This window comes from Rhinopithecus roxellana, chromosome 17, assembly GCF_007565055.1.
Source record: "Rhinopithecus roxellana isolate Shanxi Qingling chromosome 17, ASM756505v1, whole genome shotgun sequence".
NCBI lineage: Eukaryota > Metazoa > Chordata > Mammalia > Primates > Cercopithecidae > Rhinopithecus > Rhinopithecus roxellana.
This window is the reverse complement of record NC_044565.1, coordinates 24,628,700-24,764,649: the sequence shown is the minus strand read 5'-3', so window position 1 is coordinate 24,764,649 and position 135,950 is coordinate 24,628,700. Positions and strand designations below refer to the sequence as shown.

At 37.6% G+C, this 135,950-nt stretch overlaps 2 protein-coding genes, 1 long non-coding RNA gene and 1 pseudogene across 8 annotated transcripts; 1 reads left to right on the top strand and 3 right to left on the bottom strand.

Annotated features, from left to right (window-relative positions):
- Positions 1-14,363: 14,363 nt before the first annotated feature.
- Positions 14,364-114,204, bottom strand: ZNF638 (zinc finger protein 638). 6 transcript variants are annotated; one of them, XM_010361930.2, is made up of 28 exons: positions 114,093-114,201; positions 93,511-95,029; positions 88,322-88,383; positions 80,815-80,853; positions 79,751-80,049; positions 78,287-78,564; positions 75,476-75,622; positions 74,032-74,154; positions 63,495-63,553; positions 63,210-63,262; positions 47,441-47,491; positions 44,836-44,907; positions 43,977-44,063; positions 43,443-43,511; positions 43,025-43,065; positions 41,450-41,581; positions 39,604-39,732; positions 37,932-37,973; positions 37,307-37,441; positions 35,331-35,456; positions 31,056-31,093; positions 25,661-26,885; positions 25,006-25,071; positions 22,350-23,301; positions 21,117-21,221; positions 18,020-18,121; positions 16,180-16,298; positions 14,364-14,685 (listed from the first exon to the last, which is right to left on the bottom strand). In XM_010361930.2, exons 2-28 carry the CDS (start codon positions 94,825-94,827, stop codon positions 14,620-14,622), a joined length of 5,934 nt encoding a protein of 1,977 aa, XP_010360232.1. In that variant the 5' UTR covers positions 94,828-95,029; positions 114,093-114,201; the 3' UTR covers positions 14,364-14,619. The 6 variants fall into 6 exon arrangements, with proteins under 6 accessions (XP_010360232.1, XP_010360230.1, XP_010360229.1 ...); XM_010361928.2 differs by having other exon boundaries at positions 14,366-14,685; positions 22,350-23,304; positions 114,093-114,204; XM_010361927.2 differs by having other exon boundaries at positions 14,366-14,685; positions 22,350-23,304; positions 114,083-114,196.
- LOC115894187 (periphilin-1-like) lies at positions 47,876-54,756 on the bottom strand. Its single transcript, XM_030920535.1, has 3 exons — positions 54,289-54,756; positions 49,959-50,210; positions 47,876-48,394 (listed from the first exon to the last, which is right to left on the bottom strand). The coding sequence occupies exons 1-3, from the start codon at positions 54,367-54,369 to the stop codon at positions 48,368-48,370; spliced, it is 360 nt and encodes a 119-aa protein (XP_030776395.1). The 5' UTR covers positions 54,370-54,756; the 3' UTR covers positions 47,876-48,367.
- LOC115894394 lies at positions 63,927-64,026 on the top strand (annotated as a pseudogene).
- Positions 67,791-70,281, bottom strand: LOC104661342. The gene is made up of 2 exons (XR_747838.1): positions 70,161-70,281; positions 67,791-69,268 (listed from the first exon to the last, which is right to left on the bottom strand). It is a non-coding gene; the product is annotated as an uncharacterized LOC104661342 (long non-coding RNA).
- Positions 114,205-135,950: the final 21,746 nt, after the last annotated feature.

Below are 135,950 nucleotides of genomic sequence, written 5' to 3'. Positions count from 1 at the left end.
GGTTTCGCCATGTTGCCCAGGCTGGTCTTAAACTCCTGGGCTCAAGCAATCCTGCCTTGGCCTCTCAAGTGCTGGGATTACAGATGGGAGCCACTGCAACTGGCCTAGTGTTTCTTAAAGTACTATGAATCTAAAGGTCTCTTCCATCAGAATCTTCTTGTAAAAAATGGAGACACCTGGGTCCCCCTCCATTCCCAGACCTACTCAATCAAAATCTCTGGGAATGGCCCAGGAATCTGGCTTTTAAAAGTTCTCACTTATTCTTATGCAGACCAAAAACCAGGAACCACTGACTTAGGTTGTGTCAAAGAACAGACTTCAGCTCTTTGGATCATAACCTAAAATGCCAGATGAATACACCCTTGAATCTGGATGCAGTACATTTCACAATGATTGAGAAGACTGTCTGAAAATTGGCTTTAAGTGAAAAAGGGGGGACTCGGGAGGCAGGGGGAAAGATAGTGGGAAAGATAATATTCAGCTAAAAACTGTAAGACCAGTTGGACAAGAACAATGACAGTAGTGTAAAAAGATGACGCTAGAGTCAGACCACCTGGATTCACATCTTAGCTTTCTTTACCTAATAGCCGTATGGCCTTGGGCAAGTGATCTTACCTTCCCGGCTTGGTTTATCTATAAAATGAGAACTACAGAAATGCCTGCCTCATAAAAGAAATGCTTAACATACATTATGGTGTTAAATATTAGCTAATATTACTATTATTGGAATGTGTGACTAGTATTTTATAGGATTAAAACTTTAGAAATGAAGCCACAAATAATGTTTATGATCTCTGACATCTATAAAATGTTGGAATCATTTGAGGTTTTAACAACAGAGGTACTGAAAATGGTGAAAGATACTTCTTGTTCAAAGAAGAGGTACTACCAGGGGGAAAGAGAGTTCTGCAGATCAAGAAGACATACGCCTGCATGGAAATCCTTACCAAGACTCATGCAAGAAAGGCTCTAGTTGAGGACAAGAAGAGATAATCTGAAGAGTATGATCAATGGAGGTGCATGGGCAAGCTGAGGTGGTGAGAGACTTCCGCTCTCTGGACATTTGGGGAAGTTACATTAGCTCAAAGATATGCATCTGGTAATGTCGACTTATTTTAGGGACAATTCCATCTCTAAGAAGATGAACTGAGAGAAGGGACCTCTTAGAACCTAATCCTGACGAACAAGGAAGAACTTGTTGGAGAAGCAGATGCAGCAGGAAACCTGGGGAGAATTATCCTTGGGATGAATGCTGCCAGAGCCATGTATGGGTTTCAAGGCCTAAATCCTGCTACTTTGGTGGGGCTCTGTCTTTCCACAACATGCCCTATTAACCAGGCTCCCCAAAACTCAGGGAGCTCACGTAATTCGTTGACACTAGCAAATCCCTGGCTTTCCTAACAGCTTTCTTTTTACAGAGCCAGCTGAGGAACACTTCTTGAGGTTCTTCATTATTCAGCTTGAGAAAAACAGAACTGAGCTTTATAAAGGTCCGAGACTACAGGATAAAGCAGGGTACAGTCTTTCACACTCAGCCAGTCCTCCACAGTAGCCGTGCTCCCTTGCCCAAGCATTACCCAGTTGTCTGATCCAGAAATCAGATCCTATTGACATCCCTGACATTTAAGAATACCTTCCCCTCCAAGGTGACCCCCTTTAAGCCTATAGCTTGGCTCTGAGGTCAATCTTTACCCATATTCAACCCTCCTCAGTGGTTTTAGGATGGGTACTTGTCAGAGCATCCTGAGTTTGTGCCATCCAGCATATAATGGAGGGGAATGAGATTAAAAACAACAATCACCACACAAGGCTGCTATAGTCTCCACTTCTGTAGCTGGTGGCAAGGCCTGTGTTGGTAATCTGAGTTAAATCTTTCCACTCATGTCTCTCTCACCCTCTGCCATCATGAAGACTACGCAGACTGGAGTCCTTGGTGGGATTATCTTTACTGGATTGTCAGTTTTCCACTGACCAGGACTATCGGGCAGGAGAGACCTAAGGGGTGCTCCCATGAATCTCCTGGGTTCAGAACAGTTCTTGTCCCCACTGTGTAGCAGCAATTCAATTTCCCCCTGGCAAAGAGATCAATCATTCCCATTAGGCACAGTGATCCTTTTCCTATTCGTTTACTGGCATGAGGAACTCCAAAAGGTGAGAGGGCAGTCTTGGCTCCCAATTCATTAGAGTTATGTTCTTATTTCTTGGTATATGAATTCCTCTCTTGGGCACTTGGGCTTCCAAAAACAGAGGCCAAGATCACAGAGATGGGAACTAAAGTCCTACAAGTCGGTCAGTAGGTCTAATAGGGAGAGGAGGCACTCTCACCTCAACTTCTTGGTTCCTAAACCCGTAAGTTCTAGCCATGGGAGAGATAGCAACATGTGTTGGCCTCTATTTTAAGGCACATGAAGCTTCCATAGGACAACAGCTACATTTCTTAGGATGCTGTATTGGGGGAACCCACCCCCAATATTTCAACATAGGTTCTATTTTCCCTAAATGTTGGCCAGCTGAGACGTAAAGAGAAAGAGTACAAAGAGAGGAATTAAACAGCTGGGCCTCCAGGGGTGACATCCTATCAGTAGGACCATGATGCCCCCTGACCCATAAAACCAGCAAGTTTTTATTAGGGATTTCAAAAGGGGAGGGGGTGTATGAACAGGGAGTAGGTCACAAAGATTACATGCTTCAAAAGGCAAAAAAAGGAGAACAAAGTTCACATGCTTCTGAGGCCAATAAAGATCGTAAGTCAAAGGGCAAAGATCACAAGGTAAGGGCAAAATTAGAATTACTGATGAGGGTCTATGTTCGGCTATACACATATTGTCTTGATAAACATCTTACACAACAGAAAACAGGGTTCAAGAGCAGAGAACTGGTCTGACCTCAAATTCACCAGGGTGGGATTTCCCCACCCTAATAAGCCTGAGGGTACTGCAGGAGACCAGGGTGTATTTCAGTCCTTACCTCAACCGCGTAAGAGAGACACTCCCAGAGTGGCCATTTATAGACCTCCCCCAGGAATGCAATTCTTTTCCTAGGGTCTTGATATTTAATATTCCTTGCTAGGAGAAGAATTTGGCGATCTCTCTCCTACTTGCACATCTATTTATAGGCTCTCTGCAAGAAGAAAAATATGGCTCTATTCTGCCCAACACCACAGGCAGTCAGCAGACCTTATGGTTGTCTTCCCTTGTTCCTTAAAATTGCTGTTATTCTGTTTGTTTTCAAGGTGCACTGATTTCATTTTGTTCAAACACCCATGTTTTACAATCAGATTTCATATTATTCAAGCACACATGTTCTACAATCAATTTGTACAAATAGTGGTCCTGAGGTGACGTACGTTCTCAGCTTACAAAGATAACAGGATTAAGAGATTATTTAGGAACTGATAAATGTCCATGAAATCTTCACAATTTATGTTCAGAGACTGCAGTAAACACAAGCATAAGAAATTATAAAAGCATTAATTTTAGGAACTGATAAATTTCCATGAAATCTTCACAATTTATGTTCCTCTGCCGCTGCTCCAGTCGGTCCCTCCATTCAGGGTACCTGACTTCCTGCAACAATGCTGTCTCCAACTTGTGCCATAACCAGTCTTTAGCAGCTCATTCCATCTAACAAGCCAGCTGCTTCTGGGTGACGGACTGTATGGTAAAACTTGTCAAGTCTGCATGCATGGGCCCATTGCCCACATGCCCGTTTACCAAAAAAAGTATCTCCTTGTTAAAATGAAGTTGGATGATATTCCACGGTGATGGAGAAGTCCATCCATAAATCTACAGTGTGCCATCAGAAGCCCTGAGCTCAGGGAAGGCAAATCCATATCCATAGTATCTCCTGTGAGGACAAAGCATTGTACCCTCCATGACAAAAGAGACTGAATACAGTCAACCTGTTACCAGGTACGTGGTAGAAGAATGTGTCATACCAGAGGCTCCTCACCCTTACCTGCTCTGTGATTCCAAGAGATGAGGGACTCCTTCAAAGCTACCATGGAGGCCTTCTGGTTCTCCGTGCCTGTCTTAATTGTATGCTCTTAACTTATTTCTCTTATTCCCAAAATATGCTCAAGAAGGCTATAAGAAACAGGTGACCTCAGTTTTAACAATTATTACTGTTATTATAGTGACTTAAGTGCCTCAGACACTTCATCTCCCAATGCCTTTTCCTCTACCTGCATTTCATTCCATGATGTTATTGGCAATAATCTGAATAACTGTGAGGACACTGCACATCACCAATTACTATATCCCATTCACCCCTGACAAAGGGGTTATCAATGCACTCCTTGAATATACGACCAACCCAATCCCAGAATCCAATTAACTTTTTCTTTTGAAATAATTATAGATTCATAGGAGGTTGCAAAGAAGTATGCAGGGAAGCCCTGTGCTTCCTATCTCCATCCCCCTCAAGGTTAACATCTTAAACAACTATAGTACAATATCCAAATCAACAGATAGCATTGGTACAATTCATAAAACTTCTTTAGATTTCACTAGTTACACATGCGCTAATTTTTGTGTATATGGCTCTATGTAATTTTATCATGTGCAGCTTTGCATAATCACCACCATCATCAAGACAACTTCACTATCACAAGATTCCTTCCTAGTACCCTTTTATGATCCTCTCATTCCAAATACCTGGCATTAAGTAAACTGTTCTTCACCTTTGTTATTTCATGAATGATACATAAATGAAATCATGTGGCATTTATCATTTTGATATGAGCTTTTTTCGCTCAATGTAATTTCTTTGAGGGTCAAGTTGCTGCATGCTATCAATACTAGCCAATAGCTTTCCTTAAAAACAAACAAAATCTGTTAAATAGTATTTCATGGTATGGATGTACTCACAGTTTGCTTAACCATTCACATATTGAAGGATATTTGGATAGTTTCCAGTTCGAAACTACTATGAATAAAGCTGCTATGAAGATTTATGTAAACATTATTGTATACATTCTATGTGAAAATGGGTCTTTATTGCTACGGGATAAATGTTCAAGTGTGTAAGTGCTTGGTCATACAGTTACTTGCCAGAGTGGCTGCACCATTATACAATCTCATCAGCATCGTGAGTGATCTAGTTTCAACTTCATCCTTTTCAGCACTTTGTGTTATCCTATTTCTCATGTTAGCCATCCTTATAGATGTGCAGTGTTATCTCATTGTGGTTTTAATTTACATCTAACAGCTACTGATATTTGACACTTTTTTCAGGTGTTGTGTATCTGTATATCCTCTTTAGTGAAATATCTCTTTTGCTCATTTTCTAATTGGATCATTTTTAAACGTTAAGTTTTGCGACTTCTTTATGTATTCTAGGTAAAAGCCTTTGTTGGATTTATGACTTGCAAATATTTCCTGTTAGTCCATAATTTGTCTTTCACAGAACAAAAATTTTGATGAAATCAGATTTATCCATTTTTCCTCTTATAAACTGTGCTTTTGATGTCAAGTCTAAGTACTCTTTGCCCAATCTTAGGTCCTAAAGAATTTCTCTTATTTTTTGTAAGTTTTATAGTGTTATGTTTTACCTTTAAACCTATGGTCCCTTGAGTTTTTATAACTTTAAATATATAATTTTGAGTTTTTTAGTTTTAATATAAGGTGTGAGGTTTAGATCAAGGTACATTTTCAGCTGATGGATGTCTAATTGCTCCAGCATCATTTGTTGAAAAGGCTCTCATCTGCTGAATTGCTTTTGCTTCTGTGTAAATAACTAGGTGTATTTGTGTAGATTTATTTCGAGGTTTTCTATGCTATTCTATCAATCTATGTTTCCTTCTCTCTGCCAATACAGCACGCTCTTGATTACAGGACCTATGTACTAAGCATCTGCATCAGAAAGGGATTCCTTCTGTTTTATTCTTCTTTTTCAAAACTGTTTTAGCTATTTGCATAATCTTTCCTTTTCCATATAAACTTTAGAATAAGACTGTCTGTGCCTACAAAAAATTCTGATTGGATTTTGGTAGAAATTGCCTTAAACCAACAGAACAACGTAGGGAGAGGTAACATCGATATTGAGTCTTCCAATCCACGAACATGATAAATCACGTTAGGTTTCCTTTAATTTCCTTCATCAGCCTTTTATAATTTTCATCATATAGATCCTACAAATGTTTTGGTACATTTATACCTAAGTAATTTTCTTTGGTGCAAATGTAAATGTACTTCACTTGCTATTTTGGTTTCTACTTGTTTGCTGTCAGTACGCAGAAAACATAAATGACTGCTGTCTATTGATGTTGTGTCCTTCAACCTTACTCATTGATTCTAAAAGTTTTATTACACATTCCTTGAAGTTTTCTGGGTAGACAGTCATGTATCTGCAAATAGAGACAGTTTCATTAAATTTCTCATCTACATGCCTTTTCTTTTTCTTGCCTAGAATTGCAGTGGCTGTAAAACTGCAGTACTAAGTTTGTTGCCTAACGATGGCAGGAATGAACATCCTTTCGTTGTTCCTAATCCTAGAGGGAACACACACTTTCAACATTAAGTATGATGTCAGATTTTTTTTCTGTAGATCCTCTTTATAAAACTGAGGATGTTCCTTTGTTTATGATCTGAGAATGATGAGTAAGTGCTGAATTTTATATCAAATGCCTTTTCTAAATGAATTGATACACTCATTTTTTTCTTCTTTAGCCTACTGATACAGTCAATTAAATGGACTTTCCAGTATTGAACCAGCCCTGCATGCCTGAAATAAGTTCCTCATAAAATGTAATCCCAGCTACTCAGGAGGCTGAAGCAGGAGAATCACGTGAACCCAGGAGGCAGAGGTTGCAGTGAGCTGAGATCGTGCCACTGCACTCCAGCCTAGGTAACAGAGAGACTCTGTCTCAAAAAAAAAAAAAAAAAAAAAAAAAAAAAAAAAAAAAAAAAAGAGTTGAGAAGTGTTCCCTCTTCTATTTTCTTTGGAAGAGGTTGTACAAAATCAATCCTTCTTTTAAATGTTCAGTAAAATTCTCCAGAGAAACCATCAGGACTTGGAGGTTATCTTTTTCATGGATGCTTTCAGTACAAGTTCAGTATCTTTAATGGTTTCAGAATTACTCAAGTTCTCTATTTCATCTTGGCCAAGTTTTAGTACTTTCTGATTTTTGAGGAATTTGTCCATTTCTTCCAAGTTGTATTTGAGTAGAGTTGTTCACAGTACTCCTTCACTATTGTTCTCATGGCTGCAGGATCTGTTATGATATTTTCTATTTCATTCATATTAGTGGCTTGGGTTTTTTTTTTCTTAGTCAATCTTATAGGAGATTTATCAATTTTATTATTTTTGAAGGACCAGCTTTTTGTTTCAGTAATTTTTCTCTATTGTTTTCCTGTTTACAATTTCATTAATTTCTGCTGTATCATTTCCTTGCTTCTATTTGCTTTGGATTTAGTTTGTTCTAACTTTTCTAGTATCTTGAAGCAGAAACTTAGATTACTGATTTGAGATCTTTCTTTATAATTTAAGCTCTTAGTGCTATATTATTTCCCTCCCAGCATTTCATTAGATGCATCTCAGAGTTTATTCTGTTTTCATTTTCATTCAATTCTATGTTTTATAAATTTCCTTTGAGAAATCAAGAAAGTAATTCCATTTACAATGGCTACAAAAATAAAACACCTAGGAATTAACCCAAAAAGCCAAAGATCGCTGCAATGAAACTATAAAACACTGATGCAAGAAACTGAAGAGCACACACAAAACAAAGATAATCCACGTTCATGGATTAGAAAAATCAATATTGTTAAAGTGTTCATATATTTTTACAGTGTTCATGCTACCCAATCTGCAGATTCAATGCAATCCTTATCAAAATACCAGTAATATTCTTCACATATGAAAAAACAATCTTAAAATTTATACAGAATCACAATAAAAGAACCAGAATAGGCAAAGCTCTCCTAAGCAAAAAGAACTAAACCAGAGGAATCACATAACCTGACTTCAAGTTATACTACAGAGCTATGGTAACAAAAATGGCATGGTACTGGTATAAAAACAGACACACAGACCAGTCAACAGAGAGAGCACGGAAATAAATACAATATATCTATAGTAAATTCATTTTCACATAGGTTCCAATAACACACCTTCAGGAAACGACGGTCTCTTCAAAAATGGTGCTGAGGAAACGGAATATCCATATGCAGAAGAATAAAACTAGGCTCCCAACTTTCCCCATATAAAAAATCAAAATAGATTAAAGATTTAAATCTAGGACCTCACACTACGCAACTGCTACAAGAAAACACTGGAGAAACTCTCCAGGACATTGGAGTGGGCAAAGACTTCTTGTGGCAAAGACCGCACAAGCACAAGCAACCAAAGCAAACATGAATAAATAGGATCACATTAAGTTAAAAAGCTTTTGCAAAGTGAAGGAAACAATTAACAAAGAGACAACCCACAGAAAGGGAGAAAACATCTGCAAACCATCCATCTGACAAAGGATTAATAACCAGAAGATATAAGGAGCTCGAACTACTCTACAAGAAGAAAAAAAAAATCTAATAATTCAATAAAAATAATGGGCAAAAGATCTGAATAGACATTTCTCAAAAGACAGACAAATGGCAAACAGGTGTATGAAAAGGTGCTCAAAATCACCGATCATCAGAGAAATGCAAATCAAAACTACAATGAGGTATCATCTCACCCCAGTTAAAATGGCTTTTATCTATGACAGGCGACAACAAATGCAGCTGAAGATGTTGAGAAAAAGGAACACTGTACACTGTTGGTGGGAATGTAAATCAGTACAACTGCTAAGGTTTGGAGGTTCCTCAAAAAACTAAAAACACAGCTATCCTACGATGCAGCAATCCCACTCCTAGGTGTATACCCAAAAGAAAGGAAATCAGTAAACTGAAGATACATCTGCACTTCTACATTTGTTGCAGCACTATACAAAATAGCTGAGATTTAGAAGCAATCTAAGTGTCCACCAACAGATGAATGGATTAAGAACTGGTTCAATATACACAATGGAAAATCATTCAACCACAAAAAAGAGAATGAGATCCTGTCATTTGCAATAACACGGGAGGAACTGGAGGTCATTATGTTAAGTGAAATAAGCCACTTACAGAAAGACAAACATCATATGTTCTCACCTGTAGGAGTTAAAAAATGAAAACAATTGAACTCACGGTGACAGAAAGTAGTAAGATGGTTACCAGAGGCTGGGAAAAGTAGTTGGGGTAGAAGGGGGATGGTTAATGGGTACAAACAATAGAAAGAATAAATAAGGCTGAGTGCAATGGCTCACACCTGTAATCCCAGCACTTTGGGAGGCCAAGGTGGGCAGATCACTTGAGGCCAGGAGTTCAAGACAAGACTGGCCAACATGTCAAAATCCCATCTCTACAAAAAAATACAAAAATTAGCTGAGCATGGTGGCATGCACCTGTAGTCCCAGCTGCTCTAGAGGCTGAGGTGGGAGGATCACCTAAGCCCAGGGAGGTTGAGGCTATTGTGAGCTGAGATAGTGGCACTGCACTCCAGCCTGGGTGACAGAATGAGATCTTGCTTAAAAAAAATTTTTTTTGGCCGGGCGCGGTGGCTCAAGCCTGTAATCCCAGCACTTTGGGAGGCCGAAGCGGGCGGATCACGAGGTCAGGAGATCGAGACCATCCTGGCTAACACGGTGAAACCCCATCTCTACTAAAAAGTACAAAAAAAAAAAAGAAAAAAAACTAGCCGGGCGACGTGGCGGGCGCCTGTAGTCCCAGCTACTCGGGAGGCTGAGGCAAGAGAATGGCGTGAACCCGGGAGGCGGAGCTTGCAGTGAGCTGAGATCCGGCCACTGCACTCCAGCCTGGGTGACAGAGCGAGACTCTGTCTCAAAAAAAAAAAAAAAAAAAAAAAAAAAAAAAAAAAAAAAAAAATTTTTACATTGTACATTTAAAAATAATTCAAAGAACATAACTGGACTGTCTGAAACACAAAGGACAAATGCTTGAGATGATGGATGCCCAGTGTACCCTGATGTGATTATCACACATTACATGCCTGTATCAAAGTATCACATGTAACCCACAAATATATACACCGTTAGTATGTACCCCGTTCTACACACACACACAAAACTCCTTTGAGACTTCCCCTATTTGAATGTATATTCCTAATGAGGTATTCCCTAAGGACAAAACAAAAGTAAAACTGAAAAACAATTTTTTAACTGTTTTCAATAATTACATTGTTGGTTAAGGTTTTGGCATTGTTATTGTGACTGTGATGCATGTAAGGTGAGATAAAAGCTAAGCAATTCTGTGACAGTTTATGTCTATCATCCTGATGTCCTGGAGAATTGTAATACCTGCCACAGGACAAAGAAGACCTATATTTAAGATAGAAGAGGTTATGAATTTGAACCAGAAGAATCAGTATAATAATGACGAATTTTCACTGAAAAACAAAACAGATGCATTGAGAGGCCAAAGTGGGCAGATCACTTGAGGCCAGGGGTTCGAGACCAGCCTGGGCAACATGGTGAAACCCTGTCTCTACTAAAAATACAATTAGCTAGGTGTGGTAGCACATGCCTGTAGTCCCAGCTACTAGGGAGGTTGAGGCACGAGAATCACTTGAACCCGGAAGGCTGAGGCTACAGTGAGCCAAGATTGCGCCATTGCACTCCAGCCTGGGCGACAGAGTGAGAACCCTGGTCTAGAAAACAAAACATACACTTCAAGTTCCATCTATGGGAAAGTAATAGCCAGCCCAGAAGCAATGAACACCCCTAATCAGCCACTGTTCTTTAGAGAAATAGCTGACCCCAGATCTGGAGAAGTGAGCCTGAAACATCTTGACATACACATAACTACTAGTAGAAATGAGGAATTAAATCAAATGTGGGACATATGAGGATCAATAACACTAATACTGCAGAGGTTTCAAACATCAAATATGTTAAAATTCACAAGTTCATACTAATGCTTAAGAAAAAAATTTATCACAGTTGGTGGATCCCAAGAATCAACTCATTCTGTAAAAAACAGGTGAGTAAAGGAAAAGCATCCCATATCTGTGTGTTTCTTACACAAACCGTACCACTAAGTAGCCAAATAGTAGATGAGGGAGAGTTTCTCCTTGCAGAGAAATATTCCTGCTTACACATGAAAAAGGGATATAGAATTAAGACATCATTATTTTGTAACCCCTAATGAATAAGTGGATCAAAACTAAGCATCAGCTGCTACTCAAACCCAAAGAAAGCAATCCGTTTGCGCCTCCTATCAGGAAGACCACATCACTGCCTAAAGTAGTCTTATCAAAAAGAAAGACAGAAAAAAACAAACTCTAATCAAGTGTCTATATTCACTTACCAATTTAGAAGCTACAGAGAGGGCAAGGGACACGTTAAAGGTACTACATGGTTGCAAGCAACAAAGTCAGACCTGGGGAAACCTGTCAACAGTGCTTCTCAAACTATGTGCTTCATCAGTTTTCTTTTTCTCCCTAATTTTCAATTAACTATAGACCAATTATTCTGTAAAGTACCCAAAAAAAAAAAAAAAAATTTAAAAAGCCCCACAAAAACATACAAACTCCAATTTTTTTTATTTTAAGATTCAATAATGAACATAAAATCACTGTCAAAATGTTTCTAGAAATTCTCAGTTTCTGTACTTAATCATAAACTAGTACTAAAGTTTCTGAACTGGCACTGCACTGGGTCCAAAGACATTTGGAGCAGCACTGCTTGGCAGAGCCAAGAATCTAGTTTCTATATCAAATAAATTACAAGGAGGAAAGGAGGGAAGGAGGGAAGGAGGGAGGGAAGAACCTATATATTCAAAATGGCATAATTTAAAAGACCTACCAGCCAGTCACAATGTATGGATCTTATCTGAATCTGGATTCAGACTTAGTAAAGCAACCACCACAAGAAACAGCTGAAAATCTGAACCAAACTACTATTTAAATAAGAGATATTTTTAATGGTACTGGTTATGTTAAAAAGAACCCTTATCACAAGAAGAGAAAACCAGACACCGCATGTTCTCACTCATAGGCGGGAACTGAACAATGAGATCACTTGGACTCGGGAAGGGGAACATCACACACTGGGGCCTATCATGGGGAGGGGGGAGGGGGGAGGGATTGCATTGGGGAGTTATGCATGATATAAATGATGAATTGATGGGTGTTGACGAGTTGATGGGTGCAGCACACCAACATGGCACAAATATACATATGTAACAAACCTGCACGTTATGCACATGTACCCTAGAACTTAAAGTATAATAAAAAAAAGAAAAAAAACAAAAAAACAAAAAAACAAAAAACAAACAAAAAAAGAACCCTTATCCATTTTAGAAATACACAATTAACAATTAACAAGTAAAACATACTGAGATTTAAAGTAATACAAGAGAGTTGGGAGTGGAGATACACACAAACATAACTGGCCTTAAGTTGATAATTATTGAAACTAGTGTATGAGGGTAATTACCCTATTGTCTTAATATGCTTAACATTTTCCACAATCAAATAACAAATTAGTAAAATTAAAAATTTAAGGTTTAAAAACCTGACTCCCCTATAAATGTTTTCTAAAGAAGGATTAAAAAGGAGTAAGTTTGAAGAGGCAAGTTTCCACAGCATTCTAATGCCAGAAAGGGTAATAAAATCTAAAAACTTTTACAGAGAGCATCATGAATGTAAACTTTTTTTGCCTTGGAGTCTAGATGCTGAGTTCAAGACCAGCCTGACCAACATGGAGAAACCCCGTCTCTACTAAAAATAAATAAATAAATAAATACAAAATTAGCCAGGCGTGGTGGCACACGCCTATAGGCCCAGCTACTTAGGAGGCTGAGGCTGAAGAATCACTTGAACCCCGGAGGTACAGGTTGTAGCGAGCCAAGATCACGCCACTGCACTCCAGCCTAGGCAACAAGAGCGAAACTCTTGTCTCAAAAAAAAAAAAAAAAAAAAAACAGAAAAAAGAAAAGAAAATTAAGTCAGCTGCAATCCTAATTACATCCCTCAATCAACTAATAAGCAGAAACTACTATATATATGATGTTCCATTTGCGTGGGGTGACTAAAGAAGGCAGATTTTTCTGAAAATGTCAAGAACAATACTAAAATTATATGCAAACAGCACGTTTATTTTCTGAAAACCTCATACAAATCTTTTGTATTTGAAGCCCTGTGATAAAAATTACCAGCATTAAGTGCAAAAAGTCCCAGAGAAAAACATTATTTATAATCTATAATTAATGGTCAACATTGGTCACTAGGATAAAACACAAAAATCACCCCTGCCATTTTTATACTTTAGCAGCTCCTCCTCTCATTCTAATTTAGAATCCCAATTTCAAAAGACTGACCCAGACAAGATTAAAGAAGCTTATAAATTCCCTAGTTGCAAAAGTTCCAAAAGCAAGCTGAGAAGAAAGGAAGATTCTTTAAAAGTAAGATTCTTATTCACTATGACTGTGTTTCTGTAGTTTACAGGCACATTATTCTACAATCTTGTAACAGCTCTTCTCCCTCTGATTATCCGGATTCACCTATAAGGTTTTAATTCCAACAAACTCTTGACGGATTCACCTATAAGGTTTTAAAACAGTGAGTTTCACAGGAGGTGACAAAGAGGTGCTGCCTTTTGTTCTCCAAGTCCTTCAAAGCTGACTGTGTTGTCTCTCTTGTGCTGTGATGGAAATAAGAGATCTAAAAAAAGTAGGGGTTTTGTTGTTGCTGTTCCCCTCCATTCATCCTCTTTGTATTATTAATTGGTGTACTCTATCTTGAGGCATCAAATATTAAAACAATTATAAGTAAGCAGACTATGTCTGAAGAATGGCTCAATCTAAAAACTTTAAAGTATAGGGCTATTTCCATCACCTGCTAGCCATTCAATTATTTTTTGTGCCCTTAAAACTTCTTATAAACACATTCAACTATAATTCAAATGGTTTAAAAAGCTACTCTGGTGGTCCACAGAAGTAATAGCTGCTCTGCAGATTCAAGTTAATAATAAACGACTAGCTTGGTGTTACCTTAAATGGGTTCTGGCAGAAACAGCAAGTGTTACCAGAAGCAGAAAAAACACCTTTCCAATACATATAAAAATCAAGCAAAGTTTCATTCAAACCTATCTGGGGAAAACATGCTGTAATCTAATTTTATCCAAAAAAAACGGAATTTTAAGAAACCTATGACCTGTAAATACATGAATGGTTGAAGCCAAGTAAAAACACTGTCATGCTATGACTTCCAGTGATACATGAAGAATCCCCAAGCATCCCAAATCACAGGAGTTGTAGTGAAAAACTTTTGTCTGCAATAAGAGGCAAGCAAGTCTTTAAAAAATCAGCCACAAACACAGATGGTATTTTAAATATACAGTAGGAACATTTATTTTAACACTTCTAAAAGATATTTCTCCATGCCTGATGATTTGATATAAAAATCAAACCCATCATACTTTCCCCATCAGTCTCTCTACATTTAGGGCAATCAGAAATTTGTACAACACAAATATTTGCTTCTGAAACGAAAATTACAAATTAAATGATAACAAAAATACACAAATCAACTGGACCCTAAACAAATTTCTAGTGAATTCTTTCCACTTTCCCCCAATCACCTAGAGCTTCTTTCTTCAGCCTCATTCTGCTCCTTTTCCTTTCTTTGCTTGGCCATGAATTTCTGTTAAAAGCAATTTGCAAATATAAAAGACTTATTAGACATTATTTTGCTATGTGTGCAAACTTATCTACTGTATATTTATAATTTAAAAGAAACTGACCCTACAAAATATTATAAACACAGTGCCTTATATAAACATTTCTTCCTTTCATTCATCAGTCATTTGATGTTTATGATACACCAGGTATTATGCTTGGTGCCTGAGGATTCAGTGGGCAACAAGACAGAGAGGATCTTTTATACCATAGAGTTTACATTATAATGGGAGAAGAGAAACAATAAAATAAAATAATTTGGGGGTGGTGGTAAGCACTTTAAAGACAGAGCAACAAGGTAACTGAGGTTGAACTTTTTGGGGGGTTCTACTTAGCTAGGTCTTTCTTAAGCAAAGACCTTTCTGGGGAACTGATACTTGAGACAAAAAACATGAAGAACTGGCCATCCAAATAAGACTGGGAGGGGGCAAAACAACAGCAATATAAAGGTGCAAAGGCAGCAATGGGCCTCTCATGTATGAAAAACAGAACAGAGAGTCAGAAAAGCTGAAACACAGAAAGCAAAAAAAACAGTTCAGAGAAGTAGAAAAGAATCAGATCATGCAGGGCTTTAAAGACCCAAAATAAGAAGTTTGGATATTAGACCAAGTGCAGTATGAAGCTACTAGAAGGTTTTAAATGGAAAAGTGACATGATGAACTAAGTTAAGCACACAGGTAGCAAAGCACAATATATAAGAGCTTGGGCCTAGAATGAAATAGAGCTGAGTTCAAATCCTAGGTCTGCTACTTACTAGCTGTGTGACCTTGGGTTTAGATACGTAACCTCCTTAAGTCTGTTTTCTCATCCTTAAAATTGAAATAAAGCATCTACCTCATGAAGTTGATGAGGAGATTAAATAAGCATCCAGCATAGAACAGCTCAATAAATGTTAGATGAGTGTCCATACCACAAATTCAACAGAGAGGACGTACAAAATTCTCAAATATTCAGCACAACTAGAACCACCACTTCAATTATGGCTAATGATGATTCTCTAGAGTAACACTTCTTAAAGATGAGTACAATCTAAAAGGTTTTGTGATTAAATCAGTTTAATAAATGGGTTGCATGAAGTTAAGCAGGATTCATTTCGGCTAGACAATTTAGAAACTTTAACATGCTAATGTCTACATGACTGAAGAGGTCATCAAAATACACAGTTTCTTTAATAATGGAGTGTCATATGAGACTAGTGATCTGCAGAATCTACTCTGGCAAATGTTGCTGTTCAAGGAAAAGGAATAAAGACTAGAAATTACAGGCAAGGTACACTGAAGGAGAAAAAAGGACTTAAGAGGAATAAACTGGCATAAACATTCTCCTAAAGGGGGGAAAAATGTACATTTGGGGTGGATAAATAATTTGATTCTAAGACAATTAACAACACCTCAAGATTTTTAAATTTTAATTTTTAAGAATTTTAAAATTCTTAAATTTAAAGAATTTTAAAAATTACCTCAGTATTTTGCTTATGACGTGTACTCTTGCAGTGATTTGTCATTGCTTTTTCACCTGAGTAGAAGAGGGAACAAATTGGACAGAAGAATCCAGCCTTAGGTATGAGAAAGTCTAATTCTAGGGGATAAGAAAAGAAGAAATTTAACAATAATTAATCTCCAGTTGTGTTCATCAATTTATTTTATTTATTTATTTATATGAGACGAAGTCTCACTCTGTCATCCAGGCTGGAGTGCAGTGGTGCGATCTCAGCTCACTGCAACCTCTGCCTCCTGGGTTCAAGTGATTCTCCTGTCTCAGCCTCTCGCGCAGCTATGATTATAGGTGCACGCCACCGCACCCGACTAATTTTGTATTTTTAGTAGAGATGGGTTTTTACCATGTTGCCCAGGCTGGTCTTGAACTCCCGACCTCCCCTATAGGATCTGCCTGCCTTGGTCTCCCAAAGTGCTGGGATTACACGTGTGAGCCACCACAACGGGCCTTCATCAATTTATTTAAACATGACAAAAATATTAAGCACAGTATATACTTAAATATAAGAACAGTATACACTGCTATAAATTTAGGGATCAATAGTAGTAATTTTAATCAGAAAACATAAGTTTTTATTTTGTTAACACATTCTATAATATTCCAGAGCCACTAGGGAAAGGCAGTATGCCACTGCTTTGGTATAACGCCAAGTTGAATAGATTCCCAGGGAGAATCTTCAGATAACAAAGAACGGTTCAATAATCCTTCAGAATACCAAGTCATTACATAAGAACCTAACAGTTCGGTGGCTCACACCTGTAATCCTAGCACTTTGGGAGGCTGAGGTGGGCGCATCATGAGGTCAGGAGATCGAGACCATCCTGGTTAACATGGTGAAACCCCATCTCTACTAAAAATACAAAAAATTAGCCGGGTGTGGTGGCGGGCGCCTGTAGTCCCAGCTACTCGGGAGGCTGTGGCAGAAGAATGGCATGAACCCGGGAGGCGGAGCCTGCAGTGAGCCAAGATTGCGTCACTGCACTCCAGCCTGGGCAACAGAGCGAGACTCTGTCTCAAGAAAAAAAAAAAAAAAAAAAAGAACCTAACAGTTGAGGTGGCTCCAGCACCTGTAATCCCAGCACTTTGGGAGGCCAAGGTAGGCAGACTGCTTGAGCTCAGGGGTTTGAGACCAGCCTGAGCAAAAAGGTGAAACCCTGTATCTACCAAAAATACAAAAATTAGCCAGGTGTGGTGGCAGATGACGGTAGTCCCAGCTACTCAGGAGGCTGAGGTGAGAGGACTGCTTGAGCCTGGGAGTTAGCTGAGATCACATCACTGCACTCCAGCCTGGGCGACAGAGTGAGACCCTATCTCAAAATAAAATACAATAAAAACAAACCTCTTAGGAATCCCATTAAAATAAAAGAGAGAGAAGAGGTAGAATGTTGGTCAACTGTCTGATTGAGGAGTATGCTGGCTGAATAAGGTCCCCCTCAGCTCACCTTAGCTGACCATTAACAAAGTCGGCTAGCAAAGACTTTCAGCATGTTCTCCTTAACCGGAGTGACTTTCTGCCTGGGCAAGTATAACTCAATTCTCACCAGAGTGGCAAAGAAAGTACCAGCAATAAAACAGGAGATACATCCCAGATTTCAAGAGTGCAGTAAAAATATCCTTCTCAGGTAAAAACAGCCCAGTTAGCTGTCTTCAAAAATGCCACTGTGTAAAACATGCAAATTTTCCACTATAAAATGAAAGCGCAGGCAAGGTTACCCAATTACTCATCTGAACAACAGAATACTCATTATGGTGTTGAATTTTTATTTCATATAGGTAAGAAAAAAATGTCATTTTAACTTTACCCTCAGGGACATCAGATGCCACTGATTTGCCTGAAGAAGAGTCTTCAGTCTTCTTGCGTTTTCGCTCTGGTCCTGAATCTTTTAATCCAGATTCCTCGTCAACTACAATTTTTCAAGGAAAAAAGCTATTCAGAATAGATTTACAGACTTTGTAAAGTTAACATGCGATAATTCTTACCTTAGAACTCAGAGAAAACCTCCCTTGGTTAATCCTATCTGGCCATTCTTTGCACAATGTTCTCCAAGATTCTTGAGTGTGAGGAATAAATGGGTAAATCCATTCAAATGGATTTAGGAATACAGTCTAAAGCTAACAGCAAATTTTATTTATGTATGTTCCAGGCAGAATTTAAAGACTAATACAAGTCTTATCGTTACTGGCAAGAGAACTTATATATGCAAAGTGCTAAGGTGAGCAGAGTGGAGATTAAGGGAAAAGGGTACCAGCAGAAATTTATTCCATGGCCCAATACTGAGGCCCTTCCAACCTAGAAAAATTGAGCCTAAACTGATAGCCTAAGACCCCAGTTAGAATCACAAGTAAAATTATTAATACACATGTTAAAGCCCACCAAAGTGAGTAACACGTAAGAAGCACTCAATGTTAGCAGACTGCATACTATGATCTTGGGGACAGACAAAAATGAAGACTGATTCCAAGCAATTCAGTAGCTGAAATGCCTTACTGTTGCCTAATACTTGACAAAACCCTTTTACATATATAATCATTCACTTAGCTTTTATCTCATGTAAGATAGGCAGGTCAAATCATTATTATCCCATCTCTATTTCTTCAGAGATGGAGAAAGCACAATCAAAAGAGGTAATAAATAGATATGCCCAAGGTTGCATAGCTAGTGAGTGACACAGGGTGGAACCAAGACTTTGTGACTTCAAGTTCAGTGTTCCCTCCATACATCTGGGCTACTCTTTAGTATTCCTGAAGGGATGGCCAGGAACTTTGAAATCATTACTTACTCTTACTCCTCACATTTTACTGATCAAGTCCTACAGTCAATAAGAAAAAGGTATCATCCTTTTCTTAACTTGATGGTTAAAATAATCTGGTTTCCTTGCCTCCAGCCTCCAATCTCTTTCTATAATTGTTTATTTCTTCATCAGGGTAATAAACTTTTCCAAACATACTTGTTCCTGCCACTCCAAAGGCACATTTATCTTAATAATACATAACATATATTAAAATTATATAATTAAAATAAATTAAATGATTTAAGTTTACAATTGTGTGGAAAAATGACTTTTTCTTAAGCTAGGTCCTTTTGTCAAAACGTATTGTTCATTAGCAGAAATATATTGTTACGTAACCAGTAACTAAATAATCCTTTTATATTACTCGTTTGCAATGAGGTAGTTCTAAGCAAGCTGACTGCTAAAGTTGCCCTACCATACAGAAATTCTGAAGTCCGGGGGTGACCTCGTGAAATCATGCGAGAATCTAATTACTGAACCACCACCTATAGCTTGGTTATCAAAAATTGGTTATGGAAAAGAATAGACAAGGAATAAGGAATACCCACTTGACCATGACTTGGCAAAGAGCTGCAAGAGAGGGCATAATCAAAAGTAACCAATCATGTGGAAAAGTCAAGTAAGACTAACTTAAGAAGAAAATACTTTAAAAAATCACGTTTGACAACAACCTATTGGGGGTCATCAACATCATTTTCATGAAGGTAGTAGGAGAAAGAAACCAAAATACATCCAGTTCAATGGGAAATTAAGACATAAAAGTAGGTGGTTCTTTCTAGATGTTTTGTTCTAAAAGCAAGGAGGAAAGATAGGAGCTAAGGAGATTTCAAGGTCAAAGGGATATTTCTTTCAATGGGAAAAACTTGGCCAAATTTTATGTATACAAAGCAAAATATAAGTTGGCAGACAAGGGAGATCCTAGATTTACTCTGGGAAATAAAAACGAAAGCAAGGGCATCCAGTGAGAAACGGGCTAGGTGATGTAGTGGGGAAAAAGCTACTTTTACATCTGGTTAGGAAATAGTAAAGGAAGGGGCCTCTAACATATATATGAGCCTCTAACATATTGGGAGCAGCACTGACAGCCCACCTGAGATCAAAATCAATTAACTCCTTGGACCAAATCATACTTGGTAAGTTTTCTTTAGAGAAGATAAGATAGGAAAGAAAGCGGGCAATGCGTGTGCTACAAAGAGAATGGTAAAAGTGATACCCTTATAGTGCTCTATTTAAATCATACTGGCAAGGTGATTTTTTGCTTAACCTCTCTGAATCAATAAACCCCTTGAGAGCAGGAGCTATGTACTTTTTAACATTGTTATGAAAGATGACCAATACAATCAATATGACAAATATCTGGTTGAGTGACTAAAGTATTATCTCTCACTAGACATTTCCTTATTTGTTTCAAGTTAAATTTTATAAACGCTATTAAGATTTCTTGTTTAGCCGGGTGCGGTGGCTCAAGCCTGTAATCCCAGCACTTTGGGAGGCCGAGACGGGCGGATCACGAGGTCAGGAAATCGAGACCATCCTGGCTAACACGGTGAAACCCCGTCTCTACTAAAAAGTACAAAAAACTAGCTGGGCGAGGTGGCGGTCGCCTGTAGTCCCAGCTACTCGGGAGGATGAGGCAGGAGAATGGCGTGAACCCGGGAGGCGGAGCTTGCAGTGAGCTGAGATCAGGCCACAGCACTCCAGCCTGGGCAGCAGTGCGAGACTCCGTCTCAAACAAACAAACAAGCAAACAAACAAACAACAAAAAAAGATTTCTTGTTTAATTCATTGGCTGGCTGCTTAGAAGCATCCACAAAGCAAGGTCCACAAATAATAGCCAGTAATAAATAATTTCTCTCTGATGCTGCAACATGGTCAGAAAACCTTTCCAAGGATCATTTCCTCTAATCTGTCACATTCTAATATCAATCCATTCTCTCTACATTACAAAGATCAAAATCTTACCCACATCTAATAACTATAGTTGACTTTTCCCACCCCTGCTCCATTCCACTGATTTTCTAATTTTCTTCTTAGCTAGATCTGTAAAACTTCAATTACTCTCTTGTGTTGTGTAACTTTCCTTCCCATTCCAACAATCCTGCTTTACCTTCACTCATCTGGAAGGCCTCTTCACCTTTTGCTGGTTCTGTCACAACAGCTTTTTCTGATGGCAGAGTTTTCCCAATTCTAACTCTCTTGGTTGGAGTTTTAGCTTTAAAAAGAAAGTCCTAATTTATTGCTCTAGTAACAGATTTTAAATTGCTTTAAATTAAACATACTGTCGGAATCAACATTATACATTTTTGCAAAAAATACCCAAATCTGGGTGGGAAGTCTACTGCTAACATAAAATAGAAGGATTCTATTTTAAAATAATCAGTTTAATCTAAGCATTTCCTTTTGTTCCCAGTTATCATTTTCCAAATAACTATGCTTCTCTAACTTCTTTTCTCATGGTATCTATAAATGTTTTTCTAATTTGTTCCATAAGCCCGTGGGACCTTCCTAGTACTTTTTATTCTTAGTTGAATTAAATCTTTCAGGTTTTTCTTCTTCTTTTTGGAGACAAAGTGGCTCACTCTGTTACCAAGGCTACAGTGCAGTGGCACCACCATAGCTCATCACAACCTCGACCTTCTGGGCTCAAGCAATCCTCTCGCCTCAGTCTCCAAAGCAGCTGGGACCACAGACGCATGTCACTGTCCCTGGCTCATTTTTTAGTTTTTTGTACAGATGGAGTCTTGCTAGGCTGCCCAGACTGGTGTCGCACGCCTGGCCTCAAGCGATCCTCCCACCTCGGCTTCCCAAAGTGCTGAGACTACAGATGTGAGCCACAATACTCGGCCTCAAGATTTTCTTAATGGAAATTGTGTTTATCTCCCTCAAGTTCGGAAAGTAAGCTGCCCTACTATGCTGTATCATTACCATATTACTTTAAAATAAAATAGTTCCTTTATAAATAGTTCTTAATCCTAAGTCTAAGCAAACACTGGGAGGCAATCTGATGTAAATGTTCTTCTATTTATCAAAAGTTGTCTTTTTCCCACAATACAAATATATCATTTTCATTTCAATTCTAATTTGGCTACTTTAGCTTGTTTTCTGTTTTTTGTCATCCTTTCTTGAAGTATAACCTGGAGCAAGTTCTGCTGTGTAACTTTAAAAAACTGTGAAACTTGTACCATTTCTTTGAAAAATTTATTGTTGACTTTAACTGTCTGTTGGCCTCTAATATCAATACTGGGTGACATTATTGGTAATGCCACAACGTGTATTTTAAAATTAATTTTAAATGTAATCCCCTCATAAAACAAAAAGACTACCCCTTCCAATTATCTACCTGTTAAGTGTCTTTCAATCATGGTTTTTAGATCTTCTTCCATAACATTCTCGTTTACTGGACCCACTTGGGACAAGGCTTCAAGTTTTGTCTTTTTTGTGTCCACAGCTCTCTTCTTTCTATTCCCTTTTTTATCTGTGGCATGGTCATTTTTGCTTTGTGCTAACTCAACTTTTACATCATCTCCATCTTCCTCCTCTCCAACTTCATCAACAGTAACAAAATTAAGTTCTTCTTTAAGGCTGTTAAAATCAGCCAGAGAGTCTTCATCCTCTTCAGTTACTTCATCCAAAGTCACTAAATGCAAATCACTGCTGTCATCTTGTATTTCATCTACAGTAACTAAAGTAGAAGGGTCTTCGGGCATCTGAGAAGAAATGAAGCCAATGGAATCCCTTACAGTATCTCCTTCATTTCCTTTAGTATTTAAAGTGGCAAAAGTTATGTCTGCTGACTCATTCAAAGGTAGCTCTTCCACTTCTCCAATTTCATCCACAGTTACCAAGCGTTCCTGTTTGAGGAGATCTTGTTCTTCAGCCACTGACAGAACAGTAACATCTTTAGGTTCACTGTGGGAAATGCAATCATCTTGGTCAATTAATTCATCTAATGTAAAAAGTGAATTTGAATTTTTTACCATTTCTTCCATATTTAGTTCTTCTTCATCAATAACTTCATCCACAGTGACTAGAGCTTGTGCTAGATGTGTAGCTGCATCTTCCTCTTCCCCAATCTCATCCAATGTTACAAAAGATAGTTCTCCCTCAACACCACGAGGGGCAGAAGTTTTCCCCTTTTTCTTCTTTAAGTTAAGTTCAGAGCAAGGAACATTTTTGAGAGTTTCTTTCCTTTTTCCCTTCAGTGGATTCTGCTTGGCTTGAGAAGGATTCACTTCTTCTATAACCTCATCCACAGTAACAAATTCGTCCAAATTAAATGGAAATAATGGTTCCTGCTGGAAAGTTAAAAATCATAATAAACAAATTTTGACCACTGGTTAGATTCCAAATAGTCACAATAAATGTGCATGAAGATCATGTGGGAGAATTTCAGTGCAAATTAGGTTTCCTAAAGGCTAAAATTAGAGTTATTTTTTTTAAAGTCCCACAAATGACTTAGCTATAAATTCACAAAGTATAAGTCAAAGGTAAAATCCTAACAATATCAACCTAATTTCACTTTTACTTAAATTCAATAAGATTACATTTCCTAAATGATAAGTTTTGAAGTATGACACACAAAAATACATTTAAAGTATTTGTCAGACAATACAAAGGAGGTACTGTTCCATATGTCAAACATCTAATACGTGTTCTAGGAGACTTACTGGACTTCTAAAAGCACCTCAAATATAGATAGAAAGTAAGCAGCTAATTGGTCTGTTCCATTTATCAGTATATATTAATTACACATCAATTATATATAGAATACATATTTTAAGAAATACAGGCCAGGCGTGGTGGTTCATGCCTGTAATCCCAGCACTTTGGGAGGCCGATTGCCTGAGGTCAGGAGTTCGAGACCAGCCTGGCCAACATGGTCAAACCCTGTCTCTACTAAAAATATAAAAATTAGCTGGGCGTGGTGGCAGGCGCCTGTAATCCCAGCTACTTGGGAGGCTGAGACAGGACAATCACTTGAACCCAGGAGGCAGAGGTTGCAGTGAGTCGAGATCGTGCCTTTGCACTCCAGCCTGGGGGACAGGAGCAAAACTTCATTGCAAAATAGTAATAATAATAATAATAATAATAATAATAGAAATATAATATAATGGTTACATTTTGAGAAAGTTGTATGAAAAAATTATTACTAAGACTCAACACCTAATATAACTATTTGAAAACAACAGTATCTGTAATTTTTTCAATGCTGTCAATAGTAAAGAAGATAAATTCCTACCAGGGCTCCTATACACTTAGTGTGTTACCAATGATCAACTGCTATTATATATAACTGACATTAGAATATGTACCCTGTAATTTCTAGGGAGAGTATCCGCAAGCGATTGCAATATCAAGTTAACAAAGCAAAATGAAGTAGCCATAATCCTTATTTCTGCTTAAAACTAGTAACATTTCTCCTTGCCCCAACAACATAGGCCCAAATTCATCCCCTACCAGATAAGAAAAGTAAAATGACTGAAAAAAAAATTCTATGAATGGTAAAACCCTAAAATAACAACTAAATATAAAATATGTTTGACAATGGAACTTGGTACCACTAAAGTAAATCTTAGAGATCATCCACTTAAGGCTCAATTACAGCCAAAAGGATAACCTGTTTTAACAAAATGAGGATGACTCAAGTCAAATGTCAGTCTCTTTTACATATATAATTTTTTCTGTGTCTACAACCTACTCCTGTCAATATGAGATTGGAGGTATTTCCCTACTATACTCTCTTTTTGTCCCTGTATAACATTTTGCGCCCCACCTCCCCACCGCCGCCACCCCAAGAACACAAGGTGTTTAGACTAGCTCAAGGTCAAAAAGTAAATTAATGGTAGAATTAGAGATAAGTTAAAAATGAAACATCTCATTCCTATCCCTTGCTCTATACTCTTACTCTCTAACATTGTTAAGGCAGGCACAAGTTGTAAGATAGATGAACTATGGAGATGAAAAAGAAGGGTTAGGGTCTGTGATCTATTTTTTACCTCTTTAGATTTGGAACTTCTACCAGTAGTGCTTTTAGGATTCTTAGTGTTTTGCTCAGTCAAAGTCTGAAATAGTAAATAAGAAATACAGAAAAACAGAATTTACAACCAGATTATTAATGTTCTAAAAAAAAAAAAAACCCCAGTAAACATTACCCAAATACAGTCAATTACGCAAATTAACACGTATACAAAACTAAGTCAACAGTCACTAAACAGTATAGGCACAGTCTCTACAAGTTGTAGTTAAATTCAGTTTTACTGATCTTTTCGTCCCACAATGTCTAGTTAGGCAATCAGTGACCTGACAAAGGAAGCTTCAATTTAAGAGAGGAAACAGTTTCCCATTCAGAAGGAGAGTGGTAAATCACCTTAGGAGATTCACAGCAGACTTTTTTTTTTTTAAACCAGTTGTTTCCAAATTGTATCCAAATAATGCTTTTCAAACTTGTCAATAAATTATGAACTTGAGCTTAATATTCTAAATGTCTACTGGCTTAAACAACAGAATCATTTAAGAAAAGGAAATGGAAGCTTCTGGGGTAGAGTGAGGAGATGAAAGTATGAAACAAAATTACATCTCCTACTCCATAGCTACAGCAGCGGAGCTAAGCACTTCAAAGACACACTGCGCCATTCTTCCTACCCTCCTCACCTTATTGTTGCTGTCATCCCGTTTCATGATGGAAGGTCTAGCCTCTGTTTCCTGAGATTGTTTTGTTATATCCCTGTAATCCAGTTTAGAAAGCTTGCCTTGCAGGGCTGAGATCCTTCCACTGCCTCCTCTGGTAAGACTGCTCTGAGTAGGTTTGAATTTACTGCTGCTTTCTGCCAAGCCTGACCTGGCACTTGTAGGTTTAAGCAGACCAAATTCTTTGGCTGAAAGTTTCTTTTCAGCATTTATTTGATCTCTGGGCACAGATTTTGGAAAACTTTTCTGATTTTCAGTTTTTGAAACCGTAGCTTTTGCCTTAGGAGAAGAGACCATAACAGCCTTGATGCTTGGTTTACTGCTAGATACATCTGATACAGCCAGAATACTAGTTTTACTAGTTTCATCAGGCTTAGCCTGACCCACTCCTTTATTTGGGTATGCCTTGAATAAAGTGTTTTCTGCAGACTTTTCTTTCACTGCTGCCATAATCTTTTCCACCTTTTCTGCATCCATCCTACCTTCATTCCTTTCAGCCTTCTCTGTTCCTATTTGAAGATCCATTCTGGTTTCCTTAGTATTAAATTCATTCTCCTCTTTTTCATCCATGTTACTTTTTTTTTCAGAAATACTCTTCTTGTCCACTGTCTTCTCATCCCCAGGGGAAATTCCTGGTACTAACGTCACAATACAAGTTGATGGCAATATTTCTGAAACAGTTTCATGTTTTTCTACTTCAGCTACAGCTTCTACCATAGTCTGTGTAATTCCAGAAAAGAAATCTTCTGCTTCAGATGGAGATTCTTCTAGAATTCCTTTGATGTTCCTTTCTTCTATAAACACGCTGTCAGATGGTAACAATGCTGTTTTAGGGCTAACAATTTCTGCCTCTTTCTTCTCCAAGTCACTGTTAAAGATGTGCTGATTTAAAGCACACTCCTCGGCATTTTCAGTGAATTGTTCAACACTGGCTGGAGTGGATGCTACAAAAGGAATTTCTTCTTTGACCTCCTCTCCTTGAGTTTCAAGCTCCAAAGTTTCAATAGCAAAGTCAGAATGACATGTTGCTTTTTCAGGTTCTTCCTCACAAGACTCTTCCTGCTGTACCAAAGTTCCTGTTTGAATGCTGGGATTACTTTCTTCTTCAAGCACATTAGGTTTAACAGAGGGACTATCAGTTGCTGTTTGCACCTCACTTTCATCAACTGGATTGTTTTTCAAGTCAGGGCTAAAAGTATTTAAAAACAAACAAAAAGAACACAAACAAAAACACAAACAAAAATCAAACTATGATGAGAATTCAACCATTATAAAGAATCCTGTTGATGCCAATTGTTAAGACTTCCTGATGCATTCGTAATAAGCACTGGGAAATCCAACCAATCGGCATAAAATGGCTAAGATTATTTGATGGAAATATGTAAATAATATAAATTATGACTGTTGATATGTTCCTTTTGCACTCATGTGATTATAGCCAATATTTTCCCTCCTCTGTCAAGCTCACCCCTGACAATGAAAGGACAAATGTGAATCTCAGACACTTCAAATATTATCAGGTCCTATTCCCAACAGTGGTAACTGAAATAATAAAATATGTGTACAGTTCTACAATAAAACTAATGATCTATGCATTACGATTTAAAACTTTGTAAGTGAACCTTACCTAAAAAGAATATAAAAGAAATTGGTGGGGGGAAAAGACCATACTCTAAATCATATCACCTTTTTATTTTTTTTGGATGTGAAATATTTAATTACCCAAGAACCATATTTATTAATAATACTTAAAACATTTTTTGGAAAGTATTCTTTATATACTGTAGTGAAGAGTTAAAAAGTTAGTGACAAAACCTGATACAATCACCTTATGTGAACATACAGTCTTATTATAAATATTTGCCTTTGGCTACAAGAAGACATATGTTAAAAAATAAACCTTCCCAATTCAAGAGAATAATGTATAATTCTAATATTTAACTTAAATGTGTAAGTAATATTATTCAGAACAAATGGAGGAAATGCATGGCCCAGTATATGTAATTTATCTTATTTCATCATGGTCTCCCCAGATCTAAAGTATATGAAAAGTGAGTGGTCCTATAATTCCAGTACCTTCACTGAGGTAGACACAGAATAAGTTATTTTTATATTAATGTTCCACAAATCAGAGGTTTTCTTGAAGAAGAACAAGGAAAATCTAAGCTTCCAAAAACAATGCCCAACATGTTATCAATGCAAATTAAAATTTACCAAATATATTCACATAATGAGAAGCAGCAGATTGGAGAAAGACACCAGAAAGTGATCCTATCATATCAAAACCTCATTATTAGAAAGTACTGACTTTCTTCTCCTATTTTTTAAGGAAGGAAAGGATGAGCTATCATCCCTTTTGACCTGCTTCTTAGAGGGTGGCCATGTACCCTTTAGTTAACAACACAAGATGATGTATATCTGTGTACTGAGATGTTAACCATATTTAAGAAGTATTGGAATAAGTCGTGCTACCAAATCAGGGTCTTACATCATTTGAACCAAACTGGTCTTCCCTCATGCCCCAAAGGTTACATCCTGAGGAGAAAACTTTTCTACCAGATTACAGAAATATCTCTTGACCCTAAACCTTAATCAATATATATTCTATTCATTGTGCAAGTTATTATTTGCATGCTAAAATGGTTTTTATTTGAAATAATCACACCCCTTTTATTCAAAATATAAATGGCTAATTTTAACAGTTTCAAATCTTTACAATTCAAAATAAAATTTGTGGCAAAACACAACAGGAAAAAGAGTAGTGACATTCAGTTACAGCAGGTATATTAGTATTATTTCTCAAAACAAGCTTTTGTCTTTAAATTACAAGACTCATTTCCAATAATGAAGAATATATTAAATTCCTGCCTCATTACTGTACTGCATATAAAAGCTTTAGGAACTTAGGGCTAAGTAAAAACATCTATGGGGCTAGAATAACAATGGAGACCTTGATTCCTGGCTCAAGGATACAGCAAGACTTTCCCCTTTACAAGTTTTTCAATAAAAAAGTTATTATCTTTTATACAAACGGAACCATTATGCAGTTCCATACTTGAAACAGAGAACACAGGTCTACTCAGAAAAATTATTTAATTCCATATTTGTCCTTGAGTGCTAGTCTTTTTAAATCATAGTGCTTTCTTTAGAGAAGTCATTTACCAAAACTAGTATCTGCTTTCTGGCTAATAGGGGAAAAAAACCTCAATATTGATCAAGTTAGTTTGAAAAGAGTTTGAAATGTCAAATAAATTACATTAACACCAAAGTTAAACAACCACCCTTTGTAACGATCAAATGAAAACACAGCCATATTCTGGGAAATGGAACAAAAAAGGATTCCAGAAAGGCATTTGAGATATAGATATCTCATCTGCCACTCCTCCCTCCTGCCCCAATATCCCAGTAATACCAGAATTTCACAGTCTTTGGAAAAAGCATACAGTAAAAGCTGGGCATAAGAACAAACGTTAACACTGAAAGACAAACATCCTGAGAAACTTTAAACTGGGACTTCACAATGCTAAAGATTAGTGTTTATCTCAGAGGCCAACTGGTTACTTCCTAATATTAATGAATTAGAAAAATTTCATCTAGCATTCTTATTTGTGGCCTTAATCAGATGATAAATAAAATCTGTTTACATGTCAACAGGATGAGTACAGATATAATGTGAATTATTAAATTATGATTGTATCCACGTGACTTTCCTCTAAATAGTATTTAAATAGTTTACATTAGTTATAAACAGAAGTATCATATTCATAATGAATTGGCAACCATAAGCGCTTTAAAACAAAACAAAACAAAACAAACAAGTGCATCTAGTACCAGCTACACAGGAAGCTGAGGTGGGAAGACAGCTTGAGCCCAGGAGGTTCAAGGTCAGCCTGAGCAACAGAGCAAGACCCTGTCTCTAAAAAAAAGAAAAACAAACAACAAAACCAACAAATAGTATTTTCTCAGCATCAGTTCACCCCAAAAGAAATGTTTAGTATTCTGGACATACTCCACATTTTTCTCTCTAATGTAAGTCAAAAAAAAAAAAGGGAATTAATAAGTTTTTGGTGCTAATTTTAAAAATTAGTTTTATGAGGTTGAATAGCTCTAAAGTCATTAAGAAATATATTCCATTTTAAAAGTTATATCTAAACAATGAGAGGAGAACAATGACCAACTGCTATTGCTATGGACAACAACTTTTCATGCGGACCTCAAAAAACTTTGTAAAATGAAATAAAATGGGTTTTGCCACAGAGTTTTCGTGACCAATCTTTAGGTCTATATATAGTACTACATTGGCACTGTTATTTATTAAGCCCTTTGTGAGCTTTCACATCACACACTGCTGGTGGTACTATTTCTTAGGTATGTGAATGCACCTGGTATGATGACATACAAATTAAAAAACCTTGTGCTGACACACAGAGCAAACCTATTGCTTAACGTTCCTGGTATATTTTAACGTACTCATGATCTTTATCAACTAAAATAATCTGATTTTATGAAAATTACTGAGAAAAAAATCTGTTAACACATTCTGTTTTATAGGGATCTTAACATCAGTGCATCAGATAAAATAAACACTTTTCGTATTTAAACACTTTCAAACTGCTGTTTCAAACAAATATACGCTCTTACAATATGGATTAATAAATACTGATGGCTCAGTATACAGGAGGAAAAAGAAATATTCCAAATCAGTGATTTACAATGAAGAGCAGTGAAAGGCAAGTCATTAGTTGGTGGAACAACGGTGGTGATACGGAGGATACTCATCAGAATGAGAAAGTTATTAAGGAGAGGGTGTACTTTATGTGGTCAAAACAAGGCTGTAAGTCACCACTTTGTGGAGACTTTGAAAAACAAGCTTTCATTCCTCTGATAATGCAAAACTGTATACACAATTTTTTTTGGACACTTACTTGCCCCAACCCAGTTGTTTTTAAAAAGTATCAAAGTACACAATGAAATTAAGTAACGTTAAAAGGTTAAAATTTTACTATCATGTTTATTTTGGAATAGGAAAATCTAACAAAAACAATGTAATTACTGTTTGTGAAGCTGAGTTATTGGAGAATCTTAAAACATTTTATAAAGTGGTTTATTTAATACAAACTGTTTATATGTTCAGTTACCCTAAATATTCAGTAAATACTTAAATGAGAGTAAATAAACAAAAAACAACAAACAAAACTCCTAGGTCAGGCTGAATCCAAAAAGAAAACTGTAGCAAGCCCATATGTACACAGAACAAATATGTAGAATAGAACTTTTCACTACATGTGAGCCATAAAAATACAGCAATAAAATTCAGAAACTACTACACAAAAGTGTTAGTAAACATACAGCAACATACCTTTCTTTTTCTAATTCTGGGTCATGCTCAGTTTGCACCTGTAATATAATCAGCATTTTATTAGAGGCTATTCCACTGGATTTGAAATATTTAACTATAAAAGCAATGTTTTTAGTAAAATTTAAGCTAAAAAAAAAAACTCTTAAAAATGTATCAAAGCAGCTAGTTTTCAGTATCTACATTACTATCAGGTTCTAGAATTTTTTTTCTAATTAAAGACTTCCAAATTAGGCCACACAATAACTTACATTAATGAAAAAATAAGTTTCCTTAATAATGATATAAATAAGAAACTTTTTTAACTTTAGAAGCCTGGAAATTCTATCTTTTCCCTCAACAATAAATGTGAAATATCAACATCTTCCTTGTGGAATTATTTTAAAAGACTTCTAAGAGAGATCAGCTGTCTAAAAAAGTTTCCTATTCAAAATACGTAGAAATGCTGAACAAAACTGAACAATAATCCTTTTAAATATTTGTCTGATATGTGATAAATAATTTATTTATCTGATATGTGGGCCCCAAAAAGCAATATTCTGGAGCCCCCAAAAAGGGCAGGAATTAAAAATCAGTCCCTATATGCCAAGCACTGTCCCAGGTACTTGGGATGCATCAGTGAACAAAATGGCAAAAATATCTGCCATTTAGAGCTTATACATAATAGAAGGAAGCCTTTTCTGAGAAATCATGCATTCTCTGGGTAGAAACTTTCTAGAAAGATTTTGTCAAACTAAAAACTGAAAACGGTACTTTAAGGAAATTCAATGTGTCTAGAGAGGATTCCTGGCATAGGTGTTTGAGTCCAACAGTAAAGACTTTCTTTACTGGGATATCTGGTGATAAGTCTAGTTTATATCCTAATGATACTGCGAAAACTAAAGATGATGGTTTTTAAGTCCCAATTACAGACACTGTTTATTAGCAGCTTTCCATTCAGGAGGGTTTATTAGAGAAAAAACAAACAAAAAAAAAAAACCCTGTATGGTCTCAGAGGAACTCTACATCACATACCTATACTGGTCAACCGACTTCCTTATTCATAAAGGAATAACATAAAAACAAATGCACAAAAGTGAACAAGGTAAGCTAAAGAAAAGATATTTCAGACAACTGAAGTGCCTTTTAAAAAACTCAAAGGAACAACCTCAGAAAAATTCAAGAGAATATAGTATCTATGAAATCAGTGCTAGTGCTATTTCCAGAAAAATAGAATATTAAAAATTGAAGGAAATAAATCAAAAAATAGTAATAGAAAAACTTCCCTGGGGCCGGGCACAGTGGTTCACGCCTGTAATCTCAGCACTTCGGGAGGCTGAGACAGGCAGATCACAAGGCCAGGAGTTCAAGACCAGCCTGGCCAGCATAGTGAAACCCCATCTCTACTAAAAATACAAAAAAAAAGTAGTGGGCATGGTGGCACGTGCCTGTAGTCCCAGCTACTCGGGAGGCTGAGGCAGGAGAATTGCTTGAACTCGGCAGGTGGAGGCTGCAGTGAGCCGAGATCACGCCACTACACTCCAGCCTGGGCAACAGAGCGAGACTCCGCCTCAAAGAAAAAAAAAAAGCGGGGGAAAACTTCCTGCTCTAAACACAGGATGCAGGAAATGAGTCCCAAACCAAGAAAAAAACCTTGTTCACTGGACTAGCAATACCAACCCTCTCTTCGGAAATTCTTGAATCACCAAATATGTCCCTAAAGCCTTTGATCTGGTTCTTCTGTCTAAAAAATCTCTTCTCTTTGAAATTTTCTTAAAGCTTGCTCTCTTCCATCAGGTCTCTCAAATAACTCTTCTGTTGAGGGACTATCACTAACTACTTTAAGATACACATTCCCCATATTAATCATTCTCTTTTTATCTCAACTTATTTATTCACAGTCTTTTTACCACTTGCATCTGTTTATAGTCTATCTCCTCCACTAAAATATAATCCTTGAGGACTAGGACATTGAAACAATGTTCATCATGGTATTCTAATACCTAAAATAGTGTTAGCATAGAGAAAAGGAATTAGATAAATACTAGTTTAGGGCCAGGCAGTGGCTCACACCTGTAACTCCAACACTTTGGAAGGCCCAGGGTGGAGGATCACTTCAGGCCAGAAGTTTGAGACCAGCCTGGGAAACACAGTGAGACCCCATCGACACACACAAACAAAAATAAAAAATCAAATAAAATAAAGTTAGCCGGGCATGGTGGCATGCCCCTAGAGTCTACTCTGGAGGCTAAAGTGAGAGGATTGCTTAAGTCCAGGAGTTGAGGATTCTGTGGGCCATGATTGCACCATGGTACTCCAGCCCAGGTGACTGACACAGTAAGACTTCGTCTTTAAAAACAAACAAACATAAAAACTAGTTTAAAGAATTAATATATAAATCCTAAAATCTTTCAGGGGAACAAAATAGTTATGACCCAAACCAGCCTTCTCCTAATACTGGATTCTGGATGCTAAAAATAATCAAAGGAAAAATAGCCTAAGCACAGAATTTTACATCCTGACAATCAATCAATGAAATATGTAAGAGCAAAATAAAGTCGGTTTCAAACATGCAGAGATTCAGAAAATGTACTGCCTCTACATACTTTCTGGGGTAAAAAAAAAAATTTGAGAATGTACTCTAGCAAAAAGAAAACCTGTGATGTGACAGAATCCAAGAAAAAGCAGACATAATTCAGAAAAACAATGAAAGAAAACCAAAGGTGTATAATTGGTAGACAAAGCAAATGGCCATAACTTTAGAAAAGAGTCACAAGAATAGCTCTGAAAGGAGATTCCATTCAACAAATAGTAACTAAGTTACACAGATGATCAGAGTAACATGAAGACTGTCATTTTTTCCCCTTTCAACAACAAAATACAAACCCTAAACCATACAAGAAAACCGTAATCTAAATACTTATGAAAATGAAAATGTGGCACCATTTTGAGAAATGACTGGGAATATAAGAAACTCACCTGTGAGTGTAGAGGTTATGGACACATATTACATATCGGCTTCTTTATAAACCCATTCTCATTACTACTTAATTCTGCAGTAAATATCTTCATATTCATGACATCAAAAATGCAAATACTAGTTTTCAGTATTTAGAATGGAGTGCTACATTGCTTTGTATACAAGCTAACTATAGATATTGAAATAAAGGTCACACATACTACACAAAGAAGTAACATTTCAGTCTAACAAAAACAGTAGGTGTTGAAGAGAGGATAATATAAAGTTGATTCTTTACTCATTTTAAATAGTAGTCAATTAAAAACGGTTATAAATAAGCCACATGTACTATCCAACTTAAGCTATACGAATAAGGTTCTGGCTAAGCGCTCAGGAAGTGAAGTACCAATTCAAGCAGAAGTTTATGTAAATTTTCACTTGTTTAATTTTCTTTTAACTCTAAGCATTTGAGACTGTATTTCCGGGATAAGGATTTCTGTACAGTCAGTGTTTAATTTTGAACTTAGTTGAACACAACTAAATAATAACTTGAAAAATATAAATGAAAAATTTTTTAAAATGCATGTTCTGCTGAGGAATAGCTAGAAACTTGAAAAATATTTTTTCTGAAATTATCAAGTGAAATGAGCCACTCATTTGTGCTTAAACTGGTACCTATCGTAATACATTTACTTACAGATACTCTAATTTAGATTTAGATGATGAAATTGCCTTTTTCTTTAGATAGTACAAGATTTTTAACAGATTGACAGACAACACATGGACACCAAATGTAAGGTTCCATTATTTACCTCTGCTATCAGCATACAATGGAATACAAGGAGAAAATATCTGAGTTTGAATTTAATGCTTTCAAAGGTGGCCTATTCATAGCTTTCCTCTATGTACTACTGCGTAAGCCAAGAACCTGTGAAATCTTATTTCTTAACACAAAAACAGTTTATAATAAATATAACTGAAACAAAAAGAAGAATAAACAAACTTCCTTCTACCCAGAGGAAGCCAAAATGGATTCAAAGTAGCTGCATTCTGGAGACAATCATGTTACATACAAGGAGTCACTGTACACAAAAATGTAGATACCTACATGTCAACAATAAGTATTCAAATGCATATATGTTACACTGTTGAAAATTTCTTTATTCTCATTTAGACAAATTTATACTGCTTTATACACTATGAAAATTGGAACACTGATTGCAAAACAAATTGTAAAAATCATCTCTAAACACAGAAACACTTTGACTACTGCCTAAGACTGACCTTTATGTTCTCTGTATTTTCTAAAAGCACAAAAGCTGAAGCAAGAGAAATCTTACCTCTGGTAAGTCTATCTTTGGAGATAATGAGCAGGTCAATATACGGTCACCAATGTTTTGTGGATTTTGTTTCAGAAAGCTGTACATTGACTGAGCAGATTCTGGACTATCTAACTGAAGAATTGCCTTTGGAGAAGATTAAAAAGTTATGAGTATTTCTTTAAAAAAATTAAAATTAGAATAACCACATAATCCAACAATTTTACTTTTTAGTATATACCTAAAAGGAATGAAAGCCGAGACTTGAACATGTATTTGTATACCCATGTTCACAGAAGCATTACTCACAACAGACCAAAGGGAGAAGCAACTCAACTGTCCATCAATGGATGAGTGGATATAAAAATGTGTTATATGCATAAAACAAAATTATTACTCAGCTTTAAAAATGAAGAAAAATCTGACTTATGCTGCAACATGGATGAACCTTAGAGACATTATGCTAAGTGACATGAGCCAGTCACAAAAAAGCAAATTCCACATACATGAGGTAACTAGAGTAAATTTATAAAAACAGAAATAAAGGTTGATAAGGGCTGAATTAATGGCGAGTTATTGTCAAAGGATAGAAAGCTTCCAGTTTGAGAAAATAAAAGTTCTGGAAATGGATGGTGGTGAACGTGCTTAATAAAACACTTAAACATGGTTAAAATGTTAAATTTATGTCTTACAAATGGTAAAATTTGTGTATTTTGCTACAATAAAAATGCTTTTAATTGTTTTAAAAGTTTGGAATATATTCTTCTTTCAGGTTTCAGATATGTGATTACAAAAGTAAGGTTAATCCTTATTTAAAGGAAATAAGAGAAAACAATCCTTAAAATGTTGTAAAGGCAAGGCAAAACTGAAGAGAATGATAGGTATTTTTTTAAATAGAGGATTAAAAATGTTTACAAGAAAGGTTCAGAATTCCTATGTGCCATCTGTGCCCCACCTTCCAATCTATGTCACACTATTTATCATATTCCATTCTATGCTCTATTTATCAGAAGCATATCAAAGAAATTATCTAGTTGTTGGTTAATTAAGAGCTCTTTATGAATACTGTCCACTTTTATGTAAAACCCTGCCTTTCTAGGTAATAATATGACTGACAAAAATTTAATTTTAATGAACATATAGCTGAAACACATATTAAATACAGAAGGCATACCAAATGTAAACAGATGAGTAATTTTTGGTTCTTTAAGAGGCCAAATCATGAAAGTAAGGGATGATTACTTTATTTTTGAGACAGGATCTCGCTATGTTACCCAGGCTGGAGTGTAATGCCGTGAATACAGCTCACTACAGCCTCCAACTCCTGGGCTCAAACTACCCTCCTGCCTCAGCCTCCCAGGCAGCTGGGACCGCAGGCACATGCCACCATGCCCAGCTTATTTTTAAACTTTTTGTAGAGATGGCATCCCACTATGTTGCCCAGGCTGGTCTCAAACTCCTGGGCTCAAGCAATCCCCTCGCCTCAGCCTTCCAAAGTGCTGGGATTAGTGAGCCATGGCATCCAGCAATTATTTTATCTATATCTCTCTCTTTCCATATAAACAAACAAATAGACCTAACTCAGGTGTTTCATAGCTGGAAGGGACTTAAAGAAATACTGGTTAATACCCCTTTCATTTTACAAGTAAGTGTAAACCAAGTGAGCCAGGACCACAAAGATAGTTAAGATCAGAGCCAAAGGAATTCAGGTCTAAACTTCCCAGTAAGATAATGCTGTCTGCACTATATTACCTTTCCCCCTTGTGTAAGTCTTATTTTTCCTTAAAAACTAGGAGTTCGGAAAAAAGAGAGATCATCTCTTCTTTCTCGGCACAATCTAGAATAAAATATTCTGGTTTATCATAATCGTGCAAAGTGGTTAATATTTATAGGTGCTTCAGATCAGAAGCTGAGTTAGAAGTTGCAGATTGTCAGAATACAGGGTTATTATATATTCTTTATAGAATGTATAGCTAAATTATGAGGGAACTTGTTACCTTGTTTTTATTGCTTATGAATACATGGTGATCCACTTTTCCAAACTGAAGTCCAACACAAAGTACACACTGAAGTCCATCTTCCGGTAAATTATCAAGATGTACAAATCGATCATAAATTGTATCTATATTTGCCTGTAGTTTTTTTTTTTTAAGAGACAGCACAGAAAAAACCACAGCTGAAGCAACAAACCATAAAATGGATTAACATTAACTTACTATTACAGAGGTTAGATGATGTTCTCTCCCAAGAGTAAGAAAATGACTACATGGGGGAAGATAGTGAGGTCTTGATTTTACATAAGAGTAATCAGTAAAACGATGTACTAAAATGGGAAGTAAAATATTTCTACTATCAACATAATGTTTACCCAAAACATCCTCAGACAAGATATTGACCTACTAGACCACTGAGTATGCACTCCAGTACCTGAACAATTTCTTCGCATCAAGGACTACAATAACCCTTTATTTTTTTATTTGTACCAAGAAGACCCACTGACATTTCCAACACCTCAATATCTTAAAATTAGTTCTAAGGTTTTAATCCCTAAAAGGCAAACAAGTAAAACAATGTTTCCATCAATTAAATAAGTATACAAAAGCATTTAAATGCAAAACTCACCTCTGGGTCGTTTTCTCTTACCAAGGTTATAAATATAGCTTCCTAAAAAGTCAAAATAGATAAAGGTTGATGGTATAAGCTCTTTCTCATACAAATACTTACTTAGGTAAGATTTATAACATGACAATCTATACAAATATACATCACAAAGTATTTCATAAAATTAAGCAGCAGCAAGATTTACATTCTTTCCAAAAATCTTTCTCTCCTCAACAAGCCTCATCCTAACTCATATAATTTAATTCTTCTTATTCCCCTAAGAACATAAAAGACTAATATCCCCTAAGAACATAAAAGACTAGTAAGACAGTACCATTTAGGAAAGACATTCAAATTCACATATAAAGAATAAAGAGATTTAATTTAGACAACAAGGAAGAGAATTCAAATTACAAAAGAAAAGTTAACTAAGCAAAGCAGATGAGAAAGAACAGAAATGCAGGCAAATAAAACAACACAGAGCATAAATGCAGATTTGATGCTACTGAATTATAAAGAGGTCAAGAATATCATGAAACAAGGATATCAAAGCAGGCAGAGGACAACTAATGGAAGGCTTTGTGTGTAGCAAAGGAACTTGGACTTTGTAAGACTGAGGATCCTAAACTTTTTTTCTTGTTGATACTACTGACGTGTACAAAACAATCTCGCCAATTATATCACATTACAGTGATTCTTAATGAAAGGTGTTTTTACATTACATGCATTTCTACCTGCCTCTAGAGAGGATGTAACATTTCTACCTCATGTAATGCATACAATATTTCTACCTCATGCTTCTTAGCAGTTGACAGTAAATGTTTATAGGCCACACAGAGGCACTGAAGGGTGTGTACATGAGACAAAAGCTGAGAACTTGAGGGAGTTTTATAAAACTGAAGGTAGTGTGTATGTAGAAAAGACAATTGCTTTTGTATACACAAAAGGTCCAGGAGGCGGTCTGTCTGTTTGTTTTAGAGACTAGGTCTCCCTCTGTCACCCAGGCTTAAGTTCAGTGGTACAATCACAGCTCAGTGTAGCCTCGAACTCCTGGGCTCAAGTGATCCTCCTACCTCAGCATCCTGAGGAGCTGGGACCACAGGTGTGCACCTTCAGGCCCAGCTAATTATTTTAAGTTTTGTAGACATGGGGTCTCACTTTGTTGCCTAGGCTGGTCTTGGGTCTTGAAGTCCTGGGCTCATACAATCCTCCCACCTCAGCCTCTCAAAGTGCTGGGATCACCAGCGTGAGCCACCATACCTGGACTAGTAAGAGTTTTTAAGAGATAAAGCAATGGTATATGGGATGAGGAAGAGGGAACAAGCTCACTGAGTTAAATAAGATTTAGCAAAAACTCAATGTAAGAAATGAGAGAAAAAAAATTCAAGGTAACTTCCAGAATTCTAGTTCAGATGACAGATAATGGCAGAAAGATAAGAAAGAAACCTTTTTTTAAGATAAAATTCAACCTTTTTTCCATCCCAACATGCATGAATAGGATTCCCTCACAATGAAAGTAACTCTCAAACAGTTGGATGGGTGACTGGGTGATTGTTGGAGGGACAGGAAGAAGCCTTCTTAGTGTCTGTGAGAAAAATGTGATCCAAAGTGGAAAACTAGCAAACTTAACAGACTGTAACAAATTTGATTTAAAAACTTAGTAAGAGCTAGTACAAATGGTGGTCTGATTTACCTCATCTTTTATATTCATGTTTTCAGGAGCCATACTTATTGAGAGTTGATTTCCATCCATCAATACTGGGAAGCAGGTATAAAATTTTACCATAGACTCGGCAGCTTTTCTATTTATTTCTATATATGCCTTTTAAAATAGAAATTATGGTAACAAAAAAAATCTTACGTTAATTTTTCTCAAAAACAGACTTACAAGTATAAACAAACTACTTCAAAGTCAAGTGAATTGAACAACTTAGTAAATATTTTTAAGACACAAAAGGCAGTCCTCAGAAAACTGAGGCCCAAGGACTATTACAACCATAAGCAAGAAATAATGAATGACTAAACTTAATATACTAAGGCAAACTAAAGAGAGAAAAAAGAAGAGACATTCTAGCCACGGACATTAAGAAAAATCTTATTCAACACTGTATCCTTAGTACCTAGAGCAGTATCTGGCATGTAGCAGATACGTTTCTCATCAATATTAGTATTTTTGAGTAAATAAATTTATTGATAAAATATGAGAAATAAAGAACCAAAGAAACGTGTAATAATTGTGAAGTCATTTTTCATTCTGTTATTTTCATAGGTGTAAAACTGTAGCTCCATACATTTTGGTTTTAATTTTCACACCTTGGTAAGTAGAGGTTGAAACTTCTTCCATATATTTGATAGTTAATGAGGTAGAAAGCTATATGTTTGCTTATAGTTGTAAGCCTATTTGAAATGAATTATCTCTTAAGGTTGTCTATTTATTTATTATAGTTTTAAAACGTTACAGCATAATGTAGATGTGAATCCTGTTCCCTTTTTTAAACAAATACTCTTCAGTTTTTAAATTTTCATTTTAATTTATGTTAATTGTAATTTCATAAATGTTTAAAGTAGTTTCATTAAGTCGCCAAAAATTTTAATTTTACTAAACTCCACTCAAAACTGGGCAGATAACTTAGGTTTAAAGTTCAATCGCTGTACACAATGCAATGAGTTTTAGTGTATTTACTGAGCTCTGTGATCATTCAAATAATCTACTTTTAACATAATGTGAAATTACATATACCTTACTTGTACTCATTCTCTTCTACCATTTTCTCAAGCACACTGGCTCCGAGTGCCTCAAAACATATATCCTATTCTACTTTCAAAAATCTCTAGTGACTACCAACTCCTTTCTATTGTAAGAACACTTCTTCCCACTATTCTAATGGTGTCATTTCCATGACTTAAAACTACTTCCTGAAATCTCGCTTGATTAAACATATTTTCTACAAGTTGATTATTACATACATTTTAATGTGTTGTTTTAAAAACACAAAGCCAACACATGCTTATAGAAAATTTAGAACATAAAGATAAACCTAGATTGTTTCAAGTATTGATGACATCATTAGCCTGAATCTTCCCATTTGAGTATCACTGATAAAAGAGCAGAAAAGAGTATGAAATGCAAGTAGAAGAATGATTTACAAAATCTTATAGCTTCCTAAAAAGCCAAAACAAATGAAGTTTGCTGGTAATAAGCTCTTTCTCATACATATACTTATGTATTAAACATATTAAGATATAAAGCATTTCCTATTTATTAAACATAATAAAGATATAAAACATTTCCTATTAAACTAAAATTTTGAGCAAAACTTTGACATATTAGAAAGCCATCTGTCCCCATCATTAAAACTATGTCTCATTACAACAATACTAAAACACAGGATATCTGTATTTTATATTTTAAAATCCCTTAGAGCTTGAAAGTTTACTTAGAGATACTGCTTTTAAACACTTTCTTTTTAGTTTTGTAAATTTAGTGTTTTTCAAAGTATGCTTGCAGAGGATATGAACAGCTATTAATCAACTCTTACCTTTTTATGAGATGATAAAATCAAGATATCCTTTAAACCACCAAATGGTTTTGCTAAGTCATAAACTTCTTCTATAGAATATCCTTTATTAGGCAAATTAGAGATAAGCATCACACACATTTCTTCTGTTTCCTTCAAAACAAATTTTTAAAACCGTGGTATTAAAATTTCTTTAATTGCTTTTATATTTACTTAAGTTAATACTGTATTATCAAGTTTTATGTTAATATATTGTTGCATTAATACAAAGGAAAGTCTGATAAACTCAAGAGGCTGGTCTGAACCTCAAATTAAAAAGAAAAGCAAAAAAGCTTGCAAATTTACACTCTTCAAGAGTACACAGACTAATTGTAGTTATACCATCTGTCATCTAGTCCAGGTCTGCTGGTCTCTTTTTCACCCACCGTTTTTTTGAGAGTCTTGCTCTGTTGCCCAGGCTGGAGTGCAGTAGTGCAACCTTGGCTCACTACAAGCTCCATCACCCAGGTGCAAGTGATTCTTGTGTCTCAGCCACCCAAGCAGCTGTCACCCACTGTTTTCAAACACAAGTTCATTTGTTTCTGGCTACAACTGCTTCCTTTCATATACTGTCGCCATCCCTGTGCCTTGTGATAATATCCCCAAGCTCCAAATCAGTGTGTATCCTTTTATCTTCCTGAATAATATAATCACTTTTAGGCAATAAATAATACAAAAGCTCCTGAGAATCTTTATCCCATAACCCAATCCTCAATGCAATTATACACTTTTTCCGCCATCCCTTCTCTCAGATCTATTTTATTCTTCAAGGTAACTCTCTCATCAATACCAATTATTCCTTTCATGCTTATTGGGGAAATTTCTAAAGAAAATGTGTTATAGTCAACTTGGCAATTTTTTATCTCTAGGGGGAAAAAAAAGGCAGGAAGTTACAATTTTCATAAACCAGTTTAGTGTGACTTTAAATTGGTACTATAAAATACTTTTCCTAAAGTAAGACTTACTACTCAGTTACTACTTGAAGAATGGCTCTACCAGACAAAAATAAACTTATGCTCAACACCTGAAGGATCTAAAAATCTACACCAGTAAAATGTACATTAATGACTGTAAAGTATTCATAATAATATACATAAACACAAGAAAACAATTATTAAGTGAACTTTCTGTCCTTTAAATAAAACTGCAAACTCCACTTGCTTCTCCAAAAATGCAAACAACTGGTATTCTAACCATTAACATACCTCCCATTTACCTCTAAGAAAAAAATAGATTTCACAAAATTCTACTGATTCTAATTTAACCAAAACCCATTTTGGCATAACCTGTTGTTCTCAATGAATAGTAATCTTCAAAAAACATGTACATTTGTTGATGATCTGTTTCTAATTTTTGTGACTTACTCTGCACCTCAGGGTTTCTGAGCTAAAATCACATTTCTCTTTTCCTTTTTAAAAATCATGTGTTAAAAGTCATAAATGACTGGGATTTCTCATATGCCAAATACCATGAATTTTTTACCTGGCTTTATAAGAAAAATATATTTTATTAAAATGTCTTGAGCTTTAAAGAAATAAATAAAATATGAAAACTGACCTTGCTAACTGGTTCATTTTCTGTGGTCTCCAAAGCAGCATCTTAATACAAAATAAAATTAAAAATGATGCAGACATATTTATCAAGATCCCACTTTATTCCACAATAAACAGTAGCTACATGAAAACGTGTAATACAACAAAAGTCAAGAGAATAACTATATAACAAAATAACTACAAAAGTGACACTGACTTTTTAAAAATACATTTAAATTTCATTCTTTTTCAGATCAAAATTTCAGATTAAGAGATACAGACATGAATCATAATAATCTTAATTTCACTTAGGTATGGCATTGGTAATTAAAATAAGTAAATGCGTTGGGGGGATACTAAATTAAGAAATTTCCTTTCTAAAAATGTTAACTTTCCTTCCACCTTTAAACATAAAAGAACAAATTAAATTTCTATTGACCTACCACAAATAGCTTCTTTAGCACAGTCTTCAGTGGCTTTGACTTCAATACTGGTCTTTATTTCAGAGTTTCCTGCATCAAATAGTCTGCTTTAATAGTCTAGTAAAACACTAATATAATTAAACTAATGAATCTAAACAGCAACTTAAGCTAGTTTATTTTGACATTTCAAGTCTCCTTAGGCTGACCTAAGTCAAACATCTCTCTTTGAAAAACAAAAGACAGCAATCCCCACTTTGATAATTTTTAGGCAAAATTTCAAAATATACCTTAAAGATGATCTAAAGAAAATAAATGGACCCATAGAGGGAAACAACACACACTGGGGCCTATTGGAAGGTGGAGGGTGGGAGGAGGGAGAGGATCAGGAAAAATAACTAATGGGTGCTGGGCCTAATACCTGGGTGACAAAATAATCTGTACAACAAACCCCCATGACACATGTTTACCTATGTAAGAAACCTGCACATGTACCCCTGAACTTAAAAAGTGAAAAAAAAGAAAACAAAGCACCGAAAGATCACATTTCAAGCTTACCTGGTACAGTCACAGGTTTGTTAGAGTCTTTGTTTTTGACATTCCCAGTCTTTTTGGCTTCTAGAGACTTCTTCCCACCAGATTTTGCTTGTAAAAGTAGAGTGAGCCATTATTCTAAAGGTCTGTTAAATCATTTAGCATGTTTCACACTAATGTATTAGTAAATTAGTTTGACTTTATTACAAAAGCAGCTCTTTTCTGAATATTCATTATTTCTATTTATTTTCAGTACCTCTTTCCCAATAAGATTAAGTCAAGATACAACTTTTTGGTGATGCCCTCAAAAGAGCCACATGTTTAACTTTCATATGGCAGACCAACATCATAATCACATACACACAAAAATAATACTGTGTAATTTCTGCAGATTCTTTAGAATTAGTCTATTAGGAAAGATACTACTAAAAAGATTGCTCTAGTTCCAAGGTGCTACATTTATTTTAAATAGTATTCCATTTCTTTATGGAAAAAAATGAATTCTCCTAACATAATCTTTTTAAAAGTAACAAGCATCTAAGAAATTGTACAAACTGGAGATGGCAATATGAATTGACAACTCTAAAAAAACGAGGGAAACAAAGATTAAACCATTTATGGAGGGAAACGAAAGAGCAACCTGTGATTACAAAGCTGTCAAAAATGTACAGTTATACAGCTGTATATATACGTGATTGTTTACATGCACAAAAATGTATCTGCCTATTTGCCAAAGACAAAATTCCAACAAAATGGCTCAGGTTTTAAATATCAAGGAAATATCTACTAAACTCTTCAAGTATTAGATGCTAACAATTATTATACGAATTTAAAATGTGAATAAAGAATAAACAATAAAATCTCTCCTCCCCAATAGTCTTACCTGTTTTGATTGAAGCTTTATTACCTTTAGCAGCTACCGTTACCACAGATTTTACAGAACTTGCTGATTTCCCTAAACCACAAAAGCTGCAGTCAAAACTGGTTTACTTAACTAGTATCAACAATCCCCAAAGAACTTCACAGAGAAAAAAATATAAGAACAATAGACTATATTTTATTCAAAACATAAAATCATCTTTGGGACACAGGCCGTTTTCTAAATCTAGCAATGATGATAATTTCTTCAGAAAAAAGAAATCACTGAAATAAGAATCTACCTCCCTACTGGGGTATAGGTCAAACATCCCTAATCTGAAAATCCAAAATCTGAAATGTTCCAAAACCTGAAACCGTGAGTGCTGCTGACATGACACAAGAGGGAAATTCCCACATAAGTACTTAAAAAAAAACTTTGTTTCATGTACAAAATTATTTAAAACACTGTATAAAACTGCCTTCAGGCTAAGGTGTATATGAAACATCAATGAATTTCACGTTTAGACTTGGCTCCCATCCCTCAGGTATTTCATTATATATATGCAAACATTCCAAAATCTAAAAAAAATCCAAAATCTAAAACATTTCTGCTCCCAACCATTTTGGATAAGGGATACTCAACCTGTACTTAAAATAGCATTCATGCAAGTTAAATACATTTCTGAATGTGTGGATCAACTAGAAGCAAAATTACTAATTCCAAGGACATAAAAATAATCCCATAGTTTTAGCAGTTCCAAAAGCAGTTAAACCTAGACCCTCCCAACCCATGCTTCCATGGCTCCTAATTGATTAAAAAGCATTCAAGAACACTTATATCATGGTCAGGTCATATAAAGATTGTTTTGACTCATTCCTACAGTTTCCTAGCTGTACTGGACTATTTAAATTGCTCTGACCATTATTTGTACCTAAATTATCTATTACTATGGCCTATTTTCCAAGATGGTGCTGTTTATAAAGATGTGATCATCAAAGTGTTGCAGAAGACTGTCAGAGAGCCCAAACCCTTTCCATTCAGAGAGCAACACAAGATTTAACTTCGAAATTAGGATTCATAAGAACTAGCAAGAATGGATGAGGAAAAAGCCCAAGATCAAAAATCAACAGATCTAAATTGAACTCCAATTTATATTGAGAAGCTTTGGGGGCACTAACAGATTTGTGTACGTATTTCCCTATATATAAGGGTGATGACTGCCAGATTTACGTTAACAGGAACCTTATGAGAATACAATCATACTTTTAAAAATCATACAAAAAGCATTCACTGACATCTACAATAATCAACTGAACCAGTTTACAAATCCACCCTTTATATTCAAGACAGTCCATAATCTTTGCTCAAAAAGAACAATACAAATCCTTATAGCTTGTCACCTAGCTTGTCAATTCTTAGTCATTTACGACTTTTGCCACACTGCAGTAAACTGAACCTCAGTGAGCCCTTAAGATATTTCTTTCACTATCCCTATGTTACTATCACAAGTCAATTCACTTTATAACTTCCATCTGCGTACTGGGACTTAAGGAAAAAATAAAAAATAGCCGGCATTAATTTCCAACAAGTAAAGGAGTGGCCATCAGCTTAATCCCAGTCTACCACATCCCCAGTGACTCCACACACTTAGTATCAAAGTAACAGCAAAGTGTTAGCAAAATAAATACAGCTCCAAGACAAGTTTCCCAGCCACCCATGACCCACTAGCTTCAAGACAAGTTTCCTAGCTACCCATGACCCACTCAAATTACTGCTTCTAAGAAACTACTATATGAAAATTCTGGATCTGCCACTAATAATGATTTTTGCCAGTTCCAGGCTGTTTCCTTTCCTTTTTAATATTATATGAAAGATTACTTATTTATTAGAGACAGAGTCTCCCTAGGCTGGAGTGCAGTGGTGAGATCTCCGCTCACGGAAACTTCCACCTCCCAGGTTCAAGCAATTCTCCTGCCCCAGCCTTCCTAGTAGCTGAGATTACAGGTGTGCACCACTGGCACCTGGCTAATTTTTTTGTATTTTCAGTAGAGACAGAATTTCACCTTGTTGGCCAGGCTGGACTCTAACTCTTGACTTCAGGTGATCCACCCCCTTCGGCCTCCCAAAGTGATGGGATTATAGGCATGAGCCACCATGCCCAACTTGAAAGATAATTTAATACATTGATCTCTATTCACTTAAAAGAAATGACCCTGAATTAATGAGGATTTAACAGAAATGGGAGAAAAACTGGAAAGAATTATGCCAGGGAAGAGAAAAAAACTTAATAATTACCTAAAATCCCACCATAGCTCACAAAAACCGTAAGGGATCATATTTATTAAACTATTGTATAAAAGAAAGGAAGAAGAGAGACCTCAATAAAAGAGAAAGAGGAAAATATGTGATATTCATCATGAGAAATTTCTGCAGTTAAATTATTTCAATAATTACTATAGGAGCATTATCTAGTATATATCATTTCTCAAAACTGGTAGATGATTATAAATCTCAAAGATTAGCATGCATTCAATACAGACTATGTCATGTGAAATCCAAGACTACTACCATACGATTTTAAAATACTTTGAAGTTTTAATAGTCTAGAATCCTAATTTAAAAAACATACCTGCAGATTTGTTTACTTTGGCTACAGATGCCTTGGCTTGTCCAGTTTTGGCTAAAATAACAAGAAAAACATTTAAGTACTACATTACAAATAACATCATTTGGATTTAGTTAAGTCAACCCAGCAATAATTTAGAAAGAACTCTGCAAGAAACATCCCTATACTCATCTTTGTATGTCTATGGAATTACTATGCGGGCAAATTCTTAGATATGGACTTGACGTGTCAAAAGGCATACAGATTTAAATTTTAACAATTAACATTAGACTGACCTCCAGAAAGGCTGAACCAATTAATATTCCCATCAATAGTACATAAGCATAGGAATTATTCCCCATTTCCAAACACACACAATATATCAAGTCAAAATCCTGCCAAGTCTGACCCGCAGACTCAGGCTGAGCGACGGATGAAAAAAGTACACAGACACAGGTATTTTGCATGAGTGCGGCTAGGGGACTGCTTGGCCTTAGAGACACCGAAGACAGAATGCAGCCCTGATAAGCTGGAGCCGTTTGTATTTATTCAGTACAGATTTAATGACAAAGGCCTGGAGCCAACACAATCTGTAGGTACTTGTTGCCCCTTCCCCCCCTCCTTGGGAGCAGTCCCGCACGTGTGGACACGATGATTAAAGGTCTGCAAAAGTAAATAAACTCGTCTAGATAAATTCCTTTATACTCCTTTGTTACCTACTTCTTGCCCTTAGCATCAGGGTAAGAGAATTTAGCTGCCTTCAGCCTGTATTCTCTCCTGAAGCTTTGCAAAACCTCCCGGACTTCCAAGAAGGTTTGCGTCTCTCCTTATAACTTTTCCCATCACCCTGACTGATCTCCTACATCTCCCCCTTTTCTGTTTTTTTTGCATCAGGTTTTGTTGATTGAAGAGTACAGATGTGTGCAGCAACAGGTTTGTCAGGCGTAGCGATTACTGTTCGTATTCCGGCTTTGCATCCTAGAATTAGTAAATAACATAAGACAAACATGAGTATAATTAGTAATATCTTTTTCTAATCAAGGAGTGGGAGTCTATCCAGGAGAGATGTTCTTGCACATCCTTCCATATGGCTGTCTGTTGGGCATGTAGATCTATGGCACTTAGCAATTCTAGATTTTAGTTTTAAGTTGCTTTACGTCTGCTGTTAAATTATCATGTAAGGTCACCCAGAGGTGCTTCACCTCATCCCAACTATGTATTGACTGGCTCCATGGTAGAAAGGTGACAGAGATATGCTTATGCTCCCAGTCGGTTTAATTGCTGTCAGAATGCCAGTGCATCTTGTCACTCCCCTACATGTTCCAAGGCAGTCTCGAGGGCTTGCAGACGTGCAAGAACCTTATGATTTATACCCCACTGTAAGAGAAGTCCATTAGACACATTTCTGGTCAAGTTATCTACAAAAGTAGCTGTTTGTACTGACTCAGTAATAGATGCTACAGCAACACAAGCAGTTGCTAGGATGACTACAGCTGAGACTACAAAGGCTATAAGAGTAACTATGAATCTTTTGTGTCTGACCTGGGACATGGCATGTTCTAAGGTGGCAAGAGCAGAGGAACCTTGCCAATCATGTATCAAACTGACTGGTAGGAATGTCTCAGATTGTCTCCTTAATACCATAACACTAGTAATATTTAAATTAGATATATTGTAATTAGTGATACATGATGTGAAGCAAGCCTGTCCTTGCACTCAGGTCACAAACGTGGAGTTTTGGGGTGTAATGGAAATACTGGTTCCCGTAAGAAAAACATATGGATGAGTAGTGCAAATCAGGCACTGTTCTGTGTGATTATGTATAAAGGTCATAGTATAATTGTTACTGGAATTATGGTATGTCCCATGCCATAAAGTGTCTTGGGGTGGCATGGACTCTACTTGGGGTCTGGGATATCCCATCCTCCCTTCGGCCCAAAATCATAAAGGAATGGACATGGCTACGAAACTATGACTGTTATCACAATGGACGCAAACATCAGTATGTTTGCCCTGTAAACTGTCGGGGGCTCCAGTCTAAGATATTAAATTGCCTAACTGGAGACTAAGGGCTTGTCCCCCATGACAGACCTCCCAGCCAAAGTGGAATCCATTACTTTCCCGGCTTTGTTCTTTAGCACAGGAAAGAATGCTGGGGAAAGTGGCACTGATTGCACTGCCCGGTTTGAGGCTACTGGCAACCAAGAATGTTAAGGCATTTCCTTTGCCATGATGTACCCATAATTTTGTTTGGGCAGGTACACAGTAAGGGTTAGAACTTTTAAAACTTACACACAATGGGAGGACAGTGGAATGATACGTAGCGTTACCTGGCACCTTAGTCCAATGTGTGCCATTAATAAGGGATCCTACTAGGGGTAAGTCAATCCCTCCTAGCCAAGCAGTTACATTATTAGAGGCTGGAAGGGAGTGTCTGCCCAGGTAACAGGGCGTAAGAAAGGTGGATCCAACAGAGTGTAGCAGGTACAGGTTGCAGGGAAAGCGCAAGCATAAAAAGGATCCTATGTGAGTTGCAACTTACACCAGAGAGCAGAGCAAGGAAAAAATTATCTGGAGTGAATGGTTTCTGTGCCTGGAGCAGGATTTGCTCAGCCTTGTAAGTTGTCTTCTTCAGCATCCCCCAGGTAATGTCCGGGGCTTGTGTCGTCTGAGGAAGCTGTGTTGTCTGGAGCTGCAGGTCCTGTGGGGTCATTTCTTTCACTTCTGGTACCATGTTGGGTCCCAGCCACGCCATGGTATGGTCTGATGCATCATGCTGGAATCCAAAGAGGGCCTGAGGGGGGTGTGAACACAAGCATATCATCTTCCCCATGTTAGCAATTCATTTGGACACACCATACATTACTATTTACATCTTTCCATAAAACTGCGGGCTTTATGTCTTGAGAAGATTTAGCAAAGTGCTTTTCTATAGCTGATTGAAATGTATCGTTTAAATTGAAGAAATTAAGCATAAATAACGCTTGTGCTACTAGTGTTGCAGGGTCCTTACTCATTTTCCCCTTTTGTTTTCTGAGCGTATTTTTAAGGGTGGAGAGAGCATGTTCTACTATGGCCTGTCCTTGGGGGTTATACGGGATAACTGTGGAATGATGGATGCTCCATGTGTGACAAAATTGTTGAAAAAGTGAGCTGGCATAGGCCAGATTATTATCAGTTTTAATTTTTGTGGGCCACCCCATAAACACAAAAGTTAAAAGGTGTTTAATGATATATCGGGTGGACTCTCCAGGAGAGTGTGTGTGCTAATTAGGTAGGAATTGGTATCAATGGATACATGTACATATCTTAGTTTTCCAAATTTAGGGACGTGTGTAACATCTGTTGCTGTAACTGATTAGGTTCTAGTCTTCTAAGATTAACACCTGTTGAAGGAGGGGACATGCCTGTGAGCTGGCTATCTGGGTATTGCAGGACAATTTGTTTAGCTAGTCTTGGGGTAAGCTGCAATTGTTAAGTTTCTCTAATTTTGGTGGAAAAATTGATGCGACTGGGTGGCTTGGTCAAGCAGTGACGTCATAACCTGAAGGTCTGCTTGATCACTGCCATAAGCCAGTGGGCAAGGCAGTGAGCTGTGGGCTGGAATATGTGTGATAAAATTGACTGTGTATGTTGATCCAGCAATTGCTGAAGTCCAAGAAAAGGTGCACTCAGGGTGGGCTCGAGAGCAGACTTAATGTCGAGAGCGGACTTAATGAGCACCGTCTCAAGGTTTTGCAACAAATAAAAAGAGTCACTAACAATGTTAATGGGCTGAGAGGAATAGGTTTCTAGGGCCAGTATTAGGGCTCCAACCTCAGCTCCCTGAGAGCTAGTAAATCCAGATCTAGTGAGGGAATTATGTGGTTTCCACCAAATAGCCGCTTTTCCATTTTTACCAGAACCATCAGTAAAAAGCATTAAAGCACTAGGTATGAAGGAGTGAACTACTTTTGTTTGCAAAACTATAGGAGTATGAGATAAGAACTGAAATAGTTTGTCAGCAGGAAGGGCATGTTTCATATGGCCTGCATAATCAAAGAGTGCTATCTGAAGATCTAGTGATGGGGCAAGACTGCTTCAAATTTTTACTCAAGAAAATTCTTATGACATCAGGGTCATAACCTAGCAACAGACTGCATCGTCTGTGGCCCATATAGATGACTTTACTAACTAGCTGGATATAGTGAGATAGTGTTTTAGTCCCAATACGTGAGCAAAAAACACATTCTAGGAAGCGCAGCCCTGCGGCCATCTGTCCTATTAATCCTGTAGAGGAGTGTTTAGTAGGAAAAACAAACAACTGAACTGAATATCATGGATCTATGTGATCTAGATGTCTCTGAGAAATAACTTGGTCTATTTCCTCAATTTCCCTTTTTGCTGCAGAGGTTAAATGCCGGGTGAGTCTAGGACAACACTGCGTTTTAGGATAGAAAACGGGTTCTGTAATTTATCAGTAGTTATGCCCAAGGTAGGAGAATGCCAGGTATTATCACCCAGTAATTTTTGATAATCATTTAAGGTATGTAAATTGCTAGTATTTAATTTAACCTTCTGAGGTCTTACTGACCGGGAAGTTAGTATGTATCCAAGATATTTCCAAGGTGAGGACATCTGTACTTTTTCAGGTGCTACGATTAACCTCTTAACAACAGAGGTATATAAACTTAGTTTAAAACAGAGGCATATAAACTTAAAAGTACTGGCTGTTGGGTCTGCTAGTAAAATACCATCTACAAAATAAATTGTAATTAAGAAATTTTTTTCTACTGGGGAGCAAAGCCTGATTTACATGATGCTGACACATGGTAGGACTGTTCAGCATTCCTTGAGGAGTATTTTCCAACGAAATTACTGAGCTGCCCTTTCATTACTGATAGCTAGTATGGTACACGTAAATTTTTCTCTGCCCTGTTCTCCAACGGGAATGTATAAAAGCAGTCTTTTAAGTCAATATCGACTATAGGCCAATCTTGAAGAACTGCCACAGGGGAAGGGAGCCTCTGTTGAAGGGGCCCCATAGGTTGCAAATTAGCACTGACAGCCTGTAAGTCACGCAAGTCTCCATTTGCCAGACCTTTTGAGAATGATGAAAATTGGCGAATTCTAAGGGCTCTTTGATGGTTCTATGTGGCTGGCTTTTAACTGCTCAACTAATTCGTGGGCTCACTGTAATTTCTCTCCCTTTAAAGGCCACTGTTCTACCCAAATTGGATCTTGAGAGAGCCACGTCAGGGGTAGGGGAGGAGTAACAACAGTGGTCATTATCAGAAAGGGGTTTGCAGCTCCCATTGGGCTAAGAGGTCCCATTCCCAAAGGTTAACAGGGATGGTCATGATTAGAGTTTTGTAACTGTTTTTTCCCTCCAAATCGCAACGTCAGGGGGCACGTGCTCTGCTTGGCTGTGTGCACTTCCCCGATGCCGACAATTTTTGTTTCTGAGAGACCCAAGGCCAAGTTTCTGGCCAGTTTTGATCACTAATAATCGAAATATTCGCCCCTGTATCCAGCAGGCCAGTAAAATTCTTATTTCCAATTTTTAAGGTAATCATGGGTCTCTGATCAGTGATTGTTTCCAATATACTCCTATGGCTCCGGTGCTTCCAAAACTTCCCTTACCCTTTCCCTAGGCGCTGGGGACCCAGTATGGTAATAGTAGTAACTGAGCTATTTTAGATTTAGGAGGAAGAATATGCAGACCGACCTTTACATTCCATCATAACTAATATCTCACCTTGAAAATCACTATCAATTACCCTCGTGAGCACATTGATTCCTTTACTGGATAGGCTTGATCATCCTAGTACCAATCGCACTGTTCTGGAGGCAATGGGCCCCAGATCCCTGTTGCAACCCTTTTAGGGTCTTCTCCTTCTTTTAGCACTAATTCGTTGGGGCAGAGTAAGTTCAATCCTGCGCTGCCAGAGGTGGCTGTTCTGATAAGAGTGGACTGTGGGCTTTCCAATTGACCAAGGAAAGCTGCTGGCACTGCCCAAGTTTGGAGCAGGGCCTGGGGCTGGCCCCTCATGAAGTTTCCTGATTACTTATGGGGTTGCCATCTTTATCAAATTTGGACTTGCATTGATTTGCCCAATGTTTCCCCTTTCTACATCAGGGGCGTATAGAAGGGGGTTCTTTTCCTGAGTTACCTCTTCATATGACCTGGCTCTCCACATAGAAAACAATTTGAGTTTTTCTCCCTTTTCACTTTAGGAGGCTTTATTGCCATAGCCAATATTTTGGCTTTCTGTGTTTCAGTCCCCATCAGTTGACATGCTCACGTTAAGTTTCCTGACCGTAGCTGCCTTTCCTCTGCCTGCATTGCTTGCTGGCAGTGGATGTTAACATTTTCATAAGCCAACTGCAACAATAAGATATCAGCACCCTGGGCATGACTAATTTCTCTCTTAATTGCCTGGGTTAACCAATTGATAAATTCAACAAATGGTTTCTAAGGCCCTTGTCGAACATTTATAAAAGATCCCCGTTGAACTCCGCTTTCAGATATTCGGTCCCAAACCCTGAGAGCAGACAAAGACACTTGTGCATAGGCTTAGGGAACAAAACTTAATTGTTGTTGTACACTGGCATAGGAACCCCTCCCCTGAAGCACAGCAGCTGATATGTCTTGCCTGGCCAATTGATTCTGGTTGGCTTGTTGTTCACACAACTCATCATACTCTGCCTTCCAGAGGAGGTATTAACTGGGTTCTAAAGTTGTTTTAGCTAGCACTGACCAGTCCCATGGGGCCAAACAGAAGTTGTCTGCTACGGCTTCAATTAATCCTTTCGTAAATGGACTAACAGCTCTGTTTGCGTGAATGCTTTCTCTTATCTTTACAAGTGTCAAAAGAAATGGGTTCACATACCTGATTGCCTTGGTGATCTTGCATTTCCGGGCACGTTAAGAGCTCCCCTTCTAATGCCACCTGCCTAAGACAGGGTCCCATAGCTGTAGTGTATCCCTTGTCTTTTTTCCAATTTATTGGGGGGGGGGCTCAGGGAAAACCTCCATTTCCTCTTTAGTATCTTTACCCAGCAATGGCAGGGATGAGGGAGGAGGCGGTGGCACTAAGGTAGGTGATGGTTCCTCCTCCCTTCCCTTCTTGGGCTCTTCGGCGTACAGCGGGGCCAAAGCAGCCCTAACTAAGGTCCATACGGTTAAAGACGTTACTGGGATCCGTTGCCCTTATGCATGATATTGTTTAAGATTTTTCCCCACTTGTTCCCAGAGTTCTAGGTCCAGCGTTTCTTCTGCTGGGAACCACAGATTATGGGAAACAACAGTTTGCATTAGGTCCCTTAACTGAGCCTGTGAAACCAAGGCTCTGCTATCTTTAAGCAGTTGTTTCAATACTTTTATATACTGTTTCTGTTGTGCGGATAGCTGTTGTCTCATGATGAAACTCTAGCTTGAGAATTCCCCTGAACTTGGATATCCCGAGCGGGCACCAATGACTTACTGACTGCACAGTCTCTTCGCCTTCATTTTCGGTGGTTCCATCGTAATCCCTTGCAACGTTCCTCACGAGGGGCACCAGCTGCTGAGTCTGATCCGCTGACTCTGGCCAAGCGACGGATGAAAAAAGTACGCAGACACAGGTATTTTGCGTGAGCGCGGCTAGGAAACTGCTCGGCCTTAGAGACTCCGAAGAGAGAATGCAGCCCCAATAATCTGGAGCTGCTTGTATTTATTCAGTACAGATTTAATGATGAGGGCCTGGAGCCAACACAATCTGTGGGTAACTGCTGCCCCCGCTGTAGGGAGCAGTCCTGCATGCAGATGATGAAAGGTCAGATGATCAAAGGTCGGAGGATCAAAGGTCGGATGATTGAAGGTCGGCAAAAGTAAATAAACTTACCTAAATTCCTTTGTTACCTACTACTTGCCCGTAGCCTCAGGGTAAGAGAATTCAGCTGCCTTCAGCCTTTATTCTCTCCCGAAGCTTTGCAAAACCTCCCAGGACTTCCAAGAAGGTTTGTGTCTCTCCTTATAACTTTTCCCACCACCCTGACCAATCTCCTTCAAAAGCCTAACATGGTTAACTGAAATGATCAACCTTCCCAATGTGAAATGGAAACTGGTAGAACTTTTTTTTCTTTAATTGTTAAGTGTAGATGTATCCAGCTTCTTATGTTTAAAAGTCATCTCTACTTCTTTTTCTATAATCTGCCTAATCATACTATTTTCCAATTTATCTTTTGGGTTGAGGCTTTTTCCTTATTTTTTATTAGAGTTCCTTATATATTAAGAAAACTAACACATAGGTTAACAATTTTTTTTAAAAGTCACTCAAAATACTGATGCACTAATACATTTTATGTAGTCAAATGTCTTCCTGATTGAGAAGAACTTCTCAACCTAAATTTTACAAAAATATTCTCCACACTGTTATCTTATGTATCACAGTAAATCTTTGATCCAACTGCAGTTTGATATAAGTGCTTTTACTTTTTTTTTTTTTTTTTTTTTGAGATAGAGTCTCGCTCTGTTGCCCAGGCTGAGTGGCACAATCTCAGCTCATTACAACCTCCGCCTCCCAGGTCCAAGCGATTCTCCTGCCTCAGCCTCCTGGGTACCTGGGTCTACAGAAGAGCACCACCACACTCAGCTAATTTTTGTATTTTTAGTAGAGACGGGATTTTACCATGTTGGCCAGGCTGGTCTCAAACTCCTGGCCTTAAGTGATCCAGCCACCTTGGCCTCCCAAAGTGCTGGGATTACAGGCAGGAGCCACTGCACTAAGCAGAGTGCTTTTACTTTAATCAAAAGTAAAAAAAAGGGGGGTAGCTAATGAATAATTGATCTTTTCCCAACCAATATGAAATACCATACAAATTTACTCATGTTCTGTATGTTTTGGGAAATATCTCTGGATTCTCTTCTGTCCTACTATTTTGTCTATGTAACTATGTGAAACGATTCTAAATCTTTGAACTTTGTAATATATTTTAATATTTATTGTGGTTAGTCTGTTTTCATTGTTTTCTTTAAAAAACTGTCCTGCCTATTCTTCTATGTTAATTTCTTAAACTTAGAATCAGCTTATGTAATTTAAAATGTTTTATCGCTATTATTCTTTATACTTAGTGTATAAAGAAAAAAAGGTTTAGCTGGACGAGGTGGTTCTGGCCTGTAATACCAGCTACTCAGGAGGATGAGGTAGAAGAAGCACTTGAACCTGGGAGGTGGAGACTGCAGTGAACTGAGATTCCACAACTGAACTTCAGCCTGGGCAACAGAAAAAAAAGAAGAAAAGAAAAAAAGAAAAAAAAGGCATTTTATAACAGTGAAGCTTTCTATCCAAGAATGTTGTTTTTTCATTTAAGACTCATTTTATGCCTTTTAATATTTTAGTTTTCTTTTTATAACTTCTACCATTTTTATTACTGTAAATGGACTTTAATATCAGATTACATAAGGAGCTCTTCTTTATAAATAAAGCAATTAAACATTACATATCAGAGAATTAAGATAGGTAATTATAATTAAATAGCACTGTATAATTGATTCTCTTAGGTTCTCCATCATACTATCATATTTACAAATAATGGTGTATCCTACTTTCCAATTTCCATGCCTCTTGAATTACATTGTACTGGTTAATGGTTACTAGTTTCAAAAAATATTTATTTTAACTCAAAGAGGTGCTGATGCATAGTCTCAGTTTAATGGGAATGCCTCTAATGCATTATTAAGCATATTATTATGCATATGCTGGCTTTTAACATATGTGTACTTGTATATATGTGTGTGCATAAAAAAAGTATATATACACACATACATATCATATTTAAGAAACTTTTTTTTTTTTTTGAGACAGGGTCTCACTCTGTTGCACAGGCTGGGGTACAGTAGCCTGATCACAGCTCACTGAAGCCTTGACCTCCTGGGCTCAAGCAATCCTCCCAGATCAGCTTTGCAAGTAACTGGCACATGCCGACATGCCCAGATAATTTCTTAATTTCTGATACAGACTAGGTCTCACTATGGTTGCCCACGCTAATAATTCTTTTTTAAATGCTAGAAATGGATGAAGTTAATACCCCTTTCAGTATTTATGGAAAGGTTCATACGTTCCTTTTTTTAATATGGTAGAATTGAATTAAAAGATTTCCTCATTTTGAACCATCTCTATACTTCCAATACAACCCTGAGAATAGTTCATTATTCAAAGTCCTCGCAGACACTATATGTTAAAATTTTACACTAAAATTTAACATTATTATTCCTAAATATAATTGTTCTACAGTTTTATGAAAGCTGTCAGCATTAACAAAATACTTAACTTTCACCTTTGTGATAATTGTAAATTCACATGGAGTTGTATGAAGTAAGAGGGAGAGACCCCATATACCCTTTACCCAGTTTCCCTCCAATGGTTAACACTTTGTATAACTGTAATACAGTATCACAGACAGAAAATGGATACAATTGATACAATCTACCAACATCCAGATTTCACTCATTTTACATGCAATGTGTACTTAGCTCTGTGAAATTTTATCATAGGTGTGTATCAGTGTGACTACCACCAGCCAAGATACAGAACAGTTCCTTCATAATGATCTCTTCTAAAACTCATTTATAGCAATAGCCACCTCCCTCCCACCAACCGTGACAATCACTAATCTGTTCTCTCTCTGTAATTTCATTTCAATATGATATACATGAAATTTTATAATATAAAACTTTTTAAAATAGTCATTCATCCACTGAAGAACATTTGGGTTGTTTCCAGTTTGGGACAATTATAAACAAAGTACCCATAAATATTCGTGTATAGGCTTTTGTATGAGTGTAAGTTTTCATTTCTCTGGGATGAGTGCTCAAGAGTATAAGTGATAAGTCACATGGTAAGCACATACTTAGTTTTGTTAAGTTAAACTTCCATACTCTTTTCCAGAATGGCTGTACTATTTCACAACTGCTCTTGCACACAATGTATGAGTTTCTCTACATACACATCAGCATTTGGTGCTATCATTATTTTTTATATTAGCCATTCAGATAGGTGTGTAGTGTCTTTGTCAGTATTTGATGTATTAGCCTGTTCCCCCACCTTTTCTCATTCCCCCTTTTATAGGAAGCTTTCCCTTCCCCTGAATGCCACGGTATAGCTGAAATCGATATTGCTTTCTAAAAGATTTGGTAGAACTCACATGTGGGAGTTCCCACAGGTGAGCAGAGGGTTTTTATTGTGGAAATAACTGATTTAAACAAATAAGAGGAGATCTCTGAATGGTGTGAATCTTTCTTTAAACATTTTCTGAAATATTTTAAATTACTGACAACAAACATTCATTACTTTTATAATTAGATTTAAAAGAAAGCCATTTTCAGCTGGGAATTGAAAAGGTAAAAAGAAAAGGGGACATAGTATTTAAAAAGAAAAGCCACAGAAAGAGAAAACAATCATTCGATCAAGGAAGTTTCATCAGAGATGAGCCTTACAGGATAAATCAGAATCTGTCCCCTAACTCTCCCCAAAAGGAGTCTTAACTGACTTTTTATCTTCAGTACCTTGCCTGTGACCTATTAAGTGCTTACTAAAGTTAAATGAAGTCAGACATCAATTCCATGCAAATAGACAGCATAAATAAAGAAGCAATGAAACAACATGGAAAATAAACTATTCTGAGTGACTAGAAAATAGTACACAGTTGACTGTTAATAGGTTCAAAAGATAATCTGGGGTCAAAGGGCAAAGAATAATTTATGGAAAGTCAAAGAATTTGGACTTTATTCCACTGGTCACTAAAAGTAGAATGATCAGATCTGCTTTAAAGAGACCTCTGGGCAACAATGTGTATAATAAAGCAGAGAAAAGGCCGGGCGCGGTGGCTCAAGCCTGTAATCCCAGCACTTTGGGAGGCCGAGGCGGGCGGATCACAAGGTCAGGAGATCGAGACCATTCTGGCTAACACGGTGAAACCCCGTCTCTACTAAAAAATACAAAAAACTAGCCGGGCGAGGTGGTGGGCGCCTGTAGTCCCAGCTACTCGGGGAGGCTGAGGCAGGAGAATGGCGTAAACCCGGGAGGCGGAGCTTGCAGTGAGCTGAGATCTGGCCAGTGCACTCCAGCCTGGGCGACAGAGCGAGACTCCGTCTCAAAAAAAAATAAAATAAAATAAAGCAGAGAATGGAATAAAAAATACCAGTCAGGAAGCTATCTTCAAAAGTTCAAATGTGAGACGATAGGTCTGAATTAAAAGGAGTTATAGGCATGATGGAGCTACGTATAAAGAATCTGAGAGCTGAAGTAGATTCAAGGGAAAATGCAGATCCGCCACTGACCAGCTGAAAAGTGGAAGCACGTTATCTAAATCTGAGCTATGTCAAAGAGAAGAAAAGAGAAGACAGGGTTAAGAATTACTCTACTGGATGATTAGCAGTAATTGTAATATAAGAAAATGAGAAGAGTATACTCCAGGGGATAGAAGAGTTTATGTATGTATGGGAGATGTCCTTAAAGACTGAGAGGAAAGAAATCACCCAGGAAGAGGGCCAGGCATGGTGGCTCACACCTGTAATCCCAACACTTTGGGAGGCCGAGGTGGGTGCATCACTTAAGGTCAGGAGTTTGAGACCAGCCTGGCCAAAATGGTGAAACCCCATGTCTACTTAAAAAAAAAGAAAAAAAGAAAAATCAGCCAGGCATAGTGTCACACACCTGTAATCCCAGCTATTCGGGAGGGTGAGGCAGGAGAATCACTTGAACCTGGGAGGCAGCGGTTGCAGTGAGTCAAAATCATGCCACTGTACTCCAGACTAGGCAACAGAGCGAAACTCCATCTCAATAAAAGAAAAAAAAAAGAAACCACCCAGGAAGAAAAGTATGACATGAGAAGAGGAAAAGATTGTTAGGAAAACTAGAAAGGCTGGAGAAAAGTAGTGATTCAGGGAGATCATGAAGTTTTCATTCCTGAGGGAGGTAATTTACTATATGCACAAAGCTTTGGAATCATAAAGTTTTGCATTCAAATTCTAACTCCTCCATGTGATCCTGACTCATTTAACCTTTCTGAATCTATCTCTTCTAGAAAATCAGAACTATATATTTATTTGAGGTGCAGTCTCGCTCTTGTCATCCAGGCTGGAGTGCAGTGGCACGATCTTGGCTCACTGCAATCCCTGCCTCCCAGATTCAAGAGACTCTCGTGTCTCGGCCTCCAGAGTAGCTGGGACTACCACCACCACACGCGGCTAATCTTTGTATTTTTAGTAGAGACAAGGTTTCACCATGTTGGCCAGGCTGGTCTTGAACTCCTGACCTCAGGTGATCTGCCTGCCTCAACCTCCCAAAGTGCTGGGATTATAGGCACAAGCCACTGCACCCAGCCAAACATTAACTGTAACTCAAAGAACGGTCTGAAAGATTAAACAAAATAACATAAATATACCATGTGCCCAGCATAAATATCATACCCACAAATGTTAGACTTCTTTTCCTTGTTTTCTCTCTTCTGGTACAGATTATGTCAGTAGGCCTGTCTACTTAATAAATCCTTTTTACCTCATTTTGTATACTAAATTCTAACTTTAAAACAAACTAATCCTGCATCACCTTTACCCTGGTTCTGCTTTTGCTCTGTGTCACAGAACTTCTCATTTTCTAAAACTTGTGTTATTTAATGTTTATTTTATATTTAATATTTGTCATCTCAAGTTAAAAATGTAAACTGTCTGGGGGGATGCCTATTTGGTCCACTGATACATCCTAAGCCTCTACAAAGTGCCCCTATCATGGGCATATAATAGGTACTCAATAATTACTATTTTTCTTTTTAATTAGTACTGGGTAAGAGCTCTAATGTTTCCATTTATGATCAAATTACACTCTTGTTTCCTCCCTGTGCTTATAATCAAATTTATCCTTAAAACTGCCCTAATTAACTCTTCCTGTCACTCTTCAATCTGAGCGGATCTCAAAAATTTATCAAGTACCCTTCTTTCTCACCTGTCACTTTCTCAGCCCCGTTTATAGGTTCCTTTTTCTTTCTACATTTATATTGGAAGGAAGTACTTAGCTTTTCAAAATTTAGACCTTAAACTTAAAAAAATTCCCAAGTATCTCACTTTCAATGCCACATGATTGGCTAACTAAAGAATATCTCCAGCAGATACCTGTGACAGCTGAAATTTGGTAATGTTGAAATCTAAGGTCCTAACCTCAAATTCAAAGGTACCACTGTGAGTTTTCTAATTGTAATCAATAATATCATCACACTCTTAGTAAAGCCTATCAGGACTGAAACTTGGAAATTTTTTAATTACTTAAAAATTTTTTTAAACTCATTTACTGAAAAATTCCATGTAATAAAATGCAAATTTTACCTCCTCACATCACTTAACCTTTTTCACATCAGGTCTTAATCATTCCAAAGTGAAGCCCAACTGTGTTTTCTCAGTGGGATTTTTACATCTCTCCAATTTATCCCATCTATATAAGAATCCTAAACAATTAGTGAGTGGCTCCATATTCTCTACTGCAATTTCCCAGAGTCTGTACCAAATTGTTACTAGCTCTTATACAGAAAAACTAGAGTGTACTTTTGCCAAGCTTAGGAAACAGTGGACTGAACAAAGCTAAACAGGTTTCTTTCCTGAAGGACTTCATAAAATGTGTTCTGTGAATTATTTTTTCAAAAGAGAAAAAATAGCTGTAACACACACCCCAAACTTTTTTACCCAAAACGTCTTTCAGAAATTAATCTTTAATATGACATATTCTGAAAATGCTACTAATGGGGTCAAATTTGAAAACTTCTCAGCATGACCCTTCAAGGCCTTCAATAGAATAATTCCACTTTGTTACCCTTGTTATGTGTCCCCCACACGAAGTAATCTTCTGCCTCCACATTTGATCTCTTCACATAACGTTACCTAATTTAAAATCTTAATCAAAATGTACTGCCTTCCAGAAGCCATTCATAGTTATCTCTACTAACCTTCAATGCTTCAGTACTCTATACAACTAAAAACTACAGGGAAATGAGATATTCCATACAATCCAATTTTCACCTCACTAGTAAAACTTAGTGCCTAAATTCTTATCTCATTCCAGGTAGAAAAACCAAAACGCACTGTATTTTTACCTTCCCCAAACAGAACATACAAAACGCAATGTAAGTTCCTAAATTTGTGTCTGCCTTATTTTAGCTTTTCTTTCCTGTCTTTCAGTATTGAGCTATTTATTCTCACTAGTACTAGTCTCAAAACTTCTTTCCACCTTTCTAGTCCTAAATGGACTAAGAAAAAAGAGAACTCGGATAATAAAACTGTATGCAAAATTTATTTAACTAGATTCATAATGATGGCTTCAAGTATTTTCCTGAGTATAAAGAAACAGATTTTAGCACATGAGTATGATAACATCCATTTCTGGATAGTCTTTTTTGCTTGCCTTTTGGCTCTCAATTAACCTTCAAAATCAAAGGGGACCAGATAAGCAATCTTACAATACCTTTCTTAGGTTTATCGGGAGGGGATGGAGGGAGATATTGCATAACTAACCTAAACATGTAAAAAACAGCTATTAACTATGGAACTAGGATAGATATTTCATATACATTATCTCACAGATTTGTTGTATTTACTCCAGCAGAGATTCTGTAATTACACAGCACTAAATATTAACCACCTGCTTAATACAGGGATCAATTAAAGAATGTAATTTGGGTCTCCTTCATTAAAGCACAATAGTGTCTTCCCTAGCATCATCATCTAAGTTTCTACTAAACTGACAAGATACACTCATTTGAAAGAATGTTAAAAGTAACAACTTACCAGCAGAAGCTGAAGTAACAATTTCAACAGCTTTTGAAGCATCTGCATCTCTTCTATTTAAAAGGAGAAAAAAAAATTAGCAGCAACTTAGGAATTCCAAGTTCTTCAAAATCCTAAAAATGTAATATTTAAACCTAAAAAGGTTTAAAATAATTCAACTGGAGTGATATCCCTCTTAAATTGTAGTTATATTGATAAAATATATTTAAAATGCAGTTTTAAAAATTAAAATTTCTTAAGTCACATGCACATTACATTCTCACATATGAAATCAGAGTCACTTACTTTAAGGTAGATGCAGATACTTTCTTTGACTCTAAAGTCTTTCTCTTCACCTCTTTGCTCTATGTAGGAAAAATATTTTGAACAAAAGAAATTTAGTACAAAGCAATTTTAAAAATATAGAACAACAAAAAATAAAATAAAATCTTCTTATTCTAAAGGATACATACATGCTTATTACCTTTTTCTATTTACAAAGACATTTTTTTCAATTTGTGATTACACAGCCTAATTTTACATCTCATCTTTTACAACTCATCTGCGTTTTATCATCATTCAGTTTCCCCTTATCCAAGACCCCCGGTGGATGCCTTGAAACCGTGCTAGTGCTGAACCCTATATATACTATGTTTTTTCCTATATATACATGAAAGTTTAATTTATGAATTAGACATAGTAATAGATCAACAATAAAAAAATAGAAAAAAACTCTCTTCACTTCAGCAGCACATACACTAAAATTGGAATGATACAGTAATTAGCATGGCCCCTGCACAAGGATGACATGCATATTCGTTAGGCATTCCATATTTTAAATTTTTTAAAAAGTTGTAACAATATAGTGTAATAAAACTTATGTGAATATGGTCTGTCAAAATATCTTACTATATTGTAGATCTTAGCTTCAGCATACAATTTTTTTCTTTCCTTATTAAGTTGAGAACTTTCACCTTTTCACTTAAAGGAAGCATTTTACAGCTTCTCTTTGGCATATCCAAATTGCCAGCATCACCATACTTGCACTTTAGGGCCATTATTAAGTAAAATGAGGGTTAAACACAAAGCACTGCAATACAGTGACGGTCAATCTGATAACCAAGACAGCTATTAAGTGACTAGTGGGCATGTAGCATATAAAGTATGGATAACTCTAGACAAAGCAATGATTCACAGCCCCAGTGGGTTGGAGTTGGACTGCATGAAATTTCATCATGCTACTCAGAACGGGGCACAATTTAAAACATGTTAATTGTTTATTCCTGGAATTTTCTATTCAATATTTTCAAACCACAACTGACCACTAAAACTGCAAAGCCAAGCCTCAGATAGGGGGAACTACTGTATCTTTCAAAAACATGGTTTCTTATAGCACTGTGACATTTCAGATGTCTAAAAGTTCAACTGCTATCACCCTGGTCTAATCTACTACTATCTTTTGCTTTGATTACTACAATTGCCTCCTAACCATCTCTGCTTCAGTCCTTGGGATTCACCCATTCTCTATTCACAACATAAAACCAGACTGAACCTGCTGTTCTGCAACTCAAAACTTCTCATTAGACTCAAGGAAAAAAAGCCAGTACTCACAACAGCCTCTAAGAGTTTACAACATATGTTACACCTACCTTCTAACTCCCAAACCACAATACACTTCTTCCTATACTTCTTCACTCCAACCCCCAAGCATCCTTTCTACTCCTCTAAGATGCTACACAGGTACAGGTTTTGCAGGTGCTATTCCTTCTGTCTGGAATGCTCTCAATCCAGGATGTGGTTTGTTCCCTCATCTTCTTCAAGTGTTTGCTCAAATATCACCTTTTCAATGAGATCTTCCCCAAACACCTTACCGAAAGTTGCACAGCTCTTCATTCCCCAACAAGAGTACTTCTATTCCCCTTTCCTAATATTTTTCTTTTACCATAGCACTGGTTGAAAACAAACATAATTTATGTATGCATTTTTAACTTACTTGTGGTCTTTCTCTCCCTATCCCTTGAAGTTAAAACTCTGTGATACCAGGGACCTTGTTTTCTTCAATATTCTATTTCCAGTGCATAAAGTCGTGCTTGAACATTCAGCAAATATTTGTTAACTTGATCTGAATTTCATCATAACTGTTCTCATGCAATTTTATACTTTCTGTTCTTTTTGGGCACTCTCGTCATTTCCTTTTGCACTATATGGGATTTTATCCCACACATTCCTTCAACTCAATTATTTAGAAGAAATTAGTTCTAGTTCTATTTTACTAATGGTAACTTTCAATTTTAAAAGAAATTTGAAACTACTGAGTCCAATGTGTAAGTTGAAACATTTAGCCTTTACTCCTTGGCTACATTCCAATTTTTGATTATACATTTCAGATGAAAATTATGTTTCTGGTAATTTTAAGTGATATTTCTTGAAATTTATTTTATAAAAATATGATTATTTAGATTTTAGTCTATGTTTAACTGGTTTCATTGTTCACTGCCAACATTTTATATAATAACTTCTCCATTTCTTATTTTCTTCATTTTAATGTTTTGGAAAAAGATGTATTAGTGAACTACCTTCTAAGTCCATGCATGTCTGAGAATAAATACTGCCCTAACACACACCTTAGGATTCCACTTGAAATGAATGTACTCAATTACAATGAATCACAATCTTTTTCCCACCCAACTCTTAAGAAGGTGTTGCTCTGCCATCTAAGGCTAGACTATTTCTTTGTATAGTTAAAAACTGTTTTCTGCCTAGATCACTATAAGGTGCCCCACCACAACCATGAAATTTAAAATTCTCAGTATTTAAGTGATGTCCTCTTTCTGGAATTCCACTTATGTACAGATTGCATCATCTAAATATATCTACCATGCCTTTCCTATAATCATTTTTCACTCTTTTAAACTTTCACACCAAGAGTAGGATCACACCTCTCTTGCTCACCACTGCATCTTCTGTAGATGTTACAATGCCTGACACAACAGATGCGTAACAGATACTTAACTAATAAGAAATAGTTTCAGAATTAAAATGAAAACCTCTCATCCGAATTCTGATTGCATATTTTCGCTTTTATCTCGTTAATTCATTAGATTTTCTGTAATGCTCAAATGTTCACTAACGCCCGGCATTATATCCATACAATCTTCTTAGTTGACTACTTGCTCCAATTTTAATTGTAATGTTCCCATGAATCTTGCTGAAAACACTGAATTGAAATTTTAAAAATTGGGGTTTTTTCGCACAAGGTTGAACTGCAGTAGTATTTCATGGCTGAACGGGTTTTATCAGAAATCTGATCCTACTTTTTTCCACATCAAGGGCTCCTGACCATCTCCCAGCCCCCCTTTTTCTTGAGATAGGATCTCACTCCATCACCTAGCCAACCTCCGCCTCCCGGGCTCAAGCGATACTCCCACCTCACCCTACCCAGCAGCTGGATGCATACCACCACACTTGGCCAATTTTTAAATTTTCTGTAGAGATAAGATCTCACTATATTGCCTGGGCTAGTCTCAAACTCCTGGGCTCAAGCAATTATCCTGCCTCAGCCTCCCGAAGTGCTGGGATTATAGGCGTGAGCCACTGCACTAGGCTCCTAATATTTTAAAGAAAACTTTTGTTGTTGTTGTTGTTGTTGTTGAGACAGAGTCTCACTTTGTCGCCCAGGCTGGAGTGCACTGGCTGGATCTCAGCTCACTGCAAGCTCCGCCTCCTGGGTTTACGCCATTCTCCTGCCCTAGGATCCTGAGTAGCTGGGACTACAGGCGCCCGCCACCTCGCCCGGCTAGTTTTTTGTATTTTTTAGTAGAGATGGGGTTTCACCGTGTTAGCCAGGATGGTCTCGATCTCCTGACCTCGTGATCCGCCCGTCTTGGCCTCCCAAAGTGCTGGGATTACAGGCTTGAGCCACCGCGCCCGGCCTGAAGAAAACTTTTAAACTATGAGTATATGACCCTTTCTCTGGGAAAAAAAAAAGGATGTTTGCTTTCATTAGATTACTGGTAATGGTGGGGCAAGGAGTAGCTCAAAAAGACTTAAGAATCACTGCTAAGAATGGACGTCGAGATTATTATTAAATTATTATTATTATTAAATACTAGGTTACAAGGTTATTATTAAAGACTAGGTTACCTAGTTTCTGACAAGAATTGTACAAATCCATATTAACACAGGGATACAGAAAACCTTTTCTGTAATATTTACTGATTCCTAGAAGCAGCAACATGGAAAGGATGTTACATGAAACATAGCTAGAGTCAGAGGCAGTCCTAACATGAAATATCAAACGTTGGGAAGGTAAGTTTTTTCTACATTTTGACATGCCATGCCAAAATCAAGATGCGGACCAAGAAAGCTATGGCACAGCTCTTTTTTCCTAGTTTGTTCTTTCAGCTTATTTCTGGCTTGCACTGGTAGAAAAACTTGAAGTGGTAACAGGCCAAAAAGATTGCCCCTTCCTGCCTCAGACACTTATTTACAAAACAAAACAAACAAACAAAACAACAACAGCAACAAAAAAAACAAATGCCCACATACTTCCAATATGAAGAAGGCACAACTCAAATTCTGTTCGGAGTTCCCTCCATTCAATCCCTAGGCATGTTGCTCTATCACAACAGAGGTGTCATGAGTTAGCCCTCTTGTTCCAGCATCACCCAAACGATACGTAGCTGAAGAACATTAATATTTGCCATGAAAATGGCATGTTTTCTAGATTTTAGTGCTAGTATTTTCTTTACCCTATTCATTACTAAGAAAATCATGACAGTAAACATGCCTGGGCTCTTAGACTTACATTGTTACTTTACCAACTTCATCAAAAAGTTGGCCAAGAGAATTTTTTAAGCTATTTGAAACATTCTATTTCCTTAAATGTATCCTTACCTATGTTCCTTATCCTTAACTATGTTAACTGTTCAGAATGAAAGAAAACTGGCCTTCTCAACAATTTCCAAAATTTAATGATCAGCTAGGTCTTTCTGGACAGTCACTAGTAAAAGCCACTATTCCTTTCTGTTTTCAAGGTTACCAGTCTACCCCCAAACCATTACCATTATCACAAAACGCTGAGTATATTGATTAAATGAGTTTTCTAACTGGACTTCAGTGCTCTTCTCCACTTTAATCAATCTGCTAGGCTTTCTTTGCCTTCAGAATCATTTGCCTAACTCACTCTCCAGACCACTTCCAAATGAATCTTTCTAATCTCCATTTTATTATGTCATGCCCCAGTTCAAAAACCTTGAACATATACCTCTCTACGGAATAAAGTTTAAGTTCTTAAATTATGTATTTAATCCTTGTTTCTCCTTAACTGCCTCTGCAACTAGATGGCCATGTGTCTGGTAGTTCTGGTAAATCAAATGCAGGCAAATGCTGCTGGGGAACTCATTCTTTCCAGAAAAGAAAACAAAAACTCACTTTGCTCTTCATTTTTATTCCTTTATGTCTCGAAGATAGAAAAGATGCCAGAAGGCACAGAAACCATCTTACAACTGAGGATGAAAGACACATTCTAAAGATAGTAGTGCTGGAAGACAAGGCGGGGTTCCAGAAGATACTATGGCGCTGTTACACCAGCACTGGACCACCTACATGCAGATTTCTGTTATGAGATAAATATCTCTCTTATTTGTTAACAACCTACTAGTGAGGTTTTCTGTTATTTGAAACAATGAAATCCTAAATGGTAAAACTGGTAATAACTAAGGCCACACGATTTAATTATCCAAACCAGGACAATGGGAATAAATGTATGGCATGTAGCAGGTATAAACTAGGATGACAAGTTACTCTAGTAGTAACTAACTAGAAAACATATGAGAACTAAAAAATAAAGATCCTCTCTAATAATAAGTAAAATAATAAATTTAACCCCCACAAAATGTTCAAGAACTTCATGGAAAAAAAATAAAATAAAACTTGCTAAAGGGCATAAAAGGAAATCTAAATAGACAAACCATGTTCTTTGTTTAAGACAAAGCCTGACTCTGTTGCCCAGGCTGGGGTGCCATGGTGCGATCTCAGCTCACTGCAACCTCTCCACCTCGTGGGTTCAAGCAATCCTCCTGTCTCAGCCTCTTCCTGAGTAGCTGTGACTACATGTACGCACCACTACACCCAGCTAATTTTTGTATTTTTAGTAGAGACCGGATTTCATCATATTGCCCCAGGCTGGTCTCAAACTCCTGAGCTCAAGTTATCTGCCCACCTCAGCCTCTCAAAATGCTAGGATAACAGGCATGAGCCACCAGCCAATGAACCATGTTTTTTGATAGACTTAGTGTTGTAAAAATACTATTACAAATTCAACACAGTATTAATTAAATTACAGTAAGTTTTTTTTAGAGAACTTAAACTGATTCTAAAACTAATGTGCAGGAATAAATGTTCAAGTTTAAACAAAATTTAAATAAAGAGGAAAAACATTAACCAAAATGAATAAACCAAGAAAAATAACTCTACAAGAAAGACAGGGAAATATTATGAAGTTATAATAATTGCTATAACAGAAACCACATAGTATTGCCACAGCAGAAGAGTATGAAACACATCTATGTATACAGAATTTATACAAATAAAAGCAGCTTTTCAAATCAACAAGAAAGGATAAATTAGGCATAAACAGTGTTGAGGCTAACTGGCTCCCATTTTGGAAATAATACTGATTCCAATCCTATACTATGCTGCAAGTAATAGATTAAGGAATAAAATCTTCTAGGCACTAGCACAGGCAAGTTCTTTTTTTTTTTTTTTTTTTTTGAGACGGAGTCTCGCTCTGTCACCCAGGCTGGAGTGCAGTGGCCGGATCTCAGCTCACTGCAAGCTCTACCTCCCGGGTTTACACCATTCTCCTGAGCACAGGCAAGTTCTTAAAAAGACAAAAGAAAAACGCAGGCCAGGAACAGTGGCTCACGCCTGTAATCCCAACACTCTGGGAGGCCGAGGCAGGAGAATCACCTGAGCCCAGAAGTGTGAGATCACCTTGGGCAACAAAGTGAGACCTCTTATCTACAAAAAATAAATAAAAAATTAGCTATGCGTGGTTGCTTGCACCTGTAGTCCCAGGTACTCAGGAGGCTGAGATGGGAGGATTACTTGAACCTGGGAGGCGGAGGTGGCAATGAGCCAAAATTGTGCCACTGCACTCCAGCCTGGGTGACAGAGTGAAACCCTATCTCAAAAAGAGGGGCACATGTCCTTGGGACCTCCTGAGGTTGTGTCACAGGCAAAAAAAAAATAAAGAAAGAAAAAAATCACAGAAGCCACAGAATACCAATAAATTTGAGTACACAAAAATTTCAAATTTGGCCGGGTGAGGTGGCTCATGCCTGTAATCCCAGCACTTTGGGAGGCCAAGGCGGGCAGATCATGAGGTCAGATCGAGATCATCCTGGCTAACATGGTGAAACCCTGTCTCTATTAGTGGCGAGCACCTGAAGTCCCAGGTACTCAGAAGGCTGAGGCAGAAGAATGGCGTGAACCCAGAAGGCAGAGCTTGCAGTGAGGCAAGATAGCGTCACTGCACTCCAGCCTGGGCAACAGAGCGAGGCTCTGCCAAAAAAAAAAAAAAAAAAATTCAAACTCAATATATGTATGCATAACACAAGCAACACACTATAAGAAAATACTTCTTACATAAAATGCAAAATTAGTGTCTAGGATGCACAACATTCATGTACCTTCAAATGAATATTTTTAAAATGACAACAATAACAGAATAGGAAAAGATACAGACAACTCACTTAAACAGTTAATAGATAGAGCTAACAATTATACAAAAAGATGAAGTTAATGAATAATCAAAAAGATGCAAATTAAAACTAGATATCATTTTCTATATAATGCATTTTTAAAGCTGAAGAAATTAAGATGTTGGTAACACTCTCATAAATTACCAAGGAGTAAATTATTACAGTTATTTAGTGATCAATCTTACATTATCCATTATTGTGCATCTATAAACAAACCACTCCATTGGGTAGGTATCACCTAAAAAAACACTATCATAAATGTCAAAAGATGGCCTGTCAATGTACACAAGGTGTTAACCCAAGTTCTGTTTCTAGAAACAACCTAAATATCAATCAGTAAGAAATTGGTAATATATCTGTGGTATATTCATACAGAGAAACACTATAGAGAAGTTAAAAAGAATGAGGAAAATCTAAATGTACTAACATGGTTAGACTACCAAATCAAATTACTGAGAAATGTGTGTTATAGAACCCCTAAAAAGTAGCCATTCTACAGCAAGTAGAAAAACTAAATTACTGGGTGGAGCAGGATGGTAGAATAGAAGCCTACACTGTTCATCCCACCCCCAGCAGGAACACCAAATTTTACAACCATCTGCACGCAGAAAAGCATCATCACAAGAACCAAATATCAGGTAAGCAATCATACTACCTGGTTTCGACTTTGTATCACTGAAAGAGGCATTGAAGAGGGTAGGAGAGACAGCCTTAAATCCCTGACAGCACACCTCCGCAATCTGGCCCCACAACATGGACAGAGTCTGCGCACTTAAGGAAGGGACAGGAAAGCCATGCTGGGCTCAGCCAGCGCCCATGCACTGACGGAGCCTTTGGACCAGATCTAGCCAAAGAGGAATCATCCATCCCAGCAATAAGAACCTGACTTTCTTGGCAAGCCTCACTACCATGGGCTCAAGTGCTCCAGGGTCCTAGGTAAACCTGAAAGGCAGTCTAGGACACAAGGACTGCAACTCCTAGGCAACTCTTAGGGCTGGGGCTGGGATTAGAGCTAGTGGACTAGGGTGGCGTATAACCTAGGGAGGTACCAGCTGGGAAAACTGGATATCCATATGCATTAATGAACCTGAACGCTATCTCTCAAGATATACAAAAATCAAATAAAAATAGATTAAAGACTTTTACCTAAGATCTCAAACTATGAAACTACTACAAGAAAACACTGGAGGAACTCTCTCTCTAGGATATAGGTATATGCAAAGATTTCTTCAGTAATACCCCACAAGCATAGGCAAATGCTATACAAAAATGAACAAATGGAACCACTTCAAGTTAAAAAGCTTCTGCAGAGCAAAGGAAACAACAAAGAGAAAACCCACAAAATGAGAGAAAATATTTGCAAACTGTCCATCTGACAAGGGATTAATAACCAGAATAAAGAAGGAACTCAAGCCACTCTACAGGAAAAAAAAATCTAATACTCTGATAAAAAAAAAAAAAAATGGGCAAAAGATCTGAAGAAACATTTCTCAAAAGATGACACACACGGCAAAAAGGCACATGAAAAGGTACTCAACATTACTGATCATCAGAGAAATGCAAATCAAAACTACTATGAGATATCATCTTACCCTAGTTAAAACGGCTTTTATCCAAAAGACAGGCAAAAACAAATGCTGGCCAGGATATGGAGAAAAGGGAACCCTCAGTATATTGTTGGTGGGAATGTAAATTAGTACGATCACTATGGAGAACAGTGTGAAGGGTCCTGAGAAACTAAAAATAGGATCTACCATACAATCCAGCAATCCCACTGCTGGGTATATATACCCAAAAGAAAAGAAATCAGTATATCGAAGAGATACCTGCACTCCCACGTTTCTTGCAGCACTGCTCACATTAGCTAAGATTTGGAAGCAAACTACGTGTCCATCAACAGATAAAGAAAATGTGGTACATATACACAATGGAGTACTATTCAGCCATAAAAATGAATGACATTCAGTTATTTAAAATAACATGGATGGAACTGGAAGTCATTATATTAAGTGAAATAAGCCAGGCACAGAAAGACAAAGATCACATGTTCCCACTTATTTGTGGTATCTTAAAAATCCCACAATTTGTGGGATCTAAAACAACTGAACTCATGGAGACAGAAAGTAGAAGGATGGTTATGAGACTGGGAAGGGTAATAGGGGATAGGAGGGGATATTAACGGGTACCACAAAAAAAAAAAAAAAAAACAGAACGAATAAGACCTAGTATTAGCTAGCGCAACAGAGTGACTATAGTAAAAAATAATTTAATGGTACATTTTTAAACAATTATAAGAGTACTGGACTGTTTGATACACAAAGAATAAATGCTGGAGGGGACAGATATCCCATTTTCCATAATGTGATTATTACACAACACATGCCTGTATCTAAAAATCTCATGTACCTCATAAATATACATATCTACCATGTACCCACAAAATTAAAAAAGAATTTTTTTTAAAATTATAAAAATATTTTCTCAACACCCTATTTTAAAAAACACACAAAGAAAACCTTAAAGGTGAGATATAGCTTTTGTACCTAACAGAAAGGTCATCCTTAAAGGGTAATTTAATTCTTAGATATTATTTATAGACATATAAACTGAAGCATAGAAATGATCTAGAAAGAATATACAACAATTGATACTTCTAAGGAAGTAAAAGTCCAAAGAATATACACTCTATGATTTTGTTTATGTAAAGCTGAAAACAGGCAAAACTCAACTATGGCATTAGAAAACAAGTTAGTAATTACTTGTGAGAAGAAGGGAGGGTGTAAGAATTGAAAGAAGCAAGCAAGGGACTTCCAGGTACTGTCAATGTTCTCTTTTGTGACCTAGGTACCGGATTCACAGATATTTGCTATTTTTGTGTTATATATGGCCAAGTATTTTCTCCTAGTCACCGTACACAGCACCATACATTTATGAAGAAGTTTTGATTTCAACATACTCGAATTAATGCACATATAATCTGTTGAGCTAACATTTATGTTTCTATGCATATTTCTGTATGTGTGCCATACTTAAACAAAAAAGTTAAACCAAACAACAGTGACCTAAATCCAGTTTACCTGTGCTTTTTTCTTTCCTGGAACACATATTTTCACACTTTTGCCTTTTATCGTAAGAGGTGTTGTTTCAATGTACTTCATAATTGCAGTAATCGCCTCTTTAAATTCCATTTCTAAGTAAGCCTAAAATGAAATTTATTCCATCTTTAGTCACAAATTTACCTTTAAAAGTTCCTGCATTTTAAAACTGACTTAATCCTTTCTTTTGTAACATCAAACTATGAAATTACCTCAAGTCATGGTTGTTTTTGCCCGTTTTTAATTTGCTCATGTGTAATTTGATTAAGGATGTTTCACACATGAAATGGACATTTAACCTTACAGAATTTCCATACCACTACCAAGATAAATCCAGGCAGTCTCATGGAACAAGAGGAAATGAGAAGGCAGGGCTCACTGAACAACAGGAGGGAAGGGAAGATATGGTCCAGCTTGTGGTAGGTCTGACATTTTAAAGGTTTCTTGCAACAAAGACAACACTATCACCACGTTCCCCGTCTTGACTCATGAATTTTTTAAAAAAGACAGAGGTCTCGCTATGTTGCCCAGGCTGGTCTTGAACTCCTGGCCTCAAGCGATCCTCCAGCCTTGGCCTCCCAAAGTACTGGGATTACAGACTTGAGCCACCACACCCAGTCTTAACTCACAAATTTTTCTGAGACAGTCTTACTCTGTTGTCTAGGCTGGAGTGCAGCAGCGCGATCTCTACTCACTGCAACCTCCACTTCCTGGGTTCAAGAGATTTTCCTGCCTCAATCTCCCATGTAGCTGGGATTAGAGATGCCTGGCTAATTTTTGTATTCTTAGTAGAGACAGAGTTCTGCTATGTTGGTTAGGCTGGTCTCAAACTCCTGACCTCAGGTGATCCACCTGCCTCAGCCTCCCAAAGTGCTGCGATTACAGGCATAAGCGAACATGCCCAGCCTTAACTCACTATTTTATGCTGTGCTTAAAGACTGTTCATAGTTCTTAACTTTATCATGTGAGTTACAGGAATATAACCCACAGACAATACTTACCATACACAGGAAGTAATTTGTTTTAGTATTATCAAACTGGTGTTCTAAAGCAGTGATTGGCAAGCTATGGCATATTACCTATTTTCGTAAATAGTTTTTTGCAACACAGCCATGCTTGCTTATTTACATACTACTTATAGCTGTTTTTGTACTAGAATGCCAGAGCACAGTGGTTGAGATCCTATAACTGGCTCATAAAACTGAAAATATTTATCTGGCCCTTTACAGAAAAAGTGGGCAAACACTTATTTTAAAGGATATAAAACATTACATTGGGGACTTGCTCATTCACATCCAAACATTTATATAACTCTCAAAGAACAATTATATATGCAGTACAAGCAGCTAAGGAACACAATAGCAATTTATAGAATCATCAAAGCAGTGACTTTGTATGAATTTTTATCACAGATTAAACGACTCACCTCCTTTCTATATGGAACAATCAGGACATCATTCACTTTCCCAAATGGTTGAAATAATTTTCTAACATCTTCTTCAGTACAACCATCCTCTGGTAATTCCGATACAAGAAGAACCGAACCATAATGCAATGATTGTTCTTTCCGAAGCTATTTTTGGAGTGAAAGAAAATTAAAAATAAACCAAATTAAGCTACAATGTACAGTAATAATCTCCTATATAATTTCTTCTACGACTAATATTAGTACATTAAAGGGTCTTTTCCAAATATTTTACCCATTTTCCTTTTTCCTTCACCACCCCCTTTACACAATTTTTTTAATCACAATTTTAACACTTTAATAAGATTTTAAATGCAAAAGTGATAAGAACTGTTATTTATATTTTTTAACCCAGAAATGGTTTACAGGTGCTCTTTTCTGTTTATAGCATCTTATAGCAAATAAGATCTAGGGAATGGTCCAAGGCCATTAGAGAGAATTTTTCTATGAAACTACATGGCCCACCGACAAGGAAAGCTGAAATTACAGCTTTGCTCACCCCCTCTGTTCTAATAATTGGAAATGATATCTAGACAGGTATATTTTTAAAAATTCATATATAATGCATACCATTTGAATACACTGTAGTATCAACTTTACCACTCATGTTAAAAATTAGAGCCAGGCATGGTGGCTCATGCCTATATCCCAGTGCTTTGGGAGGCCAAGGCAGAAAGATTGCTTGAGGCCAGGAGTTTGAGGCCAGGAGTTTAAAACCAGGATGGGCAACATACTAAGACTCTCTATTTTAAAAAGAGAGAGAAAAAAAAGGTCAGGCCTGGTGGCTCACACCTGTAATCCCAGCACTTTGGGAACTGAGGTGGGTGGATCACAAGGTCAGGTGTTCGAGACCAGCCTGATCAACACGGTGAAACCCCGTCTCTGCTAAAAATAAAAAAAATTAGCCAGGCGTGGTGGCATGCGCCTATAATTTCAGCTGCTCAGGAGGCTGAGGCAGGAGGCAGGAGAATCACTTGAACCCGGGAGGCAGAAGTTGCAGTGAGCTGAGATCGTGCCACTGCACTCCAGCCTGGGAGACAGAGCGAGACTACGTCTCAAAAAAAAAAAAAAATGAAAACACCCAGTGTGGTGGTGCATACCTGTAGTCTTAGCTACCTGGGAGCCTGAGGCAGGAGGATACTTGAGCTCAGGAATTTGAGGCTGCAGTGACTTATGACTGTGCCACTGCACTTCAGCCTGGGTGACAGAGTGAGACCCCCATCTCTCCTATTTTTTACTAAATAAGGAAACTTTTTTTAAAAAAGTTCCACTGCCACCACCTAGAAGTCTTGAACCAAAATGAAAAGAACTTCATATATTAATAATCTTATGAGACTAACTCAGCCTCTTCAAAATTTTCCTTATACTCAAAAATTTGTTCCCAATGCTCTTCAAAATTCTATTACTGGTTGATTACTGTAAGTTTATCCTTCTAAACGTTAAGTTCTTTGGGGCAGGGAACAGCACATACTGAAAGTCTTTAATGTATTTAGATACTGTTGAGAGCAATGCATACCACACCTAAATACTTGAAAACTTATTAATATTAAAATATACAAAATATTTGATATTTGGCCTATTAGGATTTTCTCTGAAGTCTCTTGATGTTTTAATATATTATTTCATAGTGATTCAATAAACATACACAATAAAACAATACCTTAGTATTGTAACCAGTAGTTTACAGTCAAAATACACTAAAAATCAGTACCAAAATATACATTTTACACTGTACAACAGAGTTTTTGACTTCTGAACTGTACCACAAAAAGTATAGAACAGATGAATAAAGATCATTTCTCAGGAGAGGCTCACTCTTATACCTTACTAAAAAAGATTACAAAAGCTCAATAATGCTGCTGGTGATTATTCACTTTCTCAATTAGAGAGCAAAACTCATCAAAATGATCTGCTTGGGAAGCTAGCCAAAAATGCCAAACCATCAAAATGTTCTCTTTTGACGCATCAAACACCAAACCACTGGAATTCCTAAGCTACAAGATTTTGAACCTTGGACTTTTATTTTATAAGAAAACCAGTAAAATATTCCATACTAAAATCATTTAATGACTCATAATTTCAAAGTTATTGGAAATATGGAATAAAAAAGTTAAGACAACTTCATTTTTTCTTGAGACAGGGTCTTCCTTCTGTAGTCCAGGCTGGAGTGCAGTGGTGTGATGTCAGCTCACTGCAACCTCTGCCTCCCGGGCTCAAGTGATCCTTCCACCTGAGCTTCCCAAGTAGCTGGGACTACAGGCATCTGCCACCACGCCCAGCTCATTTTTATATTTTTTGTAGAGAGGGAGTTTCACTATGTTGCTCTGGCTGGCCTCAAACTCTTAAGCTCGAGCGATCCACCCCGCTTGGCCTCCCAGAGTGCTGGGATTCAGGCATAAGCCACCATGCCTGGCAACAATTTTGTTTTCTGTTTGTCATAGCAAATGTATGCATATTTGCACTAACAAAGAATTACGAGGCCAGGCATAGTGGCTCATGCACTTAGGGAGGCTGACATGGAAGGACTGCCTGAGCCTAGTACTTCGAGACCAGCCTGAGCAACATGGCAAGACCTCATCTCTACAAAAATTTAAAAATTGGCCAGGCATGGTGGCACACGCCTGTGGTGCCAGCTACTTGGGAACCTGAGGCAGGAGGATCACTTGAGCCCAGGAGATCAAGGCTGCAGTGAGCCATGTTTACAGCACTGCACTCCAGCCACGACGACAGAGTGAAACCTTATCTCCAAAAATAATTATTTTAAAGAATTACCTTTCGCTGGAGAGAAACGGTTTTATCAGCCACCTGTTTAGATTCTGACAAAGTGTCCTCTTCAAGATTCTTTGATTTACAACGAATAGAATGTCCTCCTAGATTTGAATCACTCTTTGTAGCGCTTGTAGGTTTAACTGATGGTTTTGTTCCACTGCTAGTTTTAGGCTTTTGTGCTGGTGAATGTCCCTTATCAGCAGCTTCAAGATGCTTCTGTTTATTAAATTCTGTCCCATGCCCAGATCGTTGTACCACATCTTCTAATGCTTTTTTTCTATCTAGTAAAAATATATAAAACACAATTTCAATTGGAAAAAAATTAAGGTAGGAGCCATCTCCTGATATAATCACATAGTGCTATTCTCAAGCTGAACAGGAAGCACATAGACAATAAAAAAACCTATACTTTATTCACTCAGAAGGCTCTTACATGAAGTTCCTTTATTCCCTTATACCAGTGATCCTCAAAGTTTTGGTTTTGAGATTGCTTTACACTTTTTGAAGACTACAAAGATTTGTGTTATATTTATTGATATTTACCATATTAGAAATTAAAATCTTAAAAATATTTCTTAATTCATATATTAGGTTGGTGCAAAAGTAACTGTAGTCTTTGCCACTGAAAGTAATGACAAAAAAAGTAAATTCCCATATTAACGTAAGTATTTTTATAAAAAGCAACTGTAATTCCCAAAACAAAATTAGTGAAATGAGTAACACTACTCTATCTTCTTCCAAACATTTTAATGTTGGGCTTAAAAGAAGAACCTAAATTCTTTCGTCTGCTTCTGGATAAAGAAAATCCAGACTCATAAAGGCATGTAATTGGAAAAGAGAAGGCCTCACAGAACTCTCAGAAGATCTTGAGGACCCCAATCGATCCTTGGACCATACTTTAAGAAGGAATGCCTTATATATTAAAGGTATCTCCATTTGAAATCAGCATTTTAGACTATATTAGATACAATAAGACCTGTGCAAAGTACTATTTTTGAATTTTTCAGGCTAGTCAAGTGAAGCAGTGGAAGTGTCGAAGTACTTCTCAGATATTAACTATGGTTTCTTTCATTGTAGAAGAAGGAGTGTGTTTGTATGTGTGCCATGCCTGTGTGACTTATTTCTGAGAGGGCCATAAAATCAACATTAAGTCACAGGTTAAAAATAATAATCATTTCAAAAACATTTTAAATTAATTCATGGAATTCGATAATCAATTATTAAAGCAAACTAAGACATTTTTACCATCCTTGGTTTTTAAATATGTTGGTGGACACATACATTCACACACATTTCTTTGCCAAGTTACCAGAGGGAATAATTAACTCTGTGGGATGTGGGTCAGATCTCATTTAGCAATTCTAAAATTTAAAAAAAAAATAGAACATTTCTCAAAATCCAAAAAGACAGACATTTAAAAATTTAGTCAGAATAAGTACATTAATTATTTCATGGCCATCAGTGTACCTGATGATCTCACTGATCTCCTTGATATCCTTTCAGGGCTAACTGATCGAAAGCATTTTGGACTACCTCTAAATGGATTTCTAATTCGATATGGTGAACGGGATCTGGATCTGGATCTGTATCTAGAAATGAAACGATGGCAAATTCTTGGACTTCGACTTCTTGGTCTATACATGTAATGCACTGGGCTTCGAGACCGATGGAATCTGTGACTTGAGCTTGATCTTCTAGAACGCCTAGGACTGGGGGAATGAGAACGTCTTCGTGGAGTTTCATTTTCTTTTCTATTGCCCTCATTTCTACAAGCGGGGGGGGGGAAAAGCAAGTGATCAGCAATTTAATGTAAATTTAAACGATACTAAATGACAGAAGTACCTTGTTAAAAACAGACTGCTAACAATACCAAACTCTGATAAAAAGATATGTCCTTAAAACAAAAATGTTTTGTTACGATGTAATTCAGCCTTATAGGTAAATAAGAAATAATCAAGAACAGTTTATCAGCCCTCCAACTGCTTAGATGTCTGTTTTCTAGTTTACGGAAGAATACAATAATGAACTTCTCTGGTTTTTCCTGTACCAACATTATATCTAATTATGTTTTTAAAGTATTAAATTATGTAAGAATTTAGGAAATGATTTACATAAACAGAAGTTTTAAATAATTTTTTCCTGAAAGATTATGCCATCTATAAATATGACTCTGATTTCTCTAGGTGTGTGTACGTGTGTGTACACACCTAACCTGAGTAGAATCCCGTAGGGTATACAGAACGTAGTAATACCACTCCTAGCAGTCAAGGCATTTATAACAGAAGATATCATAAACATAAAGTAATAAAGTCAGAATAAAATATTTTCAGAAAAGGCTAAAGAAAGTAGATCAGGGGCGGGGCTGTGTCACATTTAAGCATTGGAGTAAGTCACAGATTCATAAAGGTTTTTGCATTTGCCTATTGTTTAAATGGCAAAAGTAGAACTCAAAAGAATCACTTTCTTAAAATTAACGGCTTCCTTTTAAAATACAATCAAGTTTTAATAATATTACTATTTTTAAAAATTACCTTCTTGATGGGAGGATCTCAGGATTCCAATCAGGATATCTATTTTGAAAATAAACAACATTAACTAACAGCTAAAATAAGACTGTAAGGCTCAATTAATCTTTACCTGTAATATATCAGAAGGACTTTTCACAACCTTTGCTGGAAATAAAACATTTTGAGTGTTCAATAAATAATCAAAGTATTATGCTAATAGGTGTATCAGGGAAACACATTCCCCATACGTTAAAGGACTAAACTTTTATTTAAGTAAAACGGCCAGTATATGCACAAAAGTGTTAAGAGGTACAAGATACAAGCTTAGGTTAAGGGTTAAAAAAGAGAAGACAGTTCATCTACTATACAGAACTCTAGGGAACACCACTCCTATCACATTCCATGTGGCAACTCACAGAATACAACACGAATGGTGCCCCTTAACTTGCACCAAGTAGTCCTCATGAAGATATATCCAGTGACAGGAATCAGGAGAGAATTCATAGAAAGGCTGCTTTTCAAGTAGCCTTTACAAAGACCTATTAATAGGAATGGATTAGGTTAGATTTCATGCAGTGGCAATACATAAACTAAGATTGGAGGCAAAACATTGGTGTTTTGTTTCAGGAACTGGTCTAGCTGCAGCATAGAAATGATGAAAAGGAATTATAAAGGGGAAAACTTGGACAGACTGTCTGTTGTTTCAAGTAGAGACAAATTATGAAGAGCCTTAAAATCAGGTAATGAGGTTACACACAGGAAAAAACAATGGGAACTTAACAAGGATTTGTAAGAGAAGACAACAGGAATGTTTTCAGAACAAGTGTAAAGGAATATCTGGAATTAGGGGAAAAGATGAGAGCTATTTAGAAATCAGGCATGTAGAAGCCATAATTACAGCCCTAAGAGTGAGACTAACATAAGATGGAGTTTATAGAAAAAAAGAGCCAAGGACAGAACCTTAGGCACATTGACAACTTCAGAGTAAAGCAAAGAAAAAATAAATAAATAAATAAATAAATAAATGATTAAGCAAAGAAAAAAAAACAACAATAAATGATTAAGGAGTAATCACAGAAAAAACTAGTAGGGGAAACAGTAGTATCACAGAAGCCTAAGAAAAAGGCTGTATCTTCACTTTCAACTTCTAGAAAATCTGAACTCTAAGAGGCATTTGGACAAGCTGATTATATTAAATAAATAAATCACTACATTTAAGAATACAATTTCAGCAGCAAGATGAAAGCCAGGTAAGGAAATGGAGGCAGCAAACTTCTGACAAATCACCAAGCAGGAAAATTAAGTTAGGTCAAATCTTAGTAAAGTGGTTTGTCTTGGTTGCTATTTGTCTCAGACAGTGTTAATGAGCTAACCCCATGGCAATTCTCAATTCCCTTTTCCCTTGTTTGCCTTTACTACAATGGCTAAAAAAGTTAAATATTTGCTTTCCCACTATCTCTAGAAGATAGCCTGTGACAGGTTCTAACCAATGAGACATAGGTACAAAACCCCTGACAGATATCTGAGAAAGCTTCTGCCTCTTTCTTCCTACTTTGAGAATAGATACATTGTCTGGAGCATCTTTTAATTATGAGGGGACAAGCTATGAAGACAAAATAGTTAACTTTAATCCAACATACCCATCACCTAGTGTCAACAATTCCCAATATATGGATAATTCTGTTCCATCTATTTCCACACTTTTAAAAACTTTCATTGCTCTGTACCATCCAGGAGGATAAATTCCTAGTCTTACAGTGATTCAAAGCAAATCTTTTATCATCAAACAAAAGTGGATTTCACTGTAGGTGCTGTCATTTAATGGCTATGAAACTTAAAGCCAGTTACTTAGTATGTGTAAGCCTTAGCTTTCTCATATGTATATGCTGGAAATGAAGGTGATTAACAACACATCAAAGTTATTAAATTTCCAGAGCTCTCTAGTTTATGGTTCACAAGAGCTTGAAGACTATCATTCAAGAGTTGGAATAATGGTCAGGCATGGTGGCTCATGCCTGTAATCTCAACACTTTGGGATGCTGAGGTAGGCAGATTGCTTGAGCTCAGGAGTTTGAGACCAGCTTCGGCAATCCCGTCTCTACCAAAAACACAAAAAATTAGCTGAGCATAGTGGCACTCGCCAGTGGTCCTAGCCACTCAGGAGGCTGAGGTGGGAGGATCACTTGAACCCAGGAGGTGGAGGTTGCAGTGAGCTGAGAGAGCTAGTAATAAATAATATTGTTGATCTTCACTAGGTTCAGGTTCACCAAGTTTAGACCTGTTCACTAGATAACACATGTTCTTATCCCTGCTGCCCAGGGCAGAAAGATAAAGCATGTATACATTCTGCAAGCAGAATTTGGAAACACCTCTATCCTGCCCAACTAGTCAAAAATGTGCTTCAGAAGCAATAACGCTCCTAACATAGGTGGTATAACATAACTATTAAGAACAAGGACCTAGTTAACTGATACTATCTTTATCCCAATGTGATGCAATAAATATACACATCACCAATGAAGTATTTGCAACAAAAATGTTCTCAGTGAATTTAATGCTAAGGAAACAAATAGAAAACCATATAAAGTGGGACATTCAACAAGACAAGTTTCCTGGACATTTCAAGGAAAAAGTCAACACTGTAAAAACATCCTCCTCAAACAAAAAAAAAAGATGACAAACAAAACTAAACAAAAAACAAAAAACAAAACAAAGAGTAGGCTATTCTAGATTAAAAGAGACTGCAATACATAAATCTTAACTGAATACTGGATTGGCGGTATGGATGGGGCAGACAGGAAGAGTTACAAAAGGCATTCTGGAAAGATTATAAAAGGCATTCTGGAAAGAAATGGGAAAATATGAATTTGGTTTATATATTAGAAGGAATTGTGGAATTATTGCTAATCTCCTTAAACGTACTGTATTGTGGTTATGCAGAACAATGTCCTGACATTTAGGAGACAAATGCTGAATTCAGAAACGACGTCTCATAATTTCTGCAATTTACTTTCAAATAGTTCAGAAAAAAGTATGAAGATATAATAAAGCAAGTATTAACAAATGGTGACTATAAATGAATAATATATAAATGTTTTTCTTCCTTTTTCCCTTCAATATTTTATTCTGAAATTTTTTTAAGCCATAAAAAAGGCCTATGAGCTAAACTAGTTCCGTTTAACTATTTGCTGCATTATGGTAGGGAAATTGTCTCTGTGCCTCAGTTCTCTCACTGATAAAATCAGGAAGAATCCTTATACTTAACACCTCATAGGTGGTTTTGAAAACTAAATCAATTATGTAAAGCACTTAGAATGCCCAGCACACAATAAACATAGTATAATTACCTATTTTTAATACTAAAATTCTGATGCACTGTATCTTTCCTCAACTATTCTTGTGTCATAATCCAGAAAGATCCAATAAAGCCAGAGAGAATAAGCCGTAAGAAAAGAAAAATCTAAATATACATCAAGGGAGGAATGAGTAGAAAGAAGGTATATCCCCATAACGCAGCTTAAAAGAATAAAGAATGCAGATCCCAAGCACCTAACCAAATCTAATTTATTAATTAAATTATTTTGCAGTGGAGAGAAAGTCATGAAGCAATTATTCAAGTGCATACAACCTGAATGTGATGGTTAATTTTGGGTGTCAACCTGACTAGATTGAGGGATGCTTAGATGGTTGGTGAGGCACTCTCTGTTGGCGTGTCTGTGAGAGTGTTTCCAGTGAAGATTAGTCTGAGTCAGTGGACTGAGTAAGGAAGATCTGCCCTCAATGTGGGCGGGCATCACGCCATAGGCTGGGAGCCCAGATGGTACAAATAGATGGACGAAGGTGGAATTCCTTCCCTCCACCCCTCCTTCCCTCTCTCCACCCCTCCTTCCCTCAGAGCGGGATGCCCTTCTCCTCCTTGTTCTTGGACATCAGAACTCCAAGTTCTCTGGCCTTTGGTCTATGTGACTTGCATCAGCAGACTCCTGGGGCTCTAGGGCCTTCTACCTCAGACTGAGAATTATGTTATCAGCTTCCTTTGTTTGGAAGCTTTTGAATTTGGACTGAGCCACACTACCAGAAGCCTGGAGTCTTCAATATGCAGACAGCATATTGTGGGACTTCTCAGCCTCCATAAAGGTGTAAGCCAGTTCCCCTAGTAAATCCTCTCTCGTGTATCAATACATAGGCATACCTCAGAGTTATTGTAGGTTCAGTTCTAAAACATCACACTAAGCGAGTCACATAAGCTTTTTGGCTTCCTAGTGCAAATAAAAAGTTCAATTTAGACTATGCCAGTCTATTAACTGTACAATAGCATGTTTTTAAAAATGTACATACATTAATTTAAAAGCACTTTATTGCTAAAAAACACTGATCATGAGCCTTCAGTAAGATGAAATCAAAGATCACTGATCACAGATTGCCATAACAGGTATAACAATAAAGAAAAAAACTGAAATACTGTGAATGTGACTCAGGCACGCAAAGTGAGCTCATGCTGTTAGAAAAATGGCACCGATAGGAAAGAGTCCTGACCGGCCCAGTAGAGACGAGGGAAGAGGGAGGCCTTGGATCTGCCATTGAGATCAGAGTGAGGCCAGGTGAAGAAAAATGTGCAGAAGGTAAGAAACTGTGAAGGCATCATGAGGCCTGGTTAGGAGACACAGCCTGGAATTATGAAAGATATACTGTTGTTTTAAATTTCAAACCAGTTACCTGTGTAACGAAAGAACTCAAGCTCCACAATAGGAAAAAGTGGAAACTGACCCAGAGGATGCCAGATCAAAGGATATATCCAGTTGCAGTTCTTACCAGCATACAGGTGCTAATATACACACTGTTCATTTTCAACTTCAGCTCTTGATTGCTTCTGGCAGCAAAAGCACTGCTCAAGGCCCAAACGAGAGAGCAATTTGGTATTAGGGGAAGGATTAAGATGGATTCTTGAATGGTGTTCCCCAAAAGATACATACATATATATGTTCCAATCCCTGGAACTTGTGAATGTTACCTGATTTGGAAAAGGATCTTTGCAGATGTAATTGAACTAAAACTCTTGAGATGAAATCATCCTGAATTATCCAATGGGCCCTAGATCCAATAGCCAGTGTCCTTCTAATAGCAGGGCAAAGGGAGGTTTAAGAGAAGAGAAGGTGGTGTGAAGACAGTAGCAGAGACAGGATTGATGGGCTACAAGCCAAGAAATGTCAATGATTGTCCCCCGTCATCAGAAGTTAGAAGAGAAGCATGGAACAGATTTTCCCCCAGAGCCTCGGAAGGGAATGGTGGCCCAGCTAACAGCATGATTTCAGACTTCTGGACTCTAAATAGAAATTTATTCTCTCCCAGTTTAAGTCAAAAAGAAAGGAAAAAAAAAAGAAAAATGGCACCAATAGACTTGCTTGACACAGGGTTTCCATAATCTTTCAATTTGTAAAAAAGGCAAATTACGGGAAGAAAAATAAATCAAAGTACAATAAAATGAGGTACGCTTATATTTATATATGTCTTCCCTATTGATCTCTGTGGAGAACCAAAATACACTTGATATGGTTAAAAAATAAATAGAGTAGAATATTAAAGTAGCAGGCATGGAAAGCAAATGCTTTAAAAATCAGGGTCCTAAGTGTATGAAAAAATAATAGGCTTACCTACACTAAAGGCTTTAATAGGTATACACATGCTGTTTGCTCAAGTAAATTAACGTAGCTATAATCCTCTTACTAGCATAAATGACTCTCTAAAATAAATAACTCACTCCCACCCAAACAAAAATTCACCTTCATAAGAATTAAGACGTCCCACTGGGTACCTGTGGGAAAATGCCGCTTTGGAGAGATTTTTCAATTTTCAACTGTATTCCTTACAGTGGCAGTAAGGCATATCCAATTCAGGTAACAAATTATCTCCCCATGATAACCTATATTTGTCTGTACAGCATCTATATAGAATACTAACCCCGATTTCTAGTCTTAATGCAAAAGATCCAGGTGACACTTATCTCACTCTCAACACCAGGAGTAGACATGACACAAACTGAGGTGGACTACCCTATTCCCACAGCCACTATAATGGGTTTCGGGATGGACAACTAACCCAAAGTGAACCGAAGAGTCAAAACAAGGACTTCTGCCAGAGTCATGGAGAAAGAAGTGCTTTAAAGAAAAAAGGTCAGACGGGAGAGGCATATATTCTCAGAACCTCCCAAGGCTGTGTCACAGGGTGAGGGGTGGGGTAAGGAAAACAAAAACAAAACAAAACCAAAAAAAACTCCTAGAAATGCCAGCTATACACATCACTTACATCCAGAACCGTGGGGTCCATTTTGCTATGTGAAAGAAGTGTGTCCAAGATTTCATAAGGCCAATGTAAAAGACAACAGCTAAGAAAGAAGTATTTCTGACACTAATTTTTATTTGAGCATCCAATACAGCTGCTCCTGAAACTATTAATAGAACCACCAACCTGATTTAAGCTTCCCAGTTAAATAAGCTTACAAATTATCTTACTTCAAAAAAAAATTTTTTTTTTTTTAAAATAGGCTGTCGCCCAGGCTAGAGTGCAGTGGCACAATCATGGCTCATTGAAGCTTCTATCTCCCATGCTCAAGTGATGCTACCACCTCAGGCTCCCAAATACTATAACTACAGATGTGTACCCCCATGCCCGGCTGATTTTTTTATTTTTATTTTGTTAGAGATGAGATACTGCTGTGTTGGCCTGAACTCCTGAGCTCAAGCAAGCCTACCTGCCTCAGCCTCCCAAAGTGCAGAGATTACAGTCATAAGCCACTGCAACTAATTTGGAACTTTAATCACTTATGACCAGAAGGATCCTCAATGATAATCTCAAATCCATTTGCCCAATAACATGTTACTGTCAGTCTGGTGGCTAGGAACTGTTTAATGGTATTAGGGAAGACAGAGTTTAATTTTACGCTACTTCAAGAGATACAGGAACACAGTGTTAAAATCACACTTTTCACCTCCATGGCCAGTAGGGAAACCTTCACAGGTGCCCTGTCTTTAAGAAGAAAAAGGTGGAAGAATTGAAGAGCCAATGTTAAGGAAGCAAGACATCTAGCTTGTCCATCCCTTACTTAAGGTACATTCTGAAAACTGGTTCTAAGTCAGAGAAGAGTTTTAGTTCCAAAATTAAATACTGGTGTTTGGTTTGCATTGATTTTCAGTTACTTGTCCTATGGGAAGAGGTGGAGATAGGAGAAGAAAAGATACCTGCTCTGATATAGATAAAAGATCCTGGGAAAGGTAAACCAGCAAAGAATGAACTAATGACATAAAAAGTTTACCTACTGGGAATTAAGCTAGAAAAGTGTTAAGAGCAAAGGATATATGGAATTCTACCATTTCGGAAAAATATTAAATATACTTCCACAAAACTATTTTTAAAAAACAAGAGCTTTCCAAAAATATTTTTCTCTAAAGTATTATACTAAAGGTATTTAAGTCACATCTGAACATTAACTATGTTGTAAATATGCTATCTATAATAAAGAAAAAAAAGTTCTTACTGTTGACGTAACTGTCGACAGCTCTCAATATGAGTAGATGTATTTTGATGCTGAATCCAATCCTATTGTAAAAGGAGAAAAGTGTTGAAATCAGAATATTCTTAATGTTGACTAATGAATTAGGCTTTTAAAAAAGACAAAGAATTTTTTTTTCAAAAATTAAACAAACATACTCATAAATAGCACTTGGCTGCTCAATAAAATTTTCACAAACAAAAGTTAAAGGCCTTGAAACAAATGCACTTAATACCATACCTCACTGATCCCATTTGAAAATATTTTAGTACAGAAAACATTTTAAAAATCAAAACCATGGCTGCTCATTTTGAAATCAATATATAAACTTGGAGAAAATAAAAACATGGATCAGAAAAAACTTACTGCAAATATAAAAACAACACACCAGAAAACACCAAAAAATCTATGAGTAAAATGGTATCTGTGAAACAGCATCTTCAAAATACAGTATTTCAATGACAAAATACCTCTAAAATTCAAGCTAACAACATCAACAATCAAAAAATGCCACCTCATAGACCAGTACCATTCCATACAAGGTACTCACTACACTGGCAAATAAGATTAGGAAAAACATGGGGAAAAATGCTACTCATCAAATCTATTTTCAAAATTTAAAAGTAACAACATTTCAAAGATCCAATATCCCTTATATACAGAGCTTTACAATTAACACAGTGTTTTTTTTTTTTTTTTTTTTTTTGACAGAATTTCGCTCTTGTTGCCCAGGCTGGAGTGCAACGATGCGATCTCAGCTCACTACACTCTCCACCTCTTAGGTTCAAGCGATTCTCCTGCCTCGGCCTCCTTAGTAGCTGGAATTAACAGGTATGCGCCACCAAGCCTGGCTAATTTTTGTATTTTTAATAGAGACGGGGTTTCACCATGTTTGTCAGGCTGGTCTCGAACTCCTGACGTCAGGTGATCCACCTGCTTCGGCCTCCCAAAAGTGCTGGGATTACAGGCGTGAACCATCATGCCCGGCCCAAAATGCTTTCTTATACATTACTTCATTTACAAATAAATCTGTCCTAAAATTACAATCTATACCCATAAATAACTCTGGAAGATACACCTGGTTTAAAAAAAAAAAAAAGGCCAATACAGTTTACAAAGATACAGTTTCCAAGGTGAAACAATTAGTTAAAAGCAATATGTATGTTACTCAATGTTTTACTGTTCCTCCAGCATTTGGAAAGGCAGAAAACTTACTAGATAACTCTGTATTTCAACACTTTGCTTAAGGAAAATGTTATTATTTGTTTCCATTTGAAACACATTTTAGGTCATTAGAAATTTCCACAGTTAAAATCACGGTTGACAATAATTTTGGATTCTGCCTTGGCAAGAACTACCTGAAAGAAGGTACACTGATTTGCAATGCTCAGCATCAATTTAAACTCAGCAACAAGGTATGACAAATCCTAAACTATTTTATTAAGCCACGGAACTGACTGTGGACTACAAAAAAGAAATGTTTGTATATCCTGTTTAGTAATACAAATAGAAAGCTAGAAGAGATTGGTAGTTAAGAGTCTCTAGTAGTACTAAAACCGGTATTTTTAATATTAATTGAACATTGTTTACATCAAACAGACACACTGGTGCAGGCAGTGGGTTGGGCATGATTTATTTGAACCATAAAGTGTTTTATCTGAATACGATGCCAACATTCAATAATCCAGAGATTTTACCCCCAAGTCCAGATTTCCAGCTTTTCTTGAAAAAATAGGAAGATACAGTAATACAGGATACCATTCTTATAGCAACTATCACCTGAAGATGATGGCTGCCCTATTTAAGACATACTCTTCTCAGTTCAACACACACATACATATGTTCTTTTAGGCTTGCTTCACAAATTGACATTACTTGCTTTAAGCTCAGTAAATACACCCATCCCACCCCAACTTCTAGACTCTCTAGTAACAGTTTCCACATTAGATAATAGTCCAAAAGCAGCACTGCCTCCCCAGAGAAAAAGTGATAATTACCAACTAGCAGGAGATGCTGCAAGGACAGTACAGAATTAGGCAGGCTCAGAATGAAACTGAAAATATCTACTCATATCAGGGCTCACTTACTACTCTCAACAGTTTTTTATTGTCAGTACTTTCTCAAACTGAATTATTTCAGACATTATGATACAGCTCCTAAACCAAGGAAAGTTTCTCCTTTAAAATCTGAACCCCAATTTAACAAGCAAATACATTTCACATTCTCAAAGTACATCTTCACAGCTACAGTTTCAAAGACTCGAAGGTGGGGAATATACATATTGTCAGATTTACTCAGTAGGAAAAAGTTTACAATCGGTAATTTACATTTATTGGCTTCATATTTATGTCACATATACACACACACAAACACGAGGCTGCAAAATATATCACAGAAACGAGAGGCAGTGTGTACTATCAAAATCCATCTTCACAAACCCCCATCATTTGGCCACTTAGTAGTGAAAAATTCATTACTTAGATGAGCCCCATTCTGTTGTGCTGTCTGTTAAAAGGTGTGTGTGTGTTTTTAACGGCAATCTAGGTGAGCTCTGATGATGACTAAATGATTTCCTCTTCTCTCAAATTTTTACTTTTATCCCATTAACCCAGGTTTTTACCATCTTATACTTGAACAATTAGAGAAGCTTCCAAGTGGTACTCCACATCATCTCATCTCTATTTACCCTGCATACTTCAGTCAGGTTGCCCTAAAACATACTTCCAACATGTCACTTCACTTATCAACAGACTTATCTAGCTTTCTAACGCCTCTCACCTCAAGTCTAAACTCCTAGGCTAGCTCTTCAAGGCCTTTCATACTTACTTATAATATGCTCATCATTCTTTCCCAACTGCCTCCTACCACTATGAAATATAATCTTCTCTCCAGACCTTTGCCTCTCTGTATGTTGTTGCCATCCCTCCTCTTCTTTTTCTTTTTTCTTTTTTTTTTTTTTTGAGATAGAGTCTCGCTCTGTCACCCAGGCTGGAGCCCAGTGGTGCGATCTCGGCTCACTGCAACCTTCCGCCTCCTGGGTTCAAGCGATTCTCCGCCTCAGCCTCCTGAGCAGTTAGGATTACAGGTGTGCATGACCACACCCGGCTAATTCTTGTATTTTTAGTAGAGAGGGGATCTCACCATGTCGGTAAGGGTGGTCTTGAACTCCTGACCTCAGGTGATCCACCCGTCTTGGCCTCCCAAAATGCTGGGATTACAGGCTGTGAGCCACCGCGCCCGGCCCCCTCCTCCTCTTTATACAGGCATATCTAAAGCCTCTTTATCATTCAAGACCCATCTTCAACCTACTCCATCAAGTCTTCTCTCCCACATCATTCTAGTCAAGACAGACTCAGTGCATTCAGTAACTGTCATTCCATTCGTCTAACTAGGCTATAAAAGTCTTTTGATGTCAGGATGCGTATTTATAGTTCTTTTTAAACACACACTGCTACAAATACAATAGTTAAAATAATTAAATTGGTAAAATGGTAATGATTAAATTGGTAAACTGATGATGCTGGCCTGAGTGATACACGCCTGAAATCAAGATAGAAATCTCTGTTCCCTACAGCATATCCAAACAAGTTAAATAAATCACAAAACTACTTGTTGCCTTCTAATTGTTTTAAATGTCTTGGGAGTATAATTTTTCTCCTCAATAAGATTGAATAAACTGCTTAATAACATCTAAAATTTTACACAGTTCCTCATTTCTGTCCCAGTACCTAACTGGAGTCAAGCACAAAACTGGTATCCGTAAGTACATACTAAATTAAATGTACACCTTTTCTACTCTACAGAATATAAAACTTCAAGTTCTTTATTTAAAGATATATTTTCTTGGATTCATTATGACCAACTAAAAGTTCAAAATAAATTTTTAAAAAAATTATGTGGTATCCCCAGTCACAAGAACACAGAGAGACTAACACTCAATTCACTACTTAGGCCAGGGCTACTTACAGATTACAATTAGGTGCTATGATTTATTCTAAGACTTTCCCTTGTAAGGACTTTGCTATCCCTTCTGATGGAATAAGGCAACTATTATTTTAACAGAATTTGGCACATCTGGCTAACATGGTGTAGAACGCTGCTTTCTTTTGCTGAGGTTAACCTTAAGAAAATAGCATAGCAACAGATCTAATCAGATTCATGTTGATGAAAACCTAATGAGTGAATAATGAAAAGAAAATCAAAAGGCAACATTGGAAGAAAAGAAAAAGAGCATAACACATAGATTTTTAAGCCTAAGTATACAACCAATTCCAGGCCATGGCCTTGAATCAAAGCTTTTTTCCATGTTAGTATATTCCCTTCTGACCCTTTACAACCTACATCTATAAATCACATTAGCAAATAGAAGAAACAGTGATTGCCAACCATACGTAAGTATATAAAATTTACTTGGAAATTCCTGCTCAAATCTGCCAATGATTACAACTGAATAGTATGTTCTACATTATACTAAACTTTACTGCCTCTGCAAAATACTTCCTTCTAACTATACTATCAAAGTATCTAAATCATCTTTATTTTTTAAAGATTTTTCTCTACAAATTTCTATCATTTCACATTATTTTTTGAGTCCACAGCTGGTCCTAGAATAATTTACTGCACCTTGACTTATTTTTGCTATGAAGTTATTTTAGAGAGCTTCTTCTCGAAAAATACTAAAAATCACTAGTCTACATAAAGTCAGGAAATATTTAGATCAACATTGTGATAACCAAGACAGATATATATGTGCAAGTCTATAATATACTGTCTCTTAAATGTGTGCATTACAAATGGGTTATACCGTCTCTTTGTATTTTCATACTAACAGATCCTTTTAGAGAAAGGTGATTCCATGTGACATTGTCTTGTAAGTACGCAGCTTATGTTACATTAATTTTATGTTGCATAAGTGGGATAACTAAAAGTTCAAAATAAATGGACAAACTATTAAAATATGGTGTGCACGGTCATAGGAATACAGTAAGCCTAATACTAAACTCAGTACTAAGGCCAGAACTACTTAGGATTACAACTATGTATTGAGGCTGCAATTAAAATTACCTTCTGCTATTTCCTTAACACCTAGTTAACAGCAGTATACATATCAGAATTTAGAGAAAACTTTGGCGCTGAGCATCATTATACAGTGATCTTTTTTTAAAAACACTCACCTTCAAATGACTACATTCTACGTTACACAGAGAACACAAATGTGGAAATATTCTTGGAGATGCTGCATAATAATCATTCATCATAGAAGGAGTAGGAAGTCTCTTCATCTTCTGGGCATCAGCATGTGAAAACTTTGGTAGCCAGGATGCTTTCACAATACCAAAGGGAGATCGAATGGGAACGTCAGCCTGTGACTGGTAATTCTTTTTACTTCCTCTTGATCCAACATGTACGTTAGATGAATTAATCACAGGTTCATGTGGGATCCGCTCTTGCTGGCTTACAGCTGAAATTAATTCCGATGAGAAAGGCTGCTGGTTCATAGATGGAGGAATCAGAGATTGACTCATTGTCTGGCTAACTGTTTGGTTAATGGATTGGTTGACGGATTTTATGGGTTCAAGGACTGACTGTCCTCCCGAAATGTGTAAGCCTGACATCTTGGCTCCACTCTCAACTGGGAAAAAGGACCGATTATTGGAGGACTCACCGGGAAAGTCCATTTGGCGAAATACGTCTTCAACAGGAAACATAGAATTACATATCACATTTGGATTGGGAACAGATGCAGAGATGTTCTGCTGTGACTGAAACTCATTCTCGACCTCATCAGTTGGAATTTCAGGATCATAAATACGTACTTCAAGTGGATCTTCTGTGTAGCCATATTTGCTTGCATGCCCATAATCTATCACATTACTTGAAACTGCTTCACTACCAAGGGTTTCTTTATTTCTGCTCTGAGAAGGTAAATTAGGTAATCGGCGCCCCATTTTTCGCATTCTTATATCCCTCAAAATTAATGGCATATTTTCAGGAGTCAGTTGTTCATCAGGATAGCGACTGAGTTCTTCTAGGTCTTCATTAGATAATCCAAAACTTGCTAAGATACTTGAGGCACTCTCTTTTGTATAGCGGCTCTGTACTTTGGGACTCTGCTCTGTAACCTGTGTTACAGAACTCTGTTTCACTGCCACTGATGCAGATATATGAGGCTCATCATCCCACCGACTACCATGAGGCTTCCCCTTCTTCTGTTGTGCTTCATGAAAATCCAGTTTTTCTTTGGTCAATCTTGGATCAGTTCTGTGTTGAGTTACCTGAACATTCATTCTCTGTGGTCCCATGTTCTGATAAGATTCATGGCCAGCAAATCTGTGTGGAATTCCACGTGCTCTCCCTGCTGGGTAAAATCTTGGGAGACCCATAGATCCAGGCCTCATAAATGGTCCCGGAGGCCTCATCCCAGAAGGGTTAGGTGCTCGTGGCCTTTGAAGTGGAAAGTCTCCTCGAGGATTAAACCTGGGTCTCGACATGGCTATTTTCAAGAAAGCCTGATTTAATAAAGTATAAGGTGGTGTTGAACCATGTGAGGCAACGGCATTCAGCTGCTGAAGCGCCAACTGAGTCTTAATCTGAGCAAAGTGCAAAGGAGATGGGCCCAACAGAAGTGGGTTTGCAATGCCCAGGTTCAAGGAATTCACAAGTGGTGCGAAATTTTCCAAGAATAACACAAAGCTGAAAGTTAAAACACAAATATTAGATCATTTTAATTCAAACTACTTCATGAAGTGGGTTCTACAGCCAGTGTAAAACATTTTGAAATAAAGCCATGAAACCATTCTGCATTTCATATACTTTTGGAGTAAGGGCTTACGAGGATTTAAATTTCCCAAAAATTTTCTCTTCTTTTCTTTCCTGAATGCAGAACACAAGCCCCAAACCTCAAGTCAGATTTCATGTACATTGTGTTGTTCTGGGTGCTGTCCTAGGTGCTCAGCAGTAATTACAACTCCTTTTACATAATCTTGAAAAATACTGGGAATCTATTTCACGCTGTAATACTGGGAGAAAAAAAGATGAAGGCATTAAAATACTTATAAATGCACACATATTTAATATGCATGTTATCAGATACACAAATAATGAAAGTAAGAACTGTAAGCCTAAAAGACCCATTTTTGTAAAACACAATCTTCCTTGGAATCAGCCTTCACATCTAATCAATCCCACAGGGCAATTAAACTACACTTAAGTTCGTATTATTAAATAGTTGTTTCTCGTTAGATAAAAATGTGTTGTCAATAACTTGACTACACAGTCTAAGAAAACAGTAAGCAATGGCATGGAATTTGTTATAACACAGAACATAATATGTAACAAAACCAGTAACCCTTCCTTTGGATTCCCTCCATAATCACGGTTTAGACGAATATATATGGATGATAATAATGATTAACTTTATACAGCACTGTCCATATGTCAGTCAGTGTTCTATGAACTTTAAATGATGCTCACAACAATCCTGAGGTATGTACAGTTTTACAGAGGAAGACACAAAGGCACACACAGGTAAAGTAACTTACAAAGACAAGTGACTGCTGAGATTCGTACTCAAGGTTATCTGTTACAATAATCTGTGCTCTTAACCATTAACAGATGTGAGCAAAGTATCTTACAGTTTCCAGGCAATTTATTAGTTAAAACTGGTTGCTGACCAGCCCATCAGACTGTACTACCCACTTCAACACTCTTCTAGATAGAAAACAGTACTTTAGCTATCATTCAGGACCAAGGTCAGCAGCTACATAACTTGGCTTTCCTCCTGCAATTAAAAAATTTATGAGCATACAGACTATGCTGGTGCTTTCTATCAGGACCTCACTTTTATGCGTGATTGAAACGCATGGTGGACAATGTGAGGTCTTGAGGCATCTACAATCATTACAAAAATCAACATCATGGATCCTATTTGCTAACCACCACTGTCTGGTTCAAGCTACAATTCCATCCATTACTTTACTATATACTTTTCTCTTTATTTATATATAATGTTAGTAATTGTTAATTTGGCTGGGAAAATGGTCTTTATCTGGTTAACACCCTCCCTTCCAATCATTCTGCATGCTGCCACCACATTTAACCTTTGCAAAAGGACATTTTTACCACACAACTCCTCTGTTCAAAAATCCACAAATATCTCATTCCCTTTATTTCTTAGCTTTATTGTTTAAGGTCCAACCAATCTAACCAATCTTTCTAATTTTATCAGACAGGTATTTTTGCTACGTCTTTGTTCCTATTCTTCCCAACTCTTTTCATCTCTTCCAATCAAAAACAAACCTTGCCCTGGATGCTGACCTGACTTTATTTATCCTTCAAGGTCACCCCCATTCAACCTCCCTTGACTACCAATGCCGAGAGCGAGTCTTCCAATAACACTTTTTTTTTTTTTTAAAGACAGGGATGCGCTGTTACCCAGGCTGGAGTCCAATGGCGCAATCTCGACTCACTGCAACCTCTGCCTCTCGGGTTCAAGCCATTCTCCTGCCTCAGCCTACCAAGTAGCTGGGATTACAGGCATGCGCCACCATGCTACCTGGCTAATTTTTGTATTTTTAGTAGAGATGGGGTTTCGTCATGTAGGCCAGGCTGGTCTCAAACTCTTGACCTCAAGTGTTCCACTAGCCTCGGCCTCCCAAAGTGCCGGGGTGTGAGCCACATCGCCCAGCATCCAATAACCTTTATTGCTTGCACCATTTTTGGATTCTTAATATCTTATGTTTTTGCGCTCATACACACATGATCTTTTTCAACAATCTAATGTCAACTGAAGGTTTATATTCATGGCTAAGTCTTATCCCCCAAGTATATAAACCCTACTCCTACTCAAAAGATCCTCAAATATTTGTTAAACTATCTAAATGATCACATCCAAAGTATTCATTATTAACATGCACAGGTTAACTTTCAAATTAGAATGAAACACAAAAATACATCAAATACATAGGTTTTTGATTCACCATATACAAGCTGCAGACACAAGCTTACCAAACAATGATACCCAAATTCTATTAAAAAGTTCATTTATAACAAACTCATGGTCTTTTTAAACAATCATAAATTACATGAAATTGTGCCTACCTTCTACATAATAAAATCTCTTCCAAAAACAACTGTCTTCACCCAATCCTAAAAGATACACATTGCTTATGTAAGCAGTTTATCATCTAGTTATTACAATGCTTTCTGAACCACTTATTCCATTTGGTGAAGACTCCTCTTATAAATTCATAAGCACGAGCTCTTCCAAATAATGTTTCTGCCCCAAAATAAAACAGCAAATTTCAATCAGAGTGATCTAATTACTAAACGTAATTGTGAAGAAGTATCATTTGGAAACATCTCCATTTTGAATTCCTTAAAGGCAAAAATCTACTGTGTATTTCCTAATGTGCCCAACATTGCATTACACTGATTCAAGTACACATTTACAGAGGTTAAGAGATAAACTGTATTCTCCAGAATACTACAGTACTCTGAGCGGTCTTCTACAAAGATGTTCCCTTGCCAAGAAAGTTTGAAGGGCACCATACTTGCTTTTTAAGAGGGGAATAATGTCTATTAGCATATTAAAGTCTATGAGAGGCTAGGTGAGGTAGCTCACTCACACTTGTAATCCTAGCACTCTGGGAGGCCAAGGCAGGCCGATTACTCTGAGCCCAGGAGTTCAAGACCAGCCTGGGCAACATGACGAAATCCTGTCTCTACAAAAAAAAAAAAAAACCACAAAAATTAGCCAGGTATGTTGGCTCGTGCCTATAGTCCCTGGCGACTCGGGGGGCTAAGGCTGAAGAATCGCTTGAGCCTGGAAAGGAGAGGTTGCAGTGAGCTGAGGTTGTACCACTGTACTCCAGCCTGAGCAACAGAGTGAGACCCTGTATTTAAAAAAAAGAAAGAAAGAAAAAAGAAAAAAAGCTACGAGAAGCCCTGCTGTAGTTTATCAAAATCCTTTTTACATTTTCCACTTCCCAAACCTGGGTTTCTATTCGTAAAACAGACATTTGCTTCCTATGGTGGGTTTCCCAAAATATAAATGTTAAAAGAGAAACTTTCCTTTTAACATTTATAATGTCTGAAATATTTAGTAACTGGTCATGTCTGAAATATTTAGTAACTGGTAAAGCACATGCAATGAACAATCAAAACATAGGTGTTTTACAGTGTGGAAGCAGACTCCTAAGCCCCTCCTTTGTCTATCACCCTTAAACTGTTAAGGGTTTAAGTTGCTGTAGCATGAGAAGGTAGTGGTGGGGCATCCCTAGGGAAGGAACTAGAAGAGAAAAGGATGTGGGGGTCCACCCTTGGAGTAGCCACTACTTACTAATCATGCTAATCATGGAAGAATTATTTCTGTATTTAACACAGCGGCGTCAGTGTGTAGTCACTATTAGTCCTGCAAAGACACCAGTCTTTCATAGAACAATCTGGAATTCACATGAAGAGAAGAATTAAACGGCATTTTCCCAGTTAAGGAATTTCAACTATCAATATGCAGAGGTATGGCCTGTTTGCATTTTTTAGGAGTCTTTAAAAACCACACCTGACCTCCCATATGGTTAGTCCCATCCTAAAATCTAATATAATGAAGATAGAGTAATAAGTTGGTAGCCCTGGCTCTCCCTAGAAGATCTCTCTCCCTTCTCTACTGGGAAGAAAAGTCAGAGTTCTGTTCAGCTACAGTTATTTACTGAGCATTCTGGTCCCAGGACCTGCTAGCCAGAGGTAGGAAAGTTTCTCTTCTAATATTCATATCCTGGGAAACCTACTACAGGAAGCACTTGTCAATCTTCCAACAGGTCACTTCTGCCAACTTCCTTTCTGAGAACAAGTTTCTTTAACCCTCCTCAACTTTCAGCCAATGCTTCTAACTTATCTCAAGACGCCACACAAATTTCATATTTTTATGTGTAGTATGTATCATTGTAGTTTGTATTTATAGTTACATTTCACACAATAACCCAGTTGATATAAAATCATCATCTTCTTATGCTACCGCATCATTTCTAATCCTGGTAGAGAAGTTTCTGATGAAATACTTTGTCAAAACATCGTTAAAAGAAGAATTATGGGCCAGGTACAGTGGCTCATGCCTGTAACAGTTTGGGGGCTGAGGCGGGTAGATGGCTTGACCCCAGGACTGCGAAACCAGCCTAGGCAACATACAGACTTCACCTCTATAAAAAAATTAACAAAAATTAGTAAAGTGGTGGGGCATCCCTGTGGTTCCAGCTATTCAGGAGGCTGAGGCAGGAGGATCACCTGAGCCTGGGAGGTTGAGGCTGCAGTGAGCCATGATTGCACCACTGCCAGGTGACAGCGCAAGACCGTGTCTCAAAAAACAAGAAAAAAAAAAAAGAATTATAATCAATTACTTTACCATACATTTGTTCAACTGTCCCAGCTTTATTAGAATTCCTACTAAAATCACATGATTCTCAAATTAAAGCATGACACACAATGTTGGGCATTGGTAAGAAGTAATAAAGACATTTTTTAAAATACAGGTGGTTCACATCTGTAATCCCAACACTTTGCAAGGCCAAGGCAGGTGGACTGCTTTGAGCCCAGGAGTTCTAGGCCAGCTTGGGCAACATGGTGAGACCTTATCTCTACAAAAATGAAAAAACCAAGCATGTTGGCTTTTTCCAACTAGCTACTCAGGAGGCTGACGTGGGAGGACTGCTTGAGCCCAGGATGTCAAGGCTGCAGTGAGCTGTTTCCACCACTGTACTCCAGCCTAGGTGGCAAAGCAAAATCCTGTCTCAAAAAATTTATATAAATAAAAAATCTGCCTATGACCTACATGCCAAATAACATATCTTCAATGGTTAAAAAAGTATGTATTATGTTGCCTCTTCTTTGTGAATGAAATTTAAGGAGTATAATGGTCACCCTTCTCTGAGGTGAAAGCATTCCAAGATCCCCAATGGATGCCTGAAACCATGGATGGTACTAAATCCTATGTATACTGCGTTTTTTCCTGTACATACATACCTGTGATAATGTTTATAAATCAGCTCCAGTAAGAGATTAACAATAAAAAACAGAATTAAAATACAGCATAATAAAACTTATATGAATGTGGTTGTTCTCAAAATGCCATTTTCATACTATACTCACCTATTTTTGGCTGGTGGTTGACTACGGGTAACTAACTGCAGAAAGTAAAGCCGTGGTATATACTCATATTTCATTTGCACAATTTTCACTTTTAATTAAAAGTGTTAAGTACATTTTTAATCATTTAGCAAAGTTTGTCTTCTATCATTCATATCCACTCCAAATAAAATGTTTTAACTAAAAGGATGCTTGCTATACTTCAAGCTTTCTATTTATAAAGTATTATAAAGTTTCCCTTTGCAATTACATAATTCTGCAGTCTTATTTTTTCAAATTTAACTTAGGTGCTCCACCAACAGCACTTTTCTTTACTTTGTCACTTAACTTTTATGTCTTTCTCAATCAATTCAAGGGAATAAAATTCCAAGATTAAGTATCAGGCCATTCAGGATATTTTTTTAAATACTAAGTACTCCCAAGAAATTTTGAGAAAGTTTTTCTTAGCAATAAATCTAGACAGTAAGTTCAAATTCAGCTTTTATTCATACAAAATAATTACTGACATCATTGTTCTAGGTAAGGAAGGACTAAAGATATTAAAGCCAGAACAGATCTCTCCTTCATATAGCTAACATTCTACTTTTTCAGATGGAGCTAGTATCTCATAAAATTAGGGTAAACAAAATGATAAAATATATAGTTAAAAATCTCTTGAAAACTTCCCTTTTCACGCTTCTGCAATTATAAAAGCTTGTAGAGAGATTGGAAACTGGTCAAATAAACTATAGTACATCCATATTTTCAGCATCCATTAGGAGGTTTTAGAATGTATCTCCCTCAGAAAAGGGGACACTACTAAGTAAAGGCTTTTAATGACCAGAATCAGAATCCACACAGACAAGACAGGAAAATTCTTCTGGGTTGGAGAGAATTTCAGAATTTGGATACTAAAAGTAGAGGGCAAGCTATTAATTTTAACAGGAGATGGTGTGATACAACAGGAAAATATCTGAGATTTTTTCAGTGGGGAGAGGGGAACATAAAGCAGTAAATTCAAATTCAAACTATAAGAGTCTGTCATCCATTTGTCAAAAAGGTCTATGACTCCCAAAGGGTTAAGAAATTCTATTTAGGGGTGTCAGAATCTACATTTTTAAGGCCTCAATTTACATGGTTAGGAGACAATCTAATCTCTCTTCTATTCCATTTAATTTTCAGGTACTGGCTCTCCTACACTGCTACATGCCTAATGCTTTCTACTGGATCATCACTTCCGTACATCTCAACTTTGCTAAACACTGATTTTTGTTGTTTGTTTTACTTATTGGGAGGCAGGAACATTTAATAGGGAATGACAGTGGGTCACACATTTCCTTCTTACAAGTGTCCATCTAAATCCTGCATGCCACTGTGGGATGGGGTGAGGAGATACATCCTAACAGACCCTTCTTTTTCCCCTTTTTGATTTTAGTGGAAAGGAGTAAGTTCAGAATCATTCACTCACTGTATTAAATATCTTCTGAGAGCCTAAACATGACAGTAACCAGGCTACTTCCTAGTTTTAAAGCCAAATAAAATACAGTTACGTTCCTACAACCAAACTGCTAACAATCTAACAGAAAAAAACAAATTGCAGTAAGGTTTGTCAGCATTATAACAAGGCTGAAGTATCAGAAAAGGATTTCTGGAAGACAGAAATGCTTGAATTGAGTTTTGTAGCATGGCATCTTCTACAGTTTTGAGGAAACTAGTAGAAATGAGATTTCAAATAACAATGTCTTACTAAACATGTGTTTATCAAATTTTCAAAAATTTGGAGTATCCTAAAGTCTTTGGATGAAATACTGTAAGACAGTTGTACTGGAAATGATAATAAGTAAATTATAATTTATTAACTACGTTTTTTGTAAGACAGTTGTACTGGAAATGATAGTAAGTAAATTATAACTTATTAACTACGTTTTTCTGACAAAGGCATAACATTCAAGACAAAAAAAAAAATAGCTTCAGCTAAAACATTAGAATCTTTGCACCCTCAGGACTATCTGATACAAGTCAGCTATGAAGACAGAAAAAAATTGTTAGGAACCAACATCCCTTATGCCATATGTCAGCTACAGTTTTTAGTGGCTTTTTCAATCCTCTGCTCTCTCTATACTAATTCTCTTACCAAATTACCAAGATACAAAAAATAAAATAAAATAAAATAACTCCATTTCTAAACATAAAATTCAATGTATTCCTGTCAATACTTCTCATACGTACTTTTCTTTTTCCTCTCACCACCATCATCGTCCTAATGCCTTTTCTTTGGCTATTACAAACTTTAAATTTACAGTTATCTATGCAGATTCACAGACGCACTGGCCACAAGGGACAGAAGTTACAGGCTCAAGTGCTTAATGAGTAAAATAACGTGTCTGAGATTTTCTTTAAAATAATCTGGGCAGGGGTGAGGGAAAGAGTGAACATGTGTAGTGGGGCAGGGGGCGGTCGTGGTGGTAAATGAAGGGAGTTTGATGAAGTAAGACACGTAAAAATACTGGCTGTGGAAGCTGAGTAATGAGTCCCTAAGAATTTATCTGTGCTTTTTTCACATTTCTGAAGATTTCCAAAATAAAAAGTTTAAGTCCTAAATATTAGGTATGACTTTTTTTTTTTTTTTTTGAGACGGAGCCTCACTGTTACCCAGGCTGGAGTGCAATGACACAACCTAAGCTCACTGCAACCTCCACCTCCTGGATTCAAGCGATTCTCCTGCCTCAGCCTCCCAAATTGCTGGGATTACAGGTGTCCGACACCACGCCCAGCTTTTTGTATTTTTAGTCGAGACAGGGTTTCACCACGTTGGCCAGGCTGGTCTTGAACTCCTGACCTCATGTGATTCACCCGCCTAGGCCTCCTAAAGTGCTGGGATTTCAGACGTGAGCTACCATGCCCGGCCGGTATGACATTTTTAACCAAATGAAAAAAATGGGAAGAGTAAAAAACAACGCACATGAGTTAGTGAAGATGACATCATTCTTCTCAATCTAACATCATCACACCAAAGTCTAACAAAGCCAAATCAGCTAAAAAGCTGATTAACAAGCAATGTATAAATAATAAATTCAGATTTAAGTCTAAAATCATGTAAATTATACCCTACACTCTTCCTTCCCACTTGACTTTTTAACTATTACCAAACAGTTTGATATTTTGCTGTCTTTGTTTCATTCTACCTTTTGGTGGAAAAAATTAATTTGTAAAGTTTAGAAAGTAAAATTAAGCAAAACAAGCAAAGTGATCTTGGTAAGAAACCTCTAAGAATTAGGTTATATCACAACAAAGAAAATAAACCCTCTGCCTTTTTAAGATAAAGATGTAACCTGAAAACAATGTGATAAGAAACAGAAACCAAAGGCAAATTTGGCATTAATACCTGGAAAACCACCAAACAAATTAAGACAGTCATTATAAAACCTTTCTCCTTTAACCCCAGGAGCTCTGGTCATAAAGAGGTTTGTTCGTCGGAAGATTTATGGATAGTCTTCTTATGAAATAAATAACCTGGAAAAACGAGAGTTGAGATCAGGGTTCTTAACTATTAACTTGTTCGGGAAAAAACTGCAATTAAATAGTATTAACCCTTTAAAATACATGTTTTATTCCTAGTTATGTAAGTAATGTGTGCTTGTTACAGAAATAGTAACAACCTGCAAACAAAATCCTTACCAATAAAACCATCACCCAGAGTAAATCAATACTCTGGTATAGTTTCATCTACTTTAGTGTACGTTCATGCATGCATGATGGGCGGGTGTGGTATATCAAACATTGTACAAAATTAGAACTATGCTATTTGCTCTTTTCAATTGACGTTTTATTTTTCTAAATTTAATATTTTCCAAAACTGGATAATAGTGACAAAATATTCTCAACCTTTGAACTGTTTTATTTTAACAAATAACTAATAACTCTCATTTGTGTCCTTTTAAGAACAAAAACATGCCACTGTAAAACAAGAAATATTCAATATAATGTCAACCATAAAAATTCTTTCAGAAACACATAGTAGAAACTGGGTTCTTAAGGAAGCCATGACAGAACGGCTTGATGAATTGAAAAGATAGCGCTATTAGATCCTGTGAGGTATTTCTGAGATCTCCAATACCATGGACAATCAAGAACTGCCTATTATTTTGATGCAGTCTTTCAGAAGGAAGGGAGCCCTTAATTTTCTTTACAGATATGGGTACTTTATCCAAAGCAATCATCAAAAATCAATCCATCAGATAATGGCTCCATTAGACTTATAAGGAAAAGATTTACATCAAACCCTATACTTGGACTTACACTACTTTATAGTTTACAAAGCACTTTAAATATTATCTCGTCTGAGCTTCACAATGACCTTAAGAGCAAAGGAATTCCAGTTTACACATTAAGTAAAACACAGCTAGGAAGTAACAAGATTACAACATCTCCCATTGGTGTTCTTTCCATATACCAGATACATTAAGTATAAATTTACTTTATAACTTTATTTCTAATCATAAAAAAGCACAACACGTTCATAATCCGCCCCCAAAAAAGAAAAACTACCCTATAACATGCAGGAAAGAATAAAAAGTATTCTATAATCTTCCCACAAAATGAAAACTACCACTAACATTATTTTTCTAGACGTACAAACATATACCTCATTTGGTACTGCTTTGTTAGAGCACTATTTGTCTCAGAGTATATAAATTCACTTTGGTACTTAAGAATGCAGTTATTACAATGGCTAGTTAATACAAGAGGTTGATTGTTTATTCAGCTATAAAAACTAGCATGTCATTCTGTGCTTTCCTGGTACTCAATCTGCCAATCTCTCCTACCACGCAGATGAAGCCACTCAGCCAACTTCTTTACTATTAGTTTTTGTCCTCTCTTGTCTCACAAAAGGTATGCAAGTAACAATTCTGAGGGTGCCCAAGTGTTGACAGAGAGTACCATGTTTCATGTTAAAATGCCAAAATGTGGTGCCTTCAAAGAAACAGCCAATGAAATAGAAAGCAAAAATAAGCAGAAAATTAGAAACGTTATTTGGCATCATGAAGGGCAACACCAAATTTCACTACTAACTGCAAGGATTGATAAACACCATGATTTCAGATTCGAAAAGAAATGGAAAACTGCTAATGCATAATGTTAAGAAGAGATCTCCATGAGAACCAGGCATTAATCCCATATAGCAATGATTTAATATTGTTATCAATTTCAGGAAAACGATTTTTTGATAAATGGGCTATTGTAAGATATACCTTTTTATTTCTTAAAAGCATGTACACTGCATACATAAACGGGCCTCTAGAGCACAACATTGTATTTATTGTAAATGATGCTCCCCTGGAGATGTGCACTAGTGGCCTTGCTCTAAACACTCCTAGTAAGGTCTAACAGGTTAGCCCAAGAGAAACCACCTTATCCAAGCTGGAACAAACAAATCTTCCCCAGGATTTTTTGTTAAACTAGAAATGAGAAAAGTGGTAGATGTTTCTAAAATTCAAATGCTGTTAACAGCCCTATTTACTGCTTTACCGAGAAACTGCACCATAAAACAAAAAAAAAAACAACCACTGGAACAGAGGTAAGCAAGACCAAGAAGTAAAGACAATAATGAAGGTATTCAATATACAGTCCCCAATTGTTTCTGAAGCCTAACTGCATCCTTGCCCTCTCTGCCATTTGGTTATTTGCTTTTCTTCATGGAGTCACATGGGCCAAAAAATGCTTCCATTTACCTAAAGTGGGTTCTAAAATCTTCAATTAAATATACCTAAACTGGCCAGGCGCGGTGGCTCATGCCTGTAATCCCAGCACTTTGGGAGGCTGAGGCGGGCGGATCACCAGGTCAGGAGTTCAAGATCAGCCTGCCCAACATGGAGAAACCTTGTCTCTACTAAAAATATAAAAATCAGCTGGGTGTGGTGGCAGGCGCCTGTAATCCCAGCCACTCAGGAGGCTGAGGCAGGAGAATCCACTCGCACCTGGGAGGAGGAGGTTGCAGTGAGCTGAGGTCGCACCACTGCACTCCAGCCTGGGTGAAAGTGAGACTCCGTCTCAAAAAGAAAAAAAAAAAAAAAAAAACTAAACTGACTAAATGCATTAAAAACCATAAGCCTTAAAGTCTTTACAAGTACAAATGAGCATATAGCATGCCACCTTTTGTGTTAAACAAAAAATGAAAATAAGAAAACATACATATACCTGTTTATGGTTAGCATTCAGAAACAAAGGAAAGATAATACAGAAAACGATGAAGTTGGTAATCTACAAGGGGTAATGGATAGAAAGGATTGAAGGGATATGGTAATGTTATTTCACGGAGCATCTTACTGTACAGTTTTAACCTTTGGAAACATGTTAACAATTTACATATATGTTTAAAATCAGTAAGGATGGGATGGAGAAAAATGTCTAACACTGAAAGCAAACTAATCCAATATTTCAAATGCATACCATAATACATTGAAGGGGAAAAAGAAAACTAATGCAAAAACTTAAAACCGCTATTCAATTTATGTACCTCACAGGAGGCCACACCCCCTGAGTGTTACAGCCCCCCCAGGAAAATAAATAAATAAAGGAAACAATTTATGTACCTCAGTTTTGATGGAGCTAAGGGAAAGAGAAGAAGAAGAAATTTTCACTCTTTTTAGTAATTTTATTTTTTGTAGTGGTATGGATGAAGCAATTCTGAAACTACTTTAGACACATCATAGATTTGAGCAAGTAAGTAAATGTTTTGACGGTGCTAGGAACTTAGGGCTTTCATTGTGGAAGACAAGAAATACAAATAGGAAATGGGAGAAAGCAAGAAAGAACTGAACCGCAATAAATTATCAAACACTGGAAAAAACAGGAGTCCATAAATACATAGCAATAAATTAATCAATGGAAAGAAGGGAAGCTCTTACAGAGTGCTGAGTACCTACTAGTAAATGTAGAATAACAACTGAAGTAGAAAATCATTTTGCAACCATCATAGTAAAGAATGGTTCAGGTAAGAATCATGAGTGGGTATTACAGAGGTAAATTCTGATGAGCAGGACATTTACATGGTCTTAAAATGTCTCTCCAGATTAATTCCAGGGGGAGTGGGGGGAAACAAGCACTTTAACCAAAACATATGCTCACACATAGTATCATGCATGAAGGGCAAATGGAAATGGTGAATCTCCAGATCTGATATCCTGGGGACATAGCATTAGTTACGTGATTTTTCTGCCCAGGGACATATAATCTACATCTAATCAAGAGGAAACATCAGATAAATCCAAAATGAGAGATGTTCTATTAAAGAGAAAAGCAAAGCAGATTGTATTCTTCAAAAATGTCAACTTCACAAAAGATAAAGGCACACTGTGGAAATGTTCCAGATTAAAGATTAAAAAGACATAACAACTAAATGCAACATCTGATCTTAGTTTGGTCCTGTCCTGGAAGGGGAAAAAAACTGCTATAAAAAACATTATTGGGTCAATTGACAAAAACCAGAATACAAACAGTAGATTGGTTAATTTTATAGGCTATGCAGTGGCTCACGCATGTAATCTTACTACTTTGGGAGGCCGAGACAGGTGGAATGCTTAAGCTCAGGAGTTCGAGACCAGTCTGGGCAACATGGCGAAACCCCATCTCTACAAAAAACATAAAAAGTAGTCAGGCATGATGGTGCGCGCCTGAGCCAGTACTCCCAGCCACTTGGGGGGATCGCTTGAGCCCAGAAGACAGAGACCGCAGTGAGCCGAGATCACCCACTGGACTCCAGCCTGGGTGACAGAGCCAGACACTGACTCAAAAAAATAAAATAAAAAAAAGATTTTATAAGTGTGAAATTTACTGAAGTTAGTAACTGTGATGACTATGAAAGAAAGTATTTTTAGGAAATACACGCTAAAGTATTTAGGGATAAAGGACCACAATATATGTAACTTAACGTCAAATTTCAGGAAAAAAACATATGGAGGAGACAGGGAACTCCCCCATCACCTGGCACTTAAATTCATTCAAATATAGTGAATGACCCAATATTTCATGTCCAACATTGGACTATATTATCTTATTGTATACAAAGTCAAAAAAAAACTATAAGCAATATGGCAAGAGGCAGAAAACTTGCAGTATAATAAAGAGCATCAGCCTTAAACACATTTTTGGATTTGATCCTTCTTTTCTACATCATGTTCACTTCCTAACTATTGACTGTTGGTCAGCCTATTATGCAATCCATAATAATCTAATCTTTGGGGAAATGTCCACTGACCTGAAGATATCCACCCTGCTAGGAGGGGTGCCAGTGAATGACTTCATGCAAAATTAGTTAACTCCCATAAGTAAAATTTAACACTATTAATTCAGCTTTAGAGAGGTAGTACAGCATAGTGTTTAAGAACTTAGACCCTACATTCAGTGTTTTAACTCTGGTCCTGCTGCTTGCTAACAACGTTACCCTGAGCAAGTTGGTTAATCCAAGCCTGTTTCATCCTGTGAAATAACTCTGGTCCTGCTGCTTGCTAACAATGTTAACCGGAGCAAGCTGGTTAATCCAAGCCTGTTTCATCCTGTGAAAATGAAACAACAGTACCCATTCGGAATGCTGCTGTGAAGATCAATTAAAATTGTAAATCCTGACATGCAACGGGGTGCGCAAAAAATGCTAAACAGTAAACAAAATGCTTTACTTAAGAAAATAAGTGTTTCTTCCTTTTAGTAAGACTTGAGTAATTTTTGAAAATTATATTAGAAACAGGTGTTAATTGCTTATGTTCACCTTTCTTTCAGTATTTCCTATACTGAGATCTAGCAACTTGTTTATCAAGTACTTTTGTGTGTGTGTGTGTGTGTGACGGAATTTCACTCTTGTTGCCCAGGCTGGAGTACAAAGGAGCAATCTCGGCTCACCGCAACCTCCGTCTCCCATGTTCAAGCGATTCTCCTACCTTAGCCTCCAGTACTGGAGGTCATTCACTATATTTGAATGAATTTAAGTGCCAGGTGATGGGGGAGTTCCCTGTCTCCTCCATATGTTTTTTTCCTGAAATTTGACGTTAAGTTGCATATATTGTGGTCCTTTATCCCTAAATACTTTAGCGTGTATTTCCTAAAAATATTTTCTTTCATAGTCATCACAGTTACTAACTTCAGTAAATTTCACACTTATAAAATCTTTTTTTTATTTTATTTTTTTGAGTCAGTGTCTGGCTCTGTCACCCAGGCTGGAGTCCAGTGGGTGATCTCGGCTCACTGCGGTCTCTGTCTTCTGGGCTCAAGCGATCCCCCCAAGTGGCTGGGATTACAGGCATGCCCCACCACCACAGCTAATTTTGTATTTTTAGTAGAGATAGGGTTTCTCCATGTTGGTCAGACTGGTCTTAAACTCCTGACCTCAGGTGATTCGCCTGCCTCAGCCTCCTGAAGTGCTGGAATTACAGGCATGTGCCACCATGTCCAGCCTTATCAAGTAAATTTTTAAAGTCACATCAAAATTCATGAATTCAGATGCTGATGAAGCAAAGGATATCTAATAATGTATAAAAAGCAAAGTTTTTCTTCAACAAGTAAACTGTAAGAAAAGGTAGGTGGGGAGTTTATAGACTTGAGAGTTATCGATCGTAACCAATTATGAACATTAGCTGGATCCTGACTCCAACAACCTTTACCACATATGTATGGGGGTGGGAGGTAGTGAGATATACCTGGGGAAATCTGGTATCTGTCTGAATATCTGGTATCAAAATTAATTACTCATAGTTACTGTTATTGTTTTAGGTGCAACACGCATGTTTTCTTCTAAACACTCTAGAGAAAATTCTGAACTATATACTGAACTGATAGAAGGATTTGTTTAAAAATAAGCAAGCAGGAGATGAAACAAGACTGACCATTAGCTAGATAACTAAAACTGGATAGGCACATGAATGAATTAGTATCATTCTCTCTACTTTTGTATATGTTTAAAATTTTCCATAGTAAAATGGTTTTTTTTTTTTTTGGTAAAAATATTTAAAAGTTGGCAACTCATATTCAGCAGAGACAACAGGCAAATTAGCTAAAAGCTTAATAAACAAAGGCTGTGGAAATAAGATAGGCAATTTTTTTAAAACTTGATATGAACAAAAAACATATTTTGGTTCAAAAGAGTAAAAAAAAAAAAATCCAAAATATATGTTCCTCAGGGTAACCATTAAGGAAACAGACTAGGCGCAATGGCTCACACCTGTAATCCCAGCAATTTAGGAAGCCAAGGTGGGAGGATGGTTTGAGTCCAGGAGTTCAAGACCAGCCTGGGCAATACAGCAAGACCTTGTCTCTACAAATTTCTTTTTAAAAAAGATTAGCCAAGCGTGGTGACATGTGCCTGTTGTCCCAACTACTCAGGAGACTGAGGCAGGAACATTGCTTGCACCCAGGAGATAGAGGCTGCAGTGAGCCATGGTCTCCTTCGAGATAGAGTGAGATCCTGTCTCAAAAACAAAACAAAGCAAGAAAACATATGTACATTAAACCTACTTCTGTTTCCTAGACTTTCTTTTCAATCCAAAACCCTTACTATTATTGACCCTCACCGGAGTTTTTTTGTTTTGTTTTGTTTTTGGACGGAGTCTGGCTGTGTCGCCCAGGCTGGAGTGCAGTGGCGCAATCTCGGCTCACTGCAACCTCTGCCTCCTGGGTTCACGCCCTCAGCCTCCCCAGATGCTGGGACTACAGGCACCCGCCACCATGCCCAGCTAACTTTTTTTTCTATTTTTAGTAGACATGGGATTTCACCGTGTTAGCCAGGATGGTCTAGATCTCCTGACCTCGTGATCCACTCACCTTGCCTCCCAAACTGCTGGGATTACAGGCATGAGCCACCGCGCCCAGCCCTCACCCCCATTATTATAGTTGTGTGTTTTATTTCTACATCTCACCTTTTCCTCACTCTTCCTCCTTTCCATTATTCTATTCTCATCTTCTATATACTTATTTTCCTTTCGTTTTAATTTTCCATCACAAATTTCAAAAGACTAAACAAAGTTAAAGCAGTGAAAAGTAGACAAACTGGATACACATGAGGGCTTATTAGTTTTAGCCACAAACATAATTACTTTCAATTTGGAGAGTCTCTAAAACCACTACATTGCAACATTCATCAGCGCCTGTTTCCTTGCAAAACAGCCCAAACTGTGTTACAGGGTACCAATACTGGAAGTACTGTTTCTAAGTATATAAGGCATTTTATTAAGGATTTGGACAAATTTAGTCCAAACCTTAAACAGTATACATTAAGGCACAATGGAAAGAGCATGATTTAGAGTCCAGGCTCTAGTGACTATCAGCTGAGTTCACTCACTCAACATATTAGCATCTAATACATACCAGGCACTGGGAAAGACACAAAGACTAACGTAACAATCATATAAATGGTTACAATATATATTGATAAGTTCTACAAGACAGATATGTAAAAAGTTTATAGAAGCACAAAACATTTTAATAAAAGTTAGATTAGATTGTCTTTCAACTCCAAAATTCTATTACTCTAAATCCTTTTAAGCTGTTTAATTAGAAGAGAATACCCACAGATAATAATTTTCTATCAAATGATGCTGCCTAAGTACTTAAATTTTGAAATAAAACTAACAGCTAACAATAAGCACCTAGTATGTGCCAAGGAATAGGAGTTTTCTATAAACTGCCTCACTTAACAGTCACTCACAAAAATCCCAAGCAGGAAGTAATAATGTCACCATTTTAGATAAGGAAACAAAAGCTCAGAAAGACTAAAATAATTTACCAAAGTCTCACACATACTGAGGAAGAGATTTGATTCCAGATCTTCTGACTGCAAAGCCTATTCTCCTTCCACTAAACAATCTGTCTCATTTTCTTCCACTACCTAAGAACAAAATTTCCAGAGATCACCTACTTAAGAGCACCCAAGAAAAACCGTAAGATAGTCTTCAAGTACAGTGACGACTTTTTTAAACTAGAGTACCTAAACCTTTTTAAAATAGAGTAACTGCAGTACACACCCTCCGAAACAAAATGCAAAAAATTACAAAACAAATACAACCAATATACAATAAGTATGTGACCATAAACATATTATGAAAACTTGTTAATAAAAACGAGTAAGATTTTGTGATTTCTTCCAGCTGTTATATTTACCCTTTCTTGGTTCCAAGACAAATAAACTCCCAAGGAAGGAATAGCCCAGCATATTTCAGTGTATTAACATGCTGGGATGCCCTCTAATTATTTAGAAACACATATTACAGAATATGGAGTACAAAATAAAATATAAAATGCTGTCAAATAAATTTTTTTAAAAGATAGCAACGTAAGTCCACTAAGTCTCGAATGTCTAATCATTAACAAAATTTAAAGTTATCCGAAGTAATGTCATCAACATGTTTTTCTGCGAAAACTTCCTTAACTTCACCCTTTTTTGGTCAATTCTTTTTTCCAGGTTATCAATTTTTAACTGTAAATCTGAACCAGCAAGCACAACATCCCTGAAAAAATAATTCTTTAAAACAAATGAGGGAAAAACGCAGAAAATTTTGTATGCATAATTCCAAAGTTCGTTGGAAAAAGTAGTTTAATTAACATAAGTCGCTGGATCCTGGTGACAAGTTTTTCATCCGGACTCCTTTAGACTACAATTCCTGGTCCTCGCCCCAAACTTCGTCTAAGGGCAAATTTTAAGATTAAGAAAAATTAGCTTCAGGTAGCCTTCACTGTCTAGCTCAATTAATGATTTTGTAATACTGAAGTATCCCTCATTAGCAATTACCTCAAACAACAAAAGATCTATTTCAAAGGTTCTCAAGGACTCCAGTCTGTGATATATACATTCCCCCTCCCTTTAAGAGAACGGGGCCCAAGCAAAGAATCACACACAAACAATTCACTGACGTTGTTTTCACAACTCCTCTGAGAAATTTGGAAATGCTGTTAGGTATCACAACCATTTATGAGTCCTCAGTCTCCCACACAGAGGCGACATTTTCTTTGCTTTCATACCTGCACTACGCAGCACAGAACGCCGGCCCGCAAAAGCCGCTGGATCCTAACATTCCCTCCTTCATCCCGACTCCCCCTCCCCAGCCCCAAACACAAACACGCTCTTCTCTCCACGCTTCTTGCACAATGTCGCTGGCCAGAGGGGGCTTGGCTCAAACTCCACCGCCTCTTCGGGCCCGACGGGAACGCTTCCTCCCTGCTCGGCGCTCCCTCACCACCGCTTCCTCGGCTGTCAGGCCCGGCGCAGCCTCGGCAGGCCCTGCGCGGCTGGGGAAGGGGCCGCCTCGGCCTCGCCGAAGGCTCTTCAAGATCCTCGGCCCAGTGCAACGGCGTCAGACAGCTCTTCTCGATGCAGGGTCCTACACGGGTGCCCAGACGGGCGCTCCCGGGTAGCGAGGTGAACAAACGACGGAGCAGGGCAGCACAGCACAGCTTCCCTTCCCTTCCCTTCCCATCCCGGGGGTCCCCCAACCTCCTCCCGCCCCCGCCGTCTGCCCGCCGCCATTTTGTGCGGAGCCGCTGCGACACAGATACAATAGTCGGCCCGGATCTCGCAGGAAGGGCTCAGGACCCCCACGATACGGGCCTCCGCCTTCCAACCCCCTACTCCCCACAGGGCAGCGGTCCTACCTATGCCTACCCGACTAACAGCCGGATCCCATTCGCGCCCCACACAGTTTAGCACTCAGCCTCCAGTCTCGACGCCGAAAAAGCTACCGCCTCCAATGAGCTGCACGCATGCGCTCCTCTCCAGCCCCTGCGAGCCCTCGTAGGCTCCCGGCGCCTGCGTACCGCTGGCACTGCGCTCGCCAGAAGCCCGAGAAGAGCCGGGCGGAGCTGGCTCTCGGAAGGGGGCGCTCCCGCGTGGCGGCGGCCAAGGCGCCTGCGGCAAAAAAAAAAAAAAACCCAAAAAACTCCAGCGCCGTCTCCACCCGTTTGCTGGTTCTGTGCCTGTCCTCTCCAAACCGCTCATCCTTTTAAGATCTATATTGTCTCACCTCCTTCATGAAGTCTTCCCTGATCATTTGTGCCTTCAATAATAACATTATATGGCCAGGCGCGGTGGCTTACGCCTGTAATCCCAGCACTTTGGGAGACAGAGGTGGGTAGATCATCTGAGGTCCGGAGTTCGAGACCAGCCTGGCCAACAAGGTGAAACCCTGTCTCCACTAAAAACACAAAATATAGCCGGGCGTGGTGGTGCGCGCCTGTAATCCTAGCTACTGGGGGTGCGGAGGTAGGAGAATTGCTTGAACCGGGGAGGCCGAGGTTGCAGTCAGCAGAGATCGCACCACTGCACTCCAGCCTGGGCAACAGAGTGAGACTCCATCTCAAATAATAATAATAATAACAATAACATTATAACAGGTTATACTCATGCATAGCACAAAATATAATGCTTTGTATGGTCAAGATTTTGCCTTCTTTTATCCTGTCACCTTGCACCTTTTGATCCCTATGGCAATGATGTGTGTCATTGCTACTCAAAACTGTAAATTAGAATTCAACTAAAGCTTATTCAGCTAAAACTTGAACACTCTGAAAATCCTTCTGTCATTTCACAATAAAAAGCCCTATCTGTATGGTAGGTATTCGTAATCCTCATTTTACCCATGAAAAACCTTGGGATGACAGAAGTTAAAGAACTGTGTTATGCAATGTTTTATCTTCTCAAGGTGACTATACTACACCAATATGAAAACCCAGTCATTGGACAAAATCTGGTAAAGCTACAAGCCCTGCCGTATGCATACCACACAAATCACACCACCCACCCTGAGTCTCACACATTGGTTTTACCTAGCACTCAAGCAGATGCACTTCTTTTATTCACATTAAAACAAGCATTTGAAAGACTCAAAAGAAAAGTCGTTTTAAAAAGATATCTTATCGGATTTTCATTTCAAACTAAAAATCCTGCTAGGGACAACAAACCAAAAACAAAGAAAAAGCCAACAAGCGCCCCCTAAACACCAAATAACCCATGTTAACATTTAATAAGTTTCCTTCTATACATTTCTTTATATTCATACAAACACATTATTTGCATGTAACAGGAAATGTCTTTTTTCGCACATTAGCTATTTGCTTTTCTGATTATTGACATTTCTCCAAGTAAACCATATAATCCTTTTTAAAATAATTATATAATATTCATAGTATACCTGCCTCAGCAATTATTCAACCTGTTGTTGAACACTGAAGTTGTTTCCAGTCTTTCTGCTACTACAAACATTGCTGTATACAAAGACTTACCAAATGATGCTTTAATTTCTAAAGGCTAGAATCATCACAGTGGGACTGCTAGATTAAATGTATATGTGTGTATATACATTTAATTTTAATAGGTGTTGTAGGAAAACTTCCCAAAAAGTTTCTACAAAGTGTCACTTCCACTAAATATGTAAGAAAATAGGTCGGGCAAGGTGGCTCATGCCTGTAATCCCAGCACTTTGGGAGGCCGAGGTGCGTGAATCACGAGGTCAGGAGTTCGAGACCAGCCTGACCAACATGGTGAAACCCGATCTCTACTAAAAATACAAAAATTAGCTGGCTTTGGTGGTGTGTGCCTGTAGTCCCAGCTACTTGGGAGGCTGAGGCAGGAGAATCACTTGAACCCAGGAGGCAGAGGTTGCAGTGAGGTGAGATCCGGCCACTGCACTCCAGCCTGTGCGACAGAGTCAGATTCTGTTTCAAAAAAAAAAAAAAAAAAAAAGAAAAGAACCATTTCCCTACAAACTCACTTCTTTCTCAAACCTGAAATACTTTAAATATCATTGGACTTCTATCTGTTCTTTAAAGTTTGAAATAACTCACCTTTGAAATATCTTGTTTGGTGCTTTTTCTGAGAGTTGTTCTTCTCTAATTTTCTCATGATACTTTATGATATTTAGTTGGGTAAGAATTTCTCTCTCTTCCACAATGAATTTGGTAATTTATATTTTGCTTGAAAAGCATTCATTTCATCTAGATTTTCAAACATTTCCCTAGAGTTAGGCAAAGTAACTTATGAAATTTTTTTCATTTCCTTTACGTGGGCCCCTTATATGGCTTTATTTATTTGCACAGCACTTATCACCTTCCAATATACCAATAATTTATTTATTTGTTTCTTCTCCATCTTCCTCCACTAGAAATGTAAGCTCCCTGAGGTCAGGGATATTTGTCTGTTTTCTCCACTGCTTTATTTCCAATACAGAGAATGATACTTGATACATAGTAGAAAATCAGCAAATATTTCTTGCAAGAATGAATGACTCTGATGGGTGTGTGTGTGTGTGTGTGTGTGTGTGTGTGTGTGTGTCACTGTCGAGCATCTTTTCATATCTACTAGACTGATGTATTTTTTTTTTTTTTTTAAAGTCTCCATTTAACTGGTTTATCTGCTGCTAATAAATTGGCAACACAAGGAGGGACCGAGGGTGAGGTCCCAGCCAGGCTCCCATGTCCAGGCTTTGGCAGGAGTCATGTGTATTTCTTCATTCAAAATAACTCCTTTTCATATTCTTTGTGCATATTTCTAGTGAAGTGATTGTCTCTTATCAGAGGTAGCTCTCACTATATATATATTTGTCAAATATGTGGCAATTAGTTTCTCCTCACTGAAATTTTGTTTCTATCTTTTGCTATTATAAACTAAATGTTCATTAAATCAAATCAATCTTTTCATTTATGACTTCTGAGTTTTCTTTTCATCCCACTCCCTTGAAGCACACACACCCAGAAATTACACAAAATTCTCCTAAGTTATCTAAACTTCACAGTTGTTCACAATTGTTCACTTTTGTTTACAACTTCGTAATTTTATTTCTTTTTTTTTTTTTTTTTTTTTTTTGAGGCGGAGTCTCGCTCTGTCGCCCGGACTGGAGTGCAGTGGCCGGATCTCAGCTCACTGCAAGCTCCGCCTCCCGGGTTTACGCCATTCTCCTGCCTCAGCCTCCCGAGTAGCTGGGACTACAGGCGCCCGCCACCTCACCCGGCTAGTTTTTGTATTTTTAGTAGAGACGGGGTTTCACCGTGTTGGCCAGGATGGTCTCGATCTCCTGACCTCGTGATCCGCCCGTCTCGCCTCCCAAAGTGCTGGGATTACAGGCTTGAGCCACCGCGTCCGGCCCACAATTTTATTTCTTACATTTAGATGTTTAATCAATCTAACATAATTTTTATGGTACGAGGTAGATCTAGCTTCATTTTCCTCCAAATGAATAAAGGCAATAATGAAGGTTCCAGATGTTAAGTAAACCATCCTTTTTCACATAATTGAAATATATCTTCCACTTAAAAAGCAAACAACAAAAACTATTTTGTTTCCATGTATAAAAATGGATTTATGGCCCTTCCAGTCTGATTTAACGATCTATTTGTCTACCTTTGAGTCAGGGCCATTTCATTAACTGAGCCAGTAAATATGTATTGTTTATGTTTTTATTTTCTGTATATTATGATGGTTGACATCTTATTAACCTTTCTGGCTGGGGAGAAATTGCCACTCCTGGGGCTAGCCAATTCTTAGAGAAGGCAAAGTTCAGCCGGAGCTTGACTTTGATATGCAAACTACCAATTCAGAGCCATCCTCCTCTATCTGGCCGGTATGCCCCAGGAGGCAATATTCCTCTGCCTTAGTCATCCCAGGGCCAGGTACCAGGCAACTACAAACCACTCCTATAGCTTAGAGCCTGCGGAAATGATTCAAACTAGCCAGTCCTGAGCTGTTTACCCTGCTCTGTCTTGCCTTTCCCTGAGAAACTCCAATAAAGGCCTTGTCCTGGGCTCCTCCTTCTGCCACTCGTTCCTGCCCCTTCTGCCTCCTGATGGACTTGGGTGTTTCCTCATGTGGCCCTGTATGGCAGAGCATGCTTCCTGCTTTTAGGACCTATGAGCATAGTAAACTTTGTTTCATAGGAAACTTTGTTTCCCTGAGCTTCTCCTGGAACTCCTCTTGTGGAGCACCTGACTGACCCTCACATAAAATAACGCAAAACAAAATATTACTTGAGGGTGCACTCTGTGCCTGGAACTATTCTAGCCACCAAGGAGTAGCAAACCAAAAGGCAACACTCACTCCTGCCCTCATGGCACATACAGCCTTGATCAGGGAGACAGAAAATTAACAAGTACATTTATAGTATGTCAAATGGTGACAAATGCTATGGAGGAAAACAAAGCAAGATCAGGACACATAACAGAGGCTGCAATTTGAAATGAGACGGTCAAGAAAGGCATCACTAAGAAGGCAACATTGGAGCAGAAATCTGACAAGTGTGTGAATAAGCAGTATAGAATCTAAGAGGAAGAGTATTCCAGGAAGAGTGAAAGTAAAATGTAAAAGCTCTGAGGTGAATGCCAGCTTGCTGTACTTGAGAAAGCCGAAAGCCCAAAGAGGCCACAACAGCATTATTAAGAGGACATGGGAGATGAGGTGGAGGGGAGCTGAAAACACTTGCTGTATTAGTGTGCTAGGGCTGCTGTAACAAATCACAAGTTTGGTGGCTTAGACAACAGAAATTATTTCTGTCCATTCTGGAGGCTGCAAGTCCACAGTCACAGTATCAACAGGTTTGGTTTCTCTTGACATCTCTCTCCTTGGCTTGCAGTTGGCTGCCTTCCCACCGTGTCCTCACATGGTCTTTTCTCTACGCATATGCATCTTCCTCTGCTTATAAGAACACTAATCATATTGGATTAGGGCCCCACCATTATGACCTCATTTAATCATAATCACCTCTTTAAAAGTCCAATCTCCAAATAGAGCCACATTCTGAGGTGTATGGGGAGTTAGGGCTTCAACATATAAATTTAGGGAGGACAAAATTCTGTCCATAACATAAGCCATTTTGAAGGCTTTGGTTTTTTACTGTGAATGAAACAAGAAGGTTTTGAGCAAAGGAGTAACATAATTTGACTTACATTACATTGAATATTTACTCTCTGTCACTGTTCTAAGAACTGGAAGATACAACAGTTATCAAATACCTGCCTTCATAGAATTTACATTTTAGTGAAATAAATAATAAATATATAATGTAGTAATGTAAAATTTTTAAAAATACTACATTACGGGAAATGTTAGGGGGTTATGTTAGGGGGAAATGATGAGGCAGGGACTGGGGAATGCTTTAGATAGAGTAGTCAGGGAAATCTCAGATAAGGTGACATCTGAGCAGAGATATAAAGGAAGACAGGGAAAAGACATGTAGATATCTGGAAGAAGAGTTTTCAAACCAGAAAAACATCAAGTGCCAAAGCCCTGAGGCAAAATGTATTTCAGGACTAACAAGAAGGCCAGCTCAGATGAGGAAGAATGAAGAGGAAGGATGAGATGAGGATGAAGAACTATCAAGGGACCAGACCACACAAAGCCTTATAGGCCATTTAAGACAATGCATAACACTGAATAAAAAACTGGATTAGAGATCCCAAGAGTTATCCCTCTAGCTCCTTCACTGATACTAACTTCACTGGATTTCAGATTTCTTACATGTAAAATGTGGGAAGAAAGGGGACTAAATTAGCTTTACCATAAGATGTGAGTCTGGAAATCTATAAACTGAAAAATGCTCACCAGTTTATGGCATTCCTAAGAAATTTTCTTTTTTGTTTTTGGAGACAGAGTCTCACTCTGTCACCCAGGCTGGAGTACAGCGGCACGATCTCAGCTCACTGTAACCTCTGCCTCCCAGGTTCAAGCAATTCTTGTACCTCAGCCTCCTAAGTGGCTGGAATTACAGGCATGAGCCACCATGCATGGCTAATTTTTGTATTTTTTAGTAGAGACAGAGTTTTGCCATGTTGGCCAGGTTGGTCTCAAACTCCCGACCTCAGGTGATCTGCCCACCTTGGCCTCCCAAAGTGCTGGAATTACAGGTGTAAGCCACCGCAACTGGCCAGAAAAATATTTTTTATCTTAGAGTCTACTATATCCAAGCTTTTATGCCTTGTAGTCATGTGGATTATTTCAATAAATCCTCATTCCTATTTAAAAATGTCAATATTCTTGACAAGGAAAAAAAAATCTATCCTACTGCACATCATCTTCTTCCACAATTCCCCACCTTCTTCCCTCACCCACTCTGTTTTCTGATTGGCCAGACAACAAGCATTGAGCAGCTCTATCCAGAGCTCAAGCTTCTGCCTGCTCAGCACAGTCACAGCTCAACACCTGATTAGAAAACAGAACAGTCATCACAAACTTTGTTAACATAAATGGGGCTTTGTCTCAATGACATAGAGAATCTCATCACCATTTCAGCTCAAGTACAAGTATCCTAATAAATAGGATCTGGGGGCAACTATGGCCTTTTTGTATTTAGAAACTAAATCTAAGTATTGGAATAGATAAAGGGCCATGATAAAAAGTGTGAGAAATCCCAGAGTCATTTCCTGTCCTGAAAAAGGACAAAAATATCAAGAACACTTGATTCTAACTGATCCTTAAATTTTGGAGACTATAAGGTGCAACCAGACATAATACATGGAGACGTTCAGAAACTCAAGAAAACAAGCAGTTATTTTTCTGAGTTTTAATCAAAGATAATGCAATAGCAAACAGAAATCAGTCTGTCTCTTCTTGTTAAGGTAATTTTAAAATATGTTCATAAATTTCTTTAATACACTTCACTTCAAGAGGTGGAGCCTAACTCCCTTTCCCTTGAATGTGAGTCAGACTTAGTAAATTGTTTTTAATGAAGATAATGTGGTGGAAGAGATGCTATGTGACTTCCAAGGCTACATCATAAAAAGCAGAGCTTCTGCCTGACGGTTCCTAGCTCCTGGATTACTTACCCTCAAGAAAGCCAGCTGCCATGTTGTGAGAACATCCAAATAGCCGTTAAACAGAAGCCCATAAGGTGGGCCAGGTGCAGTGGCTCATGATTATAATCCCAATACTTTGGTAGGCCTGAGTTCAAGACCAGCCTAGGCAACATAGCAAGACCCCATCTTTACAAAAAATTATTTTAAAAATTAGCCAGGCATGGTGGCTTCCCTGTAGTCCCAGTTACTTGGGAAGGCTGAGGAAGAAGGATCACTTGAACCCAGGAGTTCCAGGCTGCAGTGAGCTATGATCACACCATTCACTCCAGTCTGGGTGAAAGAGCAAGGCACTGCCCCCAGCCCCCCCCCAAAAAAAGGAGAGGAAAAAGAAAGAAAATTGCCAGCCATTTCAGTGAGCCACTTTGGAGACAGAACCTCCAGCCTCAATTAAGCTTTCAGTTGACTATAGCTTAGGTCGATATCCTCCAAGCAATTTCTTGAGAGACACTGAGCTGAGACAGTGTCAGCTAAGTTACCTCTGAATTCCTGACTCACAGATGAGGATAAAAAACATATATTGCTGTTTTAAGCCATTAAGTTTTTGGGTAATCTTTAATACAGCAGTACATAACTAATATATGAAGACTATGAAATCAATTCATTAAAACCATGACTCAAAATCATTATACATCAATCAGTGGAAAATGAGCTGGGATTTAGAAACAATACATATTTTGACTTGAGTCCAACTTAAGCAATATTAATAATTAGCTTCCTCAAGCATAAAATAATGATCCTTTACCTGCAGGATCATCATCCTATGAACCTCTTACCCTGATAGCACTGTGTACACAGTCTACACGCTAGCTACAAAAACAATTCAAGATACGGAAAATCATGGCGGAGAGGAGGCAGGACGAGACTGCAACTCCTACTTGGACGGACAGAGCAGCGTTTGGAGGCTCACATCATGAACTTTTGCTCCAGAGTGACTGCAAGAATACATTAGGAAAGCCAAGAGAACTCACAGACCCTCTGAAGGAAGTGGATTGCTCCTGCAGGACCCAGGAGACACCCCCCAAATACTGTGAGTGCCCAAACTGTGGAAGTGGGAAAGGGAGATCATCTGCCCCCAAACACACACCCCCACTGGAGAACCTGAAGGTCTAGAAGATTCTGACCTTACTTGGAGCTGAGTCTATTTAGAGAGCCGAATGAAACACAGGGGTAGAGGAAGCAGCAGGAAAAGCCCTGTAGGCTCACTGGGTCTGCTAGCAAGCCATTTCTGCCTTGCCTCACAGGGGTCCTTGAGGAGGGCTGCCAGAGGCACTGGGAAAAAGCCACAGGGAAAAGGAAACCTCCAGCTGAACTTTGTAACAAATTGAACCAATCAAGAAGTCTTCTGGCCAGAACACAGGCTAGGACATGAATCTAGTGTGCAGACTCCACAGGCAGGGGAAGAATGAAAGCCCTACTTACTTCCTTAGCTGGGAGGCAGGTAGCCTGGGGCAAGTTCTCAGGCCTGCTCACCCACTGCCTGGGAACAGACTCAGTGCTGTTGTGGGGAGCACAGTGGGAGTGAGACTGGCCCTTTGGGTTGCATGGGAGCTGGGTGAGGCCTGTGACTGCTGCCTTTCCCCCAACTTCCCTGACAACCTGCATGACACAGGAGAGGCAGCCATAATCCTCCTAGGAACATAACTCCATTGACCTGGGAACCGCACCCCCATCCCCCACAGCAGGTGCAGCAAGACTTGCCCAATTAGAGTCTGAGGTCAGATGCACCTAGCCCTTTCCCCACCTAATTGTCCTTCCCTACCTACCCTGGTAACTAAAGACAAAGGGCATATACTCTTTGTATTTGTGAGTTTTAGGGCCCCTCCCACCACCTCTTCCTCCCCATACTACCACAGCTGATGCTCTCTCTCTTTTTTTTTTTTTTTTTTTTTTTTTTTTTTGTGAGACGGAGTCTGGCTCTGTCGCCCAGGCTGGAGTGCAGTGGCCGGATCTCAGCTCACTGCAAGCTCCGCCTCCCGGGTTCACGCCATTCTCCTGCCTCAGCCTCCCGAGTAGCTGGGACTACAGGCGCCCGCCACCTCGCCCGGCTAGTTTTTTGTATTCTTTAGTAGAGACGGGGTTTCACCGTATTAGCCAGGATGGTCTCGATCTCCTGACCTTGTGATCCGCCCGTCTCGGCCTCCCAAAGTGCTGGGATTACAGGCTTGAGCCACCGCGCCCGGCCGATGCTCTCTTGAAAGCACCACCTCCCAGCAGGAGGCCAACCACCACAAAAATAGTGTACTAATTAACCAAAGCTAAGGACCGTCACAGAGTCCATTTCAACGCTGCTACTTCCACCAGAGCAGGTGCCAGTATCCATTGCTGAGAGACACACAGACAGTTCACATCACAGGACTCTGTCCAGACAACCCTCAGTACCACCAGAGTCTGGTGGACTTGCTGGGTGCAAGGGAGCCTGGTAGACTTGCTGGGTGACTAGATCCAGAAAAGAGATAACAATCACTACAGCTCAGCTCTCAGGAAGCCACATCCCTAGGAAAAGGGGGAGAGTACTACATCAAGGAAACACCCATGGGACAAAAGAATCTGAACAACAGCCTTAAGCCCTAGACCTTCCCTGACAAGAGCCTACCCAAATGATAAGGAACCAGAAAACCAGCCCTGGTAATATGATAAAACAAGGTTCTTCAACACCTCCCAAAAATTACACTAGCTCACCAGCAATGGAATCAAATCAAGAAGAAATCCATGAGCTACCTGAAAAGCATTCAGAAGGTTAGTTATTAAGCTAATCAGAGAGGCACCAGAGAAAGGCAAGGGCAAATGTAAGGAAATTTTTAAAAATGATACAAGAAGTGAAGGGCAAAATATTCAATGAAATAGGTAGCATAAATAAAAAACAGTAAAAACTTCAGGAAACAATGGACGCACTTACAGAAATGCAAAATGCTCTGGAAAGTCTCAGCAACACAATCAAACAAGCAGAAGAAAGAACTTCAGAGCTCGAAGACAAGGTTTTTGAATTGACCCAATCCAACAAAAAGAAAAAAGAGTAAGAAAATACGAGCAAAGCAAGCCTCCAGGAAGTCTGAGATTATGTTAAATGACCAAACCTAAGAATAATCAGCATTCCTGAAAAAGAAGAGAAATCTAAAAGTTTGGAAAACATATTTGGGGGAACAATTCGAGGAAAACTTCCCTGGTCTTGCTAGAGAACTAGATATCCAAATACAACAAACTCAAAGAACACCTGGGAAATTCATCGCAAAAAGATCATCACCCAGGCATCTTGTCATCAGGTTATATAAAGTTAAGACAAAGGAAAGAATCTTACGAGTTGTGAGGCAAAAACACCAGGTAACCTATAAAGGAAAACCTATCAGATTAACAGCACATTTCTCAGCAGAAACCCTACAACCTAGAAGTGATTGGGGCCCTATCTTCAGTCTCCTCAAAACAATTATCAGCCAATAGGCCAGGCGTGGTGGCTCACACCTGTAATCCCAGCACTTTGGGAGGCCGAGGTGGGCAGATCACAAAGTTAGGAGTTTGAGACCAGCCTGGCCAACATGGTGAAACCCTGTCTCTACTAAAAATACAAAAATTAGCTGGTAGTGGTGGCACACGTCTGTGATCCCAGCTACTCAGGAGGCTGAAGCAGGAGAATTGCTTGAAACCAGGAGACAGAGGTTGCAGTGAGCTGACATTGCAGCATTGCACTCCAGCCTGAGCAGCAGAGCGAGACTCCATCTCAAAAAAAACAAAAACAAAAACAAAAAAACAAAAAAGCAATTATCAGCCAAGAATTTTGTACCCAGCAAAACTAAGCTTAATAAATGAAGGAAAGATACAGTCTTTTTCACACAAACAAATGCTGAGAGAATTCGCAACAACCAAACCAGCACTACAAGAACTGCTAAAAGGAGCTCTAAATCTTGAAGCAAAACCTGGAAACACATCAAAACAGAACCTCTTTAAACCATAAATCTCACAGGACCTATAAAACAAACAAAAACAAACAAAAAAACCCAAGGTCTACAGACAACAAATGAAACAATTAATGAACAGAATGGTACCTCACATCTCAGTAATAATGTTGCATGTAAATGGCCTAAATGCTCCACTTAAAAGATACAGAATTGCAGAATGGACAAGAATTCACCAACCAACTATCTGCTGCCTTCAAGAGATACACGTAGCACATAAGGACTCATATAAACTTAAGGTAAAGGGATGGAAAAAGATAATCCATGCAAATGGACACCAAAAGCAAGCAGGAATAGCTATTCTTATATCAGATAAAACAAACTTTAAAGCAACAGCAGTTTAAAAAGACATAGAGGAACATTATATAATGATAAAAGGCCTTGAAAATATCACAATCCTAAACATATGCACCTAACACTGGAACTCCCAAATTTATAAAACAATTACTAATAGATCTAAGAAATGAGACAGCAACACAATAATAGTGGGGGACTTCGATACTCCACTGACAGCATTAGACACGTCATCAAGATAAAGTCAACAAAGAAACAATTTAAACTATACCCTGGAACAAATGAACTTAACAGATATTTACAGAACATTGTACCCAACAACTGCAGAATACACATTCTATTAAACAGCACATGGAACATTCTCCAAGACAGACCATATGATAAGCCACAAAATGGGCCTCAATAAATTCAAGAAAATTGAAATTATATCAAGCACTCTCTCAGACCACAGTGGAATAAAACTGGAAATCAACTCCAAAAGGAACCTTCAAAATCATGCAAATACATGGAAATTAAATAACCTGCTCCTGAATGATCACTGGGTCAAAAATGAAATAAAGATGGAAATTTAAAAATTCTTTGAACTGAACAACAATACTGAAACAACCTATCAAAACCTCTGGGATACAGCAAAGATGGTGCTAAGAAAAAAGGTCATAGCCCTAAATGCCTATATCAACAGACAATATAAGGTCACATCTCAAGGAACTAGAGAAACAAGAACAAATCAAACCCAAACCCAGCAGAAGAAAGGAAATAACCAAGATCAGAGCAGAACTAAACGTAATTGAAAAAAAAAAAAAAAAAAAAAGCAAAAGATAAATGAAGCAAAAAGCTGGTTCTTTGAAAAGATAAACAAAACTGATAGACCATTAGCATGATTAACCAAGAAAAAAAAGAGAGAAAATCCAAATAAGCTCAGTTATAAATGAAAACGGGAGATACCACAACTGACACCACAGAAATACAAAAGATCATTCAAGGCTACTATAAACACTTTTATGTGCATAAACTTGAAAACCTAGAGGAGATGAATAAATTCGTGGAAAGATACAACATTCCTAGCCTAAAATCAGGAAGAATTAGATACTCTGAACAGACCAGTAACAAGCAGCGAGACTGAAATGGTAATTAAAAAAATTACCAACAACAAAAAGTCCAGAACCAGAAGGATTCACAGCAGAATTCTACCAGACATTCAAAGAATAATTGGTACCAATGCTATTGACACTATTCCACAAGACAGAACCCTCCCTAAATCATTCTGTGAAGCCAGTATCACTCTAATATCAAAACCAGGAAAGGACACAACCAAAAAAGAAAACCACAGACCAATATCCCTGATGAACATAGCTGCTAAAATTCTTAACAAAATACTAGCTAACTGAATACAGCAACATATCAAAAAGATAATCTACCATGATCAAGTGGTTTTCATATCAGGAATGCAGGAATGGTTTAACATATGCAAGTCAATAAATATGATATACCACATAAACAGAATCAAAAACAGAAATCACATGATCATCTCAATAGATGCAGAAAAAGCACTCGACAAAATTCAGCATCCTTTCATGATTAAAACTCTCAGCAAAATCAGCATACAAGGGACATATCTCAATGTAATAAAAGCCATCTATGACAAACCCACAGCCAACATAATATGGAATGGGGAAAAGTTGAAAGCACTCCCTAAAAGAACTGGAACAAAACAAGGATGCCCACTCTCATCACTCCTCTCCAATATAGTGCTGGAAGTCCTAGCCAGAGCAATCAAGACAGGAGAAAGAAATAAAGAGCACCCAAATCAGGAAAGAGGAAGTCAGACTGTTGCTGTTTGCTGATGATATGATTATTCACCTAGAAAACCGTAAAGCCTCCTCCAGAAAGCTCCTAGAACTGATAAAAGAAAGTTTTTCAGCAAAGTTTCCCAATACAAAATTAATGTACACAAATCAGTAGCTCTTCTATACACCAACAGCAACAGAGCTGAGAATCAAATCAAGAATTCAACCTCTTTTACAATAGCTGCAAAAAAAAAAAAAAAAAAAAAAACTAGGGACTATACCTAACCAAAGAGTTGAAAGACCTCTACAAGGAAAACTATAAAACACTGCTGAAAGAAATCATAGATGACACAAACAAATGGAAGCACAGCCCATCCTCATGAATGGGTAAAATCAATATTGTGAAAATGACCACACTGCCAAAAGCAATCTACAAATTAAATGCAAATCCCATTAAAAAACCACCATCATTCTTCACGGAATTAGGGAAAACAATCCTAAAATTCATACGGAAACAAAAAAGAGCCTGCATAGCCAAAGAAAGACTAAGCAAAAAGAACAAATCTGGAGGCATCACATTACCTGATTTCAAACTATACTATAAGCCATAGTCATCAAAACAGCATGGTACTGGTATAAAAATAGGGACGTAGACCAATGGAACAGAATAGGGAATCCAGAAATAAACCCAAATACTTATAGCCAACTGATGTTCGACAAAGCAAACAAAAACATAAAGTCAGGAAAAGACACCCTATTCAACAAATGGTTCTGCAATAATTGGCAAGCCACATATAGGAGAATGAAATTGGATCCTCATCTCTCACCTTATACAAAAATCAACTCAAGATGGATCCAGGACTTAAATCTAACACCTGAAACTATAAAAATTCTAGAAGACAGCATCAGAAAAACCTTTCTACACATTGGCTTAGGCAAAAATTTCATGACCAAGAACCCAAAAGCAAATGCAATAAAAACAAAAATAAACAGCTGGGACTTATTAAGTAAAGAGCTTTTGCACAGCAAAAGGAACAGTCAGCAGAGCAGACAACACACAGAATGGGAAAAAAATCTTCACAATCTATACATCTGACGAAAGACTAATATCCAGAATCTACAACAAACTCAAACAAATTAGTGAGAAAAAAAACAAACAATCCCATCAAAAAGCGGGCTTTGGAAATGAATAGACAATTCTCAAAAGATATACAAATGGCCAAACAAACATGAAAAAATGCTCAACATCACTAATGATCAGAGAACTGCAAATCAAAACCACAATGCAATACCACCTTACTCCTGCAAGAATGGTCATAATCAAAAAAATCGAAAATAATAGATGTTGGCATGGATGCAGTGAAGAGGGAACACTTCTACACTGCTGGTGGGAACATAAACTAGTACAACTACTATGGAAAACAGTGTGGAGATTCCTTAAACAACTGAAAGTAGAACTACCATTTGATCCAGAATCCCACTACTGGGGATCTACCCAGAGGAAAAGTCATTATACAAAAAAGATGCTTGCACACACATGTATTTAACAGCACAATTTACAACTGCAAAAATGTGGAACCAACCCAAATGCCCATCAATCAATGAGTGGATAAACTGTGATATATATATATGATGAAATACTACTCAGCCATGAAAAGGAATGAATTTATGGTAGTCGCAGCAACCTGGATGAGACTGGAGACTATTATTCTAAGTGAAGTAACTCAGGAATGGAAAACCAAATGTATGTTGTCACTCATAAGTGGGAGCTACACTATGAGGATGCAAAGGCATAAGAATGACACAGTGGACTTTGGGGATTCAAGGGGAAAGGGAGGGAAGGGGGTAAGGGATAAAAGACTACAAATTAGGTGCAGTGTATACTGCTCATGTGATGGTTGCACCAAAATCTCACAAATCACCACTAAAGAACTTACTCATGTAACCAAATACCACCTGTTCTCCAATAACCTATATAAATTAAATAAATAAATAAATAAATAAATAAATAAGAAAAAAGAAAAGCAATTCAAGAAAGAGATCAACACTGAGAATGGAAGCATGTAGAGTTCAATAGACATGCTTTCCAGTGAATCAACTACAACTAATGAAAATTATTTTTTAAAAACCACCATGTAAAGCCTCTGTAATTCTTCTAAGGCCATCAAATGAAGAAACATTATTGAAGAAAATCTACTAAATCTCAGTAAGAAAGTCTGGGACAGTTGAGTGAACTGCTCATTCACCATCTCCACAAAACTCAGTGTGACAGAAACTCTACTGCAGTTGGTATACAGAAGAAGAAGGGACTCATTCTTCCTACAGCTCCAAAGGGATGTGGCATCTCTCCAGAAAAACAGGTGACCAGCACATCTTCCCCCCCACCCAGCTCCATGTTATGGGGGCTAAGTTTCAGGTTTGGGCAGCAGAGAGGTCTGGAGCTCCCTTCTTATGCCCAAACCACATTCATAAGGTGGAGGCTCTACACCAGATGGAGCAGGCCAAAAATACCGGGACCCCAACTGGCTTCCTTCCAATATGTTTGTAGTGCAGAGATTCCACTCCAAGGTTGCTGATTCATTCCTCTGCCAGTTTAAATCTATTGTTCAATCCCTCTAGTGAATTTTCACCTAAGTTATTGTACTTTTTACCTCCACAATGTATAACAAATAATAGCACAAAAAAGCGGTAGAATCAATAGAGCTATACAAGAGTCACATTTTAAAATATCACTGGATAGGCAACATAGGGAGACCTCGTCTCTACAAAAAATAGTAATAATAGTAAAAAAGCCGGGTGTGGTGGTACATACCTGTGGTCCCAGCTACTCAGGAGGCTGTGGCAGAAAAGGATCCCTTGAGCCCAGATATCGAGGCTGCAGTGAGCTGAGATGGCACCACTGCACTCCAGCCTGAGTGAGAGAGTAAGACTCTTTCTCCATATATATATATATATATATATACACACACACACACACGCTATGATATATATATATATATATATATGACATATATATCATATATCTCACTAGAACTAAGTTAGTATACATTTGAAGTAGATTCGAAAAAGTTAAGATGTACAGTTGACCCTTGAACAACATGGGTCTGAACTGCATGAACCCATTTATGCACAAATCTTTTTCAATAACTATAATCGAAAATTTTTTGGAGGTTTGCGACAATTTGAAAAAACTCACAGATGAAATCTATCGCCTAGAAATATCAAAAAAAAAAAGAAAAAGTTCTGTCATGAATGCATACAGTGTATGTAGATAAGTCTATTAAATCATTTACTACGATAAAATATACAAAAATCTATTATAACATTAAAACTTACACATATAAACACTTACAGACCATACACGAATCCATTTGCAGTTGAGAGAAATGTAAACAAATGTAAAGAGGAAGTATAAATTCATAACTGCACAAAATTAACTGTAGTACATACTATACGACTATAATAATTTTGTAGACACCTCTTACTACTATTGCAGTGAGCTCAAGTATTGCAAGTATCAACTTAAAATGCCATGTGACACCAGTTGTCTCTCTAATAAATTGCAAATTTCAATAAAAATTGATCTTTCATATTTCTTGTGTATTTTTCATTTTGTTCAGTGTAATACTGTAAACCCTGAGTAACACCATGGGACCCATACAAAGAGCCATCAGTGGTGCTGGAAGTCATGACATAACATGAAAAAGTCAAATTGCTTGACCTGTACCATGGATTGAGGTCTGCAGATGAAGGCTGCCCACCATTTCCAGATAAATGAATCCAGTGTAAGGACCACTGTAAAAAATAAAAGAAAATTCAAGAAGTCATCACTGCAGCTATGCTAGCAGGCACAAAAACCCTGCTCTTTTTTTGTGAAATATTTTTCAATGTAATATTAGACATGCAGATTCTATAAGTGTTCAGGGCTGCTATAAGAAAGGTATACCTATAGCCTCTAACATCATTCAAGAAAAAGCAAAGTCATATGACAACTTAAAGCAAAGGAAAGTAACGGAGTTGGAGAATTTAATGTCAGCAAAAGATGGTTTGACAAATTTAGAACGAGATTTAGCTATAAAAATGTCAAGATAACAGGAGAAATAGCTTCTGCTGACCAAGAGGCAGCAGCTGAGTTTCCCAACATCATTAAGAAAATCCTTGCAGAGAAAGAATATCCACCTGAACAGGTATTTAACACAGATGAAAGTCCCCTATTCTGGAAAAAAGAATTGCCACAAAAAACATTTATTAGTAAGGAAGAGAAGCAAGCACCAGGATTTAAGGCAGGGAGGGACAGGCTAACTTTACTGTTTTGTGCAAATGCATTCAGGTTTATGATCAGGGCTGCCCTTATTAATAAAGCTGCTAACCCAGATACATGAAGGAAAAAGATAAACACCAGTGAAGTGTCTTTTGGTTGTACAACAAGAAAGCTTGGACAAGGAGGACTCTTTTTCTGAATTGATTCCACTGATGCTTTCTCCCTGAAGTGAGGAAGTACTCTGTCAATAAGGAATTGCCTTTTACAGTTAATTTGATATTGGACAATGCCCCTGGCCATCCAGAACCCTCTGAGTTCAACACTGAAGGCAATGACATGGTTTACTAGCCCCTAAACACAACATTAATTCAGTCTCTAGATCCAAGCTATGGAAGAGAACTTCAACAGGGAAGACACCATAAAAGTCTGGGAGGATAATACTATTGAAAGTACCATCGTTGTGAGAATTTTTTTTTTTTATAGAGACTGTCTTGCTATGTTTCCCATGCTGGTGTTGAACACCTGGCCTCTTAAAGTGCTGGAATTACAGGTGCAAGCCACCGTGTTTAGCCCATGGTTGTTATGGAATAAGTCACAAAATGCTATCACATTTGAGGGGAGGGTAGGGGAGGAAAAGAAAGAGAAAGGGAGAGAAGGGGGGAGAGGGAGGGAAGGAGAAAGAAAGAGAGAGAGAAAGGGACAGAGAAAAAAGAAAGAGAGGGAGAGAAAGAAAGAGAGAACGACAGAAAGACAAGGAGGAAAGGGAACGGGAGCCCCCCAGCTACTTGGGAGGCTGAGGCAGGAGAATTGCTTAAACCCGGGAGGCAGAGCTTGCAGTGAGCCAAAGATCGCGCCATTGCACTCCAGCCTGGGCAACGCCGGGGCCAGGGATGGACAGGACGGGACAGAAAAAGGAAAGGTAAAAGGAAAAAGGAAAGGAAAGAGAAAAAGGGCCATGAAAGCCACCAAGCCCAAAACAATACATTCCTACTGGAGAAAACTATGTCCAGATGTTGTGCATGACTCACAGGATTTACAACAGAGCCAGTCAACAAAATCATGAAAGATACTGTGGACATGGCAAAAAAGATGGGGGGTAAAGGGTTTCAAGACATGGATACTGGAGAAATTCACAATCTTTTCAAGATAGATACCATACCAGAGGAATTAAAAGAAGATGATTTGATGGAGATGAGCGCTTCCAAATCAGTGCCAGATGATAAGGACAAAGATGAAGAAGCAGCAGTGCCAGAGAACAAATCGACATTAGACAATTTGGCAGAAGGGTTCTGATTATTCAAGACTGCTTTTGACTTCTTTTACATGGACCCTTTTATAATGTGGGCAGTGAAACTAAAGCAAACGGTGGAAGGAGGATTGGTACCATATAGAAAAATTTCTAGAGAGATGAAAAACCAAAAACGTCAGACAGAAATTATGATGTATTTCTGTAAAGTTACACCAAGTGTATCTGGTCTGCCTCTCCTGACTCCTGTTCTGCCTCCTCCACCATCCCTGAGACAGCAAGGCCAACCTTTCTTCTTCCTCCTTCTCTTCAGCCTATTCAATTTTCACTTAATGCACAGTAAATATGTTTTCCTTATAATTTTCTTAATAACATTTTCTTTTCTGTAGTTTGCTTTACTGTAAGAATACAGAATATAATACATACAACATATAAAATATGTATTAACCAACTGTTTATGTTATCAGTAAGGCATCTGATCAACAATAGGCTATTTGTAGTTAAGTTTTGGGGAAATCAAAAGTTATACATATTTTCAACTGTGTAGGGTGTCAGTACCCCTAACCCCTATGTTGTTCAAGGGTCAACTGCCTATTATGGTAAGTAAGCCCTAGAGCAACAACTAAGAAAATAATTTTAAAAATATCTATATAATAAAAAAATCATAAAAAGAATTAAGATGTACTACCAAAATATTCATACAATGCAAAAAAAAGCAGTAAAGGAGGAATACAGGGAAAATGTCATGAATAATAAAAAATGAAAATTGAAATGGCAAACATAAACTCAACTATATTAATAACATTAAATATGAATTAATGAATTCAATCAAAAGACAGTGATTGTCCCATCCAATAGAAACACATGACTAATATATGTTGTCTTCAGAATGCACATCTTTTTTTTCTGAGACAGGGTCTCCCAAGCTGGAGTGCAGTGGCATGATCTTCAGTTCACTGGAGCCTCCAACTCTCAGGCTCAAGTGATCCTCCCACCTTAGCCTCCCAAGTAGCTGGGACTACAGGTGTGTGTGCCACCATGCCCAGCTAATTTTTGTATTTTTTGTAGAGACAGGGTTTTGCCACGTTGCCCAGGCTGGTCTCAAACTCCTGAGCTCGAGCAACCCACCCACCTGTGCTTCCCAAAGTGCTAGCATTACAAACACGAGCCACCGCGCCCAGCCTTAGAACACACACTTTAGACTCAAAGATACAAACAAGCTGAAAGTAAAAGGATGGAAAACATCACACAAATAGCAAAAATAGAAAGCTGGAGAGGCTATATGAATATCAGACAAAAAAGACTTTATGCCAACTTAGTGTCAATAATATACAAAAATTCTTGCTTCTTTACAGTGCCACTCCCCTTTAAGTTTGTCACAAACTACATCTTTATACATTATGTGACCATTAATACAGATTTACAATTAGTGCTTTATGCATTTATTATTTGTATGGAAAAAAAAGTTACAATTTAAACATGCAACATTGGTTGTTATATTTACCTAGGTAAATTCTAGTTATTTTTTCATATGGTTTTGAATTGTTGTCTACTATCCTTTTGTATCACCCTGAAAAACTACTTTTAGCATTTCTTTCTTTTTTTTTTTTTTTTTTTTTTTGGAGACAGAATCTTACTCTGCTGCCTAGGCTGGAGTGCAGTGGCACGATCTCGGCTCATTGCAACCTCCACCTCCCGGGTTCAAGCAATTCTCTCATGCCTCAGCCTCCCAAGTAGCTGAGACTACAGGTGTGTACCTCCATGTCCAGCTAACTTTTGTATTTTCAGTAGATACAGGGTTTCGCCATGTTGGCCAGGGTGGTCTCGAACTTCTGACCTCAAGTAATCAAGATTAGCCCGCCTCCGCCTCCCAAAGTGAGCCACTGCACCAGGCCTCTTGTAGCATTTCTTATGGAGGTTTACTAATGACAAACTCCCTGTGGTTTTTTTATCTGAAAATGTACTCAGAACCACTCAATGGTGCACTTTCAATAGATGAATTGTATTATATGTGAGTTATATCTCAATAAAGCTTTTATATTAAAGCTTCCTTTCATAACTAATTAAAGTGGATGTTAAGGTTACATGGAAAAGAGAAAAGCACAGGGGCCCAGATCAGTTGATGGAAGGACAGTTTTCACAGAACAACGGAAAATGAACTCTTCATCATTCATGACCCTGCTGTCTTACTTAGTCAACTTATCATTCCCTCTGAAATAGGCAACTGTCGTTCCCTATTGAGGTGACTCTACCATACAGGTAACTCAGTCTTTCTAGGTTTCTGCTTCACCTCTAATCTTGGTTTCTGCTTCTTTTCTTTTTGAAAATTTCAAATCCAAATTTGTTTGGGTCTCATTGTCCATTTCTAGAAGACTTCTCACACTAGTCTACTCATAAGTCACTTACTAGCTAATATAATGTAGCTTTTAGCTATGATACTTACCCCTAATTTAGTTAACTATAGCAAAGACAGTAAGGTAACATTTTCTAGAAAATATTTTGAACCTAATAAAATGTATCATAAAAAAATTTAGAGGGAAATTTTTAGTTTTAAGTGCTTATATTAGAAGAAAGTTACCAAATCAATAACCGAATAATCTTTCACATTAATATATATTTATATATAATTGTATAAATACATAGATGCACAATTAAATACATAAATACAACACATAAATAGAAGAAAAGAAAGAAATGATAGAACTTATCAATGGAAACCAAAAGCTGGTTTTTTGAGATCAATACAATTAATTTCTAGCCAGACTGACCAGAAAAAAAAAAAGAAGACAAATTATCAATATTCAAAATGAAATGTGACATTACTACAAATATCCCATAAATACTGAAAGGAAAAATAAAGGAATACTATAAACAATTTCATGCCAATAAATTCAACAATTTTTGTGAAAATGGACCAACTTTTGAAAACTGCAAACCACCAAATATAACGCAAAATGAAATAGATAATATACATAGTCCTTCCAGGTGAGATTTTTGTTTTATAAAAAATTTATATATATAGTCTTATAACTACTAAATAAATTGAATTTATAGTTAAAACCTTCCAAGAAAGAAATCTCCAGGCCCCAATGGCTACATAAATTAATTCTACCCATTATTAAAGAATAACACTAATTATATACAATCTCTT

Bases quoted from the DNA above. Each gene is read 5' to 3' on its own strand.
- LOC115894187 (XM_030920535.1), bottom strand. From the start codon at position 54,369: ATGGGACCCTGTCTTAGGCAGGTGGCATTAGAAGGGGAGCTCTTAACG. The intron at 50,211-54,288 runs GTATGTGAACCC...CACCCCCCTCAG, and splicing joins AAGATCACCAAGGCAATCAG to GCCCTCTTTGGATTCCAGCA. The intron at 48,395-49,958 runs GTAAGTTGCAAC...TACTAATTCTAG, and splicing joins TCCTTGCTCTGCTCTCTGGT to GATGCAAAGCCGGAATACGA.
- ZNF638 (XM_010361928.2), bottom strand. From the start codon at position 94,827: ATGTCGAGACCCAGGTTTAATCCTCGAGGAGACTTTCCACTTCAAAGG. The intron at 37,974-39,603 runs GTAAATCAGACC...TTGACTTTTTAG, and splicing joins ACATGAATATAAAAGATGAG to GAAGCTATATTTATAACCTT. The intron at 21,222-22,349 runs GTAGATAATTGG...TTCTTTTTAAAG, and splicing joins GATTGAAAGACACTTAACAG to CTAAAACTCCAACCAAGAGA.